Source organism: Astatotilapia calliptera, chromosome 23, assembly GCF_964374335.1.
Source record: "Astatotilapia calliptera chromosome 23, fAstCal68.1, whole genome shotgun sequence".
In the NCBI taxonomy this organism is placed as follows: domain Eukaryota; kingdom Metazoa; phylum Chordata; class Actinopteri; order Cichliformes; family Cichlidae; genus Astatotilapia; species Astatotilapia calliptera.
Window position 1 is genome coordinate 15,928,391 of NC_137443.1, and position 130,844 is coordinate 16,059,234.

A 130,844-nucleotide genomic window follows, 5' to 3' on the forward strand; every position below is an offset into this window, starting at 1 on the left:
CAAAGAAAGGTGATGGAACCTGGCACGAGAAGCACTGCTCAGACTGTAAGAACAGTTTGTTGTGGCTCTGCTCCAAGTTTGACAATGTAGCCTTAGTGAATTCACTGTCATGTGATCACGTCTTTACAGCAAAACCTGCAGTAGTCTTTATAGAAATCGTGCACTTAGTATTTACTTTGAGCTGTGGTAGTAAATGGCACAGTGGTTGGCATCATCACCTCACATGGTGCAAAAACACCCTGGATTACAATCCACTAGCCGGTGTTGGCCTTTCTCTGTGGAGTTTGCATGGGTTCTGTCCAGGTACTCTGACTTCTGGCTCCCACAGTCCAAAGACATGCTTGTTAGCCCTATAGCAGAGAATGGATGGATATATATCAAGAAGGGAGGCTCTTATCAAACATGTCATTCAGGTGGCAACCCAGAGGAAAAAACTGAGCAAAGTCAATTATGACAAAAACCAGAGTTCCTGAAGTTGCCACTTTTGGGTAGATCTGAAGATGGGTCAATTCCTCTATAGCCAGTGCAACACAAAAATGAGAATAAACATGTCATTTATTCCCGATCTTGTCACAACTGCTTATTCCAGAGAATAAAATATTCGATTTGCACTTCAAAGAAAGTTTTACTAATGCCACCTAAAAGCAAAAAAACAAAAAACAGGATGTTCTCAACAACTCACCTCAGTATTGCTGACATTAGACAGAAGTGAGCTTTAATGACTCGTCGGCTCCTTTTTCAGAGCCTCCTGCAGAGTAAATGAACATGGACTCCAGCTGAGGTTAACAGCGGGCTGACAGCCTACACTCACTACAGATGAACGGAGGCCAGAGTTGTTTGGCCTACCGTGGGCAGCGTAGCTGTGATGATGCACTTGATCTCCTGGCATCAAGCAGTGAGATTTTACACACTGTACCTTTAAGAACTAAATGTTTCATTTTAGGGGGTTGCAAAGACTCATTAACAGGGTAGATGGTAACACTGCAAACTGTCTGCTAGATGTCCCCTCAACTTATTGAAGTCGCTGAACTTGTCCAGTCAAGTCAATTATCTCTCAATTATCTGCAAATTCAATTAGTGCTAACAAGTACATAATATTTTTTTTAATTATTAGCACCAACTTGCATCCATCCATACCTAGCCTTAGTTGTATGCTGTTGACTTAGCCCCCCATCCTCTTTTTTCTTCTTCAAGAGATTACATGTGACACCCAGCACATACAGTCAAAATGGCCACTGTCATGGTGAGCCCTGTTGTCTCTGTCACGATCTCTGTGGATGACATTTGTTGGTTTTCCAACTTTATGTGCATGCAGTCCTAAATCTGTGAGTGCATCACATAAAGCTATAAATTATATTCCATGATGTCTCTGCTTGCTCTGTGGTCACTGTGACCCTGACCTGAATAAAATGTTTGCTACTTTGTACCAGTTACGCAACACAGCTTGTATATGGGCCATTAATGTCCTGGAAAATAATTATCTGCTGCAAGAACAGTATGTTTTCAAAAAGCTCTCCTAGGTTTGTTTGGAAAGAGCAGGGTGTTTTAAACCTTCAGCATCACCACTATCACCACCACAACACCAAAAAATAAAGTGGTGATTGGTGTATTTGATAAAAACTACATGATGTAATAATTCTCATTCTTGAGAATTAGAATTGCTTTTAATGGTCCAAAGCAGCTTCAGTGGACACTTGTGTCGGTGGGACTTGAATCCCTTATTTTTTGTGGAACACCTTAAAAATCTCTTTGGATTGAGGGTGTTATCCTAATAAAAGTTATGTTTAAAAGAATGCAGATGGGATCTCAGCTGTATACAAAAAAGAGCAATCACTATCCCAGCTGCAATTTATAAACAAAACATGCTGAATGTGTTTGAATGCGTCCACAATTAAATGCAGCAGGCTTACTAATGTTCATCAGAGTATATGTCCCAAGATGCCTTTATAATCTTACCCTACAACTTGTTCAAAGAGCCATAAAATGCATCTGTTGAAAGGGACATTGTTTAGAAGACTGAACATGTTTCACTGCACTAGTGGAAAATTACATAAAATTATGTCCCAGCGACCGGAGCCCATCTGAGGGAAAATCAGCCTGCCAAATAATGTGATGAGTAATAACTAGAACATGGACCAGAGTGTGTTTTCGCCGATTTCGAGAGCAGATTCGAGGCTGTAAACCCAATTCTGCCCCCCCCCCCCCCTTTTTTTTTATCTTGAAATCAGCAACTCATGTGATCAGTAAGTGAGACTCCCAAACCACATCAAGTTTGCTACAACCACAAGAAGCCCGGTATCTTTCAGTGCAGCGTGAGCATTCATCACTGCCTTTATTCTTGTCTGCACTCAGCATCTGCAGTTCCAGCACAAATAGCCTTCGTAGATTCATATTGTGAAGTCTGTTAGGCAATGCCAAAATGTAAGGTGAATTAAGGGTGATCTGGACAGTTGTGTAAGCGTTCATGTCATTTTTAAAAAATTAGCCCAGAACGAATGTGACATGATTCACGTCTATGTAATGGAGACTATTTTTGTTATATTTACAGGTATAAATAACCTCAATTAGTACCAAATATCCTTGAAAGAGCCTAAAAGTTAACAGATCCATACCAACTACTTTCTAAAAGTTAAAGTGAATGTTCCAGTCCTGTCATTTTCAGTTTTCCCAAACAATCTCTCCTTTTTAAAGTGAGGTCTTCAAACCAAGCAACAGAATGGATAAGAAAGGTCATATGAGTGACTTTGAATGTGGCATTGTTGCTGGTGCCAGATGGGCTAGTCTGAGTATTTCTGAAACTGCTGATGTGTTGGGATTTTCCTGCATAACCATCTGTAGAGTTTAAGAAAAAAAGAAAATGTTCTGAAAAAGAAAAAAATACCTAGTGATTGGCATTTATTTTGGACAAAAATGCTTTGTTTATGTCTGAGGTCAGAGGAAACTGGTCAGATTGCTTCAAGGAAAGGAAGGCAAGGGTAAGTCAAATAACCACTCTCTATATACAAGGGTATGAAGAAGAGCATCTCTGAACACACTCTGTTGAACCTTGAAGCTGATGGACAAGAGGAACAGAAGACCACGGCCAGGTGCCAGACCTGTTAGCTGAGGAAACAAGAAACAGAGGCTAAAGTTCACTTAGGCTCACCAAAGTTAGACGAGGAGATTGAAAAAACATTGCCTGGACTGATGAGTCTTAATTCTGCTGTGGGTGGGGTCAGGGGCTGTTTTTTCCACAGAACTGCCCTAATGAATTATGGCATAGATTCAGCAAGATGCTGGAAACATTCCTCAGAGATGCTGGTCCATACTAACACAATATTACCAAACACTTGCAGCAGATTTGTTCCATTCAACCACATCCCAAAGGTGCTCTACCGTATAGAGATTTGATGTCATTGGATTACAATGAACTCTTCTTCATATTCAAGAAATCATTTAGCGATTATTTGAGCTTGTTTTTAACCATCAAAACTTCAAAACCTTAAGTTTTCTTCCAAACACACACACACAAAGGCAATTGTGTGAATAAAGATTAACTTGCTCACTCACATAATCAAAATAATAAAAAAAGACAATAATTTGGCATCAAATCATCCCCAAAGCCATGTAAATTATATTCAGATTAATTGTGCTGATGCACCTTAATGGTAGCAGATGTTCACACACTACTGTAGGAGGTGCTTGTTGAAAAGTGTGGAAACACATGGGATATTAGATCATATCCTGTCACTCCTTTTTGGCATGCTGTTCTTCCACTTTTTAATTTATTTTCAGATGACTAATCTGTCTGTCTCCCAAATGAAAGCTATCTGAGAGCACACCGCTGTAAACAGATTGGATTTTCATAGCTATTTTAGCAGCTCTTATCAGCAGTCTGCACTACACTGGTTTACAAATCAGCGTGCCCTGGAGAACTAGACTGATTGAGCAAGTGCATCCAAGATTTTTTTTTTTTTACACACTGAATGTATAATCACTGCTTTACAGTTTAGGTTTGTTTAGTTGTTGTCAAATCCAGACACAAATTTACCAGAAGTTAACAAAGCACAAAGTTATTACATTTAAACTGAAATGGCATGCTGTGAGGAGAAAACGAGGGAAACATGGGGAAAAAATATGAGAAAAAAGGAAAGAATTTGTGTTTTTGGCTCCCTGTCAGGGCAGAGCTGTCTCTCTTACTCACTCCTTTCCTTTTTCACTCTCGCCTGGCTGTCTTTCCCTTAACTTTCCCTCTCCCACTCCCACTTCGCTCTCACATCTGGAGGGTATCTGGAGTGGCTGTGTGACTCCAAGCCTACTATGGGACAGCCTGTGTTTGAACTGGAAGTCAGACTTCAGTGCGTTTCAGCTAACATTGTTCGGAAGGGGTAAAGTAAAGCAGGAGACCATCATTTTACTTTGTAGACTTTACTGCCGCATGTTTTATGGGTGGCTGTTGCATTTATATGAGCTTAGACCGAGCTTTGAGTGTCATTCATCCATGCATGACCATTCTGGTATCTGCATTTTAGACAATCTGCACAGTCAAACTACTTTACAGCCTCTCCTCTGCTGAGAACGAGCTAAACAGCATGAAAACAAGATAATTACATTTTAAATGCATAGTATCTAAAGGCTGTTCTCACTTCAAGTCTCTAAATAATAAGGTACCATAGTGTTGTCAACTTCTCGATTGCTTTAAACTCCTCTTTAACCCCTGGATGCTCTGATGTTTTGATTCTGGCTGTTGTCGACATCGTACAAAGTGCATTTTGCTGTGGGTGTGTGCATGCTGTACTGTGAGTTTTCTGCGTGTGTGCGCTGCTGTTCCTCTGATAGATACTGTGGAGTGACGAGCAGAAAGAGCTCCTCTGATAAATGGCTTTTATACCTGTACCTTGAGAGTTGCCTTGAGTGGAGTATCTCTGCCAGCATTAGAGGAGATGATTAGAAGGATAATTTCCCCTGGCTTTATCAAAGCACAAGTGTCATGTAAGCAGTGCTGACCTATACCGTTTTTTGTTTTTTGTTTGAGGTTTTTTTTGTTGCATTTTTCGGGGTTCTTCTGAAAAACTATTTGAAATGAAACAAGATCAAGCTGTCATGGGTGATAAATGTTCTTTTCCCAACTAGACCGTGCAGTTGGTGAAGATTGAAGTTTCAGACACAGAGTTGTCTCTCTTTTCTTGTTGACCTGGTGCGTACATAACACAGTTTCATTTGTTTTAGACAGAATGGTGCGTCAGGATTCAGTGTTAGTGGATTGAAAGGGTTGTGGAAGGATGCATTTTATATTAATGCTAGCCATGAAATTGCTTTAAAAATATAATGGATTGTGATGCACTGTTAAATGATTCCTTTCTTTTTTGTTTCTTGCAGTATTTAACAGCCTACTTGTATCTAAATGTCAAAAATATATTTTTTATCTGAAAGGGTTGTTTGGTTTTTGAATAATCATTCAACACAATAAGTTTGGATTAAAGTATAGACTGTATATAAAAGATGGACATAGCCATGTGTTAGGACAGTTCCATTATGAAGCCTCAAGTTGACTGTGTTTATTGTTGCCATCTTAGCCTTTTGACATAAAACATCATGACACATGGGGATTATCTAACTGCTGTGCTTAGTGTCTTTTTGGTCTTTCATGGCGATTGTAATTTACAACATTAACTTGACATTGTACTCAATAAGACTTGAAGCTATGAATTTAGAGATAAAAAGTGTTTACTGAGGTTACAGGTGAGCATGTGGGCTACTTTCTGATAGATCTCTGTAAAACTGAATGTTTTTCTAAATTACAGAAGTCAGTCCCTGTTGGCCACTGGAAAGGAAGCATGTATAATGTACTCCCACTCTAGCTTAACTTTTAGTTAAGTTATATAGCTCAGTTTGGCCTGTTGATGGAAATGTTGTCTCAAGACTCCAATGCCTAAATCCAGAGGTGTGGTCTAATAGTCAGTTTTGCTTAGAAAGTTTACCAGTCACTCGAAGTAATAGTTTTCTGTATGACTTTATCAGTCTCTCACATCATCCAATTCTGGCACTCTCTTCTTTACGATGTTGCTTCAGTTCATTTATGTAGAGTTAAGGTCCCACCATAACATGTTAGTCAGGTTGAGGTCAGGACTTCTGGGTCACTGCAACACCTCAATTCTTCTCTTTTTTAGCCATGTTGTAGATTTGCTGTGCTCAGGCTCATTGTGCTTGCACAAGCTTATCTAGAATTGACTCTTTAAATTACTTCGGCATGCAGAGGAGTTCATTGATGACTCAATGACCACAAGATGCCTAGGCCCCGTGGGTATAAAACAAGTCTAAATCTTCACCCCTCCATTACTGTGCCTGATAGTTGGTATGTGTTTGTGCAGATTTGTTGTGTTTGGTGGTTGCCAAATGTGGCACTGTGCGTTATGACTAAACATGTCCACTATGGTCTCATTTGTCCAAAGGACATTGTTCTAGAAGTCTTGTGGTTTGCTCAGATGTAGCTTTGCAAACCTAAACCATTTTACCCTGTTCTTTTTAGAGTGCAGAGTTTTTCTCCTCTCTTCATTGCATACATTATTGACTCCTTCTGCAGAGAACACATTTAACAATAATGCCATCCCATAATTCATACTGATTCACCATCTGACTGTTTACAAAAATGATCAACAAAACTGACAAAGTGGCACATCTCATGTAAACGTTTATTATAAGTGCATTTTACTCTTCGTACCATAGCATGATATGTTTTGAATGTTCAGCTGTTAAACCCAAAGCTGAACATCATGTTGCTGTAATAAAATCAGCTTCTTATTGATGTGTAGATTTTTTCTTTGTACATTCCTTCATCTTGAAAATACCAACCTTTGTAATGAAGTTATAAATCTTGTTTATATGCATGAAAAAACAACAGTAGTATGCAGTTAAAAACATTGGGATGATGTAAGACCCACATCTGGACACTACAGGTTCAGTCAGTGCAGTCTGATTATCTGTCTTATATGTTTCAAATGAAGTGGTTATACTTTGCCAGGTATAACAACAATAATAATATGCTTGTATAGAAAGAAATGTGTATGAAAATTTGTTTTTACCCAGAAACAAAGGAAAATCACCAGCATAACTTTGCATTGTCAATTAGTTGTGTTAATTGATCTTTCATTAACTCAAATATAGTACACATTTTTAGCCAGGAACCTGATTTTAGCCATAGATTTCTGTCAGATAAAATATCACAGACAGGTAATGTCAGGGGAGACCAGTCATGCTAAAAACCCTGCTTTCCTATGCAGATCTTTTAGCTAAAAAGTGCAGAGTTGAAAACCCCAGTATGTTTTCAGAGGATGACACGAGGAGAAAGTCACACAAAGACAGAAATAACAAAGTCCACAATGACCATAAAGCAGAAATCCAAAGGCTTACTGATGAATTCAGACCAAACAGGGAATATGCTAGATAAGCAGATGCACTGTCAAAGGACAAAGGGAAGATGGGACTATTACCACACGCAGTGCAGAGTAGGGAAGTGGAGACAGGTTAGGAGCAAGACAGAGCTCAACATAATCAAGACAATCAACAGGCAGAACTAAACCCCAAAACAAGATTAAAATAGTTAAACAGAAGAAAACAGGAAAGGAACGACAATCATAATTAAAAATCAGAGATGCTGAAACATGGATGAAAAACATCAGAGCTGAACACATAAAGACAAGACAGAAGGAGGAAGTTTAACAAAAAAAGCTAAATTGTCATTATTATTATTATTATTATTATTATTACTAATATTATTGAAATGATCTTGCTTTCAGGTGAGACACATAATACAAGGACTAAAGAGTGCTTGCAGATAAATACATATAACTTTTTAAATGACATCAGAGGGCGCAGTTTCATAGTGTTAGCGTTGTATCTTGTTTCATTTATAAGAAACAAAGTATTTAAATCCAGTTTTTGTAAGGTCAGTGTGAGCAGTATAGCTAATATTAAAATAGTATGTGACCTCACGTGATACATACAATCAAGAGTCTTCAAAATGGATCTTGAAGTATTCTTTTTTTTGTTTTGAATCATCAAACAAATAAATAATATAACTATAATCAAGTGCAGACATAACTCAGAACTCAGTAATTAGAAAACAGTAACTAGAACTAAAAACAAGGTTTTAGAATCATAATGAAATTAAGCTGAAATTAAAATTATAATAAACAAGGATCCCAAAACGCCAAAGCAACTCAAACCCCCTGGAACCAGACCAGGGACCATGACAGAAATACAATGTGCAAATTGATGAATTGAGGCCAGCATTTGAAAGCAACAGTGATGAATCACATTATGTGCACCAATGTCTTGTACATGTGTGAAAAACGACAGATAAACTTAGAATACGTCGGCATTGCACAATGATTTGGGATTGATTGAAGAATCTCTTACACAATTCACCACAGACTGACCTTGCTTCTTAATTAGCCCAAGTAATTTTCCAGAACATATTTCCAACTTTGGAAGAGAGATGATCTGACAAGTGCAGACACGCTTGGAAATTTTTACTATTTAGCTGCTGGCACCATGGCCGAGGAAAGAATCTAATAAACTAAGGAAAATTAGGTCAGATTGCAAGTTGTCCTGGATGGAAATCTCTAAAGCAAGCTAACACAATGACCATTCCAGGTGGCTAATTGAATTGTTTACTTCAGGTCAGACCTGAAAAGCATTCAACCAGATTAACTTCACAGAAAAAAGAAGAAAAAAAATGTCTCTTTTAATTTCCCTATATCTTAGCATAAAGCACAGAGCCGCAATTTTACTCTTTGAGAACTTGTTCTTAAAAAGAATAACATTTATCATTCTTAAATAACTGATCAAAAGTCATTCTACAATGTGCTTCACAGGCACATTGTAGAATGACTCGCTGCTTGACAAATGCACACACTATACAAATTCCATATCTCTGGTTTGTAAAGTAGAGTTTTTGTCCCACATTTTTGCTCTAAACCCAGTCTGAAGCTTTTGATGAGCGACAGTTATTGTAGGTCATCCAGAGGGGAACGTGGACTTCTTAACCAAATTTCATGGTAATCAGTGCAAAGGTTTGAAGAACACAAAGTCATTGGGATTCATCCTCTGTAAAACACAAGTATCTCCACAACTTTTTAAAAACAACGCATTCCTTAATTATGAAGATATATTATTCTGGATCAAACCTACGAGGCAGAAGGAATTTTGCAAATTTTTCCAGATCACAATAATAACTAAACCTTGCTGTAAACTTCATGTTTGTAGCTGTACTAATTAGTGTCCTGTGAGAGCCTGTTGGCCAGTGAAGTCACAGCTACAGGCTTGATTTAGATCACAAATGTTGAACTCCAGGCCTCGAGGGCCGGTGTCCTGCAGGTTTTAGATGTGTCCTTGATCCAACACAGCTGATTTAAATGGCTAAATGACCTCCTCAACATGTCTTGAAGTTCTCCAGAGGCCTGGTAATGAACTAATCATTTGATTCAGGTGTGTTGACCCAGGGTGAGATCTAAAACTTGCAGGACACCGGCCCTCGAGGCCTGGAGTTCGACACCACTGATTTAGGTAATACAATAGAAAGATAGTTCGTGCAGTGAGTATTGTTTTCAAAATGACTGCCCTCTCCAAACTGTTTCTGACTTCCCAGCTGGTTCTGTTTACTAGTCAGCACGTCTAATTAGAAAATAGCTGACTTAAAGATAGACATTCGTTAAAATCCTACCCGAGCTAAAAAGGTTACGAACCAGAGTTTTCTACTAAACTTAAGTAGAAGTCTCTGCAGAATATGAGATGGCTTTCCACAACCATTACATGTGTTTGTGTTAGGGTTAAGCCAACATAAGCCAACCACACTGGTGGTGGAAATCCCACTGATTGAGAAACAGCCATGTTCTGCTCTGCAGAGATGCTTTTCTGCTTGCTTTAACAAACTGTGCACACAGATTCCCAGTATTCTTTTTATGCATTTCAGCAGCCCCTGTGTGCTGCAACAGAGGCTGCAAACAGCTGCGCAATTATACAGCTGTTTTACACACTGAACGTACTTCTTACTTTTAATTGTATTTTGGTGTTAAAATCTACAGTCCCCTTTCAGCTTATGTATCATATATAGTCATCACACCTTCTTGAAGCAGGGCTCTTTTTCTTATCTTTTAGTCATTCACTTAGGATCAGTCAGGTTGCCAGTTGTCTCTCACCAGGAAGAAATGTCAAGAGGTGTTCAATACAGGAAACATACATTAAGAAAGCAATTTCTTTTCTCTTCAGCTGTTGATATCTTTTTCCAGAGCTTTGAAATGATGCAGTCAAAACAAAACCAGAGAATGTGTGATGATGGCAGAGATTTAACTCTCACAGTGTAGTTTATTTAGTGACCTGGAATAGACCACAAAACAATCTGCTACTTGAAAAAACAAGTTTGAATTTATGAATTCACAAGTTGTTTCTCTCCTGGACTGGATGGTAAATTTGCAGGTATGGATTTATAGAGTTGCTGGCCTGTTGTTTTCTTTCCTCACAATATAACAACTGCTTCTTTGTAGTGGTGTCAAGAATCTGATTACGTCACCCTAAAAACTCAAAGTCGATTCATGGAGTGCATGTGGGCAGGCCAGTTTCTCAGATCAAGATGATGATCATGGTGGTGCATGGTGTTTATGAATGGAGATATATTTAAACTGTTTTCAGACAACAGCCAGTGGTTTTTGACATCATATTTTGGCAGTTGGACTCCTCTTTTTGCTCTCCACACAGACTGTTTACCTGCATGCAACCAATTTCTGCTCAAACCTGACTGGTCAATGAACTGCGATTACAACTGGGTCACACGTGGAAAGGAAAGTTTTTCCTCCCAACTGTTACAAGGGCTGCTCAACTTCAACTTTAGTATTTATTTTAATTTTTGTCATTATATAAGTAAATGTTTTTTTTAAATATAAATTATATAAATAAATTCTATCCAATTAAATTGAAAATGGAAATAGAAAATACAGCTTTATTGCTGACAGAAGTTAAAGGCCCTGTCTCGTTATGATTATCTGTGTCAGCTGTGTTCCCCGTGTGTTCCCATGTCTCTCGTTAATCCTCTGTGTATTTATGTCCCCGTCTCCCTCATGACTGTGTGCCCGTCCGTGTGTTTCCTCATGAGGCAGTTCCTTTTGAATCTCCCAGTTTAGGTTCATACTGACAGGAGACTGTCAAAGTAAAACAGGAAGTACACAGAGGTGCAGACAGGAGGGGAGGAGAGAACACGGGGAGAGCAGAGACATAACAGGCTGGGGAAAACATGAAATAAAACACGAGGAGGAGGAACGAGGCGTGGGGACTCACAGATACGTGGAGGGGGACAAAGGGGGTACAAGCACGAGGGGAAATCTAGTAAACTAAAGTGAACAAAGAACAATAAAGAACAAAATACATGGCATGGCACATCTAGCTGAATTAAGACAGTATTTTTATTGTAACCATGTTTGACTGTTTTAATAGCCAAAGACTGTAGCGTGTGAGGTCCTGTTTCCAGGAAAAAAATACTCACTGACCTGATGTTTATAACTTTACTATCCATGTTCTTGTGCAACAGGAGAGATGGCCTTTCTCAAGCATTCCATCCTGCACGCCCTGAGTGTGCTGCTCTTGGCCTGGGTGTTGGTGCAGTGCCAGGCCTCTGTTGAACCAGAGGAAGAGGAGGAGGAAGAGCCAACAGAGGAAACAGAAACTGCAACAGAGGTGACGAAATCTGAGCCGGAAATCTGTCCGCAGGATTGCAGCTGTACAGCAGAGAGGGTAGTGGACTGCCCCGGAGTCAACCTCATCGAGTTCCCTGCTAAGCTGTCGGAAAAAACCCGCCAGCTCTCTCTACAGGTCTTTCATGTACTCCCATAAATACCAACACAAAACCAAAGTTTGGAGTCCTGCATTTACAATCTGTGTTGTGTTTTCTGATGCTAGAACAACAAGATCGAGGAGATAACGGTCGAGCATATTTCCCATCTGCATCAGCTTGAGACTCTTAATCTTCAGAATAACTGGCTCACCTCAGATGGTAAACACTGTCACACAATCTAAACACTCAGCAGGAACCTGCTGTTCAAAGTGGGAACAGCTTACAAGACATGTTTTTGAGGTTGTTTTCTGAGGCCCTGTCGAATTCCTTTTGTTTTTTGTGTTTTTCATTCTCAGATGTCGATCTGTGTTGACCCATTTTGTAGAAATTAGAGCTTTTGCCTGTCTGCAATTTTTGATTAGTAGTTAGTCTGGCCTTGGTTTAAGTATCTATAATTTGACTAACTATTTATGGTACCAAAATACCTTCAAAATAAACCTGAATGCAGCAGAGGAAATGCAGTTGTTTTGTTCATTTCCTCTAATAACTGGTCCTCGCGGCTGAGAGGCACATTCATGAAATAAAGAACAATTAATGGGAACATAAGAATCAGTTTTCCTTTGATCGAAAAGTCTTAGCCTTGATCTAGAACAAGTTTTGCAAAGTTGGAAAAGCTTACTGTCTTATAGGGACCATAAAGCTGGTTTTAGACTGTCATGTCAAGGTTCTGGTGCACAGTAAGATGGTGTGCTAAGTTATCGGCTAATGCTAGCAAGCTGAATTAATAAACTGTTCAGGTGTATTGGACACACATTTGCTACTTATTGCTAAGTAAGCAACTAATAAAATACAGTAACTTTACTTACCAAACATGAAGCACAAACTTCTTGTACTGGCTGTACGTGGCAGCTGTACCACGCAGCAAGCCATGTAATTTATAGATATCTGCCATATTATCCTCAGAAAAAAAAGAGAAAGACCGAAAATTACGCTGGAGAAAGCTGGAGAGGAACTGCTCCTTATCTTACAAGTGATAAAGAGATAACACAAATCCTGCATCTTCAGTTGTTGAGCACTTGAACAAACAATTATAGGAAAAAGAGCACTTCTACATTTAGCATGCCAGATAAATAACTGATTAGATGCTTACAGCTGCAGAATATTAAAGATGTCAGAATCAAAATCACAATCAGAGAGACTTTATTTATCCCCAAGGGGCAATTAATTGTAAACTTACCAATTTCACTTAGATCAGCTGGATGGAGATGTGGTCCTTACTGTTATTCAGACACTGCTAACAAAATGCTGTTTGACTATGTCAAACAGCTACAGTTAGCTAACGTTAGGGTTTTTGTTCTGTCACAGTGTAACTTTAATACTCTAGCAACCTTCCTGCTGCTGTCTGCTCAGTTTTTACTTTGCACTGCCAACAGAAACAAAAAAAACAAACGTCACACCTGCCCACTGTTTGCTCCTACTGGCTCAGCCTCTGTATTCTCCTGTGATGGTCTCATTGGTCTAACTCCATAAATATTGGTTAATATTATTCTGGATCATGCTGCTGTTAAGATGAACAGACAGCTTAAATGGTTTTTCTGTCCCTAGCCAGCTGTGCTAGCAGCTGGCTTCTGTTTTTATTGCTAATGTTGAATAAAAAATGTTGCCGTAATGGAACCCTTTTTGGTAAATGTAAGATCAAAGTGCCACAATGGAAAAGATCCGGGTTACCATGTGGTATCTGTCTAACAAAAGTGTTTGTTTTGATCAAAATATTTTAACACATTTTCAAACTAACTATCAGAAAATATTCATTTACTTACTTAAAATGATTAACCATCCTCTTGGGTGCCTGAACCTTTTCCTACTTAATTAATAGTCTGTCACGGTGGCCCGTGGAAAAACACAAAATTCAAGCAGAAATCCCAAACTGCTTACAAACTGGTAGAAAATTCAGCAAGTTCAAAGGATTTTAATTGTGCATACACCTCCAGCTTTCATAAACATACATCAATTTGAAACAAAACAGGATATTCTTGATTCCCAAGACAAAAATAGCACCATTTTGTCAAAGTTGCTGATGTCATGTAATTAGGGAGTCTCTCTAAAATGATAATTTATCAAAAAGAAAGACCACAGTCTTTTCCAAACCCTAATGAACTGGTTTGTAGTGCCTAACAAGTGGGTGAATGTGAAAGTAAACAATGAGTGTACAAACCCCCCCAAAACTGCAAAGCACAAAGGTCCAAACAGGACATAAGCCACAATCTTATGATCGATAAACCTGCAACTAATACCATTTCTTCTAAAATCTACAATCCTCTGGTCAATTTTGGGACCGGTGCCAAAACTGATAAGTGATACAGGTCTGGTAAATATGTTTTATTCTGTTAAAGGGTGTAAGTCAAGAACAATGTGTCAAAAATCCTTGTTTCTTTTCAACAGGCCTTGAAGATGAAGGGTTTGAGATGCTCGAACAACTGGCTTATTTATACTTGGCAAATAACAAGGTGAGTCATACAGCGGGAGTTTAGATATTTCTCTCAGCTGTGTTCTGCTTGACTGACAGTGTCAGCTAACAGAGGGAGGTTGTATAGTTGCTGCTCATATAGTGTGTACAAGCTTATGCTTGTGATCTCTTCCAGTATGGCTGTGCCATCTGTTTGGAGCTAAAATGTTACTGACCTTTCAGTCACAGGGAACAAGAGAAAAAGGATGGATTTATTTGTGCCCTCACAACATAGGATCCGAAAAGAATAGAGGATTTTTAAATTCTCGCTAATCTTTAAAGACACCGATGCTACTTTAATCCATAAATGAACATCTAATCTCAGTGATGCTTCTCTCATTTTTCAATTTCCTGTTATTGTGTACACTGTAGTGTTAGTTTTTAGCAGGGGATGACAAAAATGAGGAAAACATGGCTTTTATGCCACACATATTTGGGATGACAGCATGCCTGTGTCAAAACAAATAAGTATTCAATAAGTCCTTGTATCAAAAAATAGAATTACAGAGCCTTACAGAACAACCCATAGGACCAAACACTATGCACATGAACATTTTCAGATATGCCATATCTCTATTTTTTAGAGATTTCCCGTTGCTGTAGTTGTCCCAATATATACTGTATGGATATAATTTTGCAGGGCTTGTCATTTCAAGTGCAATAGCTCCATAGAACAACATGACCGGGAAAGATGTTAAAAGCATAAAATAAATAGAAATGATCGTTTAATCTTCAAAGCATAGTAAAATATTTAGTGAGATCTGTGATCATTATCTTAAGTGTGTTTTCTTGTTAGCACACTAATAATTGTGTCATATTAATTTGGGGTAGCCCCTCCATGAATTGCCACCTTATCGTGGTCAGGGGTTTGTGAATATCGCTTGATAGTTTAATTAAAAATGCTCAACATCATATCCTGTCATGGTTTTTTGTGCTTGCAGCTCACCTTAGCACCAAAGGTCCTGCCCCCCTCTTTGGTCAGTGCTGATTTCGCTGCTAATCAGCTTACAAGGATCTTTCCATATACATTTGGTCATAAGCCAAAACTGAGGTAAGAGATGTGCATGTTTGTGTAAATTTACCCCAGATTCCTTTAGTTACTCAGTTAACACATGTCTCATGGTCGTGGTCCCCAGGTCTGTGTATCTCCATAACAACAAGCTGACTGATGCAGGTCTCCCTGAACATATGTTCAATGCTTCTGACAACCTGGAGATCCTAACCATGTCTAGCAACTTCTTGAGGGTTGTTCCCAAGAACCTGCCTCCGACTCTTTACCGTCTTCATCTGAAGGTTTAACATCGCATTATACTTGGACAGTAGTGGGTTTAAGATGTTTGTTTAATTCATAATTCATAAATGTACAGATGTAATCCTAAACTAAAGCTTTGTACATAAAAATGCAGAATTAAATTTGGCCTGTAGGTAGTCACCTTGGGCATCACTGCAACATTTCAAGTGCTTTACATATCTATGGTATGTGCACATACACTACTGGTCAAAAGTTTTAGTACACCCCAATTTTTTCAGTTATTTATTGCAGTTCAAGTTATTCAAGTCCAATTAATATCTTGAAATGGTACAAAGGTAAGTGGTGAAATGCCAGGGGTTATAAAAAAAGGTAAGGTTACCTAAAACGGAAAATTAATGTACATTTCAGAACTGTACAAAAAAGCCTTTTTCAGGGAACACAAAATGGGTTAACAATTTAAAGCTGTTCTGCAGCAATGGAGGTTGACCAAGCCTAGTAATTCCTACAAATGTTCCAACTTTTCTTGATCACTTAGAACCCCAGTGTTGGAAAACACTGTGGTACCATACCCTTGTGAGCATCAGTTGAACAGTATTGTACTGCAGACAGTAGTGTGTGTGTTGCTACTAAAATGGTAATAAAAAAGGCAATTAACAATGGAAGACAGACGTGTAGGTCTTTCCTACAGAGAAATTGCAAAGAAAGTTAAGGTGTCAGTAAGTACAGTTTCCTTCAGTAGTAGTAGTAGTATTTATTTATTGTCATTGTCAAGAACAATGAAATTGCGTTTGGGGCTTCCATACAACCCCAAAAAAGAAGAAGAAAATAATAAATACCCCTTAAAACCCAAGTGTACATATTTAACCCAGTGTGACTCCAATGCAATAAGACAATCCTTAGCAATAATGTTTGTAGAAATTCAGACAAAGACCTGAGAAACATGACAAAATACAACAATGCAACCCATTCAATATTATTGTACTGTGAGATATGATATCAGATATGATAGTTATCTATTTAAGAAAGGGGGGGGGGGGCAGGAGGGGGAAGAGAGTAGATCATCTCTGTTGTATTGAAGTAACCCCAGACTGTGTGAAATAATACACAGTACCACCAAAGTGCAAAAGTGTAGGAGCTCCGGGCCGCTCAGAACCTGGGGCAAACTCTGACAGGAAGAGGTCTGGCAGACCCAGAGCCACACCTGAAGCAGACGTCAAGTTTCGGAGAGTTAACAGCTTGCGTGATAGGGGGCTCACTGTGCAACAGCTTCAAGCACAGCTTAATAGTGGTCATAGTAAGCAAGTCTCAGCTTCAGCTGTGAAGAGAAGACTTTGTGCTGTGAGTTTGACAGGACACGTTGCCGAAAGAAAGCCATTGCTAAGATCACAGAATAAGACAAAGAGACTTGCCTGGACCATGAAACGGCACCATTGGACTACTGAGGACTGGAAGACTTGTATAGAGTGTGAAGCTCCCCGACCCAAAATCTACCACTGCATTCTGCAGCGCCATGCAGTACCTACTGGTATGTGCCTAGTTGGTCAGGGGTTCATCCTGCAGCAAGATAATGACCCAAAACAAGTCCAAGCCATGCCTGAGGTAAAAAGAAGAAGATGGTAAGCTTGAAAATATGAAGTGGCCAGCACAATCTCTGGTATTAAACCCCATCGAGCTGGTCTGGCATGAACTGGACAGAAGTGTGAAAGCAAAGCAGTCTACAAGTGCCACACATTTATGGGAACGTTGGCAACAGATATGGGAAGAACTTTCTGAAGAATATTTGATTTCTGTTGTAGAAAGAAGGCCACGGGTGTGTTCAGCTGTTATATCTGCCAAAGGTGGCTACTTTGAAGGGTCAAAAGTTTAGAATACATTTTTGTCTATAAATTGATTGCATAAGTTTTTTTTTAACTCCAATTTCTTATTTGTACTTTTCTTTCATTTCAGAGTGCAATGAGACATTAAACTGCGTCATTTCCAATAAAAAACTGGTAATTGGGGTGTTATAAAACTTTTGACAGGTAGTATATATATTCATGTGTATTTTTGTGTGTACCTGGCTACAGACATTTTTTCCCATGTTTCAACCAGCGACCCTTTAACTTGAAGTAGCAGGAGTCAAATTCAGGCAAAAAGAGCAGGAGGTGAGCAAAAATTGTGTTGCGCATGTCTGTTTTCAACAAACTGTTTTCCAGTTTACAATGTTGCCTATACTACATCCCACACAATGTCACAGTACAATTCTGTGTTGACCGTCCCAGGGAGAGGATATCATAGTGAAAAACTTAGTAAATGTCACAAAAAAACAAGCGCTCCTGGTGTGCCTCTTTTGAACTTTGACACTGGACGTTTTGATTAAGAACTTCTCCTTGGTCTCCAGCTTTCCATTCCAGACAATCCTTGACTATAAAATCAGGTCATTTTGAAAAAAGAACTTGATGTTTGCTCTCATCTTTAAGCAGATCCAGTCTCAGTACATCTGCAGTGCAGATAGACAGAACACTACTTTCAGAAAATTGCATCAAAAGCAACACTTGAAGTGGTGCAGGTAACCAAAAGGCTCTACCTATCAAGGGAGGTTGGCCAAATTGAACCCAGCTATGATTTCTTCTTTTTGTGGGTGCAGTTGCTGAACTTTGTGATTCCACCTTACATTAACAATGTTAATATTCTTTTGTTACAGAGAAACAAGCTGGAGAAAATCCCAGCAGGAGCTTTTGACAGCTTGCCCAATCTCAGAGAATTATATCTTCAGAACAACCTTCTCAGCAATGAGGGCATGGACAATGAGACTTTCAGGTGGACAAAAATCTTCACTCATGAAGTTTATCAATAAACAGATTTCAACATCTTGCCATTGCCAGCTGTGTAAATATCAAAACTATCCTTTCAAGGGCAAATTCTCTACAAAGACAACATCATATCCTTCCTTTTCTTTGCTTCTAGCCAACTCAGCAGCCTTGAGTGTTTGGATTTGTCAAATAACAACCTCAGCGTTGTCCCAAAGGGTCTCCCTCGCAGTCTTGTGCTGCTACACTTGGAGAAGAACGACATCCGCAGTATCCCTGGAGATGCTCTAACGTCAGCCCGAAACCTTGAATACCTGCTCCTCCACAATAACAAACTTCGTTCCCGTTCTATCCACCCAGCTGCCTTCCAGGTAAATATGGATGATATAAATGATCCAATTTAAATTGTAAGGACAAGTTGGAAGGAGTAATTTGTACAACAGCATGGCAATGAACATTATGCAACAGTGGATCACCCATTTGAAATCTTAAATTTGCTTTTCACTAGGGCTTGAAAAAGCTGCACACTCTTCACATGCACAACAATTTGCTGGAGCGTGTTCCCAGAGGCTTGCCTCGGCGAGCAAAGACCTTAATGCTGCTCCATAACTCTATTTCTGAAATTGGCCGCAACGACTTAACCTTGTTGTACACGCTGATAGAACTCAACCTCAGCTACAATAAGCTTACCAGCCCCAAGATGCAACGTGAGGCTTTTAGGAAGCTACGTCTGCTGGAAACCCTGGACCTGTCGGGGAACAGCCTTACCTCAATGCCCAGGGGCCTTCCTCGCAGTCTGCACGTGCTCGAAATCAAGAACAACCTGATCAACTCTATACCAGATGGTACGCTGACAAAGATGGAGAAGTTACGAAAGCTGATCCTGAGTAATAACCAGCTGAAACTGAACTCAGTCTACCAGGGAGCCTGGATGGAGCTCACTGCGCTCACAGTGAGTGGAAGTGACACAAGTGGGATAGTCACTGAAAAAAAAAAAGCTTGGCAATGATGTTTGTATACTGCATGAATCTGAATATTTAGGAACTTTATAAAGGTTTAGTACTAGGTTCCTCCCTGATCTTTCACTAAATGACAGTTTGGTATGGTGCAGAAAAGGGCAAACATAGAATTTTTTTATACCAAGCAAAGTGGCTATTGGTTGGACATTAGGGATTTAGATGTTATAAAATTAAAAGTCAAGACTGGTCATATTGTTTACGTTTACATTTACAGTAACATTATCAATGGGAACTTTCTATTTAAAACTTGACGTTGACAAAAATGGAAATATTTACTGGGATATAACCCCAGTCAAAAATCTAAGGAATTGCTGCAGCTGGCAAAAACCATTCAATGATCCTAAATAGATTGTTGTATAACAATTTTTCCATCACAATTTTTACAAGACAATATGCTTGCTGTAGTCTTCGCCAAAATATAAGGCAGCACAATAACACTGCCAGCAATGGCAGAAACCTGCAATGCAAAATTTGAAAGTAATGATTCTGGGAATGAATGATTCATTCCAAGAATCATTCATTCCAGATAAGTAGGGCTAATGGTTTGATACAGACTAAATTTTCCAGGAGGTTTGTTATTAATTATGCATCTTTAATTTTTAGACGCTGGACCTGTCTGGTAACCTAATGACACACATCCCCGCTGACCTACCCGAGTCTCTGGAATACATATACCTGCAAAACAACCGCATCTCCAGTATTCATGGTTCAGCTTTTGAAGGCACTCCCAACATCAAAGGCATCTTCCTCCGGTAAGGGACTCACAAGTAAAGTAAATATATTTAGTCTTTAGCTGTATATTTTCATGCCCTGATTTATTTATTTCTTTAACCCCAAATAGACAACTTTAAACCCTTTTACCCAATTTAGCCAGTAAATACTTTAAGATCAACATGAATAACAACAGCTTCTGTGGATAAACAATTTTCTTTATGGATTAAAATATGCATTTACTTCCAGCTGCTCAAACCTGTAAATTAGAGATCAAAAAATAATAAAAAGTGAGTCATATTGATGTAATTAAACTTCAGCTCTAAACAATAAAAACTGAACAGAAGAAGCAGAAGCATCTAGAAGTACTAGATCTGCTTTATACTCAGTTTTGCTAACAAGCCTCTTCCACACTCTTAAACCATTGAAATGGCCCCGTTACTGCTGATGTCACCTGTTCTCTGCACAGGGACCACCAGGATGAATTAAACTCTTAAACACTTGTTTGCAAAAGCAGTTTTATTGCATTACATGTTCAAGCATAGGCCTTCAAGCACAAATCTGTTTTCCAAATGCATTGATCTTCACTGGGGGTAGGATACTCGTGCAATAGAAGAACGACTTTAAAGTAGAAGATATTTAACCAGCTTAAAAAAAAACGTTGTCTTACTACAAGAGGCTCATAGATCTGCCACAGCTGCAGATGAACTTAAAACACCTGCATGTCGGGAATATACTTTCTTCTCACATGTCCATCACTCTTACTCTCGTCTGAATTATTTCATCAAGTTCATTCTGCCACAAACTGGAGATTTAATTCATCATTACTTAAAGATGAAGATTTTATTAAATATTTTAAAAACGAGTGGGCTTCATATTTACACAATAATGGCCTGCCTGGAACATCAGCATCTGCTTTCTTGGAGTCAGGGATGAAAAGAGAAAACAAACGTATTCATGAAAAAAACATTAAATCCTTAGGAGAAGCCTATGTGTCCTCGCTGGAACAGGAAATGTTGAGCAAAATACGTAAAGCAAAACTAGAATTAAATCAAATTTGGATAAAAAAAAAAAAAAGAATATTTCTACTGCAAAGACTTCCACTGCAAAAATTTTAACAAGAAACAAAATATTCCCTGTATTTCCAGTGAAAGACTTAACTGGGAATACAGTTTATGATCCTGAAAGAATAAACAACACATTCAGGGACTTTTAAAAAAAACTTTATATTCACCAGAGGTAAACCCATCGGAAGATGAAGTTGATCAGTTTCTTGATAACATAACCATTCCAAAATTATCAGCCAGTCAAGCCTGAAACCAGGCAAAGACACTGTATTTCCCATCAGCTTTCATCCAATATCCCTTTTTAATATTGACCTTAAAATAATCTACAAAGCCCTCTGAAAAAGATTAGAGAAGATAGCACCCCTCATAACACTTCCTGACCAAACTTGTTTAATAACAGGGAGGCATTCATTAATAAATACACGTAGCTTACTTAATTTAATAGACTGTTCTTGCAGTAAAAACAAACTACATAATTGTCTCTAGATACAGAAAAAGCATTTATAGAGTTAAGTGGAACTTTTTATTTGCAACTTTGGTTTTTGAAACTGTTGGGTTCATCCAAACTCAAAGTATTTGTTTTCCTCTATTTAATAAGCTTTTGAAGGTTTAGATTAATAATGATGCCGCGTCTCTTCCTCCATTCAGCAAACCGAACGAACAAAAGAGCACCAAATCCAGGCAGTAAACACTTTTTATTATTTGTCATAAAAACAGAATGTTAACATGATTGGTTAAAAAGTTGGGGCAAGGCCGCGGTTTTAGACTTGGCTCTACATAGGACCAAGAGGAGGACTACATCTGCCTAACTTTCACAACTACTTCTTAGCCAACACGCTACAATACATCTCAAGATTGTTAAAACATAGCCTCCAAATGAGCCGCGGCTAGACATAGAATAGGCACTATGTAATAATGTAGAGATTTCGGGCCTAATATTCATTAGCTCAAATGACTTGTATGCTTTAAAAGCATACATATTAAGATTAAGCATTAATATAATATGAATATATATATTAATATATAATCTTAACCTATCTGGAACAACTCTGACATCTTACAAAAAAATCATATGCTAGACTTCAAAGATTGCAGGTAAAGGAATTGAGTTCTTGGAATATATATTTCAATGAATAAATTTAATTTCATTTGACATATTAGTATTACAATATGGGATTAACAAGAGTAGATTTTTAGACCAACAAATTATAGTCTATATTGATAAAGGAATTTTCACCTAATTAAATCAATTACAATTCTTATCTAAAATATACAAAACACTGTTGAAAACAGATGAGTCATTATCCCTTCCTATTGTGAAATGGGGGGGCGGATCTATCAGCCAGCTTTGACCACAACTTCTGGTATCAGACATGTTTAAAAACCTCTAAAATGATTAGAAACCCCAATCTACAATTAATAAAATACAAAATACTACATAGAGTGCACCATGGTCACACCGTCAAGGCAATACACCTGACAATTACATCAACACTCTTTGGTTCTGTCCACCAGTTCAGAGGTTTTGGTGCCGGATATGTGAAGACTTATCAAAGTGTATAAAATATAACATTCGAGCCTCCCCTTTAGTTTGCTTTTTGGGCAGCCTAGATGATGTTACTATGGAGATGAACACCTCGGCACCTTATCCATCACTAAGAAGACTGTCCTTATGAACTCGACAAATGAAAATAATCTTAGAGACCTTAAAACCAATATAGAGACCATTTGTCGGATCATATCAGTCTTGAGACAGCCTCTGCCACTGAATCAGGCCAATCTCTCTGAGCTCCTTTGATTGGCTCCATCATCTAGTGGAAGTTGGGTTGGTGCGTGCATTGGGGCCTGTCCCTGGCCCAGGAGGATTCGGTGCATTGGTGGAACTGGAGGCCCCTTTAGCTGGCAGGGAGGTTTTTACCATGTTTTGCAGGTGCTCTATACTTTTGAGGAGATCACTCTGCAGGAGGGGGGATCTACCAGAGGTGGAGGATGGGCTCAACCTGGGTGTCTATTGTTTTATGTAGTCTGGGAGTTGACTGAATGTTGGGTTGGGGTTGGGTGTAGTCTTTCCTCTGCAGTGGGGTTGGGTGGGCCAGTGATTGGTGCTAGTTTCAGTCATTATGCAAATGTACTGTTTATAAGATTGGGGAAGCCACTTGGATGAGTGATGAAACATTTCTCCCACTGAAAACGTTACGTCCAGATGAACAGAATAAACTTTTGGAGATTTACTTACCTGGATGATTGAGCATGCATCAAGACCTGTGTATGACTGTTTGTCTATGTGTCAAGTCAGGTCTTAGACTCTCCCTCTCTCTTAGAACATGCCAGGCCTGGGGGACCAGGTGTGGGGCCTATTTCCCGACGCCACAATCCATGCCAGTGGCTGGTGCCCCCACCTGCCGCCATTGGTGGTCTTCGGTGTCCGGGGTTTGAATGTTTAGGTGTGTGCTGTTTTGCCGCCAGAGGCTCCCTGCCTCTGTCGGGCACCTGGCAGGTTCCTTTCTCTCTTCATCCCTCTTCTTCCCCTTTATTTTTCTCTCCTTCTCTTTCTGTTACATTTCTTTATTTTCTTTCTTTTTTTGTTTCTGTCCCCCAGTCTTGTCTGTTATGGTTGTAATAATCCAAAAAAAAAAAAAAAAGTTCTAGTAAAATATGACGACCAGGTGGACCATTATAGTGAATATCGTAATGCTACACCTGTGAAAGTAAATTTGCTGGGCATTTTTTGGCCTTCAGACAACAATTCCGACGTTAAACTGCTGGACAGGACAAGAAAAAAAAAAGCCTTTAATATGCACAGCCAACTTATAGTAAAAGACAAAACAAAACAGAACAATAAAAAATAAAGAAAATGAAAACATGAAGAAAAACATGAAAAAATAAAATTACTAAACAGCAGCAGTGAGAAAACTGAACATCGTGTCAAACATTGTTTGTGCAAAAATTCCAGTCAGTTGAAAGTGTTAATCACATTCATCGATAACCAGTTCATATCTTAAATACTGCTGTGTCGACAGCACACTCACACAGCGTCTGATTGGTTTGGGGAATTGCAGGTTGCTTGCAGGTTAACGTGTCTGCACTTGTGTAGGATGTGGTTACAGATTGATCCAGTCGAGTGGCACTTCACTCTAACAGCCTACATACATCTGCCCATTTTCTAGGACAGGGGTGTCAAACTCTTTTTAGTTCATGTGCCACACGCAGCCCACTTTGACCTCAAGTCGGCTGAACCAGTAAAAATATTTTATAATAATGGAGATATAAAACATGGAGTAATTGATGACAGGCTGCAGTTTTTAGATTTTGCAGTGGTATGGATTAGACTTTCTGGCAGGTTTGACACTCCTGTCCTAGAAAATATTACCACAGACCGATGTTTCTTTACATGGCTGTCATTTGTCTTACTGTGCAACTTGTTTGCAACCTCCTGCTGCAAAGAGACAGGTTCTGCCGTCTGCCAAGCCTCTTTAACATCTTATCATCAAGAGCCAACATTTCTCAAGTTTTGATATAATATGAATCATTTACTGACTAATATTTCTATGCAGGCTAGAGAGGACAGCAGAGTATAATCATCTGTTTGCGCACATCTCAAATTTGTATGTCAATGAAAATAAAGATAACAATAGATAAAGTCCAAAAATGGAAACATTTGATAAGATTATGAGCTGTGCTTAACAGCTAAATGAAACTGAGTTCTTGGCAAGACAAAGGGCAGCTGTAACAATCCACAATACATGAAAAGCTTTGATCCTTGTGTGGCTACAACATGAATGTGATGTCTTTGTCTTGAGTTTTTTTAAAATCCTCTTTGACCAAAACATTATCTGGGCTTTATTGAGCCATTTTGCAAAAAACAAACAAACAAACAAAAAAAACCCTAACCCAAAATGCAATATATCAACACTATTTTGCACTCATTTTTTTATGCACAGTAATGTTTGTTTTTTCCCCCCTGTTAAATAACCTTTCTAAAAAAAATGTACACTGATCCTAGAACAAAAATATCTTCATCATCATTAAATCTTTTTCAGAAAAAATATTATTAAGTTTGAAATAAAAGCCTGAATTATCAAGTGTCAAATTAATTACCAGCTGTTCTTTAGAGGAACATCATACAAAAGGTGTGTAGTGTGTACATCTGATACTGATTTCATACCAGATGTTCAGTTTCAGACGCAGCATTATTGTTCATAATTACTGCATAGGCGGTTTCCTAAAGAACATGCAAGGAAATTACAATAGATTGGATCACCTCATATACACCCCGTATAACATATTTTAATTTATTCTACTGTTTAAAGACAGTGCAGTCAAAACACCCTCCATATCTGGATCTGGTATTTCTGAATTTTCTCTGAAACTCTGAACTTTTATAGTTTCTTCAACATTAGTCATAAAAACATCAAATGAAAGGAAAGTGTTATTAGAGTCGCCAGCCTTAAAAATCAGCACTTAAAAGCTCCTGAGATTAGAGGCCACATTAATGCTTTACAGAGGTCATGCTACAGACACATCTCAACCAGAAATGAGCAGACTATGTGAAATCAGTTCTTCATGGTTGAGTCGCTGAAAAGACCAGAGGAAATCTGGACTTTTGATCTGAAGAGTCCAAATGTGAGATTTTTGGCTCCAGCTGCAGTGTGTTTATGAGACTAAATTTTGATCCAACACTTTAAAGCTAATTTGCATTGTTAGATTTTTCCCTTTTCATCATTTAAAAAAATATGTATGCTAACTGAATAGGTTTTACTTCACAAAAATAAACCATTTTCATAAACAATGTTGTTCTCTAGTCTGTTACTAATCAGTAAAATTTGCTATGTGTTGAAAATTCTGACTCAGTTTCATTTTGCAGAGTACTGCAGCGGGGTATCTAATCTCCCCATCTCCGCTAACTTGTGTGCATTCAGCAAATTTTTCCTCTTTGGTTTATTCCACAGAGTGCAGGCTAATACCCATGAGCCCTGCAGCTGAAACAGCGGTCAGTCAAGAAGAAAGAGGTTCCCGACATGCTCTTTCATGGCTTTTGTTCGATTTCATTTCAAATATAACCTCAAGCTGGCTGCTTTACAGCCAGTGTTTACAAGTCCTAAACCCTTCCAGGCTCATCGTGTTTTTAGTGTCAGCTGCTGGCACATTTGACTTTTTTGTCTCTTTAAAAGAATTTTTTTTAAATTTCCACCCAAATCCCTTTGCAGCTGGGAGTCTTTCGCGCGAGTCGATTTAAAGCTGCTGGAATGCTTGTGTCTGTTGTTGAAGTGGAAGGGCGACCTTTGTGTATATTTATTAGTGAATTAACTTTTAAACTTTATGAACAACATATGCAAATATTTTCAGTGATCAATGCAATAAATTCCATATGCATTAGACATGGTTTTAGATAAAAGTCAGTGGACACCTGTGAGCTTGACGGTGTTAAAATAAGAGAATGGGTAGCATACGTAGCATACATTCTTCTGCTCAATGCTCAGCTGTACAGATTTTTATAGATGTGACTGTTGATCATTGTTTTGTTTATTTTGCTTTGAGCCTTTAAAATTTGTAATTAAAAGACTACTTCAATTAACTATCTGGTTTTGTTTTTGTTCTTCTTGTTTTTTTAATTTAAGGTTTAACCCCCTGTCTGTGGACGCCGTAGATGAGAGTTCCTTCAAATACCTGTCCAACTTGCAGGTGCTGGACACCGGTGCAGGAAACCCTGACCTCCCCATTCAAAAAGAGGAGATCGAAGAGGAGCAAGACTAGACCTGGGTTGATCGAACTATAATTGGACTGCATTGCATCAAAGACAGAAAGAGTTTTTAAATGGGGAATGTACCTGTGAATATTATTTCCCAGGTTCATTTTTGTATCGTGGCAGCGTCACATATTTCTGGTGCAGGAAACCGGATGGGGTTACTGATGTTTCCATTTTTTTGGGCTGGTTATTAATGCATATCTTTATATCTGACCTTTAATTATTTTTGTCTTTGATCATTTTATTGTTTCTGTGCATTACCCTCAAAGATTTATTGGCAAAATCTAATGTGAACCTTCCCATGTAAATGTTTCTGAATCGATACAAAGAATGTAAGCAGAGTGAAAAATTCTGCTCCCACTGTGTGTGTCTTTCTCTGCTTTCTCAGCCTCTTTTCCTTCAAAGTCGCCTGCCTTGGCTCATTGCATTAAAAAAAGAGTGATTTTACTTACAATACTGTGAAAACATTTGAAACAAAAGTGCCAATATAAGTACACGATTTCCAATGAAACCAACAAAGCCACAGAAACTGTTGAATCAAACCTGGCTACAAGTATTCTCAAAAAAGGCTGCAATTTAATGTCATTATTCTGAACGTAGAGCTTAGTTTTTACATAAGTAATTGAAGTTTTAGGAATAACACAGAAGATCTAAAACATTTAAAAAATCTCAAGCGTTTATTTTTAAAATGGTAGAGAAAGAATGAATAGCAACAATGGGAAAGCTTTAAAGCTGCATTTCATCACCATAATATCAAATATATTTATTCATCAGCGTTTGAGTCGTTCACTAGATTTGCATTCTGTAATTGCTTCCTTTTGTTTCTGTCAGAGTTTACCAATCTGGGAGAGAACACATAAGCCCCCTGTGGAGTTTTCTGGTAAACAATCAAAAGTTTACATTCCATTTTACAACCGAAAATGTGTTGAATGTGTTGCATTTTATTTTGCTTCCTCATAAAACATTTGCAAAATCAGTTTTCTGCAAGAAAGCTTCCTCCTCTGAATCATCTGGACACGATATAGCCACCTGTTAGAAACTCCAAAGTGAACCACTAAATGTTAATGGACAAGAGGCTTACAGGAAACGCTACGTTAGCTAAATTAGTTTAACATTTAAACCTATTTTCTGCACATTCCAGCACATGAAATAAAATATTTTTTGTTTTTACACTCACTCTTTCAAATAGATGCAAGTAAAACACAGCAGAAAATAAATAAAGTCAAAGACTCAGCGGTCCTGTTGCTCTATTTTCACCTGTATAGCAGGAGTGACGTAGGCGGAGGTGTGCTCTGGTGCAGGTGTGCCGCAGCGGTCAGTTGAAGAATCCACGAGTTTCTCTGTGAATTTCCCATTACATCGTTGCGCACTCGGAGCTTGTTTGGGGGGGGGGTTTCGGTGTAAAAAGAAGTTTTCTTCCCACGCACAACGGACACTAATGTTTTTTATGAAATCAAACTCAAAGTAAGGTCAGTACTTCCACGCTTTAAACGCTGCACGCTCATACTCTCTCCTACACTCGATATATGATCCATTGTTGATCTGCACACAGCTGTTGTCATGAACGACGCACTCGCTTACGTCACTGTCATGAGACATTCTTGCAAAAAAAATCACGGTTTTAGTAACGCAGTGTTCCTATGACAAAGTAACAGTAATCTAATTACCGTTTTTGCAATAGTAATCCCTTACTTTACTCGTTACTTGAAAAAAGTAATCAGATTACAGTGACACGTTACAAGTAACGCGTTACTGCCCATCTCTGGTGACATCGATCATACACAACTTGAAAAGAGTAGGTGGAGTGGACGAGGGTTGCAAAGCAACTTGCAGATGTGCAGAACTGTAGGCAGGCTTAAAAAATGGGAGATTTTTATTATTGTTGTTATTGTTATTATTAGTCCAAAAACACCAGACATAAATCTTTACTGTTTTTTATGATTTAATTATACTCTGGTTTTTCTAGTGTATCTTTTAGAAATGGAGTATAATGTCAGAAACATAAAGTGAACAGGAGACTGGTAATTGATTCTGTCCACTCAGAACATATTTACTGCCATCAATTATCAATATACGTCACTTGTAAATAGACATCTTACCTTCATGCTGTTTAACAAAAAATAAGTTAACTAAACTCATAATGAGTGGTAAGATAAGATAAGATAAGATAAGATAAGATACTTTTATTAGTCCCACAAGTGGGAAATTTCAGATCAGATAATTTAAGATAAAAATTATAACGATTTTTTCTGCTATTACTAAACAGTTTGGATAAATCGTAATGTTTTACCAGCGAGTTGGTTTAATAATAGCAATAATCTTGAAAAGCAGTGATTTACCTGCAGTGAAGGTAAATATACATATTATTTTCCACTATGATTAATAACATTTGCTTGCGAATGAAATATTTTAATTCTATCAACAAAACCGGAGCTTCAACCAGTGCTGATTTTACTGACCCTTTAGTTCATTCATGTTTTCTAACAGGATACATATTTCAGCATAAAATCTCACTTTATTGATATGAATGCAATATTGTCATACATAGACAGTCAAAAACACAAGAATAAATTATTTGAAAAGGCTGAAATCTGTTCGCTGTTTCTGCAGCTTCTCCCACACATGGCAGTGTCACTGCTCTGTGTGGAGCTATAGCAGATCTGTTCAGTATTATAAAAAAAGGCAGGACACTAACCAGAGAAAAACACATCTCAGTCTGTATGCTCTGAATTCTCTGGTATTTACTGTGTAAAGAGCTGAGAAAAATTATTAATGGAATGACAAAACAGATGAAAACATACTATTTGGAAGAGTACATTTCTGCCTTTATATGACAAAATTGAAATGTACAGTAAGAAAATGTTCTTAATAATTATAATTTTGGATCATGATGGAAATTCTCTTTCTGGAGCGGCAAAACTGCAATGGTAATTTATAAATAGCATGTGCTCTATGCTTTTTCTGCAAATGTGCATTAAATCTAGATTCTTTCCAATAGCCTGCAGGCGGCCATGCCTCTGAGTTGCTGAAAGAAGTATGACTGTATAGACATTGATTTATGACCCAAGTAAAAACGTTCCAAATGAATGCAAGTATTCTTTATTTTAAATTTGCGTTCCCATATAGAGTAAAATGGGCGTTAGGTTGTGTTAGGTTTGAGATACCCTTTGAGTGAGTTTGTCAAATCTTCAGTTATATCACCATCTCAAACGGTACCAAGCAGTCCACAAAGCATTTGGTAAAATCATGGTGCCTGTGTCAAGTATTACGCATGCACATATGTGATATGTTTGCTGACAAAGCCAGTGGAAAGAAACTATAGTTCACAATTTTCCAGCAGTTTCAATGTAAGACGATATGTCAATAAATAAAAAAAAGAAGAAGGAGATGGTGCTGTTCTAAGAGGTTTATGAAAGTAGCTTATTATTAACTAGAGTAAAATGACATGAACAGTCGGTCAGGGTGTTTGTTGCTAGTTAGTTGCAACTTAGACTGTCTTTGCAGTTGTTATATAGATATTTTAGTGAAGGAAAATGGCGTGAATATCCAGGCCCGTGCAACATATTACGATCTTAATTTCCATTCAAAGATGTCTCTGACTGATTTCTTTCACTTATTCAAGTTTCATCTCCCTGTGGTGAATTAGCAAGTGTTTGCTCCCTACTGGCTGTCACCCAGTAACAGCCAGTAACCTCCAGTAGTCGAGGAATAGACAGCTGTGGTGGTGGGGTGTGTCACTAACCAGCAGTGTTGGGGAGTAACGGAATACATGTACCGCCATTACGTATTTAAAATACAAAATATGAGTAATTGTATTCCGTTACAGTTACCATTTAAAAAGGTGGTATTTAGAATACGGTTACTTTGTTGAAATAAATGGATTACACTGCGGTACTTTCCTGTTTCATATTGTCACGGGTTGTTTGGGTTTGTTTGACAGCTATGTTCTGTTGTTCCAGGCGGCAGCGCTCTCTCTCTCTGCGACTGTGTGCCTCCTGGGTGAGAGAGAGCCCGACATGAACCCGCCGTATTAGTCAGAGGTCCCTTTACTACAGTTCGGAGTCGCGGACCTTCGGTAATAGTAATAAATCACACAGCAATAGTACATTCACGTAGTTGTAAAAAGCATGATAATATATTAAGTAATCCAAAGTATTTAGAATACGTTACTGTCATTAAGTAACGTAACGGAATACGTTACAGAATACATTTTGGGGCATGTATTCTGTAATCTGTAGTGGAATACATTTTAAAAGTAACCTTCCCAACGCTGCTAACCAGTGTGAGTGATACACTTATATAGGCCACTTTACAAAAACATTTTTTTTACATGTGTGTTATAGTCGGATTAATTTAATTGTAGCATAAGTTACCCAAATCTGACTATTGAACTCCTTTAAATAGCTCAACTTTTAGATGCGTTTCCAGATGGAACAAGGCATGTAGTTTTCCATCCCCTTCTTCTACTGGAGTTGGGATTGGGTGAAATAATTTAGGTTGGGTATTGACAGGAGGAAGCTGCCCCAGTGCTTTATTGGCTCACTACATAAATGAGAAAAAAAAATAACCAACTAACACAGCAGAAATGGAAGAGCTGGTTAGTAACTTAATGTTTTATTGAAATGTGCCAATTTCTGTTTGATATCAAGTCAACTGACAAACATTTAATTAAATTACTAGTGGATGTTTTCAGGCTGCTAATATGCCAGAAAGCTTAATTAAATCAAATGATCCTGAGGCTGTTCAAACACATAAAACAGTTCTAATCTCTGTTTTAAACACATATCAAAGTTATAACATCACTACAGGGGTGGGTACAAATTCAGTTCACTCAACTTCCTCTTGTCCCATAATAACCATCAGCCTAGCACCACCAGCTTTGTTAAGGCAAACTTAAAAAATGTGTGCATTTCACTTTGCCTCCTGATCATTTAGCTCCAAGCAGACATCCTGTCTCATCTTTTATAATGCAAACAGCTGGCTGCTTGCAGTACAGCAGTACAAAAAAATACATTGTCAAAAAACAAAACAAAAACAAAAAGTCATAAAAAATGTATATATCAAATAAAAATGATTGAATCAATGCAAGTAATAGCAGGTACAGGACCAAGGACAAATTTTATAATAGAAATCGTATCATTGTCCTTGTGTTGCCATAAATTCCACTGTAAATGCGCTATTGTGGAGTCTTTTGCAACTGCTTTGCTTTAAAAGGTTTTTGTGGAGCTAGATGAGCTCATCTGTATTGTCCTTCTGCCTGCACGGGTGTCCTTTGCTGCTGCGCTCCTTTCAGCATAACTTACAGAGAACCATTCAAACTGCAAGAGGAGGCTATACATTGGTCTCAAGGCCATTCATATCTATAGTGCAGTGTTCTTTGCTCTTCTTCAGATGTCTCGGAGGAATTGGAGGTTTCTTCCTGTCTGAAAGCGGCCGAACGCCCTCCTCCAGTTGTATGAGTTGAGCCACTTCAGGAGGGATGAACTGGTGTTTGACCCCTAAAGGAGGGGGTCGGCAGTTGCCATTGTTGGTGTGGCAGTTCATCACAGGAGGGGTGCTCATTGCTGTTTTGGTCTCACAGATCAAAGGTACCTGTAGATTGGATAATATATGGGACTACTTGAAAAAATCTGGAGTGCTCAGAAGGTTCTCTTTGTTAAGGAAACCAAAGGTTGAAAAGGAAAAATGATCCAAGGCTATTGAAGTGCCACTTCTTGTGGTTGTAATACATTTTAGTTTTTAACAAATACATTTTTCCAATGGCAAAAATAAATAATGAAATTATTAGATTATTTTTTCCCATTATTTAAATGTTCATCAATTGTGTGCAATTTTTTTTTTTTTAGCTCAGTCTCCAAAATCTTTGTATGTTGTGTAAAACGTGCACAAAAGATTTGGAAGCCATTTAAACCCCAATCTAAACCACTTGTCAAACTTAGGGTGACTGAAGCTGTGATAGGATGAGAGGCGGGGCGCGTCCTGCACAGAGCATCAGTCAGTCAACTAACATCAACAACAACTAACAAATCAGATTTCATTATTAGTCACTGCCGTTTTGTACTGTTCAATTACAACCCCAATGAAAAAAATAAAAATGTTGAGGCACACAACGATGTGTGCTGCTGGTAAAGTTTCTGGGCTGCCTTTCCTCATAACAGCCACCCCTCAAGATTCTCTCCATATAAAGCAATGCAATATCAGGGACTCTAACATCCAGTCCTTTTACTGAATTCCACATGCTTTCAACTGGTGAAAGGCATGGAGTGTCTGGACGGGAGGATATATTGCTCTAAGACCTTTACATACCTTTCAGCATTGATGGTGCCTTTCCAGATGCTTTCACATCTGGAAAGGCACCATCAGAATTGGCTATTCTGATCATGTTCACATGCGCCTTCATCTTTGCATGATACAGCTTTAACCTACATTTGTGAATGGCATGTTGAATTGTGTTTAGAGAGTGATTTCTGGAAGTGTTCCTAAGCCTATGTAGTATTAATCATGTCTGTTTTTAATGAAGTGCTGCCCCAGGTCCTGAAAATCATAGTAATCCACTACTCATTTTCAGACCTGTCCCCAGATTCTGAATATTCTGACTTTGAATATTAGATTTTTATTATGTGCTGCAGATGATGAGATATTCTCACATTTCTACATGCATTATTTTGTAGATTAGGGAGCCTCTGCCCTTCTTTACTTCTGAGAAACTCTCTAAGATTCTCTCTTTATACCCAATGGCACTGATCAGTTGCCAGTTAACCCAATTAGATGCAAAATGTTCCTCCAGCTGTTTCTTTTTAGTGCTGCTCACTTTTCTCAGCTTAAAGGTTTATGGGAATCTTGTGAATCATTTCATTCTGTCTTATTTGCATTTTATACACCATGTCAACGTTTTGGAACTGGGGTTGTAATTGCTGTCTAAAGGATTGCAAATGATTTGATGAAAGTAGGGAGGGGCTAAACCTAAAATTATAGTAAATACACACTTAAATCTTCAGTTTCTTCTAAATGCCTACTACTTAGCCAAATCTCTAAAAATGCGTGAAACAGAACTAATAACGTTTTCAGCCCCAAGAAGCAAACTATGGGCTCAATCACCCCAATTACCCAAGTCCTTTGAAACATATTGTCATTAAAACTCACCCCATCTCCCTCTTTCATGAAGTCTTTTCTGCAGATGTGTGCCATGATGCCTGTGGCCAAAGCATCCCCCATTACATTGACCATGGTGCGAAATCTGTCTCTGTAAAAGAAGAAGACATTTAAGACACTTTTTATTTGGACCGATAGAAATCGAGTCAGTAGAGCTGTTGTCGGTTTGGATCTTTAATACATTTTAGAAGTGATATGCAACTTACAATGCCCAGTCTACTGCAATGATGAGAGTGATGTCGTCAGTTGGCAGACCAACAGATGTTAGCACTATCACCATGGTGACCAGCCCAGCTTGTGGTATTCCTGCTGCACCTATGCTGGCTGCAGTAGCAGTGATGCTGTTGGAGAGATGGGAGGTGAAGTTAATTAAAGTAAAAAAGCTGATGACAAATATAAAGTGGACGACTTCTTCTGCTGAAACAGTACACGTGTGACAGAAAATATGGCAAAGCAGAACAGCTCTACTTTAAAAACTGCTTCTTTGTCCAAATAAACCCCTAAAGTGACAAAGAATGCTTTCAATTTGCATTTATGCCAACCAGACTCCCTGAGTAACCCAGAGGGTTAGTGTTAGAGAAGAGGAAGCTAGACAAAGGGTGAGACGGAGTCAGATCATCCACTGTGGAGACCCCTGAAGGGAGCAGCTGAAAGAAGATGTTTCTGTGACAGAGGTATTGGTCCATGACATCAACTGTTGTGGAATTTTAACTTCAAATATAGTCCTGATATTCTCACATACTTTTACTGATTGTTTCCCCCCCCCCCATATGTGGTGGTTCTAATTCATTTTTCCATCTATTTTTGTTCATCAGGATTTGTTGTGTTTAGTTCATTTTTGTGCTGAATGCAAATACTTTAAAGTAAATTAAAGACTCTTCTTGCCTAATTTGTTTTGTGGATTATATCTCAAGGTGAGCCTGGCCCCAAAAGTACACAATAATGTTAATAATGTCTCTAAGGCAACTGTCTAATTGGGAAGCCTCTTATCTGGTGTAAAATGTTGGCACATCGGATATCTGGTGCAGCTCCAGAGTTTGACGAAGAGATGATCCCACAACTCACTACACCACAGTCTGGGGTGAAATGATGAAATGGGAGTTAGGGTCAGAAACTCAACCATGATATCACGGGAATATACTGGTTTATTGAGGCCACGTGGCTCTTCAGTGATAAGTGATAAGCTGTCATGTTTATACTACATCTATAAAAGCGTACTCTGGCTAATGACAGCCTTCCTTTGTCCTCCGCTTGTCAATTTTTCTAATTTTATGGAAAAACTGGTTCTCATGCAGAGATTTACAAAGTTTTCAGTTTTCACATGTTAGTTCCTTCTACCACAGATCTGAGCAGAGGAGGCAATGAGACAACACAAGGAGCGAGGAGTCAAGGAAACAGGCATTTGGAGCCTCATTTTAAAGCAATGAAAACCAATTAAACATGATGTATTATACACCTGCGTCATAAATAATTTTATTATAGCCCATATATAGGTGTACACAGGGGTAACAGTGCCCATGGCATTTTTTATTTTTTTCTTTACAGCCACTTTTAATTATTTTCACAACATTACACAATGTGAAAGAGTTGAAGGTAAAGACACTTCAGCAAAAGATACATCTGTGCATCCTTGGTTATAGTTCCTACAGAAGCCTCTTCTCTCCTCTGTCCTCCATATGTTTTAGAAGTGTAGAAATTAGAGGAATGAGAGAAGCTCAAAGATTCCTTAAACAGGAAGAAAGCATCTGCAGGGCCAGCCTCTTACACTAATACTGAATTTGAGAAAAGTTCTACTTTTCTTTGCTTTTTCTAAAGAATCTCAGAAAGACAGTATCCTCCATCAGCATTTTGTCAACCAGACCATGGGAGCCTGTAGTTCTCTGTAGTACTTGTTTCTTATCACCAGCAGAGTCCACAGGGAAATGAGACACTTGACTGAGAAAATGTATTAGAGTGTTGGTTTACTTCATCTCATTTATTATATTTATTATCTCAAGGAATGCCAGCAAGCCATTTATTTGTTATTTTTATTTATTTCCGTCTGTTATAAGCCCTTGTTTGTTTTCTGTGATTTATTTTTCCACATCTGTCTTCCAGCAAGCTCCTCTGCATGTTCAGCACCAGTAGATGTTGTTTCCCACACAGAAATAGTGTTTATAAGTAGTGGTTAAAGGGAAACTTATTTTATCTACTTCTTCTTTTTTTGTTTTAATCTTGAAGGCATCAGTATGCTTCAATAGATTTGTTGGTAGAAGTCTACATTTCCCTTATAAAGCTCCAAAACCAACTATCCAACAGCAATGTTCACTGTGAGCATCATTTTACACATAGTAGTCTGATATGACAGACAATTAAAACTACATGTGTGGCTACTGAGCTTAGTTTTTAGCCCATAGTTTGATGTGGTTGATGAATTACGCTGGAACAATCTATTTAAAAAGTCCCTTCAGAAGTTGCAGCCTCTCACTTCGGCGAAGCCTGAGGTCTGGCTGTCATTCACACCAGCAGGCACAATAATACATTCATCAGCGTATTCTTTCTCGAGCTTGAGTCTCTGTGATGATCAGCATGATGAGCCATTCTTTTACGTGCATCCATTGCTGTGCTTGAGCAGCTCTCTGCTGCAACAGTGAATCACTGGGATGGGCTTTCAAACATTTTTTCAGCTTCAACACAAAAACATAAAGCAGCATTATAAACAGATTTCAGCTGCTGACAACTGTCTAAAATTGAAACTCTTCAACTTGAATTTTATTTTGTGAAAGGAAAATAAGTCCCTGAGAGACAAATCTGATGAACAGGGTGTTGTGGTGATGAGCATTGTGTTGATGTGGCAAAAAAACCCACTCCTGCGTCTTCAGTGTGTTGTGTGATACGTAAAACACGATTTTACGTATCACAGTTCAGGTGGTTTGTAGCGAATGTTTTTCCTCAGAAAACGCAGGATGGTACACTAAATCTCCTCACCACCTCCTGAACAAATTTGTGGTGCACTGCAAGATAAATACCTTCTGTTTTGGACACTGCAAGCCCTTCAATTGAAACCTGCTGTTCGGTCATTAAGCCTGACACCGAGGTCTAACCACCAGAGATGATCCTTGACATGAAAGGTGGTTAAGTTTGACACAGAAGGTGATGCTTGCTCTGAGTTAGTGGAGCCCTCTGATCAGAACAGGACTTCCAGCGTGATTAATGTAAAGCATATGAATGACTAAAAATATTCAATGATACTTACATGGCTTTGTCAAAATAAATAAAGTCAATTAAAATTACATTTAAAAAAGGTTTACTGACCTGATGGTGATGATCTGACCGAAGTCCAGCTCATAATTATTAACTTGTGCAATGAATATTGCTGCAACAGCCTCATAGAGAGCGGTGCCGTCCATATTGATGGTTGCACCCACGGGTAGCACGAAACGGATGATGCGACGGTCAATGTGGTTGTTCTCTAAGAGGCACTTGAAGGTTATAGGCAAAGTGGCTGAGCTGAGGAAAACGAAGAAAAAGACAGAGAGGACAGCTAATAAAAAAAATAAATATGAAGCCTCCTAATTTCTCTCAGGTATGCATGCAAACAAACACAATCTGTTCATTCATGCTGACTAAGAATAATAATGCTTTGCATGACAGCATGCAGCAGATGCTTTTTACTAATCTGAGTCTAGCAAACACATGCATGCGTGATGAAGCCAATCTGACCCCAAAGACCTCAGAAGAACTCCGTCTTTGTCAGTCTGCGTATGCAACAAGGAATGATTTGTTTAAAACTGAATAGAAAATAGAATAGAAAACATTAATAGACCATAGCAGTGCTTTTGGAGAGGTTTAACCAGTTTATGTCAAATCACATATTGTTGAGGTGCATTTTCTAAAGTATACTGTTGTGTTTTTCACTTTAGAGCTTCCCTACCTACAACTTGTTTTCATTCGTTTACACACGAGATACAAATGAAGGCAGTCACAGATCTACCACAGCAAACACAATGTCTGCCAAATACATGCAAAAACACTGACATGGTCATCTAAATTAAAACTAAAGCCTGTTTTTGTTATAGAATATGATCTGTCAGCATGCACACATGATACACAAGCATCAGTGGAGTCTGTTTAAAGACACGTGGAATGCTCTTTTACTTTTCCCTCTCTTCCCACACACCAGATGTTTTCTGATCAGCCAACAGCCCTTTGAGATTTTTCACAGTAAAGGTTCCAGTAAAAAGGAAGAAAAGAATAAGTGTTGTTAAGACTCGGGGATGTTTTATTTTGACTCACATATGAGATGATAAAATGAGTTACTGATGTTTTCCTTTTGTAACGCATTCATTCTCTCTATAATAAGTTTCTTTACCTGGAGGAGGTTGCCAGTGCAATGAGCAGGGCTTGCAGGATTCCCCGTATGTAAACAATGGGACTCTTTTTGGTGATGAAGAAGTACATAGCAGGCAGGATAAACAAGCCGTGCAGCACCAAACCAAACACCACAGTGATGGCATAGAAACCGAGCTTCTTCCCCATGGCTGAGGGATCACTCATTTCCAGGATCTTTCCAGCCACCAGGAAAACAATACCAAATGGAAAATACCTGAGGAGATGAAGACAATCAAGTGTCAAAATGACAGTTATAAGTCTTAGATTTTATGAGATGGTGGGAGAAAAGAAGCCATACACAGAGTTTTACACTAAGAAACACCAATGTCCTTTTAAAAAAAATAATTAGATTAGGGGCATGTGAACATATGCGTGCAGTCTGTCCAACCATCAGTCAGCTGAATGACAACCAGACAAGAAATCTAGACAAGAAGGAGCTAGTTAGTTTTAGCAATTGAGCTTTAAAAGTAAGAGTGACAGGATTGTCTAAGACTAAATCCTTTATTTTTTCTTTCTCTGAAAAAACTATTAAATTACAATATACCTGCATACACATAACATAATATACTAGGATAAATGACCAGATTATAATGGTGGAATTAATCCTACTTAATGTGTAGATATTAGATTGACACATTTTTAATATTTATTAATGTGCATATACAGTCCCGATCAAAAGTATAAGACCACTTGAAAAATGGCAAAAAATTATATTTTGCATGGTTCGATCTTAACAAGGTTCCAAATATAGCATAGAGCTTTAACATGCAACAAGAAGGAATGGGAGTGAGACAAAACATTTTTTGAGTATTCAATTCATTGAAAAGAATGCTTAAACTGAAACAGTTTAACAGCTGTTTAACAGCTGATCAAAAGTTTAGTACCACATGCCTTTACAAGCCCAAATCTATGCAAAAATTTGGATTCATTGTCATTTTCTGTCAGGTAGTCACACTGTCATGACATTCTGATGTTGAACTAACAGAGTTGAGCATAAGCAGAGTTTCTCACACACAGACAGTCATTTCGAATTTTTGAAATGATTCTGGAAGACCCGCCAAAATTTATCCAGCACTGAGCCGGAGGATCCAATTGGCTGTCCATCAAGACACTGGACGATCCTTGACCCAAATTAAGGCCATTATTGGTTCTGACTGCAGCCCCATAGCCATCAGAGGGCATCTGAGACCGAAGGGCTTTAAAAACGGCTTTAAATGCTTCGTCTCCTTGAATGCCACAGAACTGACCGTTTGGATTTTGCAAGAGAGCTCCAATCATGGGACATTGAAAGGTGGAAGAAAGTTTTATTCTCTGATGAGAAAAAAATGTAACCTTAATGGTTCTGATGGTTTCCAACGTTACTTGCATGACAAGCAGATCCCACCTGAGATGTTTTCTACGTGCGAGTTTTTTCATTGAAATTATGTTATTTTCACTCTAGTTCTGTTGTTTTCATTCAAATTTGGTTGATTTCTTTCAACTTCTGGTGTTTTCATTCAAATTCCATTCTCTTCATTCTAATCCTGTTTTTTCATTCAAATGTTGTTGTTTCAATTCTAGTTCAGTTCTTTTCATTCTAATTCTGTTGTTTTCATTCAAATTTCTGTTTTCATTCAAATTCCGTTCTTGTTATTCTAATTCTGTTAATTTAGTTCAAAATCCGTTGTTGTCATTCTAATTCTTTTCTTTTCATTCTAATTCCGTTGTTTTCATCCTAAAACTTTTCTTTTCATTCAAACTCAGTTCTTTTCATTCAAATTCTTCATTCTAATCCCCATGTTTTCATTCAAATTCTATCCTTGTCATTCTAATTCTGTTGTTTTTGTTCAAAATCAGTTCTTTTCATTCTAGTGCAGTTCTTTTCATTCAAATGTTGTTGTTTTCATTCAAATTTTGTTGTTTTCTTTCAAATTCCAGTGCTTTCATTCAACTTCCGTTCTTGTTATTCTAATTCTGCTGTTCTCATTGAAATTCTGTTCTCTTCATTCTAAACCAGTTTTTTCATTCAAATTTTGTTGTTTTCATTCTAATTCAGTTCTTTTCATTCAAATTCCATTGTTTTCATTCTAATTCTGTTGTTTTCATTCTAATTATGTTATTTTCACTCTAGTTTTGCTGTTTTCATTCAAATTTTGTTGATTTCTTTCAACTTTGGGTGTTTTCATTGAAATTCTGTTTTTGTCATTCTAATTCTGTTATTTTCATTCAAATTCCATTCTCTTCATTCTAATCCTGTTTTTTCATTCAAATGTTGTTGTTTCAATTCTAGTTCAGTTCTTTTCATTCTAATTCTGTTGTTTTCATTCAAATTCCGTTCTTGTTATTCTAATTCTGTTAATTTAGTTCAAAATCCGTTGTTGTCATTCTAATTCTTTTCTTTTCATTCTAATTCCGTTGTTTTCATCCTAAAACTTTTCTTTTCATTCAAACTCAGTTCTTTTCATTCAAATTCTTCATTCTAATCCCCATGTTTTCATTCAAATTCTATCCTTGTCATTCTAATTCTGTTGTTTTTGTTCAAAATCAGTTCTTTTCATTCTAGTGCAGTTCTTTTCATTCAAATGTTGTTGTTTTCATTCAAATTTTGTTGTTTTCTTTCAAATTCCAGTGCTTTCATTCAACTTCCGTTCTTGTTATTCTAATTCTGCTGTTCTCATTGAAATTCTGTTCTCTTCATTCTAAACCAGTTTTTTCATTCAAATTTTGTTGTTTTCATTCTAATTCAGTTCTTTTCATTCAAATTCCATTGTTTTCATTCTAATTCTGTTGTTTTCATTCTAATTATGTTATTTTCACTCTAGTTTTGCTGTTTTCATTCAAATTTTGTTGATTTCTTTCAACTTTGGGTGTTTTCATTGAAATTCTGTTTTTGTCATTCTAATTCTGTTATTTTCATTCAAATTCCATTCTCTTCATTCTAATCCTGTTTTTTCATTCAAATGTTGTTGTTTCAATTCTAGTTCAGTTCTTTTCATTCTAATTCTGTTGTTTTCATTCAAATTCCGTTCTTGTTATTCTAATTCTGTTAATTTAGTTCAAAATCCGTTGTTGTCATTCTAATTCTTTTCTTTTCATTCTAATTCCGTTGTTTTCATCCTAAAACTTTTCTTTTCATTCAAACTCAGTTCTTTTCATTCAAATTCTTCATTCTAATCCCCATGTTTTCATTCAAATTCTATCCTTGTCATTCTAATTCTGTTGTTTTTGTTCAAAATCAGTTCTTTTCATTCTAGTGCAGTTCTTTTCATTCAAATGTTGTTGTTTTCATTCAAATTTTGTTGTTTTCTTTCAAATTCCAGTGCTTTCATTCAACTTCCGTTCTTGTTATTCTAATTCTGCTGTTCTCATTGAAATTCTGTTCTCTTCATTCTAAACCAGTTTTTTCATTCAAATTTTGTTGTTTTCATTCTAATTCAGTTCTTTTCATTCAAATTCCATTGTTTTCATTCTAATTCTGTTGTTTTCATTCTAATTATGTTATTTTCACTCTAGTTTTGCTGTTTTCATTCAAATTTTGTTGATTTCTTTCAACTTTGGGTGTTTTCATTGAAATTCTGTTTTTGTCATTCTAATCCTGTTTTTTCATTCAAATTTTGTTGTTTCCATTCTAGTTCAGTTCTTTTTATTCAAATTCTGTTGTTTTCATTCTAATTCTGTTGTTTTCATTCAAATTCTGTTGTTCTCATTCAAATTCCGTTGTTCTCATTCTATTCCAGTTCTTTTCATTCAAATGTTGTTGTTTTCTTTCAAATTCCGGTGTTTTCATTCAAATTCTGTTCTTGTCATTCTAATTCTGTTGTTTTCGTTCAAAAGCCATTGTTTTCCTTCTAATTCAGTTCTTTTCATTCAAATTCCATTCTTGTCATTCTAATTCTGTTAATTTAGTTCAAAATCCGTTGTTGTCATTCTAATTCTGTTGTTTGATCAACAATAACGGTGGAACTACTCGTTACGGAGTTCATGTTTGGAACTTTGATATATTTTTTTTTTTGGGTTTGTTTTGTTTGTTTTTTTTGTTTGTTTTTTTTTGGGGGGGGGGGGATCCTAAACTTTTGATCAGCTGTAAATCAGCCTGTTTCAACTTAAGTGTTGTTTTCAATAAATTGCATACTTAAAAAAAAGTCTTGTCACACTCCCATTTCTTCTACTTGCACGTTAAAGCTCTAACCATGCAAAATGTGATTTTTTTGCCATTTTTTTCAAGTGGTCTTAAACTTTTGATTGGAACTGTATAAGATGCTGTGGCTCTATAAACACTTTCTAATCACAGAATAAGATCCTCCAAACAATAACATCCTGACTATAAGGCAGTTCAGGTTCGTCACGATTCTTTTTAATAGAACAGTTTCTCTGAAAATGATTTACTTGGATATTCCTTTGTAATTAGGTAATAATAATTTGCTATTTGCACTCAGACTCATTCTCACTTTGAATCATCCAATAAAGAAAGTGAAAGAAAGGTTAACCATGTCTCAACCTGATTCTGATGATAATACGTAGAGTTCTTGTCTAAACGGCTGATGCTGGTTATGTTTCTTAGAAAATTCTTTCATTCATAGCTTTTTCAAGTAGAAAAAATAATACTTTACAATTACCATATAACAATGGCGACAATCCTAAGGACAGCTTCATTCAGGCTCTGGCAGAAGTTTACCAAGGCACTGCCATTTGGCCCCATCCTTCCTAACATAATACCTGTGAAAACAAAGAAAAACCTCTGAAACAATGATGGATAAAATCATTTAAATTTCTTTATTTCAGGCAAGATGTATTCAAGAAATGTCAGATAAGAACAATGCATTTTTTTTACCCATGGTGGCTGAAAAAATAACAATTCCAAGGACGTTCATTCCATCACTTGTTCCTTCTCGTGTCTGTATGAGAACATCAGGGGGCGGAGTCAGGTCAAGAGCAAAGTTCTGGATGTCGGTTCCGTTGTCATCCTGAATACCGTAGACGAGTGCCCGCCGTGTGGTGGACTCTGACTGGGCCTGACGCACTGTCGGTCTGGGCTTCATTATGTAATCGCTGCTTGTTCGATACTGTTGCCAAGGAACAGAAAGAGTTGCTCTTATAAAAGAAGTCCTACAAAATGTAAACCTTTGTATCTGAAACTGCAGTTTGTGTCATCAGAGGTCATACCTGCTGAAATGTGGCCTGGACCAGATTTGCTGGAAACATGTTGCTGCAAGGCAAGCGCATACATTTAATGAATCGTTCTAAAAGGTTGAACACAATGCCAGCTAATAAAAAATTGAGCTGACCAATGCAGTGCATACATACAGACACCAAACTCAGTAGACCTCCTGTGACCTTATTTTGGAAATATCTGCATAAAGGAACTCTCTTCTATATTAATCCATTCCTCTTTTCTTATGGAGTCAGATACTGAGAAGATGTTTTAGGGTGATTTAGTCCTTGAATCCAAGGACAAAATTATCATCGTTTTGAAACTGTGCAATAATGAAGGCCAGATGCCTGTAATGGAGAAAATAAAACCATGAAATTTTTCCAAGATAGGGAGTCTCAGGAGACATAATTATTTCATCCGTCCATTTTCTGCTGATTATCCCTCTCACCAATGACCTCTTCCTTACAAGAAGGTGCAAAGGCTTTCCCAAACAAGTCAAGAGAACTGTTCTCTCCAACGTGTCCAGAGTTTGCCCCATGGATTTTTCCCAGGAGGACATATCCAAAACACTTCGCCTCCATCTCCAGGTCAACAAGCCATCGTCAAAAGCAGCTCAGTCAACTCTTTTTGATGTGGAGGACCTGTTGTTAAGGGAAACCCCAAACACCCTTTGGAAGAAACCCATTTCTGCTGATTGTATCTGTGATCTTATTTATTTGTGCTCTACCAGATTGAATGATAAATCATCAGCTTCACTTTCACACTCAGGGCTCTTTTCCTTTTGAAAAATCAGCTCAGCATCTTTGTCATTGCAGACTACCCTACCCACACTTGTGAACAAGATCCTGAGATGCTTGAGCTCCATCACTTGGGGCAGTATCTCATCCCCAGAGTTGGCACCCCAAACGAGAACCATAGCCTCAGACTTGATTAATTGGTTTATTGTCATTCCCGCTGCTTCACGTTCTGCTGCAAAGTGAATACTGGAGGTCACCACTAAAAAAAGCAAATAGAACCACATCATCTGTTAGAACCTGCGACAACCGAATTGACACCCTTTACCCCTTGGCTGAGCTTAGAGCCAAGGTCTCACTGTAGCTGTACAAGGACAGCACAGCCCACAATAATGTACCCCTGAAGCACCCTCTGAAGGACACCCTGAGGGAATCCCACACTTCATCAAATATAGAGCGGATATACAGGGTGGGCCATTTATATGGATACACCGTACTAACATGGGAATGGTTGGTGATATTAAAGTCCTGTTTGTGGCACATTAGTATATGTGAGGAGGCAAACTCCTGAAGATGGGTGGTGACCATGTTGGCCATTTAGAAGTCGGCCATCTTGGATACAACTTTTGTTTTTTCAATAGGAAGAGGGCCATGTGACACATCAAACTTATTGGTAATGTCACAAGAAAAACAATGGTGGGCTTGGTTTCAATGTAACTTTATTCTTTCATGAGTTATTTACAAGTTTCTCTTTGTTCACAGCCATTGACATGTCGAAGAGGTTAACACGTTAGGAGCAGGTCGAAATTGTGTTGATATCTGTGAACGCAGTAACCAGATCATTGCAGCAGATTTCAATGCAAGACACCCTACAAGACCACCCATCTCCCATGCTACAGTTAGCAAACTGCTTGCTAAGTTTCGTGAAACTGGTTCAGTGTTGGATTTGCCAAAATGTGGACGCAAGAAAACTGTCACTAATGAAGAAACATCAGTGGTTGTCCTAGCCTCATTCAGCAAGAGCCCACAGCGTAGCACTCGCCACATGTCACTGGAGAGCGGCATTAGTCGAACATCCCTTCGGCGGATATTAGCTACTCACAAATGGCACCCTTACAAACTCCAGCTACTACAGCATCTCATCGAAGATGACCCAGATTGGCACACAGAATTTGCAGAATGGGCAAAACAAAAATTGGAACAGGACCCTCAGTTCACGCAGAAGATTTTGTTCAGTGATGAGGCAAACTTTTATGTGAATGGTGAAGTTAACAAACAAAACCACCGCTATTGGTCTGACACTAACCCACATTGGATGGATCCCTCCAAGACTGTTGGAACAACAAAAGTGATGGTTTGGTGTGGTATATGGGGTACAACGATAGTGGGTCCATTCTTCATCAATGGAAACATCAAGGCCACTGGATATTTGAAATTGATGTGTTTCCCTCTTTATGCACTGAAGCTGGCACGTTCCCTGAGTTCTTCCAGCAAGATGGTGCACCACCACATTATGGGTGCCAGGTCCGAGCATTCCTAGATGAACAGTTTTCTGGAAAGTGGATTGGTCGCCGTGGGCCAGTTGAATGGCCCCCAAGGTCTCCCGATCTGACCCCCTTAGACTTTTATCTTTGGGGTCATCTGAAGGCAATTGTCTATGGTGTGAAGATACGAGATGTGCAGCACCTGAAACTACGGATACTGGATGCCTGTGCTGGCATTTCTCCTGCGGTGTTGCTATCAGTGTGTGAAGAGTGGGAGAAGAGGGTTGCATTGACAATCTAACACAATGGGCAGCACATGGAACACATTTTATAAGTGGTCAGAAACTTGTAAATAACTCATGAAAGACTAAAGTTACGTTGAAACCAAGCACACCATTGTTTTTCTTGTGACATTACCAATAAGTTTGATGTGTCACATGGCCCTCTTCCTATTGAAAAAACAAAAGTTGTATCCAAGATGGCCGACTTCTAAATGGCCACCATGGTCACCACCCATCTTGAAGATTTTGCCCCCTCACATATACTAATGTGCCACAAACAGGACTTTAATATCACCAACCATTCCCATGTTAGTACGGTGTATCCATATAAATGGCCCACCCTGTAGAGACGATCCAGTGTTCTGTGACCAAAACAAAAAAACACATCGTGCATGTGTTATTCACAAACATAACTATTCACAAACTAAAAAGAAAACTTACAAAATCGGCTTCAAAACTCTTTAAAAAGAAAATTAAGGAATCGCATGTTCTCTTGTTAAAAGGTTCACACAAAGTGATACTGCAGTATATTATTGTAGTTTTTCAACCTACACGTATGCTTAATATAGAGAAATTCATACTCATACTCTGTTTAGTCAAACCCGGCAGTGTTTCATGTTCAGACAAAATGTTTCCATTTGAAGCTTTGGCAATAGTGAGATCTTTTCGTCACTCCCCACTTGTTTTCAAAACATGAATAATTTTGAATGAACTGCAAGGTTGTTTTTAGGCCAACAGATGAGTAAAAAAAAAACATCATACAAAACAAAAACAAAAATAAAACAAAGAAGAGCAAAACAGGAAAGGCAAATCTGCAACTTTCATTATTATTACTGAGCCACTCCTCTGTCTCCTTTCTACACATGCAGTGGGCTCGGTTTCCTTGGCAAGTGAAAAACCCAAGTTCTCTCAACTAAAGATTATCACTTTATTAAACTATGTACTAACAAGCATTTTTTCTAAAACATTTACATTCCTATTTTTGAAATCAATATTAGATTAACAAATTGAACTTGGGTTTTTACGCTGGAACACAGTGTGCGTAATAAAAACAAGAATATCATATTATGACTTCAGGGTAAAAAAAACCCTTGGCTGTTGTCTGATACAAAGCAGTGATATTTATGCTCTCATCTAAACAAACTAAATTGAATTGTTTGCCTGCGGTTGGTGAAGTTGTGCAATTCAGAAGTTGGAAGCACCGACTTGGGAAGCTTGAACTCACATCATTTTCAAGTTGTTTAGAGTAATAATCCTGTTTCATTTTCATCAGTTTTTTTTAAACCTTGACCAAAACCTCACCTTAACCCTTTCCAATTGCCTTTGGTTGCTCAAGCTAAACTTTCTTCTCATGCAAGCATGGGGTTGGCTTTCCAAAAAGTAACTTGAAAAACAATGCTTTTGCCAGACAGACACCACGCTTAATGTTCAGGTCTGATCAGGTCTGATAATAATAATAATAATCCCAAAAAACATCACTTTACCTCAGCCCTTACTTAGAATTTTAATTACTTGCACATTTGACAAAATGAAATTGCATTTGAATTACTGATACACTATGAATAGCGCAGGCTTCACTTTAAAATCAAGGGGAGAGTTTAAATTTCAAAAGAAGGCTGCTAATGTTAGAAACCTCAAACGAGATGCACTCCAATGGTCTGCCATGTATTTTCTAGAAATTCAGAATAGGACATAATGATACACTCAAAAAAAATGAAATTGAGTAGTTGTTACATCTACAGGAGTCTAACTTTAATTTGAACAAAATAATTTCATGTTTCTATGGTAAATGTAATTAATTAATGCAGGATCTGCATAAAATTCAGTGACTTTATTTATTCTTGTTGAGATGACATGACAATCTAGGAAGAGTAGGTATTTGCCTTGACTCGTGAAAATTCACAAGGTCATATGAGATTTCAAACCACTGGGGTTATAAGAGGCTGAAAAGCATACACACACCTGTCAAGGACAAAAAAATAAAGAAAATTCTGTATCAAGCCTTGTAATCATAGCTTTCCTACTTTTCTTTTAGTGCTGATTGACAGCTTGGTGGGGTGATGGTTACACTGAAAAAAAGGGATTGGCCAGCTCTTAGATTTACGTAAGCATCTTGCGTGTATTTAACACAAATGCCTCATGCTTTAAAGTATAGTGTAGAAACTACATGATATGCATTAAATTCTTCATATCATGTTCAAGTGAAGTAAGTCAATAATATAGCAATGTTAAATCCCGCGACACTGCACGGGTTTCAGTCTCACGCTCTTTGGATCGTGGTTTCAGGAAGGCATCCATCTCAGTCAAGTCGAGCAGCCACCTCTACTTTTTTTGGTATACCGAAAAAAGTAAATTGGGTGGTTGTTACATTAAAAAGTCCAACTTGTAATTTGAACACAATAATTTCATGTTTCTATGAATGTAATTAAATCATGAAGGATCTGTATGAAATTCAACAACTTAATTTGTTCTTGTTGAGATGACATGATACAATCTAGTGAGAGTGGTTAGTTGCTGAACTCATGAAATTCACAAGATCGCACAAGATTTCAAACTGCAGGAAAATCACTGGAGTTATAAGAGGCAGACAACTACACACACACCACGTGCATGCTATTGCTATTTATTGTGGATTAACCTGTCAAGGACAAAAACAAAAAAAGTCTGCATCAAATACAGGAAATCATAGCTTTCCTGTATTTCCTAGATTGTTGGCATGGTGGTTAGTGCTGTTGCTTCACAGTAAGAAGGTCCTGGGTTCAAATCCACGTTCTGACTAGTTTGCAGTGGTTTCTCTCTGGGTATTCTGGTTTCCCCCCACAGTTAAAAATCATGCATAGCACTGTTTCTGTGTGTTTGTGTGTTCTCCCCGTGCTTGCGTGGGTTCTCTCTGTGTCATGGTCCGTGAGAACAGTATCCGGGGAGTGTTTGGGTGACCATGCCCTCGGGTCAGGCACCGGCATTGCACCTGTATTCCATCCCAGGCAATTGCAGGAGGACTATTTCACCCAGCACGGACAGCTCCTCCATGCCAGTCTGTTAGTCACTCTTGGTGGTAACTTGGCTCTCCTAAGCTCTGAGTTTATTCAAGTATTCTTTGACCCGTGTTAATATTACACACTTGTGCCCCGGTCGCCATCCGGCAGTTGAAGACATTCGCTGCCTGTCGTCCTGCCTGTTCTGTGTGCGAGAGAACTCTCGCTCCTAGGATTTTTCCCACGGACACCCTCCCCCAACTCTGATTCTTCCCACGGTCTCAATCACAGCTTCCCAGGGCATTTCAGTTCCCGATTTCCTCGGCTTGAGTTATATTCTTGTTTCCTTGGTGGTTCCTGATCGTTTATGTTAAAGAAATAAATCTATACATAGTTCCCGCGAATTTCGTATTCGGCCCCATCTTTGCATGTGAACCTTAGTTCTTGACACTCTGGGTACTCTGGTTTACTCCAACAGTCCAAAGACAGGTAGTTAGTGGGGTCAGATTAATTGGTGATTTTAAATTACAGATAAGTGTGAATGTGAGTGCAAATGGTTGATTGTCTCTCTGTGTTAGCCCTGGGATAGACTTGGCGACTTGTCCAGGGTGTACCCTGCCTTTTGCCCTATAACATCTGGGATAGCCTCCAGCCCCCCCACGAACCTAATAAAGATAAGAGGATGGATGGAGTGACAACTGTAAAAGTTTTTATAAATCCATTAATTTTTTAGTTATCCAAACTCTAGACTTTGTTGAACACTCCAAAAAATGATCTTAAAATAATCACGGGAAGGATTCTCACATTAATAAATGGCTTTCTGTCAGCATTAAGTATTTTTGTGGGACTAACGTAATTTGCATGGGTTGGATCAACTTAAATAAATTATGTTGGATTCAACTACAGTAAATAATTTGATTCTTCATTAATGTCAAAGGAGCTTGCAAAGAAAAGCATCTGGACTTCTTTAAGTTGCTTGAAGACGTTTCACCTCTCATCCGAGAAGCTTCTTCAGTTCTAAGGTCAAATGGTGGAGAGTCCCAGATATAAACCTAGTGGGAGTGTCTCCCCACAGAGGGACAAAAGGACCCCCTGGTGATCCTCTAATCGCCTGAGCCAAGGTGTGAAACTGGGTGTGGGTCCCAATCAGCCAGAGTTTCAGGTGAGCTCTTTGTGAAACCTGGCCCCACCTTATCATGCGAATTCCTGAGGTCAGATGGCCCAGGATGTGAGTGGGCGTTAAGGCGTCTGGGGAGGGAACTCAAAACTGGATTATAGATGGCAGACAGTTGGCGTCGTAAACCACCGCCTCTGTTCAAAGATGGTCGCTCACAGTGGACATAGATGGCTTCTTTCACTCCTCTTTCAAACCATCTGTCCTCTCTGTCCAAAATGTGAACATTGACATCCTCGAAAGAGTGACCTTTGTCCTTAAGATGCAGGTGGACTGCTGAGTCTTGTCCTGTCAGGACACTTACACTTACGCCTGTAGTGATGAAGTGCTTTGAGAGACTGGTCTGTCAGCACATCAGGGCCGGTCTGCCTCCCACTCTGGACCCCCACCAATTTGCCTACAGGACAAATCGTTCCACCGAGGACGCTATCACCATAGCGCTCCACACTGCGCTGAGTCACCTGGAGCACCGAGGAAGCTATGTGAGAATGCTCTTTCTGGACTTCAGCTCAGCATTCAATCATATCATCCCGGAGATCCTGGTCCAGAAACTGTCTCACCTGGGACTCTCCACCCCCATCTGCCTCTGGATCAAGGACTTCCTGACAAATAGACCACAGTCTGTCAGACTCGGCCCCCACCGGTCCAGCACCATCACACTCAGCACCGGGTCTCCACAAGGATGTGTTTTGAGTCCCCTCCTGTTTACGCTCTACACATCCGACTGCTCCCCTACCCATCTCTCAAACACCATCATAAAGTTCGCGGATGACACCACAGTGGTTGGACTCATCTCAAGGGGGGATGAGTCGGACTACAGAGATGAGGTCAACAGACTGACTGAGTGGTGTTCAGTTAACAAACTCCAACTGAACACCACGAAAACTAAAGAACTTATCTTGGACTTCAGGAAGGGCAGAGCAGACCCGGCCCCACTTTACATTCACGGGAGCTGTGTGGAGAGGGTACACTCCATGAGGTTTCTGGGCGTGCAGATATCTGATGACCTCTCCTGGACTGCAAATACTACAGCGGTGGTTAAAAAGGCCCAGCAGCGTCTTCACTTTCTGAGAGTGCTCAGGAGGAACAACCTGGAGGAGAGGCTGCTGGTGACATTTTACAGAGCCACCATAGAGAGCATCCTAACGTACGGCATAACAACATGGTATGCAGGGTGCTCAGCTGCAGACAGGAAAGAACTGCAGAGGGTCATCAACACAGCCCAGAAGATCACTGGCTGCTCTCTGCCCAGCCTGGAGGTCACTGCAAACTCTCGGTACCTCAGCAGAGCTGGCAATATCATCAAGGACCACTCTCACCCCAGTAACCAACTGTTTGAACTATTACCGTCAGGCCGACGGTACAGGTCACATAAAACCAGGACAAACAGATTCAGAGATAGCTTCTTTCCCAGAGCTATCACCGTAGTAAATAAGCACAAAAACAATTGAACCTATTCCATACCGTCACTGTCATTATATTATGCTGCTATTCTGTATATATTGTACATACTATTGTTTGAGTACTTACGATTGTTTTTTTGTACTTTTTATATTTTACATTTATATTTATTATTGAAACTTGCACCAAGGGAGTGGCACTCCAATTTCGTTGTACTCTGTACAATGACAATAAAGGCTATTCTATTCTATTCTATTCTATTCTATTCTATTCTATTCTAAATGTAATATTGGATTGGTTAGACTACGTACATGTGAGTTTTGTTTTGTCAAAAATGTCAAAATAACATGGCAATATGGACATTTTTTTCTATTATTATCTGTCTGTTTAATTCTATTAATTTTACTGGCTGCAGACAACTTGACATAAAGGAAATATCTCGAATAAAACAGAATACGATACAGTATTTTTAATGTCTAAAATAGATTTCAATATAGTTTACACAAAAGCACTAAGGACTATAGTATTGTATTTGAATGTCAAACTGTGGAACTGCAGACTTCAACTCCAAAAACTCAAACACATGCCACACTTCCATTAGTTAGTTTTTACTGACAGAGTTTTTAAGGTCACTGCTCTGATTACTGGCTTCAGACTCACCATCCAAATAAACAGCCTGAAATCAGATGCTTGGATTAGAAAACCAAACAGATACAGAGACACGCCAGGTGACAGTTAATAGTCCTGTTTACAGATACTGCTTATGAGAAACTGAGTACCATCTTCTATTAAAGAAGATTAAATGGTTTTTAGTCAACAATGAAGTCATCCCAGAATACGGGAACTGAATAGTTTAAGACAACCAATATGTTTAATCCTCTCTCGGGATTTGTTACAAATCCGAACAGCCTGAAAAACTAGGGTGCGGTCAGGATTGTGTCTGCTCTACAAACACACCATCACCTACTTACCCTTAGTTTAGGGTCACTTTAAAATCTGCAAGTTTTGAAAGAAAAGCACATTTCCTATTTCTTTATTTATGATGTAAAAAAATGACAAGTAAAATAAATACTTTGTGATTCTTAATGGATTATCTATGTAGGTGTACAGAGCCCCATTTTCAGCAGCCACCGTTCCCCGGCACATTATGTTACCTAATGCAAGTTTATCATGTTAAAAGGTGATCTCGGTAAAAGCCATTTCCCAATTATGTTATAAAATCTGTTCTGATGATTAAAGAAGCAATTTCGCTAGCTGAGAGGAGCATTAACCGACCCATTGTGAGTTAAATTATTAGCTCAAAGTAATCGCCAAGAAATAACGTACTTTTGAAACTTGCCACGCTATTTTATTAAAAAAAAAAAATCTATATACCTGTTTTCAGGGTGTGTGTCATCATGTCAAAACACTGCTGTCGAGACAGACGGTGAAGTTTGAACTACAGCAATGGAACTTTTGATTATTTTGGCAGGTGTTTACATGTTTGTGAGAAAGATTCAAAGAAAAGACCTGGAGTACCTATCCTCCACTATCTTGCCAGTATTTTTGAGTCTGGTATCCATGCTAAAAGTTGAGATTTCTCTGCCTGTGTTGACTCAGTTTGACTCTTTGTTTACATGAATGAAGTAAAGACCACAGAACAAACCTCATTCTTAAATCACTGGTTAAACTGAACAGAAATTCACTAGCTGGGCCAACGTCACCGTTTTAGTAGGTAAAGGTGAATGCTTGGACATGAACTGAGCTGCGGCTTGGGAAAGGCCTGGAAGGGGACTGACGACGGCTCCCAGGCCTGGCAGATCCCCATAGGAGTGAAGAAGTTAAAAAATTGAGAACAAGGAGGGAGGGTGGGACACGTAAATGAGAACGAACAGCTTGCAGAACTGGGGGAACCTATATACAGATGACATCCATAATGAGCGTGTTTGGTGGCCTGGTCCTGCTCCTGAAATTCCAATATATAATCTCCAATCCATGAGATAGCCAACGCACCTTTGTTGGCCATCTCACACAGCACACGCTAAATTCAGCACATACAAAGTACATACTGTAGCAGTATGTGCTTTGTTTCTACTGCCATCAAATGAGTCAAAGTCGCATTTGTGTGTAATTCATGGCCTGGAGATAATTCTTCAGAAAACTTAGACAAATGTTCTAATCTCACCGGATCAGGTCCAGGAGTGCATCTGCAGAACTCATGATGGGTTTGCTGCTGTCCTCAGAGTCCTCTTTTTGGGCTGCACCTCCTGGGTGGATGATGGAGACCATGATGATCCCCACGATCACAGCCACAAAGGTGGTCCACAGGTAATACGATACTGTGATCAGACCGAGGCGACTGGAACATTTTGCATCGAGAGCTGCCAGTCCCGACATCAAACTGAAAGAAAAAACAAGAAGTTTGGACTGAATGCATTTTAACCTTTCCACCTCTGAGTTACCTGGATTTGTATACTCGTTTCTAACACTGATTAAATATTCCACCAATCAAAATTGTAATGGTATGCAACATAACTTGCTCTTTCTTGCCACAAATAGTATATGTACATAGAACAAAAATGTTCTGTGAGGGTCCTGGATGATCGATGGTTCATTCATGGGTTTGAATTCACCATCTGGCTGTGACTTTCTGTGTGGAGTTAGCATGTCTGTGTGGGTTCTCTCCGGGTACTCTCCAGCTTCCTAACACAGCCCAGTCATTCAGTTGGTGGGGTCGCGTTAATTGGGGATTCTAATTTGCCCATAGATGTGACTGTGAGTGTGAATGTGGTCTGTGTCACTGTTTTAGCCCTTTGACAGACAGGGTGTGCCCTGCCCCTATGGTAGCTGGGTTCCATTCCCCCTGTGACCCTGAATTGGATAAGTGCAAGAAATTGGATGGATGGACCGATTGGTAAATTCAAACTAATACTCTGGTGTGGCATAGAGGTTATCAGATTGTGGCGCTGCTCAGGTGTTACTGAAGCCCAGGTTGCTTTGATTGCAACATTCAGTTTGTCTGTACTTTGTTGGGTTGGGTATTTTTTTATTATCTTCTTGGCAATAAACCACAGCTTGGCCAATCAAGCACAGCAATAACATCGTCAGTAAAGAATTTGGTAGTAGTTTTGGTGGCGTGGACAGGTCCTAAGTACTGTGGAAAAGAAAATCAGCTGCTCCATAAATCTTCTCAGCAAATGGAAGCACAAAGTGCTCGAAAGTCTTCTTTTAAATATCTGAATTCATTTAGGACTTAATAAAATATAACTTTTCATGACAATCCTCTCAAGGCTGCAGTTATCCCTGTTGCTTGTGCACCTTTTCCTACCACACTTTTCTCTCCCACTAAGCTTTCTATTAATATACTTTCATATTGCATGCTGTGAACAGACAGACTTTTCAGATATTTCCTTCTGAACTAGGAGTACACAAGGTATTTATATTCCGAATATGAATTTATTCAAACTCCAAAGTTTTAGCAGCAGCACAAATTTTGTGTTTCATAAATGTTACCATTTTAGTTTTTAATTTATATTATTTTGTTACGTTTCTAAGAGTGAATAACAATAAAAAGCACTTCAGAAGTTTGAAAGCTATTATTGGTAAATACATAAAAATTAAGCTTTGGCAGTGGTGCCACTGGTAGTATTAAAAAAAATTCTAATATTTTTCTGTGACATTTTTTCCACGTTACATGCGAGTACATTTTGATCTAGTAACAACACGCAACACAAAAAAAAAGTATTCGGACAGCAAAGAGCAAAGGACACATAGGAGAAGAGCATCAGGTGGTTGGATGGCTAGTTAAAACACTGGACTCAAATGCAGGAAGCTGTGGTTTGTTTCCCAGTTTCATTTCCCCTTAAAACAATGACGGAAGCTCCAAAAGCTACTGAATAGGACGGTGATCATTTAGACATATCCTACATACTGAATGTTCAAAGTAAATTCCTCAAAGTAAAAATGTTAGTTTCATCTGTGAAAGCAAACAAAAGAGAAATGCAATGAGACAAATCTTTAAAGAACCATCATCAAAACCAAAGATTAAACTGCATACAAATTCTCAAAACAAGATTAATGAAGAAACGTTTTGTATTTCTCAGTAAATAAGAAAATAAATGGATGCTTTTAAAATGTATTTTTTCCATGCAAAATCTTATTCAGTGAGCTAGTTTTATGTTGAATAATAAACAGCATTTCCTTACATGGGATGTTTGTTATTAATTTTACTGGTATATAAACAGATTCATGAGCAAAGCTCCAATAGAGATAAGTTTAGATAAGATGGAGCAGATGAAACAAACTGTAAAGATGTGCAGGCAGCACACTGACATTTTAAAAAAGGAGAATTTTTATGGACATGAGTCTAAAGAGGGCTTTTCTGTGGAGAGAAACAAAGTTTTCACTCTCAGTGGATAAAATAATGTACTTTTTTTCAAAACCACAGGCTTATCTCTGTGTTATGATAGTAAGATGGGCCCACTTCCAACACATAATTTTTCAACATGAAGGTTACTGGTGTGAAAGAGTGTGCTTTAACCCAAACCACAATGACTTTCTAAACCGACCAGACAGCTTTTAGCGTCCACATTCAAAAAGTGACAAGCTGGTGAAAACAAATCTAAAAAGGACATGACAAAAAAAGCAGTGAGGTTTATAAACCTGTGCTACTACCACCCCTCCAGACTTCTGACCTTGATCTTTGGTTTATATTTTAATAGTGGCTAATATTACGGAGCTAAGATAAAGAGAAGCAATAAGCAGGCACTGTGTGAGAACACATTGTGAGAGCTTTGGTGTTTATCCGGTCGTTAAGTGATGACGTGACGAATCCTACTTCCGGGTCTAAAGTAGTAGCGTTTAATATGGCTTTTGTGTTGTTAACATGTTTAATGTTATGTATTTTCTTCTATTTGATCTCAAAAAGCTCCTAAAACAGTCAGTGATCACTGTTGACCTCCCTCGGCTTTTATTACCGCTAATCATTTATTTAAGCTCAGTTTTTAAAACCTTAGGATGTAACTACAGCCCAGCCCATGCAGCAGTATATGAATGACTAACCTCGTATTGTGGATGGATTATCTCAGTTGTTCTCCTGGCTGAAGTTTGGTCCTTTTACAGCATCCTGCCATGTGATTACATTTGTTCCTGACCACCGAGAACACTCACGTTAAGTTTTATCGAGTGGAAAAAAAGTTAGCTTGTTTATATTATGCTAACATAGCTGTGTCGCTAGCGGTCACGTAGCACATCATTATATACCAGCTAGCCCAACTTCAGTAACCCTACAAACGTCACGGCTGTTTAGTTTTCTGTCTTCATTTATGTTGGAAGTGATAACAGAGCTGTACGTTTTAATTTGTTTCAAAAACCCCGCAGTCAGGACATGCTATATTGTATTTAGATAGAAGCTAGTGAGCTAACTTCCTGCTAACTTCTAACTCTGTTAAATGTCATAAATTCTGTTTTCATGGATGCCTGGATGGTAAACTCAATTGTTACACCTGGTAGAGCAGAACGCTGATCATTTTATTAAAGATGAAAGACTTTAGACAGTTTTTCAACTCTCAGTAATGCCATAGTGATCGTTTGATATATGGACCTGCAGCGGAGTTTAGGCCCAGACACGGCTAAGGAGACTTAACGACCGGATACTCGATGAGCTAACAAAGAAACAGAGATGAACTGTTCAATCGATGGATCAAGCGCAAATGGAGCTAGGAATCAAAGGCAAACAATACTGTCAGTTTATTGTACTTGCAGTACAGGCAAGCAGCTGATCACATTATTTTTCTATTTTTTCTATTCACATGGACTTAAAATTAAGTACATATATCATTTTATTTTTATTTTATTTTAGATTCACATATTTTGTCAAACTTGATTCCAATGTCAATTATCCCAAACCAGCAGAATGTAAATGTATGTATGTCTTAATAACCGACTGAATACATTACTGGAAACTTTAGATATGCTAAGTTAAGTAGTGATTTGGGTCATTGTGTTAGAGCTGTACTGACGTGCAGGTACCTGGACACGACGAGTGGGAGAATCAGCATCTTCAGCATCCTCATTAGTAGCTCACCAGGAAACTGAAAGTACTTCACCTCCTGTCAGGGTAAGAGAAGAGAAATAATGGTCACGGGTAATTTTAGGAAGTCTATCACACAGATTTTTGAAAAGGACCTTATGTTACTTAAAAAGAAATAATGAACAGGAGCAGGGCATGACAGTGACACATAATGAATTACCTTTTGAAGAGTTTAGATGTCTGTTATAAAAAAAAATTCAGTTTCATGGACAGAAATGAGACTCTGACTATTTTCCTATTTTTCTTCTTTGCTAATAAATGGGTACATGTTTAATCTGCATTGTAAACACCTTCATCTCACCCTATCTCTTGCACTCTGTCACACCAACTCTCTGAATGTCATCCTTCACTACATACTCTTTTACTGCTGCCTGGCAGCTCCATCTTCAGCCTTCTTCCTCTGCGTGTTCTCCAAACTGTCCTAGCCTTGTGTCTCCAATGTTGTCTCCAAGCACCTCAGCCTCAGCATTCCCTCCTTATGTTCTCCTTTCTAATCCTGTCCCTCCTGGTCACTCCCAGCATTCTTAACATCCACCATCATACAGGAAGAAAATGCACATCCAGCACAAGCCATTATAAAAAATGTGATGCTGAATTACACTTAAATATTGTAGATTTCCTAGTACAGAAAATCTTTTGATTCATCACTGTCCTTCCCACACCTCTGCCAGGTTGAGAAACAAAATATCACAAGACTTGCAGAAATAGAAAACAACATTTTTTTGTCCTTATGCTAAGTTTAACAAGCAAAATGGTATTTGAAATTTTGATTTTCACAACAGTAACAATGTGTGGAATTTGAGAAAAAGAGATCATTTCATCTAAAGGATAGATGTAACACCCTTAGATGAGGGCTGGTTGCAGCAGAATAACGGTGGCTCACAGTATCACGTAGCAACCTGTATTTAAAAGTGGTTTGTTTCTGTAAAATTGTAGCAATACATACTAAGTAACAAAACAGTATGTGCCTCAGAGCCCAAGCTTGGGCATCATTTAGAGACTCAAATCTCAAAAGATGGGAAACAAATCCAGCACTCACGGATCAAATGTTCTATTTTTGAATCCTCTCAAGGAGCAGGTGTATGCTGGTTGAAATTCACTCTACTTGGTGAAGCATGCTGACAATAAACACAAAGAATGAGAGAAAGAACATGGGAGCTTGTATGATGGAAAGATGGAGGTGAATTAGTGAAAGAGAAGCTGGAGAAAGTGTTAAGAGCCACCACATCATCTACAAGCTTATGTCAGTATAGAGAAAAGGGTTCTTCAGGTATTGTCTTTAGGTTCAGTAATTGGCTAAAAGAGGAGAGCGTAACAAATGCGATCATTTCATAGCAGTTGTAACTGAAAACCAAGATTTGAATATGTGAATATTTTCTCCCTTCTTTAGACTTTAACCCAGGTTTAGCAGCAGACCATATGAAGTCGACAGGTGGTCACTTGGCTCAAGTCATGCTATGCACAATTATAACCATACATGCACAGTACACCCATAAAATAATGTAGCCACAATTTTAAACAGTCTAAAAATACCTGTCTTAGATTGCAGAGGCAACCCATATGGAAAAGATATATATAAATCTTATAAAGTTTGTATCTGTCTTGTGTGAAACTTGTATGAAAAGCATACAAGCGTGAAAACAGATATAAGATCCCTTGAAAAATTATATAATGAAACTTGTATGTTTTGGATACTTACTAAAACAATATATGAAAGTAATGAGAAAGTGGCCACTTTCATGAGTCACATATAAGTTTTTACTATTTCTTTTCCATATGGGAAAGCAGGAAACAAAAAGGAGAAACATTTTTTCTGAAAGTGGATCAATGAACTCACCAGCTAATTGTGAACACAGAATCTCCTCAGCACATTTCTACTTGTTTCGCAGTTTTTCAGTACCTCCATGCTTTAAAAGTAGTTGCACAAACTGACGACTGAGGTATTTTTGGTTTCAAAGAGACATTAGAAGCAGTCTGACTGTTATTGGCCTATCCACTCTGTCTTCTTCTTTTACCAGGACTGCTACAGAAGCACTGAAAAACTTGCACAGCTATGACTTTTTACTAATATGGCTATTTAAGGTTTTCATTAACAAACTATATGAATTAATGCAACTTTTATTATTAATAGAATTCAGCTAAGGGGGCACAGATACTTTACTGGGTGGGCCTAACAACAACACTAATCATAACCTAATCATATTAAAGTATCCATAAAGAAATTCTGTACATTAATATTAACAGCTGTAGCAGAAAGCTAGCTCTCTTATTCATAAAACTGGCTCTGTGCCACAACTAGGCAAACTATAACCCTGGTAGCTCTGATGCTAGCGTTTAAAACCCAGCTAGCTGGAGCTACCATCACTGACATATCAAACATTTTGGACATTTACTGCAGTGCTGCTTCTTTTTTGTTTCAATTCAGTGGGCTACATACTGAACTTTAGAATTACAAACAAAGTATCAATCCTTATTGAAAATCGCTAACAATTTCTCCGTCATTGAGGAGGGAGTGCCACACAGTTAGTCATTTCTTTTTAATTCAGATTCATTCCTGACTGAATAAGTGGGAAAAAAATTAACAGGGTGAATTAACAAATTGTTAAAAGTGTTTAAAAAGCAAAAAAAGGCAATTGTGTTGCCAAGGCCGATTGACTTTGATGTTGACTTTAGCCTTGAGATGAAATTATGTCCCTGGCTGTCACAAAAGCAGTGATTTTGTAATTCCAGTTGGAACAAGGTAGGTGATGAGTATTTTATCAAGGTTGTAAATCCCACAAAGCCTCAGATCTTCTATTGCTTTCATTTGTATATACAGATTTTCCCCCCTAACTGGCAGTTTATTATAACATACTGGAACAACTGTAAGTTCATGACCTGCGATAAATTGAAAGCCTGTCGTGGGAGTACCAGGCTATCAATTTATCGCATGGATGGAAAATGTGATGTTAAAGTGGTCCAGAAAAAGAAAAATCTCACTGTTACCTTTCACTGGTGTTGCATTTCTTTGATGTTTACATGAGAAGTTGTTAAGCATTAAACAGAGATTTGTTAAATCAGATGGAAAAAAAACAGCTGCAGCAGAGCGGGCTTACACATATGGACAGTGTATTAACATGGATGACATACCAGCTTTTGACCTACAACAGCTTACATTTCCCTGCTTTTCACTGCATATGTTCAGATTTCATTTTATTCAGAAATTACCCCAGTTGGTCAATAGAAAACGGTCAATAGAAAACATGTAGTCGCTTTCTTGTTTGACCTTTGTTGTCCTCTATTTTTTGAATTTGGATTTCCTTGTTGATTGTAGCCTCCTTTGTGTTTCTCCATGTTCAGTCATGTATTAGTTTTGCTTCTGTGTTTTGTTGCTTCCAGATTTATTTTGTAAGTCTTCTGTCTCTTGTGCTTTCCCTTTATTTTCACTTAAGCAGGCCTTTCATTTCAGCTCTGCATTGTTGCCCCATGTCTCAACTCTACCAAATTTACTTTCTGCATGTTCTCTAGATGAATACAGGACTACCTATATAAATTTAGCTTGGTTTTTGGTGTTTTTTTTGTTTTTTTTAAACCTGTACTGTAATGGACCCATCACAGGAGATTTCTCTGACATGTTTCTTAATGATTACAATGAATGCACTTACAAAAACAATACACTGGAAAGCAATAAGATCATGTTTGTTTTGTATTTTTATAAGATTTAATATCATTCATTCATTCAATTCAGAAAATGCCCAACTCATCATAGTGCTGCACAGTGATGGCAACAAGAAAGATCAAAAGAAACATTTAACCTATTATTAAACTTAATTGGCTCAAAATGTAAAAGAACCCACCCACCACTTCAATCACACCCTGGATCTTGTTCTGACATGTGACATAGGAACTGAACATTTATGCAGTGTTCCCTGAAAACCCTCTTTTGTCTGATTACTTCTTAATAACACTTAAATTTACAATAATGGATTACTCAATAGTGGGTAATACATTTCATTACTGTAGACGTCTTTCTGAAAGCGCAGTAATTACATTTAAGCATATTTTTCCTCCACTTATTGTGTCAACACAGTGCAGAGCTGCTACTCCCACAGAGGTCGATTATCTTGTTAATGGTGTCACATCGACATTGTGCATGACTCTGGATACTGTGGCGCTTCTGAAAAAGAAAGCCTCAAATCACAAGTACTTGACTTCCTGGTATAACTCTCTAATGTGCACCTTATAGCAGATAACCCAAAAGTTAGAGAGAAAATGGTATCTCATTATTTTAGAAGATCTTCATTTAACCTGGAAAAATAGTTTATTGCTCTATATAAAAGCCCTCCTAAAATGACATCTTACTTTTCATTAGTGAAGAAAATAAGAGCAACCCCAGTTTTCTTTTCAACACTGTAGCCAGAATCAGTCTGCTGAGCCAAACTTTCCTTGAACCTTAACTAGTAATGAGCTCACAAGTTTCTTCACAAATAAAAATATAACCAATAGAGAAAAAATTATTCATAACCATCTCATGCATCATTACATGCAGATACTTTCAATAACAGTACGACTGATGAGTCGTACTGTTTTATCTCAAAGATAGAAAGAGTAGTTTTAAACTTAAGTGTCTAATCAAAGACACTTATATTTCAAAAAAAGCATTTTTTAAAAATCTTTCACAAATCACAAAATCAACACCTACTGTGAAAGTGGAGTTCAACTGACTATTACTCAGTTTTATGGAAAGAAATCCCTTCTGATTGACTTTAAGAAACTCCCAAAGCAACATCACTGGTGTGTAAAGTAGACCTTGTTGTTCATTCCTCTCACAGACTCTATTACTCAATAGAGACTGGCGTAGGTGGAAGGAATATTTCAACAGGAAAAGAGGTGAGAGTCATGGCTAAGCACAGAGAGGTAAATCTAATATGCAAGTTTTGGGGAGTTTGTCGGCAGATCCTGTGGGGTTTTGTGTGTTTGTGAGTCCACCAGGCTTAACACTGGCCTCTGTCCAGTGCAACAGCGGACAGCTGTTCTCTATCAGCTGTGCTGTTTCCATCCCATGCAGCCAGAGCGCATATCTCCAAAATGAAACTGGCAGTGGATCAGTTGCTTGACAAAGCTTCTTTCCTCCCAAGTGGTCTCTACGGGCGCAGTGCAGTTTCAAAGCTCTGAACCAGGATCATGCAATTTAAAATATAATTACACTTCATGCACCAGAATATAAAGATCAATTGAATATGTGCTACACAAGACCTTACATAAAAGTATTTATGTTTTTTACGTTTTCTTTATTCTCTTCTCATCCCATCATAAATAGAGGGTGGTTTTATCTTGTGTTAAATTAATTGGTTAATGCCCTTTATTAATAATGAAGGTGTTATAACGTTTTCACATACTAAAAACGAGATGAACAAAGTGTATCGTTTATTTATTTTAATGTTAAACATGTGATTGAGGCTTCAATTTTGAAGTTAGAAAATACAAATGGTAATTGAAAAAAGTGAGTCCTTAGAGGTGCTGTGCTGGATTCAGAACCACCGGATGTATTATTAGAGCATGAGCACCACAGAGTTTACTGTGTATAATCTGGATTTCTTTTGGCTTTTAAGCTCTGTCTGTTAGATTGTCAATACTTCCACCTTTGTTTTGTTCGCCCAGTGTTTACTCTGTGTATAATAATCCTCTTTTCCCTTTGTCAAAGCTTCTGTTATGTTCCTGTGAAGTCTTATGTCGCTTGCTCCTGTTTCTAAAAATAATAATTTGATATAATAGAAAAATAATAATAATATAATATAAAAATATGTTTATTCTAAATAATAAATAATAATTCATGAATTCAAATAAATATCAATTTTTAATAACATGACACCTAATCACATATGAACATGAATTAAAGGCCCTTTAAGTTTATGTAAGTCCATCCATCCATCTATCCAAATGACAACCGCCAGGTCAGTTAAATGTGAATGGTATATTGTAGCCATTAAACAAATAATTAAGTTCAGGTACAAATAGAGGGGTTGGCTTAGAAAAAGTGCATAAAACTCAATTTGTGGGTGTGACGATAGCTGACAAAATTTGCTGGAAATGTCACATGTGAAAAATCTGTTACTGTTCTCTACCTTATTTAGACTACTGTGTGGAGATGGGCTTATTTTTATTGTATTTGTATTTATTTGTTCAAAATCGACTTGTCTGTCTGTCCATCCATCCATTATCCTCCACTTATCTGAAATCGTGTGTGCAGGACCTTGTGGAGCTCCTTTTGTGAGAGAGACTGTTGACGTGGACAAACAATCTCTGTAATCAATAAATTACGTAAACCAGCCAAACATGATTTCCTCAATCAGCAATGCTTTTCAGTGTGGTGATTACACATTTTTATTACAGGCACAATATCTGTAATCACAGCGTAGACAATTTTCTTCCCTGCAAAACTTCAGTTTACTATTTTACTTTTATGTTTTTTTGTTTTTACATTTTTTTGTATAGCTTTAGTCTTTTAATTCATTCTCACTACTCTCAGCCTAACATTCAGCCACATATTTTCTTTAGGAGTTGGTAGAGACCAGAAACAGTTAAACAATAATTTGTTTCTTTCAATGTGTAAAAATGCAGCTCTTTGTTTACGAGGTATCCATATAAAATGAAAGGTTGCAAGCGTTCAGTTGTGAAGACTCCTTGCCAATAGCAATCATGGTCTTTTGTGTTGATTGTTGGATGTTATACATTTAGTCACTCACAAAAAAATCTAGAAGAGCTGTGGCGGTGCACATTTTCACAGATAGGCTGAAAACAGGGCAGTGACCCCAAGCAAACAGATGTGGTGGCTTTAAAAACAGTCGGTGTCCTGAGCTAATCCCACTAGAAATTGGTGGGATGATACAAGGAGAGCATTTTACAGGAATTATTTATACAGGGAGGCAAATTGACAGGAATACACAGGCTCCAGTACAGCGCTGCAGTGATCTGAGCCCCTAGATCCCCTGGCAATATGATTGTGTTTGTGAGTTAGCCTTGGTCCAGACTTATCACCACCTAATTCCCTAATCATGATCAGACCCAAAGATACAAAGTTATTTATATTAAAAGCATTCAAAAAGCAACACAACTTGATATCTAACCAACCAAATTAAACACACACCATATTAATGTCTCATTTGAGTAAAACAGCACTTCTTTAGTAATTTGGGGAACAGGGGTACAAGTCGAACTCAAAAATATAACTTAGATCAAGCGCCTCTTTGCAAACATTATTAGATAAGAGTTTGAGTAGAGAATAATAATTCTGAGAGTCAGTCTTAATGATCTATAAATACCATTAGCCAGATGGAAATTCATCATAGTTGTTTGTTAAAGGAATTAATTTGTTTCTTTTAAAAAATATTTGGAGGAATAAAGGTCTGAAAATATTTTAAACTGTCCAAAATACAACTAGTAAAAAGAGAAATGAATGGCGCTGGCATGGAAGTGTAATATTGTTTTCCAGGGATAACAGAGGGAGTTCACTGAGGGGGGTTATTGCTGAAAGAGGACAGGAGTCAAGCTATCTGAGTATAGTGTGGAAGTGCAGCTGAATCCCATATCACAGCATTTATGAATTTATAAAGATAAATATCAATATATTGTTCACTTTGTTTTTGTTGTTGTTCTATACTTTATCGCTGCTTTTAGCATCTGAGGTATGTCGCAAAATCCACACTGCTGTGCTGTCTGAGTCATCCATCATGCTGTGTCCCAACCTCTAAATGCAACTTCATTATGCTATTCATACTATTCACTGGTCATAGACTCTCCTGCTGCTGATTTGCAACTGTGGGCTTGCTCTTTATTGTTTTGATCTTGATATGGTGTCATTGCTTATCATTTTGTTAAACCAACCTAGTCATTTTCAGTAAAGTATCTTACCGCATTGATTGCACACAAAAATGTGGTCCCTGCACTTTTTGTATGAGATTAAACAGTTTCTGTTTGGTGTGTGGAACTGAGGAGAGAAGTGCTACACAGTGGGGTGTTTCTTTAAAGAGGCTTTAAAAATACCTTAAGATGAGCACTGAAAAAATCTGATTTCTTAAACATTCCATCTCTCTTTGTACTTCATGTTAACCTTCCCTCTGCAACACTTTGGATCAGCTGGAGGTTTTTCAAAGAACTAAAGGGACATTCTTATAATAAAATTTTAAATTAGTCCAACTTTGAGGCAATAATTATATGGACTACGGATGTGTCATAAATAAAAAGGTGAGTAACAAAAAGAAAAAAAACAAACAAACAGAAGAAAACCGTTACCATAAGAAAGTCACTGTGATGTCACCTTTAGAATGGAAAACTCAATGATTTATTCTTTACTTCTATATGTTTTCATAGGTAAACTGGGAGTTCATACAGTACATGCAGACAGTGTGTAGCAATTGATTAGCAGTAGTTAACTATATATATTTAATTCCCTTATTTGAGTTGTATGAAGCAGCATTAGCTTCTAGCTGGCAGACCAACTGCTGTGGAAAGTTGCTGACGTCACTCTATGTGACACAAATTGCTGCAGTTTTATTGACTTCAAGGACCAAAAAGGAAAAATCTTCCTTTTTCTTTTTTTGTTTCTGACATTCCTGCATTGTGAGTTATGTTCAGTAAACAGTCTGGCTGCAGAAGTCCATTCATCCATTTTAAAATGCTCATCTGGATGTAGATCGCACAGGCAGTGGTCTTAGCCAAAACCTCCCTCTCCATGCTTACCTCTTCCAGCACTTCTGAGGACAGACTGAGGGATTCCCAAACCAGTGGAGAGATGCAATTTCTCCAGCATCCTGTGTCTGAGCCTAGCCTCAACTAAGAGGCGTCCAGGAGGCACGCTCATCAGATGCCTGAATTAACTCCACTGGCTCTCTTCGATCAGAAGCAATGGCCCCACTCTAAGCCCTCCTGAATAACCAAGTTCCTGACCCCATAATGCTTTTGGTCTCTACCCACAACTCATACCAACAGTTTTTCATTAAAAAACAAAACAAAACAATAAAAATAAAACTGTAACTCTGAGAAAGGATGCACCTCACACCCAAGACACTGAGCAGAGAGCAAAACTAGAGAATTGTTTTTGGAAAGACACATTTTCATAAATAATTCAAGCTTCCTTGAAATATTAATGAAGGTCAAGGATTTTCCATTCAGAATAACTGTATTGTTACTAAACACAATTGCATTGTTAGTTTAATTTTCAGCTTGTAAGGCTGTGTGTGTAACCGTGTGTGTGTGTCTGTGTTTGTGCACGATCAAAATGTCCGTTACTGTATATATGAGTTTTTTCTCATATTTTGTCACAAAACATAAAAGGTGTTGACATGAATAAAGCTTTTTGCAGATGTGTGTTCGGTGACCCATTGATATGTAATAATGTCATAGTTACTGCAGTTTTTTTTTCTTTTACTTCAGATCAAACTTTTTTTTCTTTTTAAATTTTGGTTTAGCAACAAAATTGGCAGTTGCTTGCTTGATTGATTCTTGTAAATGTTGTTCCAGTCTTATTTATACTTCCAGGCTGTGCAAAGTGCAAAGTTAGTCTCTTATTATTTTAAAAGCAAAAACTGTCTAAGCTGTCACAAAAAAGAAAATGCTGCAAAGGTGTGGTGAACAAGAGGCGTCCAGCATGCTAAGAAGCTAAAAATGCCAGTACACTATCCATCAACTTATGAAAGTCATGTTTTGCACAGAGTTGATGAATGTAGGGATGGTGTCAGGGGGGAGGTGTACAGACAGTGGACTGAGGGTCTGCAGGGCGAAGTGGATGCATTATGATAGCTAAAGCGCTTTTCTGTTAAGCAGAGAGAGCTTAGTTTGCTGTGTAAGAGCAGGATTAGCACTTGCATACGACCAGCAGAGAAGGTCTGTTGCAGCTCTGCTCATCTTGCACTCAGGCATTAAGGGTCAATGTGCGTATGCCTGCATGTGTGTGTGCGTGTGCAGTGAACTGGGCAGTACAATTTGACAAGGTTCACCAACCAAGTGTGACACAATGAAGCATTAGAGTACAATAAACAGCATCACTGAGAAAAGTTCGTTATAGTTATATATACCAAACATGTTGTTTATGTTTTGTAATACAGCTATGTTGCATATATATATATATATATATATATATATATATATATATATATATATATATATGTCAGTGGCTTCTATCTCCTCCTTTGGCCAGCCTATTACCCCCAGCAGGGTACCTGATCACGGGCAGGGCGTACGTGTTGATGGCCCGGATCTTGTTCTTACCATTCAGCTGACTCCTCAGGACTTGCCTGACCCTCTGCAGGTACTTGGTGGTTGCAGCTTTTCTAGCGGTCTCTTCATGGTTCCCATTCGCCTGCGGGATCCCCAGGTACTTGTAACTGTCCTCTATGTCTGCAATGTTGCCTTCTGGTAGTTCAATCCGCTCAGTTCTGACTACCTTCCCTCTCTTTGTTACCATCCGACTACACTTCTCCAGTCCGAACGACATTCCAATGTCATTGCTGTATAGCCTGGTAGTGTGGATCAGTGAATCGATGTCTCGTTCACTCTTGGCATACAGCTTGATGTCATCCATGTACAGGAGGTGGCTGACAACTGCTCCGTTCCGTAGTCGGTATCCATAGCCAGCCTTGTTAATGATCTCACTGAGGGGGTTCAGGCCTATGCAGAACAGCAGTGGGGACAGAGCATCTCCTTGGTAGATCCCGCACTTGATGGTGACTTGTGCTATGGGCTTGGAGTTGGCCTCTAGTGTTGTACGCCACATCCCTATTGAGTTCCTGATGAAGGCTCTTAGGGTCCCATTGATCTTGTACAATTCTAGGCATTCCAGTATCCAGCTGTGGGGCATTAAGTCATAGGCCTTCTTGTAATCAATCCAGGCAGTGCACAGGTTGGTCAGTCTGGTCTTGCAGTCTCGGCTGATTGTTCTGTCTACCAGTAGCTGGTGTTTTGCGCCTCTGGTATTCTTGCCAATTCCTTTCTGTGTCCCGCTCATGTATTGACCCATGTGCCTGTTCATCTTAGCCGATATGATGCCTGACAGGAGCTTCCATGTAGTACTGAGGCAGGTTATTGGTCGGTAGTTGGAGGGGACCGGTCCCTTCTTGGGGTCCTTGGGGATCAGGACCGTCCGACCTTCGGTTAGCCATTCTGGGTGTCTCTCATTAACTAGCAGCTGGTTCATTTGTGCTGCCAGACGCTCGTGGAGTGCAGTCAGCTTCTTTAGCCAGTAGGCGTGAACCATGTCGGGCCCTGGTGCTGTCCAACTCTTCATACTGGAGACCCTTTCTTGGATATCTGCCACTGTGATGGTTACTGGACCCTGTTCAGGGAGGTCGCTGTGGTCTGCCCTCAGATCCACTAGCCACTGAGCATTGCCGTTATGGGTTGCGTCCTTCTCCCATATGCCCTTCCAGTATTGCTCCGTCTCCAGCCTTGGTGGTGCTGTTCTCTTATTGTTCCCTTGCCACTGAGAGTACACCTTTGCTGGTTCTGTGGAGAACAGCTGGTTTATTCTCCTGCCTTCTATCTCTCTGGTGTACCTCCTCAAGCGGCTGGCCAAGGCTGTGAGTCTTTGCTTGGCAGTTTCCAAGGCCTCAGGTATGGACAGCTTGCTGTATTTCTTATGCACCTTCTTTGTCGCACCTTTCTGCAACTCCGTTAGTTGGCTAACCTCCCTCCGTGCTACTTTGATCTTGTCCTCTAGCCTCCTTCTCCATGGAGGGTACTGCCCCTTGTGGCTGTTCAACTTGTAGCCAAGCATCTCACTGATCACTGCTGCCGTATTGTAGATCAGCTTGTTAGTGTCGGTAATCGTGGTTGTAGGTATTGTCCGTAGTGCTGCATTAACATCATCTAGCAGACCTTCTGAGGGTACTTCACGTAATCTTGGTAACCGGCTACGGGGGATCCAGGTTTCAAGCTTGGCCATGATCCTATTTTTCAGGTCAGTTCCTCTCGCACTCAACGGTCCTTCTCCTATCGCACTTGGGGCTATGTACCCAATCTTGGGTGGGGGCGATGATATCTCCCCCCTGACCTGGCGTCCTGACTCCTCCTTGCCGTAGCATTTGTGTTGTACCTCGTCAATCTCTAGCTGTGAGAGCAGTCCCTTCTAGCTGTGAGAGCAGTCCCTTCTTCAGCACCCTGAGGCTGTACGCTAAGCGGAAGGAAGGGGGCCGGGGACTGGTGAGTGTCAGCACCACAGTCCAGGATGAGACAACGAACATCCAAGAATACATTGGGAAGATGGCCCCAACTGACCGAGTGCTCAGTGAATACCTCAGGCAGCAGAAACCCAAGAAAGAGGAGGGAGACAAGGAACCATCATAGAAGGACAGGCCCCTGCACGGTATGTACCACCGGCAGATAGAGGAGGTGACTGATATCCAGAAATCCTACCAGTGGCTGGACAAAGCTGGACTGAAAGACAGCACAGAGGCACTAATCATGGCAGCACAAGAACAAGCTCTGAGCACAAGATCCATAGAGGCTGGGGTCTATCACACCAGGCAAGACCCCAGGTGCAGGCTGTGTAAAGATGCCCCAGAGACAATCCAGCACATAACAGCAGGGTGCAAGATGCTAGCAGGCAAGGCATACATGGAACGCCATAACCAAGTGGCCGGCATAGTGTACAGGAACATCTGTGCCGAGTATAACCTGGAAGTCCCGAGGTCAAAATGGGAGATGCCCCCAAGGGTGGTGGAGAATGACCGAGCTAAGATCCTGTGGGACTTCCAGATACAGACGGACAAAATGGTGGTGGCTAACCAACCGGACATAGTGGTGGTAGACAAACAGAAGAAGACGGCCGTAGTGATCGATGTAGCGGTTCCGAATGACAGCAATATCAGGAAGAAGGAACACGAGAAGCTGGAGAAATACCAAGGGCTCAGAGAAGAGCTCGAGAGGATGTGGAGGGTGAAGGTAACGGTGGTCCCCGTGGTAATCGGAGCACTAGGTGCGGTGACTCCCAAGCTAGGCGAGTGGCTCCAGCAGATCCCGGGAACAACATCGGAGATCTCTGTCCAGAAGAGCGCAGTCCTGGGAACAGCTAAGATACTGCGCAGGACCCTCAAGCTCCCAGGCCTCTGGTAGAGGACCCGAGCTTGAAGGATAAACCGCCCGCAGGGGCGTGCTGGGTGTTTTTATATATATATATATATATATATATATACACTCAACAAAAATATAAACGCAACACTTTTGTTACTGCTCCCATTCCCCATGGGATGGACGTAGAGACCTAAAATTCATTCCAGATACACAATATAACCATCCCTCCCAAACAGTGGTCACAAATCAGTCCAAATGTGTGGTAGTGGGCACATCTGCTATATTGAGATAATCCATCCCACCTCACAGGTGTGCCACATCAGGATGCTGATCTGACATCATGAGTAGTGCACAGGTGTACCTCAGACTGCCCACAACAAAAGGCCACCCTGGAATGTGCAGTTTTGTCTCACAGCAAAATGCCACAGATGCCACAAGCAATGAGGGAGCGTGCAATTGGCATGCTGACAGCAGGAATGTCAACCAGATCTGTCGCCCGTGCATTGAATGTTCATTTCTCAACCATAAGCCGTCTCCACAGGCGTTTCAGAGAATATGGCAGCACATCCAACCGGCCTCACAACCGCAGACCTCGTGTAACCACACCAGCCCAGGACCTCCACATCCAGCAGGTTCACCTCCAAGATCGTCTGAGACCAGCCACCCAGACAGCTGCTGGAACAATTGGTTTGCACAACCAAACAATTTCTGCACAAACTGTCAGAAACCGTCTCAGGGACGCTCAACTGCATGCCCGTCGTCCTCATCGGGGTCTTGACCTGACTCCAGCTCGTCGCCGTAACAGACTTGTGTGGGAAAATGCTCACATTCGATGGCGTCTGGCACGTTGGAGAGGTGTGCGCTTCACAGATGAATCATGGTTCACATTGTTCAGGGCAGATGGCAGCTGGGAATGTTCCAGTTCTTGCATGGCCAGCATACTCACCGGACATGTCACCCATTGAGCATGTTCGGGATGTGCTTGACCGGCGTATACGACAGCGTGTACCAGTTCCCACGAATATCCAACAACCTCGCACAGCCATTGAAGTGGAGTGGACCAACATTCCACAGGCCACAATTGACAATCTGATAGACTCCATGCGACGATGTGTTGCACTGCATGAGGCAAATGGTGGTCACACCAGATACTGACCGGTTCTGGGTCCCCAGACCCCCAATAGCACAAAAAACTGCACATTCCAGGGTGGCCTTTTGTTGTGGGCAGTCTGAGGTACACCTGTGCACTACTCATGATGTCAGATCAGCATCCTGATGTGGCACACCTGTGAGGTGGGATGGATTATCTCAATATAGCAGATGTGCCCACTACCACACATTTGGACTGATTTGTGACCACTGTTTGGGAGGGATGGTTATATTGTGTATCTGGAATGAATTTTAGGTCTCTACGTCCATCCCATGGGTAATGGGAGCAGTAACAAAGGTGTTGCGTTTATATTTTTGTTGAGTGTATATATATATATGTGTATATGGGATTGGAAAAGTTACTTTACAAAATGTGAGCTGTGAGTTTGAAAGCTGTAGGTTCTGGAAGCTTCAAAGAGAGGCATTATTGGTGGGATAACTGAAAATATAGGTTCCAGAACTTGTAAAGCTTTCTGCCAAGAAATGATATTATTTCCACAGCTTATGTCATCATGTCAGACCTGCTGAACATTATTTCTTATTTAATAGAACTGTTATCTCTGGCGCCAAAGGACATCTTATGTCATGGTGCTTGTACCATAATGGACTCCTTGTATTTCTAATACCTCAGTTTCCCTTCAGTGCTTCCCTGTCTGCTTCCCTGCTTGTTTTTCCTTCACTTTTTCCCCAGTTTTATTTCAAAAATTCAAAAATCTTATTGCTGTCATCAGTTTCACCTGCTCCTATTAGTTCTGCTCTTTGTTTAGTCCTGTTTCTCTCTCATTCTGTCTGTTTGTCTTATTTACACTTCACTCTTCCTTTTGTTTACCCTCACCCTCTGGACCAGCACTTTCAGTTGCAAAGTGATTGCACAGGTTGCCTAGTGGGAGGCGACTTGAAGGCTTGCAAATAGTTACAATTTATAATTTAATTTGTTGCACTTGCAGAAAGATAACCAACATATTGCAACCAATCAGAATTAGTCTTTCCTACAGAACACAATGTGATGTTCTTTATTGTGAGGGTTTTTTTTATCCGTATGTAGAGGGTAACAGATTTGCAGTAGACTTGCAACAGATTTATCACACTTAATCAGACAAAGGAGTGCATGTAATTGCCTGCCTAACTCCATTCAAACACAAATAAACAGCAGGCTGACTCTGTCTAATTGCCACTTTATCACAAGTTACAAAGTTACTTTGAAGATGGCATGTGACCGTGACCAGTCTCAGACTTGGCTACCATCTTTGAAGCAACCAAATGAGTGACAGCAAGATCATAACTACACTGGTCATACTTTTTATTTGATAAATATTCTTCTTCTGTTTGCATTAAGGTCATTTTAAAATACACATACCACACTGGCTGCAACCAGATTCATTGAACAAAATGACAATACCTTGACACCTTGAGATGTGAAAATGCCCAGCACCACAGCTGCAGTTTGATTCCAGCTAGTGACTTGTGCTGCCATTCCTTCAAATTTCTAATCTGCCTCTTTGCTGTTTATGAAGCAAAGAGGAAAGACAAAAGTGCAAAAAACCCAGTGAAACGCAAACCCGAATCTGACTTTGTGGTCTTTACTAATTCATTCTCACATCAAATATGCAGAAATAGTTTTCCTCTTTCAGTATGAAACAGGGGTTTTCTCTAATGTTGTCTTTCCTCTGCAATATAAAAGGCTTTGAGGCAGCTGCTTTTATAACATCGTGCTATAGAAATAAAACTGAGCTGAATTAATTTGAAAAGTATGGAAAACAGACTATTCGAGTTTAGCTGCTTCACCTTGGGGCTTTCAGTCACTCTGAAAAAAAAGTGTAGGTCTAATCAGTGCTTCAGTCAAAAATATACAAGAGCCACTTTATTAGGTACACCTCTTCAAAAGCTCATTAATGCAAATATTTAATCAGCCAATCAGATCACGGTGACTCAGTGCATTTAGGAATGCAGGCATGGCCAAGATGACCTGATGAACTTCAGACAAAGCATTAGAGCATAAGATAATTTAAGTGACTTAGAATACGGCTGTTACTGGCAGACGGCCTAGTCTCAGTATTTTTGAGAAGTTTGAGTAGTTTTGATGTGCACTGAATGGTGTATGAATGAAGTCTGAATGATAAAGTCTATCTATCTATGCATCTGCAGCAGCTGAAGACCACACCAGGTGTCAGACAAGAACAGGAAACTGAGACCACAATTCACACAGGCTCAACAAAAGTTTGTAGTAGGAAGTTAGAGAAAATGTCACCTGGTTTAATGATTCTCATTTTCTGCAGCAACGTTTGGATTGTAAGATTGTCACACTTTGGCATAAACAACATGACAGCCTCAATCCAACCTGCCTCGTATCAGTGGTTCAGGCTGGTTATGATGTAATGTTGTGTGTTTATTGGCACATTTTGGGCCCTTTAGTACAAATAGTGCACTGAGCCTTGTTGCTGACCATGTCCAGCCCTTTCTGACCACAGCTGCTTTCAGCAGAATAATGAACCATATCACAAACCTCCAGTCACCTCAAACTGGAATCTTGAACATGACTGCACTGTATTCAAATGGCCTCTGCAGTCACCAGAGCATCTTTGAGATGTGGTGAAACAAGGGATTCACATCATGGCTTTGATATACAATCTGCAGCAACTCTGCTTTCATGTCAATATGGATCAAAATCTCTGAGAAATATTTCCAGTGTGTGTGTCCCTGTGGCAAAATATTTTCCCGATGACAATCACCAGCTCCACCAGGTATTTGTGCATCTGTCTGTTGCGATCTCATCACAGAAATAATCTTGAGTTATTTTTACATTCTTTGTCAGTCTAACTGTGAAATTTGCAACTAATGGGCTGCTTCTACAGACTTCCATTATACTGTAATCTAGTCACCCACCCAGTACCCAGTCCTACACTTGTACTTCATATATTCCTGTGCTAAAAAATGTTAGGATGTCTCTTCTCTTCAGATTTTAATTCCTTTGAATATTATCTTTGTTTTTGTTTTTTCTTCTTTTTTCATTTTTCTGCTGCACAGTCCAATCCCCCTGCTCCCCGAAACAAGCTAAGTCTTATCTCACATACATACAGACAAACACAAAAACACACTTAAAAAGATTAGCTGTACTTCCTGTTTATGCCCTGAACCCCCAAACACAGAGAGGATCTGTGTTTGGGGGTTCAGAGCAGAAACAGATAATCTGCCTTGAAACATAAATGTCTTCTGTGTAGGTTGCGATGAGCCCCACTGACAGGCACTTTTATTTGATGTACAATTAGAGAAAGCATTTATTTGATTGGATTGTAATCCCCTATTGTGAGAGTAAAGGAGCCACAAGCTATTTTTAGGTCTATTTGAGAATTTGACAGAGCTTTAGACAGAAGGCTGATGGGAAAGAAAAAGGCTGCATTTTGTTTACGGATCCCATTAAAGCTGCTTGTTGACCGAAGCAACTTTACTGTAAATGAATGCTTAGGTTTCCTGTAAATGCTTTAATAAATTAATGACAACAAACATGAATACACACACACAGGAACACAAATACTTCCTCTGCACGAGGGATATAATAAATATAGCAACTAAGTTATTGTTTTCTCTTTTGGTTTAAATTCTCTTATATAGTAACAGCACAGCATCACCAGAAAAACAACTGTAAAGGGGTTCAAATGGCCAGTGTTTATGTAGTATGTGGTGTTATTTAGAAATTTAGAGTAAGCGAGAGACACTGTATTGCCTTTGCCAAGTATTTGCTTATCTGCCTTCACATGCATATGAACTTGAGTGACATCACATTCTTAATCCATGGGGTTTAATATGATGTCAGCTCACCCTTTGCAGCTATAACAGCTTCAACTCTTCTGGGAAAGGATTTCCACCAAGTTTAGGAGCGCGTTGAAATTTTTGTCCATTTTTCCAGAATGACATTTGTGAGGTCAGACACCAATGTTGGATAATCATCCATGTCTTTATGGACATTATTTTGTGCACTGGTGTGCAGTCATGTTGGAACAGGAAGGGTCCATCCCCAAACTGGTCCCACAAAGTTGGGAGCATGAAATTGCCAAAAATGTCTTGTTATGCTGAAGCATTAAGAGTTTCTTTTACTGGAACTAAGGTGACTGAGGGCAGCTCGTGAAAAACAAGCCAATGCTGTAATGCCTCCACCATCAAACTTTAGACTTGGCACAATGCAGTCAGACAAATACCATTCTCCTGGCAACTGCCAAATCCAGACTAATCCAATGGATTGCCAGACAGAAAAGTGTGATTCGTCATTTCAGAGAGCACATCTCTGAGAGCGCACCACTGCAACTGACGTTTGGTTTAGATGCAACTGCTCGGCCCACTCCATGAAGCTCTCTACGCACTCTTCTCGAGCTGATCGGAAGGTCACGTGAAGTTTGAAGGTCGCCCTGTGATTTTACGTGGCCTGCCACTTCTTGGCTGAGTTGCGATCGCTCCCAATCGCTTCAACACTAACAGATGACTATAGAATAGTCAGCAGTCTGTAGTGAGCACAAGTTGCACAAGTAGCATCCTACCAGAGTACCGTGCTGGAATGCACTAAGCTCCTGAGAGCGAAGATGAATATTAATATAACCAGGTTAAATTTTGATATGGCTTTAAGCTATACATCATACATATGTATGGTACTTTGAGTAGCAGGTGGATGCTGACACAGGAGACTACAGGCCAATCACTTTCTGTCTGCTATGCTTTACCTCAGGCGATATGAGCCACTGAACTAAATCTCTCGACCTTGTTCATTTTGGAGCGCTTTGGAGCCTTGAAAGGAGTAAAATATCTGAGAAAATAATATGATCTGCTGTGCAGTTAACTGTGCCAACAGACCAGGAGGGCTGCACTTCAGTTAGTGAATTTCTGGTATTTTATTTGTAGGCATCTAGCTGGCCCTATGTTATGAGTTAGCTTCTGCTACCTAATATTTGGACTGCAGCTTCTTATCCATTTATGGCTACTTGTTAAATGTTAAATTCAGAGGGCTCATATTTGCTTTTGGGAGTCACTGGCAATCAGCAAATTTTAATGCACACGACTATGGTTTGATATATGAACAAGTAAACAGCTTTTGCTTACTATACTTATTCCTTTTATTATAGTGGCAGCTAAAAGTTTCCCCTTCAGTAGAAGTGATGCAGAGCTAAGTGCATCGTTTTGTGTTTTGTGTTTTGTGTGTCTCTCCTCTCTGAGTCAGCTGCAGTACAGGGTAGAAATGAAAAGATGATATTCACGTGTAAGGCGTATATAGCTGGATGAAGCTAGAACTGATAGTTCACAGGACAAATCTGAGGGGCAATGAGTGAGTAAAAAACAAGGTTCTGTAACACAAATTAAAGCTGCACCCACACTGGAAGCAATTCTCAGTAATAGTATTCTCAGATACCAGAAACTGAATGATGTTCGGCGATTGAACCTGGTACAGGTTAAATAACTGCTGCCATCCAAGATAAACATTTCTCAACTTTCAGGTGAGACCTTGAAATGACTACCAATAACATCACCATGTACCAGTGACTGACATGTATGCTGAATATAGAATAGACAATTGCCTACTAATTAGGTAACTTTCAGCTTCAAAGCAGTGTGCAAGGAGTGGATCACTTCCAGTGTAGATGCAGCTTCCGCCCCCCCCCCCCCCCCCCCCCACACACACACACACACTCCAGAGACATGAATGCATTCCCAAAGCGTTTCCACCCAAATTTATCAATCACAGCTCAGTAGAATTCAATTTTTATTCATTCATCCAAAAGATTTCAACACTAATGGTCTAAATCTCAAAGTACTGCTTAGGAAGGTAGCTAGATGAGTACACAGTGCTTTTCTTTCTTGTTTTTATTCAGTTTCATGCATGTTTTTACCTTTAATTTATGGTGGAAAAAAACTACTTTAGTCACTCGTGTTGTATGAATGAGCAGTTCTTAGGAAAGCTAAGACCCACAACTTGCACAGCCACTTTGAACAGGAACAATCACACATCCATTTGGTGAGTGTATTCTTCTTGCTGTGCTCTTTTCAAAAAGGAACTTTATTGCTCCTGCATGTGTTTAGGAGACATCTCTACCCAAAACAGTTACACTCTATCCAGACAGAAGCAAATGTAAAATCAGTGCAAAGACACATTAAAGCAGGAGTACCATCAAGAGTGTGCTAATATAACTTTTCACTCATTTAGCAGAAAAACAAACGCATCATTTCTTTTGAAATTTTTACAATAACACTTTTGCTGAAGCCTCTGACTGATTTGCTTCCACAATGTTTTTCCAGCTCTTCCCCAATAAACTTAGGAATTTAAATATGGAGACTGCTGGTCTTTCCATCCAGTGTTTCAGGTTATTATCTCGCTATACACTAAACTCCTGGCTAGCCAGTCTTACTCGCTTTGTTATTGCCTGTTTCCTCACCATACACACAACTACTTCCTGCAATGCATTATAATCCTCATTATTGCAGAGAGTGTAGTACAATTTTATCAAATACAACCAGAGGGTTTTTCATTCTCCTGTGGGAATTATTGCGATCGCTTTCAAATTGTTATTATTTGATATTGTTATGAATGCAGTAGGTTTCCTGGAAATAAGGTCTGTTTTCTGAAAATTCAGATGATTTTTAGTTTTTGATGACAGCCTTTATTAAACAGTACAAGGGTAAGCACTTTATCACTTAGCCAATATGCAGTTTAGGGTTAAAGGCTGAACTTCAATAAAACTGGGAAAATATTGGTATGAATAATAATGCTTTACATGGCTAATATAAGCATCATTTTCTCAATTTGATGAAAACAGCAACCTTATGTCTTTGTACTGAGTATACATACAGGGTTCTCTCTGCATGACGTCACACTGGGTCAAGGGGAGGAGACACACTGACCTGCTCCGTGAGACGCCGTGTCCTCAGGAAGAAACCCAAAAGACATCCAATGACCACAGCCATCACTGACATGATGAGGAGCCCGTTCTGCTTGCAAACATTCTTCACCCTCACCCACACTGCATCCAAAGCCATGGCCATTGTGAGTCACCTGTCGTCTGTCCTCTCAGCAATCCATAAATATGGCCCAACCAAAGCTTTAAACTCCAGGTGTAAGAATGAAGGAAAAATATAAAATGAATGAAGAAAAACTATGCAAAATATCCACTCCTCTGTGACGTTTTAAAGCACCTTTGGGCTCAGCATTCCTCTTGTCTTTACGCTGCAGCAATCTGCACTAAGCTAAGAGGATCCTCTCACTTTCCAGGCATGTCCTCCCATCCTGCCCCACCCATCAGCATCCCTGTGTGGGCTGACCCACTGTGAGTGGGTGGGAACAGCTGGCAACCATGTCACAGGGGGTTAAAGATTCCCAATCCTGTTATAGTGCAACTGTATTAAATAGGTCTGAAGCTGGATTAAAAGTCCATGAACAATTTGACAAAGGTTAGCAGAGTAACCTTACGGACCCTCTGAGAAAACAGGGGGATATGTCTCACACACAGTGGTCATAGAACTGCTTTTTGAAAACTTTATGTTGGCTAAATCAGCAAAGCAGAATTCATGATGATCCTGGGGTTTGCAACCCAGTATCACCAAGAACAATGCTCATACAGGATTTTGGACAATTTGCTTCCAAACCTTGTCACCATTTTACTATACCCAAATAAGATCTTCCTCAACCTTAAACAAATTCAATGAAGATGTTTTAATTAACAATTTTCACTATTTGGGCATTTGTGCCATTTGTGTCAGTAAATGAACTACACTAATCTCTCATATCATCTAACAATGTTATTTCAGTTCCCTGAGGTTTGTGGGCATCCATTTATATACCACTCTCTTAAGGTCTTAAGCATCTCAGTCAGGTTTAGGTCTGGACGTCTGACTGGTCCATTGGAACATCTTGATTCTTCAGTCATTCTGTTCTGCTGTGCTTTGGATTATTGTCCTGTTTCATGACCCAGCTTTGGCCTAGTTTTAGCAGACCGACAGATGGCCTCATATTCGACTCTAGAATACTTTTGTAAACAGTGGAGTTTATGGTTCAACTCAGCGACTGCCCAAATCATCAGCCCTCCAACACCCTACTTGGCAGCTGGTAGGACATATGGTAAATGGAGTGATTCTTATATAGCGCTTTTCTACTCTCCTCTATACAACATGCCTCATTCACCCATTCACACCCACTTCTATACACAAGTGCAAACTAACCTGCATTCACACTCCGATGAACGCATCGGAGGACAATTTGGGTTAGTATCTTGCCCAAGGATACTTGACATGCAGACTGGGGAAGCCAAGGATCGAACCACCGACCTTGCGATCAGTAGCTGATCTGCTCTACCACCTCAGCCACAGCCACCCAATCTCATCTGTCCTGATGTCTTCTGGTTTCTTCAGATACAGCTTTGCCACTCTTAGCCATGCTGCCACGTTCCTTTTTAGAGAGAATAGGCTTTCTCCTGGCAACCTTTCCAAACATACCACATCATACGTATTCAGTTTCCTCTTAACTGTATGTTACTTCTAAGATGCTAAATGAGGCCTGTAGAGTTGAGACATATTTGTCTTGAATGTTTTCCACTTATTAATAATCATTCTCACTGGAGAATCGTGGACTAAATTGTTTGGAAATGATCTTATAGGCCTTCACAGACTGATGGGCTGCAGCACTTGCTTCTTAAAATCACTACTGATCTCTTTTCTCCTTGGCATTGTTTTAATGCACACCTGAATGCTGGAGCTCAGAAAACTGCCAAAACATCTGCTTTTATAGAGGTTTCACACTTTAGATGCCGATGAGCATTTAATCAAGTGCATTTGATTATCAGCTCTTGTCGCTAGTTACTTAATTTCCTGAGAGCAGAAGGGGTGTAATTAGTTTTTCACGCACTGCTTTTAGCTTAGTTTTTGTTAAATAAATAATTATATCATGTGATAAGTCATGTTTTGTAGCTTATCTGAGGTTATATTTGAAGGAAACGGTTTCCAAGGCCTAATCCGTGGATCGACTTCCTTCGAGGCGTGGACGTCTATCAGCAGAGAATGTCCCTTAGTCTGTAACACAGTCAAATATATTCTCAAGCAATATTCAAGCATGCCATTCAGCGTGTTAGTACGAGCTCGGGAGCAGCTTGGGAGAACAAGAAAACAGAGACTGCTTTAGATTGTCTTCCCAAATTGACTCAACTTTATTCACAAGTACAACAGTTTATATAGAGGGTAAAATTCATGAGACAGCAGATTATCAGTTTAAACCAGTACAGACCAAGATAAGGGAGCGTCTTCCTGCCCTTGGGTGAAGAAGCATCCTTTGTGTAGTTTATTAGTTCAGCTACAATTGTGATTATCTCAGCGACATATTTTCAAGGCACAAAACAAAGAGTTCTTTCATTAGTGAAATCTGAAACAAACCATTTGGCCTTCAACAGGCGTCTAAAAGATTAAGAAACTAATGTAGCTGAGGGAGTGATCTCTGTGGTATTTCAACCTTGTACCAGCCTGTGATTCTCACACATCAATTCTTGGGTCAAAGAGAAAAATAACTAAAACAAAGGGGCCTTATTGAATGACAGAGTTTTCCTGCATAATGTCACTATAAAACAATATCCAGTAAATGCTACCATGGTACTAAAATACCTAACAGTTCCCCTCTTTTATTATTTTTAAAAATAATAACTCAAATAGAAAGGAAAAATCACAAATGTAATAACATAATATAAAAAGCAAATCATAAAATGTAATAGTTCACAACCTAATGTTCAATATACACATCAGGAACATCATTGGTAACATCTGGCACATCCTCAGGATCAATTTGTGCTAATTGCAAATACATTGAAGTAGCTGTACTAGTAGCTATATGGGTTATCATTGAAAATGTGGCTTGCAGAAATTTGAACAGGGTTGCACTTTACAATACGAAATAGTAAATAAAAATCCTAAGGTTAATGCAGTAGATATGATTAATAACCTAAATATATAAAAAAGACAGTTCTTTAGTCGTCTTCTGGCCTGGTCCCAGGTTCGAGAGACACCGTATAAGCGTCGTGTGATGACAATGGGCATTTCATTTTCTCCATTATCAGGATGAAACGAGTCTATCTTTATCAGGTTAGACATTGTGTGGTACTCTAGGCTTTCTGTTCCTGCTGGATGTTCGAGTACCTTGTTGTTGTTCTTTCAGGCGTTGTGTGTTAATCAGTGATTGTGTGTGTGTAGGTGGATTGGATCCAGGCGTTGGCTCGCCTGAGTCGTCATCTACTTGATCCGACGCCTTAGGTGGTTTGGTGGGGCTGGTCTTAACCCTGCTGGCATGAATCCACTGAGGTTGTCCATCTGTTAGGATGCTGGTTCTCGTCACTGCAAGTACAGTCTGGGGGCTGGAACACGCGGCCTCCCCGAGTGCCCTTGGTTTTAGTGACTTTACCAACACCGCATCTCCTGGTTTCCACGGATGGGTTGGATCTATGGAAGGGAGAGGCTGAGAGAGACAAACTTTCTGATAGTTAGTATTCAGTGTTTCTACCAGGTTATGAACATAGTCAGACAATGCAGTGTCTATGTCCCCTTCCAATAGCGGTGCCCCTCTGGAGGCTGACCATGGTGTTGGAAACGGTCTTCCCATGATTATTTCAAATGGAGATAATTTGGTTGCTGCGGATGGAGTCATTCTAATCTCGCAGAGGATTTGAGGAAGTAGTTTGATCCAGGTCATTCCTGTTTCTATCATTGCTTTAGTCAGGCGATTTTTTATGGTCCTATTCATTCTTTCTACAACTCCTGAACTCTGAGGGTGGTATGGCACATGATATTTCCAGTCTATTGCTAGAGTTTTAGCACACTTTTGAATTACTTCTGATGTGAATGAAGGTCCTCTATCACTGTTAATTTGGTGAGGTATTCCAAATCTGGGTATTATTTCATTGCATTCTATCATATATTTTTTACAGGACTTTTTAATCAGCCTACTTTCCTTATCACAAATAGTATTTAACATTTCTACTGACCTGTTTTCTGGCGATAATCGTTCGGGATAGGGCTCCGGAAATACATTAGGATGCATTAAAGTTATAGTTCTTAAGTTCGAGACGAAATCAGTCACGTAAGCACTTCCGCATGTTCTGGATACGTAATCATGGAAGTCTTCATTGATTCGCGAGCGTGGGTTAAACGTAACCGGAAGTGGGAGTCGTACTGAGCCGCTATTTGTGATTTTATATTTTATTTTTTTCGGTTTTACAGTTAATTTTGAGTTTTTATCGGACCCGTCTAAGGTCTTTGAATTATTCTGACCCATGGTCAGTGATTTCCAGAGGGGTTTAGGCGCTTGAAGGTTTTAAGTTAGTTTTTATTTTGCTGTGGCACACCTGAGGTTACTTGATTTTTTTGCTAGCAATTTTATCTTTTTAGTGAGCAACTTCTCACTTTTTAACGAGCAACTTCTCGTTTTATGACCCCAGGCAACTTCCTGTGTCCTTTCTGCTGGTGAGCAACTTCTTAGTTTATGACAGCAGGCAACTTCCTGTGTTTCTATGTGGGCCACTAACGAAGGCTCCTCAGCGTATCCCACTTGTTACTATGTGGGCCACTGAAGAAGGCCTCGTCAGCGTATCCCGTTTCTATGTGGATCACTGAGAAAGGCATAACACAGTCTTATAAAATAAAAGACGAGTGCCTACCTTCGTCAGGATCCCACTTCTGACACCAAAATTGAAGGAAACGGTTTCCAGGGCCTACTCCGTGGATCGGCTTCCTCCGAGGCGTGGACGTCTATCAGCAGAGAATGTCCCTTAGTCTGTAACACAGTCAAATATATTCTCAAGCAATATTCAAGCATGCCATTCAGCGTGTTAGTACGAGCTCGGGAGCAGCTTGGGAGAACAAGAAAACAGAGACTGCTTTAGATTGTCTTCCCAAATTGACTCAACTTTATTCACAAGTACAACAGTTTATATAGAGGGTAAAATTCATGAGACAGCAGATTATCAGTTTAAACCAGTACAGACCAAGATAAGGGAGCGTCTTCCTGCCCTTGGGTGAAGAAGCATCCTTTGTGTAGTTTATTAGTTCAGCTACAATTGTGATTATCTCAGCGACATATTTTCAAGGCACAAAACAAAGAGTTCTTTCATTAGTGAAATCTGAAACAAACCATTTGGCCTTCAACAGGCGTCTAAAAGATTAAGAAACTAATGTAGCTGAGGGAGTGATCTCTGTGGTATTTCAACCTTGTACCAGCCTGTGATTCTCACACATCAATTCTTGGGTCAAAGAGAAAAATAACTAAAACAAAGGGGCCTTATTGAATGACAGAGTTTTCCTGCATAATGTCACTATAAAACAATATCCAGTAAATGCTACCATGGTACTAAAATACCTAACAATATTTACCTCATTTTATTTTTTTTTCTTGTCCTGATAAGTAAAACCTTAAGCTCTAAAGAGGGTATACTTAATTTGTTTTTCTACCATTGCTTGTGTTTGACATATTATATATTATATATGTGTTTGGATATTTAAGAAAATAAAAAGACATTTCTTCATTACCTGCCTGTTGGAAGGAAACAAGAAGTAAAGAAAAGATGCAAGCAAGTGTAGAAATTGAAGCGAGATGTTAACATAGACAAAGCGTGCACACTAAAGAAGGTGTTGTACCAAGAAGAGATACCTAAAGCAAGGCAGGCGATCACAGTGGAGTGAAACACACAAGGACAGGAAGTGAAGACTTTACCAAAACCAAGTGAGGTGAGTGAGTCAAAACAAAAGTGTGTGGGGCCTCCCTGCTGCTGCGGAGTCGGGGTGGTCTGCCTCTCCCCACCGCAGGGAAAAGGGTAACACCACCTGGGTCTGGGTGCAATTCCCCCCTCCAGGGGCAAGGGTACCTAGACCCGGTTTGTAGAGTACGCTTGGGGAGTGTGATTGTGTGTACAGCGTCTCTTTATGTCTGTCTCCACGTTGGTTGAGTGTGGAGTGAGTGCATATGAGAGCATGAGGGTGGGAATGGATGTTTGTGTCTGTGTGTGCCTGTATGTCTGTGTCTATATGTCAGGTTGGGTATCAGACGCCACCTCTCTGGGGACACCTCAGGCCCTCCAAGGTTTGGAGGCCTATCTCCACCCACCACCACTTCCCCTGCCGGTGGCGGACTCCCTCAGGTGTCGGTGTGTTGGTGGTTCTTTGTGTCTGGGGGTGGGCGTCCGGGTACACACCGGCTCACTCCTTGGCGGCCGCTTGTCGGGGCCTGGGGCCTGGGGCTCGCTCGGGCCCCTTTGGAGGTGGGGTGCCCCCGGCCTCTCGGCCTGGGGCTCGGTCACTCAGGCGCAGCTGGGGGCCGGCGGAGCTCACGGGCGCGTCACTGCAACTCCCCCTGACTTCTGCTCCGCGGCTGCTGGGCGAGCCCTCATCTGGGACTCTCCTCGGCTCTTACTGGAACAGTGGCGCGGCTGCCCCTCTGTTGGTCTTCCATGGTCTCTTGTGTTCTGGGGGCCTCTGGATGTCTGGAGTTTTGATCTCCTCCATACCCGCTTCACACCCTGGAGGACGGGGCTGTGGCCCCCCCACACTCCCTAGCAGATCATTACATGGAGAAACCTTTGGAATGCAAGCATGCTGATCCACACAGGTATGCACACATGGGTATTCACAGACGCGGACTAAAGCTTTCTTGGCTGCTGCCTCAAAGCACACTGTGCGCTGTCTATCTTGCGTGCTGCACAATATCGTTTATTATTTAGTAAATATTGATATCTATGACTAGCTAGTTTATTGTGATGGTGCTTTGTTTTCTCTATCATTATGTTACTCTTTGTTGTTTGCTGTCTCCTCTGTTTGTTTTTTTTTGTTTGTTTTTTTTTTTTTCTCCATACAGGTGACCCAGGAGTTCTTTTTTTTTTTTTTCTCTCTCTTCCCCCCCCTTCTCACCGTCTCTTCTCCCCTTTGGTTTTCTTTCTTTCTCTCCCCCTCTTTCTCTCATTCATTCCCCCTGTCCTATTTATTTAAAAAAAAAAAAAAAATGACAAAGGATGAACTGAAGCTCTGCCATCACGTAATGTCGCATACTGCTGTTTCTGATGTCATTTAAAAAAAAAAAAAACAAAAAAAAAAAAAAAAAAACAAAAGTAAAAGGAAAGCAAAAAGGAAATGAAACAAAGAAGAAGATGACCTTGGGAGCAGGATCAGGTGTGATAGTCTAATCCTCAGGATAACAGCTGCGATTTGCTACTTAACCTTCTCTTAGAAAAAATTACTTTGACATGATTAAGAACAAAGAGAAACTATTTTGTTTAAAATCCACATCTCATTCTTTCATATATAATACATTCTGAATATATACTATATACCCCTCATTAAATTACAATTCAAGTGAAATTAATTTCTAACCTCTTTTTTATCTCTCGAGCCATGCCAGGCAACTTCTGGTGAAGCACAGAATGAATTTTGAGAAACAGTTAAATGAGGCATATAATTCAAGTTCATACAGAGGTCATGTTCAGCTATTATCTCCTCAAGTTTTCCGACTTGGCTGTCATCTTCACTCTTCTCATGCAAGTACATGGAGCACTTCTATCCTATTTTAAAATCGGGGTATATTTTTGATTATTTCTATTTAATACAACCCTCTCTGAAGGGATAACTTGATTGAAAAAGTCACACTATTGTGACTTTGGCCCTGTCTGCTTTCACTGAAGGTGATAATCTGAAGAGCTGCTTATTGTGTTGTTGGTTTGCTTCTCTGGTCATCATTCAAATTCAAAATTCAATGAGAAAAACAAGTGACTAGGATGACTATAGAACTGGTGAATAGGTCTAGCAGGCAGACAAACCAAGGGCAGTTTATGTAACTGTGTCCGTGCTTTGCAGATGAAGTACTTCATGGTATGGTATATCTGTCATTTAAATAGGTCTGTCATATTATTACGTAAACCTGGAAATAATCAGAAAGTTTAGATTCATAAACAAAAGAAGGAGAAATATTTCTGATTCTCTGCTGCATTTCTAGGCCATCAATAAGCAGATGTGTGACACTGGTCATGTCTCAGTCAATTTTACTAACAGCTGCATTGAGATGATAATCAGGTGGATTTAAACGACTCATCAGAGGCTTGCTGGGGGAAATCAATCTGCAGCTTAGCTCACCTGTGGCTTGTTAAAAAATAAAAAGTTTTACTGCCGAATGTTGGTTTGAATGACACTTTGAATGAACATTTTCTCTCATTGGTTATGTGACTTACTTTGTCAGCTCATATTAAAAAGGTGGCACACAAAGGATGGCGCTCACCTAGATCTAGCACTTGCACGGCACAAAGGTCTGTTCAATGCACCATGATTTCATGCCGCAAAAAAGGAGAAATAGTTTTGCTATGCTCTGTTGGAACTGAATGCATTCGTGTTGCAAATACAACCTCATTTACAAGCACATTAGAGATTTAGTACCACCGCTACAGTGGGAAAAAGAACTGAAGTGTTTTTGTTTTTCTGAGTACAGGGTAGCAGAGGCTAGACTGAAGGTTTCCAAGGTGGCAGATTAAAAACACACAATGTGGAACTGTTGTACCATAAAAAGGCCAAGTACAGTTTGCTGAAGGTAAAAGAGCTTGTTAGCCAGTTCTGCTCTGAGAGCACGAAGGTCAAGAAATATATAAAGGTCTTTGATGTTTTGCATATTCACAACTATATGCATGTGTTTCTTCTGTATTTAAGTGTGTTTTAAGGTTATGGGGAATAAAAGTAACCTTGACAGGTGTTTATCAGATGCCTCTTGCTCTGGCTTTTCAAGTTGAAATTGGCTGAAGGATCTCCAGTCTCTTTACATCACACAGAGCCATGAGAAAAAACTGTTGGAAACAAAGCATTAAGAGCACCCTCAAACCTGTTGTTGTTGTTGTTATTATTATTATTTTACTTACTTTACTTCACATTTAAAATCCTGCCATGTTTGATGTATAAAATCACCACTGTAACTGTATGTATAGAAATAGAAATTATAGAAATTAATTTAAAAAAATCAAGCTCCTTTGACTACGATGACCTGGATGACTGAGAACCTTCACAGACATAATAAAAAAAAAATTCTATCTTTCTTTAATAGCAATGAAGGTATAGCATATACAGCCAAGGCACTAATTAGTTTCAAGAAACAAGTTGGAAACTATGAATGCTTCGTATCAGCCACAATTAACGATCTGAGTTTTAAGTGACAGGAAGAGATCATTAAAGATTGGTAGTGACACACCTGACAGCAGGAAGTCCTTCCTGTCAGCGTTAAAGCTGACAGATTTGAGAGAACTAGAATAAAATTCAATTAATAAAGCGTCTTTTCAGATTCCAGAAATGTTTTGATGCACTGATGATGACAGAATGAGTCGTTTGTCTCATTTTTAATTATTGTAAGTGTGATTCCACAGTTTGGGATAAACATCAGGATTTGTCTTATTTGGTCTTTGTCTGTATAAACATAAACTGTTAACATGCCTGATCTGTGTATTTTATTTTTGTAACATACAATTTCAAAATTTACAACATTGTTTTGTCATATGCTTTTTTGTCAAACATGTCGTCATATGGAGCTGCACCACCATGCTGCTATTTACATATAGATCTAGATATATATAGATCTGGCTCTAAATAAATAGGTATAAAAATATAGATTTTCTGTTTGTCTATCACATACTCAAGAAGCTATTTATAAATAACTTTGGGTATGTAGTCGACTCCAGTTAATCCATCGATGTATGTGAGTGATGTGGGTCAAACACCAGTTGCATAAAATTACTAGTCAGGAAGCATAATTCAGTGGGAAATGAAATGGGATTAATGCATTTATACAACATTATGGTGACAGGTTAATTGCTATTGACTTCTGTCCCATAATTTGGGATGACTCATTTCCGAGCATCCTGTTTGTGTTTTCATTTTATTCTACAGAACAAAGCGCATTCAAAGAGGCCATGGATAATGAGCTTTGGGGCTTAAGCTTATTTTTTGATATTTTGGACTTTACCCTACAAAGGTATGGTACCACTAAAGTGATGTTACTCTGTATTGTGGAGGTTTAACGGAGCTGGGTAGCCACATGCACAATTCTTCCATATTAAATTTTTGCCAAGCTTTTCTTAAAATATAAAGCTGTATTCAACTATTTCTATAATCAAAAACTGCAGTTCACCTTCTGTAGTCTGCTCAGGCTGAATCAAACAAAATTGTACCAGATTCCAGACAGAGCGGAAACTTCTTTTGTTCTCAAAGAATATTCTGTAATTTCAATTATGTGATAAAATTATGTTTTATCTCAGAGGACTGCAGCTTACAAAAGACCCTGTAAAGGTAGGAATCTTAGCCAATAATGAACGTTGTATGGAAAAGATATGGGACTGGTCACATTTGTCACATTTGGTAAGTATCCCATTTCCATTACCTGTGGGTGCTATATGCCTGCCCAATACACCTGACCTTTAACACAGAGTTGGGATTAAGGAATATGACAAAAATCACTCAGGAATAATAACTCATTCCATGTAGTTTACTGTATGTGCAGAGATTAAGTGTTTTGGCCACTGGTTAGTTAATTATTTTGTCACTTGGGAGGGAAACTGGCAACAGCTAATCCACTGGGTGTCTGGTTCAGAAGTGCAAGTGATTAATTTGAAAATAATTTGTTTCCTGTTCAAACAACAAAGCACTTTTAGAGATAGAAGGTGGTTGACTAAGGTGTATTGTGACAGTTTGTCAGTAAGGTTAAATGTTAAAAGTGTTCTGGTGTCCAGTAAAGAACATTTTTACTGTTAACTGGTGTTGATCCAGAAAGCTGCAGCTGTGTGAAATAGCAGTCTCGTTACTTGAAAGTAACGAAGAGCAGTAAGCCTTATTTTTTATTGGTTTTGGTGACACACCCATCCGTTTCTAGTAAGAGGAGAACTCCGGCTCGGACACTCTCGGTCATTATGTCTTTAGGCAAGACTCTTCACCTGCTGGCGATGGCCAGAGGGGAATTGTAAAGCGCTTTGAGGGTCTCAAAAAGCGCGATATGAATGCAATCCGTTATTATTTAAACCAACTGTTAAATGTATATTTCTGTACATTTAAGTATTATTATTCATATTGCTGCATTCATTGATCTTGATTATAGGTAATTTCATTGTTTAATCGCATTAAAATGTTCCTAATTTAATGTTTAAAATCCCATGTAAAATTAGGGCAACAAACTGTATTGTCATTACTGAAAATAACCGTATTTCAGAAAGTTATTTTCTGTTATTTTATGGTATTATTTTGGCGCCCCAGCTGCTGGAATATTACTGCTTTTTTATGATTTTTTTTTTACGGTGCAGTGCTTTGGTCAAGGTTTGGTGTATTTTATACAGAAAAGGGTACAATCTGATAAATTAGCTTTTTAACAGAACTATTCGCTGAGCTAAGAGCCCACTTAGTTTTCTTACCTATACTTGTACTGAGAAACGAAGAAGTTAAATCAAGCCAGTGTTCACAGATAAATGATTTTGAATGTGCAGTCATTTAAAAATAATGTGATAGTCTAAAAGGCTTAGTTTGCCTCTCTGCTTACATCAGTCAAAACAAAAATACATGTATTGCGGCTTCATTACATTGCCCGCTATTAGAATAGATTTTCAGATAGTTATATAGTGTTGGTTTACCTGAGGCTCCAGGTCCTCCACTCTCGTAACATTATTCTTACAAAGCTGTTGGAAATCCAGGCTGCCGGCAGTAATCGAACAAGAAGCATTTTAGCTTATTTTTGTATAATTGTTGTCTCAATTGTTTTACAACTAAATTAACCAAATTGTTGTTTTTTGCTTAATCAGTTGCACTGTAAGAAGCATGCTATATAAACATAATTCCTTAAAAAGACAGTATTAAAGTCTAAATGTAATTTAGTAATCGTAACAGAGCAGTAACAACGTATCTTCTTCTCTGTCTTGGTATATTTTTTTCAAAATGTGACATCTTTCTTTTAAAAATCACCTCAGGATGACCTCAGTGCTGCCGTTTCTGGGTTATGTATCTAAAAGGCAGCATGGAATTGCTTTGAATGGAATTTGCTCTCGCTTTGAAGACACACTCCCGCTGTGTGTTTGCACAACTCCAGCCCCAAACTTCTGTCTGCTGCAGAGATTTGTTTTAATTTATTTATTTCCCCCCGGTAGGAGTTTTAATTTTTTTGTTGGCCCAAAGCTTGAGTGATTCAGGTCGCTTTGTCCGTCACAGTCTGTCCTCGTGACGTGGCCATGTGTGCGGTAGTCAGGGCACACAGAATCAGCTGCCAGCTGAATTCTCCCTATTTTGCTGTACATTCCTCGTGGGTACACCGTGATGAAGAACCTTATGGGAAAAAATGTTGCAGATGAGAAGAGATGCAGTGTTTATGCATAACTAGACTCATTTCCCCTCCTTTCTTATTTGTGGAACACATGAAGGCTCATGAATGAATTTGAGTGCTTTGGCGTGTTGTCTATGTGTGCCAGGGAAGAGCTCCATATGTGTGAGTAAAGTATGTGCTCATGCTGGAATCACATGTTTTGCCAGACTCCATGGTCACTAATCCCCCCTTTTTTGCCAATATTTCCACTCTATCTGGTTTCATCAGGCAGGGATTACACAGGATTAGACAACCTCCCAGAAGCTGACATGCATTCATTCATTAAAAACCCAAATGGCATTGCTCACTCAGCTCTAATTCAACCAAAATGCACCAATTACAACACAACCACTGGCGTTTATTGCTGTAAAAATGTCTGTAAAATAATTTATATGACGTGGCTGCTTTGACAGGATTGCTGTGTTATGTGCTCTGTGTTTACGTAACATAGCGGTGAGGACAGCATGATGTCACCAGAATGGGGGTGGTATTGAAGTTGTAGTTTAGCTACCTTCACTTGCCCTTTACCTCAGAGCTGCAGCCAATGAGTGTGCAGGGCTTTATCCCTCTGGCAGGCTTCTTCTCTGTGCAGATGAAATAATCTGAGACTGGAAGACACTCTCAGATTTTGACTGTAGGTCACAATTTATTTATGCTTGATGCCCGAATGGCTTTACAAGGATCAATAAACAGTAAAAGGACATTTTAATCTTAAATGTTCTGATTGCATGCCCATTTCTAGCCAATCAAAAATTATATGAGCATTTTGATTTTGATGACGGGGGCAGAGTGACACAGTTTGGATTCAAACTGGGCTCAGTCATGATTTTTTAATTTTTTTCTTATTAAGCCAGGCTCCCATTGTGCTCTGCTGAGGCTCATTAGGCATCTGTCATTTAGGCGTCTGTCATCTGCACACCAGATGATGGACAGCTCTGTCCTCCCCACCATTTCACAGGCTTGCAGACTAAAAGAGTCCTTCTCAGTCTGTTTCCATTTTCTTCAAATTAGTGATAACTTTCAGATTCTCCTTGAATGCCAAAGGGACTTTTTTGATGAACAGCTTAATGTATCCAGTGGCTGTATATAAAAATGCCCACTAAGACATTTGTTAACCTCTGTTTTGAAGGCTTGAGCTGAGCCTTTTAACCCACGGCCATCTCTTGAAACCAAACAAGGACCCTGCAGTCCTATATGGTAGCAACTTGTCTATCAGAAGGTGTCCACGTCTGCTTTCAAATGTGACCATAATTTATCAGCACGCTATTAAATGCAACTTTCACAATGACAAATATTACGTACCCTCAATAAAAGTGTTGGATGAGTGCTTTTTTTTCCTCTTGAGAGCTCCTCAGTCTGGCACTGGCTTGCTGACATGCTCACTCAATAGTCATCACTACGGCCGGAACCCAAGCTCTTGACAAATACCATTTAAAAAAAAAATAGAGAAATCCAAGTTTGCAAAGAGATTTTATACAACATCACTATAACATATGTTTATACAAGATGCTTAATACACGGTATGGCCCTCTCTGAAAGCTTTGTACATAGACTGCATAAGTCTCTGGATCTGAAACAGTCACAGGGCAGGGTGTTGCAGCAAGGATGGCAAAAATACAGGCTGGAGTTCTTCATTTCAGTCAGATGATCACCAACAACAGATCAGAGATGGAGTTGTGATGGAGGTAGCAATGATGAGAGTGTTGTGCATACACTTTTTGTAGATGAAGCCACTAGCTTGAGAACGCAGTAAACAGAAAGCAAAAATTCTGAGATGAACAATGAGTTAAATCAAATGAAAACATATCCATCCTTTTCCACTTATTTGGGGCCGGGTCACAGGGGCAGCAGCCTAAGCTGAGAAGACCAGACCTCCCTCTCCCCGGCCACCTCCTCCAGCTTGTCTTGGGGAACACCAAGGCATTCTCAGGCCAGCTGAGAGATATAATCTCTCCAGCGTGTCCTGGGTCTGCCTCAGGGTCTCCTCCTGGTGGGACATGCCCAGAACACCTCACCCAGGAGGCGCCCAGGAGGCATCCTTGTCAGATGCCCGAACCACCTCAACTGGCTTCTTTTGATGTGGAGGAGCAGCGGCTCCACTCTGAGCCCCTCCCAGATGGCAGAACTCCTCACCCTATCTCTGGGGGAGAAGACAGCCACCCTTTAGAGGAAGTTCTTTTCTGCCACTTGTATCCATGATCTTGTACTTTCGGTCACTACCCACAGCTTGTGACCATAGGTGAGGGACATAGATCGCTTTTACACTCAGCTCTTTGTTCACCACAATGGACCCGTACAGCGTCTGCATCACTGCAGTCGCAGCACCAATCCATCTGTCGATCTCCCGTTCCCTTCTTGCATCTGATAGAAGTTTTCGAAGAGATTAAAATGATGTACTGAGAAGTGGATTTAACGCAAAGTCTGAAAATGTATTGCACAAGGTAAAATTTGAGGGTTTTTTTTTTTTTAAACTAGTATATACATTATTGCATCGTGGCTTAAGAGTTGGGAGTTCACCTTGTAATCGGAAGGTTGCCGGTTCGAGCCCCGGCTGGGACAGTCTCAGTCGTTGTGTCCTTGGTTTGGGCAAGACACTTCATCTGTTGCCTACTGATGGTGGTCAGAGGGCCCGGTGGCACCAGTGTTCGGCAGCCTCTGTCAGTGTGCCCCAGGGTGGCTGTGCCTACAATGTAGCTTGCCATCACCAGTGTTTGAATGGGTGGATGACTGAATGTGTAAAGCGCTTTGGGGTCCTTAGGGACTAGTAAAGCGCTATACAAATACAGGCCATTTACCATTTCATACTAACCAAACCAGTAAAAACACCTGAACCTGCTTCAAAATCCTCTGTAATGTTATTGCTGCGTACAGATAGGTTTATTGTATGCAGGGAAAGGGAAAAGCCCTTTTTTTGTTGCTTAGTTCAGTTTTCCACTTTTTCTTCTATTGTTTTCTAAGGGTCTGTAAGTCAAAAACGTCCTCTTTAGCTGTCTCTTCTTGTTTGTCATCCAACATGAACTGTATACAAATAATTGACACCATGTTTGTCATCTGTCGTTTCCACCTTAGTGTTTTGAAATGGGATGTGTTGACTACTGAGTTAATCTGACTCAGAAACCAGACTAGTGACTTGGTAATCACTAAGTATCCCCATTCTAAATCGTCCTCTGCTTTTTGTGTTCTCTGACTCTAATGGGACTATGATTTACATCATGTTGTGTCCAGTAAAACTCGGCCCTACTGTAGCGACTGAGAGCCTGAACTGACCTGGAAAGTCTTAAATCAAGCGTGAAGTAGGGTCATTTTCACCTAAACTATAAAATTGAACTTCCTTTTTGCCATTAGAAAAAATGTAGTTTTAAGACACATGCAGAGATGGGCAGTAACGCGTTACTGTAATCTGATTACTTTTTTCAGGTAACAAGTTTTACTATTGCAAAAACGGTAATTAGATTACCGTTACTTTCCCGTAGGAACGCTGCGTTACTGTGTTACTAAAACCGTGATTTTTTTGCGAGAATGTCTCATGACAATGACGTAAGCGAGTGCGACGTTCGTGACAACAGCTGTGTGCAGATCAACAATGGATAATATATCGAGTGCGGGAGAGAGTATGAGCGTGCAGCGTTTAAAGCTTGGAAGTACTGACCTTACTTTGAGTTTGATTCCATAAAAAGTGACAAAAACATTAGTGTCTGTTGTGCGTGGGAATAAAACTTCTTTTTAAAGCGAAAAAACCCCCTAAACTTCCAAGCAAGCACCGGGAGTGCGCTACCACATAATGGGAAACTCACCGAGAAACTCGAAGATTCTTCAACTGACCGCTGCGGCACACCTGCACCAGAGCACACCTCCGCCTACCCTACTCCTGCTTTACAGGTGAAAATAGAGCAACAGGACCGCTAGTCTTTGATGTTATTTATTTTCTGCTGTTTTACTTGCATCTATTTGAAAGAGTGATTGTAAACACACACAAAAAAAATATTTTATGTGCTGGAATGTGCAGAAAATAAGTTTAAATGTTAAACAAATTTCTTCAAGTCAGAAAATGTTGCATATAATTACATTTTTGCTTGATGCATAAAGTTAAAACTAATAAAACAAGTTTTAAAAAGAGACTTTTCCATTTGATTACATTTTGTATGATGGATTATGTAGAAAAAGTAGAATTGGGCTGAAAGATCTATCGCTTTATCACCTATTCAGGTTGTAAATCGTGTTTTTAAAAAGTAACTAAGTAACTAAGTAATTAATTACTTTCAAAAATAAGTAATCAGTAAAGTAACGGGATTACTTTTTTGGGGGAGTAATCGTAATTAGTTACTTATTACTTTTTTCAAGTCACTTGACCAACACTGGACACATGGGCTTTGCTTTTCAGTAGCTGTAAACAGTTTCCACACTAATCTGTCAAGAAATGGTGCATCATCCTTCTGCTTGCCAGGATGATTACGAACAGCACTTTAGAAGCACCAAATAATGGTCACTGAGAACAAAGAAGATAATACGCCTGAAGAACAGTGTGCTCAGATAAGGTGTGTGCACATACAGATCTGATACCACTGCAAGTGCATTAATTTATTTTTTCCACTAAATGACACAATGTCCTCGTGAATGCCACTGTCATATAATCAGCAGGTTTCAATGCACCTGCTTTTTAAAACGAAAGAAGCTGTGATGTAAATGTTAACATACAGTCAAAAAGGAATGACACATATGTTCCTCCTCCACATTTTTACAGCACATTAAACATTATGTAACAATTACTGTGACACATAAAATATCATGTGAAATACTCAAAGACGACAGCTAAATACAGCTTCTAGTTGCAGACAAAGGAGGATCAGAGATGAATTACAATGTAGAATACAACACCCCATAGCTATCGTCCATGTCTTTCTATTGCTGTGCTTTATTCTGCAGCTGTTCATCAGAGTGTTACATGAACTACACCTTTGCACCTGCATGCTCAGCTGTAAAAACTCCTGTATTCCTGCAGTCTCCTTTTCACTCAGCAACAAGATTTTCAGTTTCTTCTGTTCCTTATATAAACTGCCACATATCCATACAAGCTCAAACTGAATTACTACAGTGTATTTTATTATATCTCTTTGAAAATAAATTAGTTTTTGTCTTATTTATAACTTATTGTTCTCTCCACTACTTAATCACAGTATTTGAGCCAGGACTGTGACAAGAACCACAGCTACAGCCAGGTCACAAAAAGCAGAACACTAAGTCAGAAAAAGACAAACAAAATGTGATTCAGACAAAAGTTCCAAAATAATTATAAGCAGCGGGGCATTCGTGTGTCACTGTGTCATTCCTTGAACTTCTCAAGCCACAAGAAACCAGAAGTGAGTCACTTTGTGAGCAAGATGTTGTCGGAATGATGAGGAGGAGCAGGAAGACATCTGTACTGTGGCTTTTTTTTTTAAATAATAAAGTATGATGTTATTTAGTCGTCATAAAACACAGATAAAAAGAAGTTGTATTTGTTCCCATCCATTGGTGAAGTGTGTAGCAGAGCATGATAATCCACTTTAAGTGTTGTAACATAACAAGTGAAGCAAGCAGCAACTGCTGGTGCTGAAAAATGAAATGCCAAAAAATTTGGGGTTATTCAGCCACTTAAGGCCGACTCCAAAAGTGAGTCAATCTCCACATTTGCTACCATTCATACATCCAAATCTGATCACTTCTGGCCTCTCAAAAAAGAGGGTAATGTCCATGAACCAGTTAGTTACCTCATAATGGCTAAAATGTCCATCTTGTACATAGAGTCTGTGGAGTGAACATACAGAACAAACAGTCAGTGAGTGAAATGTGAAACTGTTGTATAGACTTGTATATATACTATAGTCTATAGTATACTCCTCAGTAGTGTACTATACAAGTAGGTGCACATTCCAATGTTCATTATTTTGTTTTTTATATATATATATATATATATATATATATATATATATATATATATTAGGGGTGCAACGATACTCATATCAATATTGAACCATTCGATACAGTGCTTTCGGTTCGGTACGCATATTTATCGAACAATACAAAATTTTTAATTTATTTTATCAACTTTCCTTCTGACGATGCTGTCTGTGTTGAGCGCTCAGTGGATCTGCGCTCGACAGTGCAGCCTAGGCGGAGTAGTCGAACGCACATTCACTGAGCGCAGGGCAAGCTAGGAGACAGAAGTTAAGCTCTCCTTGCAACATGGCAAATTGAACCTCCCCCACCCTCATTCAGATCTGGCATTTGGAACTAGTTTGGTTTTCATGTGACGTATGACCCTGAAGGTAAGCGCGTCATGGACAAAAGTAAAACAGTATGTCGGATGTGCCATGCAATGCTCAATTACATGGGTGGGAACTACTGCGTTAGCGCAGTTAGCTCGTTAACGTGTTGGCCATCCACCCCCACGCACTGGGCGATCCGCGGTAGCTCGTTGTCGTGTTATTCAATTATACGCGGGTCCACTGTACGATTCATAACCACACTTTATTCTCTTGTTCTTGCTCTGCCCCCACATAACATAACATTCTCTACAGAAACACACCGGTCTCGCCCTCTAGCTGCCATCAGCCTAACTACACTGACCGGCTGCATTAACATCTACTGTACAATGCAATTACACCACATCTCCCCTTTCTAGAATCAATGGGTAGACTACCATTGACTCACCAGACCTTAGAGGGTTATTCTGCCTCTGTGGCTGGAAGGTCTGGTCCTGCGCTTACCTGTAAGGAATACTATATAATGAAAATCTTAACTCTAATTAACCCGTTAAGTAACACAAATTCTTACATGCTAACTTGTCACACCCCCTGCATTTCCCAACTTCTGAACATGCATATTTGAAAATGACAACCTTTTAGCTTTTACACTTTTACCCATATTGTGCAAACAATACTACGAAAGAGGGGTATTCTTGTATAAAACAGTCCTTTCCATCTTATCCGTTATAAGTCCAATCTGGTTGGTCTCACAACCACTCTTCCGGATCTGGTTCTGGGTGTAGATGGAAGCTCTGGAGAAACTGTCTCTGGCATGTCCGTGGAGCACTGCTCCCCGGCTTCTGCAGATTCTGGCTCCCCATTATTGCTCTCAGTTTGGTCTGGAGAGTGTTTCATGGGAACAAGATGCCGACGATTCCGCCTAATTGTCCCACGAGGTCCCTCCACGAGATATGATCGTGGTGTGGAGTGGCTGCCAATAACGGTGCCGCTGGCTCTCTGGTCTGTTATCCACACTTCTTGGCCTGGAGTGAGCCTGTTGAGGCTGCGTGCGCGATGACGGAGGTTATATGACTGTGCCTCTTTAGTCCTCCTCTCCTTTTCCCTCCGGGTGACAACCACACTATCAGGAAGTGCGGGGTCTAGCAGAGATGGCAGTATTGGCACTGTGGTGCGAAGCCGTCTCCCCATCAAGAGTTGGGCTGGACTATAGCCATTCTGCAGTGGGGTGGCTCTGTAAGCGAGCAGAGCCAAGTGTGGATCAACAGCTTTCCGCAATAGATTCTTGACAGTCTTAACTGCTCGTTCGGCTTCGCCATTGCTTTGGGGATATTTCGGGCTGCTTGTAATGTGACAGAAGCCATACACTTTTGCAAATGTCTCAAAAGCTGCCCCTGAAAACTGTGGCCCATTATCTGTTACCAGCTGCTCGGGGATCCCATGTCGTGCAAAAATCCCTTTGAGATGATGGATCGCGTCCTCTGACCTTGAAGGTGTGAGAGGGGCAATCTCAACAAATCTTGAGGCATAATCCACGACAAGAAGGTAGGTTTTCCCTCTCAGCATAAACAGATCGGCTCCTAGCTTTTGCCACGGCCGCCCCGGATACTGTGATGGCATCAGCGGTTCTGTGTGGTTTTCTCTCACTTGGCAACATGTCCGACAGTTAAGGACAAGCTCATTTATCTGCTGGCTTAGCCCTGGCCACCAAACCGACTGTCGTGCTCGCTGTCTGCACTTAACCACTCCCTGGTGACCTTCGTGCAGTCTGGTGAGCACATCAATTCTCATAGTTGCAGGTATAACCAACCTGTCCCCTTTGATTAGCAGACCATCATGTACGGTGAGGAACGCCCGTTCTGCCCAGTACAGTCTTAGCGCTGGTTCGCTGTTGAAATGTGTGGGCCATCCTTCCTCACACAGCTGCATCACGCGAGCACATACGCTGTCCCTCTCCAGCTCTTCTCTCAGCTGCTCCAAGAAATTGTTGCTAGCTGGCAGATTGTCCATCAACATGTCCACGTAAATATTTGTGCTCTCCAACAACTCCTTGTCTTGAAGTGTTTCTTTTGCTTTCACTGGAGATCGTGAGAGCGTGTCAGCTGTCCACAGGTGTTTGCCTGGTACATGCGAAATCGAGTAGGAATATCGCATGAGGCGCATCCTAAAGCGTTGAATTCTGGGAGGGAGCGCATCCAGAGTTTGTGCCCCCAGCAGACTTAGCAGCGGCTTATGGTCTGTCTCCATTTGAAAGTGTTTGCCAATAAGAAAGTTGCGGAACCGCTCACAAGCCCAGGTCAGACCTAAAGCCTCCTTTTCAACCTGAGCGTATCTCTGTTCTGTTGCAGTGAGGGAGCGTGACGCGTAGGCAACGGGTCTCCACTCCTCATCCCATCTTTGAAGCAACACACCCCCTAAGCCATACGATGATGCGTCCGCTGACACCTTGCAGTCACGGCTTGGGTCATACATGGCCAACACTGGCGGTGATGTGAGCGCATCTTTCAGGTTCTGAAATGCTCTAGCCTGGTCAATGTCCCATCTCCAGCAGTTTTTCTTAGACAGTAAGTCTCTTAGAGGTTTGTCCTTCTCTGCGAGCTGTGGGATAAACTTTCCAAGCTGGTTAACCATTCCCAGAAAGCTCCTTAACTCACTCACACTTTGTGGCTCCTTCATCTCCCTCACAGCCTGGGTCTTGCTTGGGTCAGGGCTGATACCGCTGGCTGAGAGAACATGCCCTAAAAACGTCACCTGCTGTTTCGCGATGTCGCACTTGTTAATGTTCAGGGTGATGCCAGCTTTTTGGATCCTGCCCAGCACAGCGTGTAGGCGAGAGTCATGCTCTTCCTGCGTTCTGCCCCAGACCAGCACGTCGTCCATGTGGCAAACCACCCCTTCCATACCATCTGTGACCTCTGTGACCATCCTGTTCTGGAAATGCTCCGGTGCTGAAGCAATCCCGAAGGGCAGTCTCTTGAAGTAATAACGCCCAAACGGTGTGATGAAAGTGGTGTATTTGGCTGAGTTTTCCGTCAGAGGTATCTGCCAAAACCCCATGTTAGCGTCCAGCTTGCTGAATATGCTGGCACCAGCCAATCTGCCCAATGTTTCCTCCACCGATGGCAGTATGTACTTCTCTCGACACACAGACTCATTGAGGTGTGTAAGGTCGACACATATGCGTACATCTTCTGTCTTCTTCGGTACCACCACCATGCCTGAGCACCAATCAGTTGGCTCCTCAATCCTGCTGATCACCCCTAGTTCTTCCATACGGGCCAGCTCCTGCTTAACTTTGTCCATCAGAGGCAACGGGATTCTCCGTGGCGTCTTCAAGGAAAAAGGTTGAGCTCCAGGTTTCAGTTTGATGTCGTACGGCTGACGTACTTCACCGAGACCACTGCACAGCTTTGGGTAGCACTTTTTAAGCGTCTCTATAGTTATGCTCTCCAGACGAGCCACAAGCTCCAGCTTGCTAATAGCAGGTCTCCCCAGCAAAGCAGTGTGCAGGTGTCTGATGACAAAGACATCCTCAAGTATTTCTTTGTCTCCCTTCCTCAGTGCAAGCTCACTGACACCAACGACATCCAAACGACTCCTCCCGGGACCCAGCAGAGCCTTGGTTGATTTGTGGAGACTGGGGGGGTGGTTGTGTCTGTAGAGCTCCCTAAACACCTTAAGGGGTAGGACTGTCACATCGGCTCCTGTATCAATTTTAAATGACACGTTTTTGTTGTTTATGCTTAAGTCGACAGTCCACGGCTCACCCTCACACTTAACACTGCCCAGGAACAAACCATGTTCATCCTCTTCAACCTCATGCACTGTTTTTGGTGCCCTGCATACACGCCTGTAATGTCCTTTCTTTCCACATGCATGGCATTTCACTTCATTCGCTGGACAATCCTGCTTTGAATGGGATGGAGCGCCACCACATTTCTGACAGGTTGGCCCTTTTCTGCCATCTTCTCGGAATCCACGTGTTTTAGCTTGACGACTATCAGTCTGGAGCAGTTTGGTTCTAACAGGCTTACGACTGATTTTATGCACTCTATCTACTGACTTAGCATCGCTAGCCTCACCTCTAGAGTCACCTCGCAAGGAGGATTGTTGTCGCTTTACCTCTTCACTTTGCCTCGCCATGTTGATAGCCCTCTGCAAAGTCAAATCTGGGTCAAGCTGCATGCGTTCTGACAGCCGTTTGTCCGTGAGACCGACAACGAGCCTATCCCGTATCAGCTCATCATGTAGCACTCCATAGTTGCAATGTTCTGCTAGCGCATACAGTGCTGTCACAAAAGCATCCACTGTCTCATTGTCTCCCTGTCGGCGCATATTGAATTTGGCGCGCTCATAGATCACATTTTTCTTCACAATGAAAAAAGCCTGGAAACCATCACGTACCCCCTCGTACGTTGTCCTTTGCTCCGCTGTTAAACTCAGACCGCGAAGCACATCGTCCGCCTCATCTCCCATGCAGTAAATCAACGTGTTGACTTGGTTTTCCTCCGAGCTGACGTTCAAATTACTGGCGAGACGGAATCTCTCGAACCTCCGTATCCATTTGGACCACTCCTGCGGTTTTGAAAAGTCGAAGGATTCCGGTGGCTGGATGCTGAATGTCGCGCTCGGCCCCGCCGGTGCTCTCTGTGCAGTCTCATCCGCCATATTCTCCCCTCGTTATCCCGCGAGCTCCGCCAGACACAGGTTCGTTCAGTCGAGGTTATATGGATCAGTACAGGACTTCTGACACCATGTCGTGTTATTCAATTATACGCGGGTCCACTGTACGATTCATAACCACACTTTATTCTCTTGTTCTTGCTCTGCCCCCACATAACATAACATTCTCTACAGAAACACACCGGTCTCGCCCTCTAGCTGCCATCAGCCTAACTACACTGACCGGCTGCATTAACATCTACTGTACAATGCAATTACACCACACTCGTTAACGGAGATTTGCCGTGTTGTGGCGTTAACGTCATTTCAACGAGATTAACGCTGACAGCACTAGTGGGAACACAACGAATATGACTGCACATTTACGCCGACAAACTCCGAGTGCAAAGACACGTGGAAGCCGACAAAAACAACAAGCACGCATGCTACAAACTTTACCCGAGTCATTTAGACAGCCATTAGCACATGATTCTCCTTATGGGGACCTGATATGTTTAATATGCTGCTGAGAATATAGCCCAGAAGAAGCGTATAGTATAGCTTTTATTTTGGAAAGAGCCATTTCTCTGTAATAAACTCTCTTTTCCAAAGATGAGTGATTTCTTGATCAGATAGATTTATTTTTTTTATTACTTTGTTGTTTCAGCAACATTAAATTTAAAAACTGTACTTTTGAGTTAAAATATATATTTATAATTTTAATAAATGACAAATGAAAAAGGCATGAACATTTTTTTGTATCGAAAAAATATCGAACCGTGACACCAAAATGAATATATATATATATATATATATATATATATATATATATATATATATATATATATATATATATATATATATATATATACACACACACAGTGGGGCAAAAAAGTATTTAGTCAGCCACCGATTGTGCAAGTTCCCCCACCTAAAATGATGACAGAGGTCAGTAATTTGCACCAGACGTACACTTCAACTGTGAGAGACAGAATGTGAAAAAAAAATCCATGAATTCACATGGTAGGATTTGTAAAGAATTTATTTGTAAATCAGGGTGGAAAATAAGTATTTGGTCAATAACAAAAATACAACTCAATACTTTGTAACATAACCTTTGTTGGCAATAACAGAGGTCAAACGTTTACTATAGGTCTTTACCAGGTTTGCACACACAGTAGCTGGTATTTTGGCCCAGTCCTCCATGCAGATCTTCTCGAGAGCAGTGATGTTTTGGGTCTGTCGCCGAGCAACACGGACTTTCAACTCCCGCCACAGATTTTCTATGGGGTTGAGGTCTGGAGACTGGCTAGGCCACTCCAGGACTTTCAAATGCTTCTTACGGAGCCACTCCTTTGTTGCCCGGGCGGTGTGTTTTGGATCATTGTCATGTTGGAAGACCCAGCCTCGTTTCTTCTTCAAAGTTCTCACTGATGGAAGGAGGTTTTGGCTCAAAATCTCACGATACATGGCCCCATTCATTCTGTCCTTAACACGGATCAGTCGTCCTGTCCCCTTGGCAGAAAAACAGCCCCATAGCATGATGTTTCCACCCCCATGCTTCACAGTAGGTATGGTGTTCTTGGGATGCAACTCAGTATTCTTCTTCCTCCAAACACGACGAGTTGAGTTTATACCAAAAAGTTCTACTTTGGTTTCATCTGACCACATGACATTCTCCCAATCCTCTGCTGTATCATCCATGTGCTCTCTGGCAAACTTCAGACGGGCCTGGACATGCACTGGCTTCAGCAGCGGAACACGTCTGGCACTGCGGGATTTGATTCCCTGCCGTTGTAGTGTGTTACTGATGGTGACCTTTGTTACTTTGGTCCCAGCTCTCTGCAGGTCATTCACCAGGTCCCCCCGTGTGGTTCTGGGATCTTTGCTCACCGTTCTCATGATCATTTTGACCCCACGGGATGAGATCTTGCGTGGAGCCCCAGATCGAGGGAGATTATCAGTGGTCTTGTATGTCTTCCATTTTCTGATGATTGCTCCCACAGTTGATTTTTTCACACCAAGCTGCTTGCCTATTGTAGATTCACTCTTCCCAGTCTGGTGCAGGTCTACAATACTTTTCCTGGTGTCCTTCGAAAGCTCTTTGGTCTTGGCCATGGCGGAGTTTGGAGTCTGACTGTTTGAGGCTGTGGACAGGTGTCTTTTATACAGATGATGAGTTCAAACAGGTGCCATTCATACAAGTAACGAGTGGGGGACAGAAAAGCTTCTTACAGACGACGTTGCAGGTCTGTGAGAGCCAGAGATTTTCCTTGTTTGAGGTGACCAAATACTTATTTTCCACCCTGATTTACGAATAAATTCTTTACAAATCCTACCATGTGGATTCATGGATTTTTTTTTCACATTCTGTCTCTCACAGTTGAAGTGTACCTCTGGTGCAAATTACTGACCTCTGTCATCATTTTAAGTGGGGGAACTTGCACAATCGGTGGCTGACTAAATACTTTTTTGCCCCACTGTATGTATGTATATAAAAAAAAAAAAAACACCCAGCACGCCCCTGCGGGCGGTTTATCCTTCAAGCTCGGGTCCTCTACCAGAGGCCTGGGAGCTTGAGGGTCCTGCGCAGTATCTTAGCTGTTCCCAGGACTGCGCTCTTCTGGACAGAGATCTCCGATGTTATTCCCGGGATCTGCTGGAGCCACTCGCCTAGCTTGGGAGTCACCGCACCTAGTGCTCCGATTACCACGGGGACCACCGTTACCTTCACCCTCCACATCCTCTCGAGCTCTTCTCTGAGCCCTTGGTATTTCTCCAGCTTCTCGTGTTCCTTCTTCCTGATATTGCTGTCATTCGGAACCGCTACATCGATCACTACGGCCGTCTTCTATATATATATATATATATATATATATATATATATATATATATATATATATATATATATATATTAGGGGTGCAACGATACACAAAATTCACGGTTCGGTTCGGTTCGATACTTTGGTGTCACGGTTCGATATTTTTTCGATACAAAAAAATGTTCATGCCTTTTTAATTTGTCATTTATTAAAATTATAAATATATATTTTAACTCAAAAGTACAGTTTTTAAATTTAACCCTAACCCTTGTGCGCGTTTTTTATTTTGACAGCAAATGCGCACCTGCGGACCACTTATGTGCAACCCTGGTTATTTAGCTCGTCATATTGCAGCCACAGAAATTCTTTTGTCCATGAAACCATAAAGCTGCACTTTCTTTTTGCCTTATAGTCTCATTTGTCATAACTTTTCCGTTTTGTGGTAAGCTTTTCTTTGGCTGTCACTTCTTCACCCTGACCTGTCTTATTTGGCTCAGCAGAACTGAAATATAAATCCTGCTGCTTTTACACACGCACTCACATAAGCTCAGCGATTCTCTGCGCGATCAACCTCTCACATGTTTAAGCTTGCTGCGGGAGATTTCACTTGTCATGTTTGCATAGTAAGCTAACGATTAATAAGACGATGTCAGAGGAATTGGTGCACAAATTATCATCACTCACAGATCAGTGCTGTCGCTCTCTATACACAGTTCGCAAGATTGCAAAGTGAAAGCAAAAAAACAAGCGCAAATTCAAACGCGATTTCAATATGTCACATATTGACAGTGGCTCACCGATGCCAATGACATAATTACCCAGCTACATTTCTGAAAGAATGCAAAAGCATTGACATATATTTTTCCTTCCTACGATAGCCCGACGGGCAGAGTAGCCCGTCTGAAAAAAATCGCTAGCCCCAGGACGTCGGGCTAGCGATATTGCAAGCCCTGTATCTGATTGAGGAATCACTCATCTTTGGAAAAGAGAGTTTATTACAGAGAAATGTCTCTTTCCAAAATAAAAGCTATACTATCCGCTTCTTTTGGGCTATATTCTCAGCAGCATATTAAACATATCAGGTCCCCATAAGGAGAATCATGTGCTAACAGCTGTCTAAATGACTCGGCTAAAGTTAGTAGCATGCTTGTTGTTTTTGTCTTTGCACTAGGATGATGTCGGCGTAAATGTGCAGTCATATTCGTTGTGTTCCCACTAGTGCTTTCAGGTTAATCTCGTTGAAATGACCTTAACGCCACAACACGGCAAATCTCCGTTAACGAGCTACCGCCGATCGCCCCGTGCATGGGGCTAGACGGCCAACACGTTAACGAGCTAACTGCGCTAACACACTAGTTCCCTCCCATGTAATTGAGCATTGAATGGCACATCCAACATACTGTTTTACTTTAGTCAATGACTCGCTTACCTTCAGGGTCATACGTCACATGAAAACCAAAATAATTCCAAACGCCAGATCTGAATGAGGGTGGGGGAGGTCCATGTTGCAACTTCTGTCTTGCTAGCTTGCCCTGCGCTCTTCCTTCTGACTATGCTGTCTGTGTTGAGCGCTCAGTAGATCTGCGCTCGACAGTGCAGCCTAGGCAGAGTAGTCGAACGCAGATTCACTGAGCGCTCCACACAGACAGCATCGTCAGAAGGAAAGTTGATAAAATAAATTACAAATGCTGTATTGTTCGATACATATGCGTACCGAACCGAAAGCACTGTATCGAACGGTTCAATATCGATACGAATATCGTTGCACCCCTAATATATATATATATATATATATATATATATATATATATATTAGGGGTGCAACGATACACAAAATTCACGGTTCGGTTCGGTTCGATACTTTGGTGTCACGGTTCGATATTTTTTCGATACAAAAAAAAAATTCATGCCTTTTTAATTTGTCATTTATTAAAATTATAAATATATATTTTAACTCAAAAGTACAGTTTTTAAATTTAACCCTAACCCTTGTGCGTGTTTTTTATTTTGACAGCGAATGCGCACCTGCGGACCACTTATGTGCAGCCCTGGTTATTTAGCTCGTCATATTGCAGCCACAGAAATTCTTTTGTCCATGAAACCATAAAGCTGCACTTTCTTTTTGCCTTATAGTCTGATTTGTCATAACTTCTCCGTTTTGTGGTAAGCTTTTCTTTGGCTGTCACTTCTTCACCCTGACCTGTCTTATTTGGCTCAGCAGAACTTCAGGGTCATACGTCACATGAAAACCAAAATAATTCCAAACACCAGATCTGAATGAGGGTGGGGGAGGTCCATGTTACAAGGAGAGCTTAACTTCTGTCTCGCTAGCTTGCCCTGCGCTCTTCCTTCTGACGATGCTGTCTGTGTTGAGCGCTCAGTGAATCTGCGTTCGACTACTCCGCCTAGGCTGCACTGTCGACCCTAGGCGGAGTAGTCGAACGCAGATTCACTGAGCGCTCAACACAGACAGCATCGTCAGAAGGAAAGTTGATAAAATAAATTACAAATTTTGTATTGTTCGATACATATGCGTACCGAACCGAAAGCACTGTATCGAACGGTTCAATATCGATACAAATATCGTTGCACCCCTAATATATATATATATATATATATATATATATATATATATATATATATATATATATATATATATACACTTTAAGTGTTGTATTTTGCATAGTACAATGCAAAATACATTCAATACAATACAATGCATCACATGAACATTATCAAGCCGTCCTAAAGGAACTTCCTCATTTTCTGACCTCTTGTTGTTTTCATTCACGTCCTGTTACAAATCATCCTGAGCCATCTCAGTTGGATTTCAGTGATTGTGGATGTCAGGTAATCTAGTGCAGTGCTCCATCACTCTGATTCTCTGTCAAACAGCCCTTACAGACCCTGCAGGTGTGCTTTGACTCACTGATGAAGGGCCCACGAACTTTAAATGGAATGGCATATCGCTGCAAGGTGCTCTGGTAGCCCTGCCGGTCATGTGTTTTTCTGAAATCGGGAAAGAAATTTAACAAGGTCTCCCCGCCCCATAGCTCGCACATGTTGTGAAACTCAATCTGCTAGTTGTTCACAGCACTGAACAAGTGAACTTCCGCTTGCACTCCTTCACACAGCCACTGTGCTGCTCCTTTTTCTAATTATTGATTACAGTGAATTACTACAGCCCATAGAACCTGCTAGAATGAGGAGGGGGGTGAAACTGTATATGGGACTGATAACTACTGATAGTTGAAGTGGTTCAGGTCATTGTCCACTTTTAAAATGAACAATGATCCCACTGATGAGAGCAAAACCACTGGTGGTCAGGTGTGAACAACCGTGGGGATACTATGAAGGGAAACTAAGTTGAGTGAGCATGATTTTGAGGGGAGAAATACACAAAGAAGAGTTTTCTGATGTTATTTGGTGAACTTAATTAACTAAAGTTTGTCTTGAACACTGTTTTATGAGGAGAATAATAAAAAAAATTCAGAATTTATCAAATCTAAATGTAACAACATAGTCTTTGTGGAAGGAAGGTCAGAATAAATTAAAATCCCCTTTGAAGGTGAAAAATGTAAATATTGCAACATTTTCTCAAAGAAAGCCCTCACTGAGTTTTGTAGTCCCTCATTGCTTGATACTGCGCACAATAAACCAGTTCGAAGTTCAAAGTCAAACCCATCTAATGACTGCCATGAAGAGAAAGGCAAGGAAAAGAACTCTATGAATGCTTGAAAATAAGTGAAACATGCTCTAAGCCTGCAGCATGTATCCTCATTTACGTTATAACAAAACCGGTGATTCTCTTTCTTTTATTTTTATAACAGTGAATTTCTTTAACATCAAAACACCAAACACCATCAAGCTTATCCACTTCGACTGTGTCAGCACATGGATGCAAAATTTTGCCCTTTAGGTATGGTGCCCCCATCAGGATGATCAGTGTTATGAATACTGCCACAAAATGTTATCCGACCCTCTCACTGATTTGCTCTCTATATGGTAACGTTATTAATTCATTAAGTACTTTATTCACATTTCCATGACTTATGTAAACGTTCCTGCATGATAACCAGTTTTAGGATTTTGAGGTGAGCGTTACTGATTTGAACTAAACAGTGTAGGAAACTGAATATTTTTATACGCTACTGAGGTCTCATCTATTCACAAAGGTTATTTGAAGACTGAGGACGTGATGTTATGTCAAAGACTATAATTATGCTGTTTGCCTACTCTTACACAATAATTTTCCATGAGCTAAAGCATGAAAATGCAAACTGAAACCAAGTTTGAAACAAAATGATGGTATAATACTAGCAGACTGTTGCACAGAGTGCTGTGGCAGGGTCAGAGTAGCTGACTAGTTTACATACATAAAGCCAAATGCACAACAAAAATAAATAAAGAAAATGTCATCATTGCTTAAAAGCCTTGGCTTTTCTCTGAACCTTTACCATTAGCACTGGCAGTACATCATATTTTGATCCAATGCTTTATGCGCCTGGGTCCTCGTGACATAAGACCAATCAATGCCCTTTCAAACGTATTTTAGACATCAGAGCTTGGATGTAGTAAAATTCTCAGATAAAGCAGAACAGCGGCAAAATTTTATTTACAGGTTCACAACAGACTAGAGAGCACTATTTACACAGTCGATGTCCTTTGTTAGTTGGTTGGCTGCCAATTGATTTTAAAGTTCTTTCACTTATTTTTGAACCCTGAGACGATCTAGTCTTTCACCGTCTTTCATTACCTTGTCTGGCATGTTTCAAATCAACTTTGCAGTCATTCAAAAGTGTAGAACAAGAAGCTGAGGTAGCTTTTACCCTCTGAGAGGTACAAGCTGTCTACAAGCTGCAAGTGCTGATATCATTCAAATTAAAATGTATTTTTGTTTTTTATTTATTAACCATTGTCTTTGATAATGACTGATTGTTGTTAGTTTAGTTCATGCCGTTCCTTTTTACTTTACATATTTTAGTCTTGTGGGGGTTCTCTTGCAGTTAGTTGCAGCCCTTGTTTGTACTATAATGGACCTTTGGGAAGCTGTACACTTCTCCTGTTCGAAACAAGTAGCTTCAGCTCATTTTTCTTAATGACACCTCTCCTTTTAGTTCAGCTTTCTTCTGATTGACTGCCTCTTGAAAACAAAAGACTTAAACGCTAGGAAACTGGGCTGCTGTGTGCCAAGAGTAGCAAAAAAACCAAACCCATTTTGGCTCAAAGGCATTACTTGTACATGTGCTGACTCATTATTTAAAACTCTTAAAGCTAATTATCACACTATGTCAGTAAAAGAAAATATAGAAAAATCCATAAAGTTTGACGAGTTGATCGAGTTAAAAGTCATTTAATGAGTGTTTCACTGAGATTGTTACTTCAGAGGAGCATATATTCAGGAATGCAGTGCTCTTGAATTTGACAGGATCTTTCCTTTTATTTAGGTCCAAAAAATCTTAAGAGATCTTCTATTGTAATGTAGGCTAGACACATTTGTATAACAACTCTCATCAAAACAGTCTCTTAGCCTCTTTCTGTCATCCAGTTGCAAGGAATCGTGATTTTTGACCGTGCTTTAAAATTTAATAAACAGATTAGCTCTGTAGTTAAGACAAACTTCTTTCAACTAAGGCTCCTCACTAAGGTCAGAGCCTTCCTCCTACCACATGACTTTGAGAGTAATACACACTTTTATTTCCTCTCGTTTAGACTATTGCATGTCTTTATAAGTTGGCTGTGATCTAATATGACACCTGCAAGCTGTTCAAAATGCTTCAAAATTCTTTGTTCACAGTTTTGCTTTTTGTTAGGTTCAGATTTTTTCAGTAGTTCTATAGTATTCTTTGCCCTCTGTTCAGTTTGAGCATTATCCTGTATGTAAATTTGATGTTTCAGCATTTCCTTATTTGGTATCAGCGTGGCCGTGGCTCAGAAGGTAGAGTCACTAATCAGAAGGTTAGTGGTTCTATGCCAGTCTGTTCCAGTCTGTACCTACCACAGGTGTTGCTCAAGTATCCTCGAGCACTGAATGCCTAGTTTCTCATCACAGTGGTAATGTTAGATAGAAAGCACTTGGGAATGGAAGAAAGTATTTGTATGAGTGAAAATGGCTTTTAGTATGAATCACTTTGGGTGCTCAAGCAGAGAAGAAATGTGATATAAAAGAAGCAATCAGTATTATCAATCATTTCTCTTTGAATTTTATGTGTTTTGCTTCCTGTCCCATTGTTTAGATCAGCCATCCCCAAAGTCAAGAGTGCTGTGGGCCACTCAAGAACCAGAAAGTCCCAAGCGGCCCACCCAGTCTTAAATCTTCACTCTAATTAAAAGACAAGTGAAACTGATGTTTTGCCTTTTTTATTCAAAAAACATAAACAACACAGGCTGTTGGCTATAAATTGCTAATGCTACCCAGGCCACTATGTGACCCATCTGTTACTACACACAAACCTCAATATAACAGCAGCAAATTTAGAATCGGAGTAATGAGTAATATCACAAATTTTAACAGTTTTTGTTTAAGTTTTATATCAATCAATACATATATTAATAGTAGATAAATATCTCACTGTACGTACATGTGAGTCATTTTAAACTGAATTCCTGTTAGTACTGTGGCCCACCTACAGTAACTTCGCAGCCCACCAGGGGGCTCACTCTTTTGCAAACAAGTGGTCTTGATTAAATGCAGCTGTGTCTCCTTACCCTGCTGTCTCTATTTCCCTGATTACTCTCATATGTATAAATCATCCTGTTCTTCTCCTCACTCCTGTTAGCTTTTTGTTAAGCCCTCTTTTGTGTTTGTTAAATGATTAAGAACTTAGTTGGATTTAGTTTGTCTTTATCCTTACGGACTCCTCATAGTAGATTTCATATCAATCTTAAAAAGATGTGCTTTTTCTGTCCTCCTGCTTCTTCTTTTTTAGTTTTATATCTGGATTTAATTCCATGCACATCTTAACAAGTAGAAACAGAGACCTGTCTCTGTTGTGATAAAGAGTGAACCTTGCTGTTTTGGAGCATGTTTTTAAAGTTAGTTTTCTTCCAGTATTTGTCTCTTAATTCTGAACAATCTGTCTGTACCTACCACAGAGAAAAGCCCCCATAACACATGTTGCCAGTATGCTGTGCTTGACGCGCATAGTTCTTTGTGTGTGTGTCTGTGTTTTGAGTCCTTGAAATAATGTTTGGCAGACTTTGAGTGGGTTTTATATACTTTTTCTTGTCAACCTTCTGTCTGCCCATTAATTGATAAGTGCAGCTGAGTTGGTCGCCCATACAACAGGTTCTCCCTACAGAGATCTTCAATAACTGCTGGGTTCATAGCAAAGACTCAACACAAAAGATGGATTTAGAAATTCTGTTTAAAAATAAAGCCAATGGAGAAGTTTCATAAAACTGCAGTCTTTCTAATGGCAGAGTGGATGAGTCCTCTCCCAAAATCAGTTGGATTGTATAAAAGTCTGAGGGTAAAACAAATAAATGCACCTCTTGACCATGTTCGTGACTTTCCAATCATTTTGAAGGCAAACGCCTCAAGATAATGTGAGTTTTACTGTATTAAAGGTTTATCACAGGAGTGTTCATTTAGCATTTGGTCACTAATGTTAAAAAAACAAACAAAAAATGTTGATCACAAAAATATGAAGCTTACATAAAGTTCTATTCCTATAATTTTTCCAAAACACTGTCCAATGGTCTGGTAACTCATCTAGAAGTGTACCTATAAAATATTATTTCCTAGATCTGATACCAGGCTTCAGGAAATTGTACAAATAAACTTTACAATGTGTATTAATGATTAATTTAATCAGTCAAATGTATTTAAAGGTGAAGCGTTTGACTTGATTTCTAAAGGATTGTTCTGCTCGACGAGGAGGAAAAACAGACTAAAGTGACTGAGCTGGAGCATTGGAGTGGTTTTCCTTTTTTATTCAGTGCAGATGTGACAGTTGCCTTACATCAGCAGGTCTTGGGTTTGAATCTAGCTTGGACGTTGCTGTGTTGAGTTTGCATGTTGTCCCTGTGCCTGCATGTGCTCTGTCTTCGGCTTCTTCCCACTCTCCAAAGATATGCTTGTTACGCTAATTTGTGATTTTTCTAAATTGACCATAGATGTGTATGTGAGAGCATTTCTGTCTTAAGTCCAATTACGGCTCCCATGACTCTGAATTAGATAAATAATGGAGTAAATGGACTGATGTGTGGATACTCATATCTATGCATAAAGCTCTCAATTTTCAGTGGCCAAAAGATTGTGATGTCAATTCAGAACAATGTGAGGGCTTGATGATCAGGATGAGTGCACCAAGTGCCCTCTGAATGCCAGGTAAAGAAGCTTGTAGCTGTGAAAGAAATCACTTGCTGTCTCTCATGTCTCCATTCAGAGTGAAGAAGTGAAGAGGATAGATAGTAACAGCATTTAAATCAACTCAAGATGTAGAGTGGGACTGCAGTCCTTCCATTTTTTTTCAAGTCATGGAGATTTTTATAAGGGATCATCAGTGTGACAGAATGAACCAACATTTTAGTCATGGCTCATACAGATCTGCTGAAATTTGAAGAGACAAAAAAAAGTGAGACAAAAGGCAGGTTCAAATATAACACATAGTAAAACAAGAGACCACTGGGAAGCAATGACGTAACAGTGACAATTTTGTATGGTGTGTTATGCCTAAAATCATCAGTTTTGTGGATTGTCAAGAAAAGAAAAGGTGACAGAGGTCATTGGAGATATGCCCAGACTGGTTGGAGCTGACAGAAAGGTAAGTCCACTTTACATAAGTGCTGAACAGAAAAGGTTCTCCACATGCAAAATCCATCCAGTCTTGTGAAGAATGGGCTTAAAAAACAAAAGACCATGTCAGCCACAAACAGAAGCCTGAGTCTGCAGTGGGCAGAGGGTAAATAAAAATGGACTTTTAAAGACTGCTGCAGATAGTAGGCTTGACAATACAGACAACAGCATCAATCCATGGACCCGCCCGGGGTCAACAATCCAGGCCGCTGATTGTGATGTGGGGAATTTTTTTTTTCTGCACACTTTGACGCCCCTTAATTGCAATGAATCATGGTTTGAAGGGCACAGTCTCAGTGTTGTTGTAACCATGTGCATCCTATTATGACCACAGTTTACCAGCTCATAATGGCTGCTTCCAGCTGGGTAACACACCATGTCACACAAGTCAGCACTTCAGTTTTAAAATATTAAATGTTCGATACAATTTTGCATTATTAAAGGTGACTTTTATAATGATATCAATTTTAATAGCAGGAAATAAACTAGATGGATAATTATTTGATTTTTCTCTTTTTTTCCACATTTTTCAAGTAACCTATATTTGACAGCAGCATAATAAAACTGGAAATTCCATTTTTATTAAACCACCATAATATTTGTAGGGGCCCCCATATCTGCACGCCTATAAACAAAATTCTGGAGGCGCCCCTGTGACCTTGGTCTCTTTAGCACTTTTACAGAAGAGTTTTGGTATCGTAGCGCTATCGTGCTTTACTTTCATGTTAAAATGATTAAACGATAGATTTAATTTGATGTAAAACGCTTTCACACGGCATTTCCAGACCAGGAAAGCCGTAAGAAGGAGATTGGTCATGATTGCCACATTAATGCATTGTTTCCAATTCACCTAGCCCACCACTGTGCTTATGGTCGCAAGATGACAAGAGACATGCATCTGGCACGTGCTTGGCGCACTTGATTGTCACCTGTGCCATGAGGGCAGAGCCCTCAGCTTTGAATTGTCTTTATATGTGGTCAACAGCTGCCTGCTTCCTGAATGCATACTGCAACTTAATTAGGTAAATCTTTCCAAATGTATCATTTAGGTAATGTAGTTGATCATTAACATAGATTAGTTAAAGATATCGGGGATCGGATTATACGAATGTACTGTGTACCATGACGACAGGGTGGGGGAGATAGAGAGGGAGTGTGAGTGCGGTACAGCTTCTGGATCACACTGTTTGACGGTGATGAGAAGTTGCGGCAGTGGGAAATGGACGGAATGAAACCGGGTTTTAATCACCGCGCATCTGGCTCTCCGAGTGCGCGCAGTTTACGTCTGACATGAGTTCGGACTGCGAGAGTTACTACACCGAAGAAAACGTGCTCGTGGAGAACTTCACGTGTCCGAAAGCGGACGGTGACACCACGGCACTCTACTGCTGCGGGTTCAGTGACTTGAAGTACTGCTGCGCTGACCCCAACAGCTTTTTCCCTTACGAATATGGATACATGTGGTGGCTGAGGTAAGAGCATGTAAACTCTTAAATCACTGATGAGTGTTTCATAGAATTTTCCGATTTATAGATGGTACATGACATTGATGTAAATCAACATGTATCAGGCAATCTCCAGAGCGCAGTGAGAGCAGGAAGCATGCGATGCCAGTTTTCTGGCATCTCTTGGATTAAACAGAACCGCAGAGGGAAATATAAGGTAAACGCGTGGATGGGTTGTAAAGCGCAGAATCATTTAGTGTTCCTATTAGTGCTTTGTATTTAAGAGCCAACTTGCTGATGACATTTTGCGTCTCGTGTCTGTTTAACTCCAATCATGGTAATTGGCTGTTATAATGAGAGACTATAGACTAGAGGGAGTTTTGAGACAGAGAACACGGGTAACCTTTAGAACAATTTAATAGCGCAGAGACGAATTTCAATGAATCTGAAGTTTTAACTGCAATACGGTGCAGAGGAAATTATGAAGGTGTACCACAAACAAGCAAGCAAATGATGGAAGATAAATTAATGACTTATGCGCTGCTCTCAGGCATGCGCGCGCATACTGTAATTAATCATTTAAAGTAAATAAATTGAAACTGAAATCAGAAACACGGAAATAAAAATATAAGAAAAAAAAGTGTAAATGTTCAAATCTGATGTAACTTCTAAAACAGTAAATTAGAACTGTTGAGTTTGTTTGTTTGTTTGTTTTGTTTTTTGTGCTCAGGGGCCCCTCTATGCTTGATGTTCAAGAGATATGGTTAAACCAAAATTTGCCCCCAGGGTTATTATACATAATTGGATCATTTCTGCAATTTGTGTTATGACTCATAAGCCACAACATAAAATGGATGCTGACCCCGGAGGAAAACAGGGGCTTTGTGTCAACTGCAACCAAGAGAGCATGACTGGCATGGCATGGTGGCCATATTAAGTTGCCATAGGCAATTCAAGTTGTGGACAATTGTCAATTAAGCCCAAGCACCTAGACACTCTTGCAATGCCAGTAGGGATGTAGAGGGGCCATATTGTCATGTTTCAGTTTTCCTATTTTGGGTATTTAAGATTTGTGATTATGTGCTTATTTTGTTCTCAAAATTAATGTAACATTTTTCATAGCCCATTATTTTTCTATTTCCTTTTTTAAAATATTTGACAGTAAAATATTACATTATCCTCCATTGTTCAACAGTGAGGAGATTCACATACCTAAACCTTGGAAAAGAACATCATCAAAAGAGAATGCAACATCACCTGTTCCGCACAAAAATCTCAGTAGCTGTGTATGTGTAAAATCTATCCATGCTTTCATGTCTGTGGGAGTTAAGGTCAGTGAAACTAGCCAACAGCGGACACCATATGGCTACTCTGCATCATTATATGTCATTATATGTAATAAGAATTTCAGTGAAACACTGGTGCTTTAACACTTTTAAGCCACAGAGTATGCATTCATATCATCATGCAGGAAACAGAGAGCATAACTCGCATACTCTGCTGCTCAGGTGCAAAAATCGAATGTTTAGGACATCTTGTTCCTTCCTATGAGAATGTAGTAAATGTTCTTGTAGTCTTTAGTGTGGGGGAGAGAACAGAGAATAATAATCAGGCTTCTATTCTGTGATTTTTTTTTTTTTTTTTTTTTTTTTTTTTACTTCAAGTACATTCTATACTCTGGATTCTCAGACAGTAAAGTAAAATGTTAATTAGGAAAGATGGTGGTTTTCATCAGTTCTCACATTCTGCCTGCATACACTGCATATATACATATACTGGCATTTTCATGATGCTGCAATTAATTATGTAATGTGTTAATTAACTATAAATGTTCTGCATAAACAGTGTTTCCAACTGAGAGGCACCTTTTCAGGTTTCGAGGGGCACATCCAAAGGTGTTTTTTAAAGACGTGTTTCAGTTGAAAAAGAAAAGTTTTGAGAAGAGGTGTCAAACGTAAAGGCCTGGGGGCCAGAAAAAGCCTGGGCAAGATGCCCGCTGGACATCTTTGGAAAACGTGAAGGAGGGCATACATTTTTAACAATATTTTCATAAATTTTACAGCTTGTTCTGCTGACAAACATTTTCCATTTATACACACCAGCAGTAATAAAGTAATAGATTAACAATTAACAAAAAACAATAGACATTGTTTACAGTGTATTCAAATTGAAACAAATAAATAAATAAAATATATAAATATTTACATAAATCATTTGCTTCAATAAATGAACTACCAGAACCTTTTCTCTACACATTGATTTCAGTTGAAGCCCAAAGAGTTGCACAGACAGATTAATTTTATCAACTAAAACAGCATTTCTTTATCATACAGTTGACACTGCACTTCTGTTGACTTCTTTTTCTTATATTGCGATGTCTCAGAGATTAAAGTGCAGTTAAACCTCCGTACACCGAGAGAAAGGGGAGTTTCCCTTTGATCTTAAGTCCAGCCCACCTAAGATCAAAGTGAGCTGTATGTGGGCCACTGTGCAAAAAGAGTTTGACATCCTTGCGTTAGAGGCAGCTCTTTTTTAAAAAAAATTATTATTTCTATTTGACTCTGCATCAAAACCGGGTTTAACATGTGGATTTTGCATTAATACATTTTACATTAACATGGAAAATGCATCTCCCAAATATTAAATAAAATGTCACTGCCACCTTCCAGTGGTGATTTGCTGCTAGAGCCTGGTGGGTGGGCAACACGTGCAATCCCACACATTTTGTGAGTTCCTGCTACGCCATTAACTAACATAAATAAAAACAAACTTAAAGGGGACATATGATGCTAATTTTCAACTCCACATTTTCCTTCTTGCACTCTTGGGTTTGATGCTGCCTTTCCGTTCGACGTTTGTCTGCAATGAGCCATTTTAGCTCCTCCCCCCTTTAAGGCCTTACTCTGACTGGCTGCTACTAATAAACAGACAGTTTGGACAAAAGGTGGGTGAGGCTTCTATGGATCGGCAGAGGTAAACATTAGAATCTTTCAGTTAATTATTTAATGCTCACTGACACGCTCTGCAGGGGTGGGGGCGGGGGGTAAGCCACAGAAGGTCATTGCTGAAAAGGCTAGCTGTTTGTGGAGTGCTGTATTGAAACACATTAATGGAACGTTGGTAGGAAAATGTACAAAAGCTACAGGAAAGACCGCAGCCTTGAGAATTGTCAAGAAAAATCTATTCAAGAATTTGGGCAGGCTGATTAAATTTGGAAATCCTAGAGTCTGGAGGAAAAGGCACTGAATCTAAGCTGTTTGAAGTCCAGTGTGACATTTCCAGCCATTGCTGACCATGTTATTACTGTGCTTGTGCATGGCCAGCCAAGTAGCAGGACCTGAACCCTTTCGATTCTCTGTGGGGTATTGTTAAAAGGAAGATGAAAAACACCTGACTCATAAATGTAGACGAGCTGAAGGCTGGTACCTTATCAATTTAACCTGAGGTTCAGTAACACCTCAGAACTGCCACAAATAATTTGTGAAAAAGAAGCCCAAGCGAAGTATTGCCTGTATAAATGCATATATACATTTCTGATGTTGGACATTTTGGTCTTATGATCTTAAGGAATTATTCTCATAATTTAAGACATTGTATTTCTGATTTTCATGAGCTATAAGGTCATATTTTCCATCAAAGTCAACGCCTCACGGCAGTTTTTACTGCGGAAACTTTAATTGTGAGGTCCAGACCTCAGTAACCTCATAACTGGTTTTAACCAGGGGCGACCGTGGCTCAGGGGGTTGGGACGCGCATCCTTAACCGGAAGGTCGCCGGTTGGATCCCTGGGCTCTGTGTCCTGGTCGTTGTGTTCTTGGGCAAGACACTTTACCCTACCGCCTACTGGTGTGAGGCGCAATATGGCAGCCTCACTTCTGTCAGTCTGCCCCAGGGCAGCTGTGGCTACAACTGTAGCTCGCCTCCACCAGTGTGTGAGAGTGAATGAATAGTGGCATTGTAAAGCGCTTTGGGTGCCTTAAAAACTGCTATAGAAATCCAATCCATTATTATTAACCATGGTACTGATATTAACAGTGCTGTGAGGTTAAGTTTGAGATTCAGAGTCACTGCTTTATAGCGTGCATAAGCAGAGGCTACATGTATTCTGAATTAGTGAATTTTATTGCATTTGCTGTTTCTCAGAATTAGTCCTTTTTTCACTCTGCTTGTGTCTCATAGGTTTAATGCAATAGGTTTAATAATAGGTTCAATAAGTCCTTAACAGAATGCATTAAGAAGAAGGCCAAAAAAATAAAGGAAAATCACTCCATTCACTAAGAAAAACATCCTGTACTACTGGAAGTAGAGCACAAATAGAAAAGACAAAAGGGACAACATTGATTTACTTAAGGAGCATTGAAAAAAATTATGGGATATGTCAGTAGTGTAAGAGTTATGAACCATAGCGTTGAAGCCAAATGATTCATTCATGCTACCTGAAGTCCACTGGAGTGCAAGATAAGAAGTCTAAAAATGTAAAACTCAGGGTCTTAGACCCTCAGTCATGACATGGGGAGGCTATTATTGGTTTTTCTTTTCTTTTTTTTCTTTTTTTTGGCCTGTCCCGTTTGGCTCTTTTGCCATCAGAATTGTTGTCTAAAGGCAAAGAAAGATGCCCAACAAATTTACTTTACCAAACTGACCATCCCAGCCTTGCCGTAATGGTCCATTTGATTCACCTTTTATTGTTTATTTTATTTTCACTTGCTGAATACGGGACAGACTTGACTGGGGGAAAGAAGGGGAGAAAGAAAGAGGGAAAGAGAAACAGCTGAGAAGAGGGACGGGGGAGAAGGGCAAAAGACAAAAACCAACAGAATGAGCAGGAAAAAAAAAAGAAATAAAAATGCATATATCAATCACCTGGATCACCTGTTGAGAAAGAAAAAAGAAAAAAAGCAGAAGAGAACAAGAGTAATAGAATAGACATCATCACAATGATATATGGGAATATGACAGTAAATACTAAATATTAAACATTATTGTGCAGCACATAAGATCAACAGAACACAGTGTGCTTTGAGGTAGGAGCCAAAAAGGGTGTAGTTTGTGGGTGTGATCACCCGTGTGTACACCTGTGAGCATGGACGCGCTTGTTTTTTGTTTTTTTAAAAGGTTCCTTCATGTAATGATCTGCTAGAGGGTGTGGGGGGGCCACAGCCCCGTCCTCCAGGGCATGAAGCAGGTATGGAGGAGATCAAAACTCCAGACATCCAGAGGCCCCCAGAACACAAGAGACCAAGGAAGACCAACAGAGGGGCAGCCGCGCCACTGTCCCAGAAAGATCTGAGGAGAGTCCCAGATGAGGGCTCACTCAGCAGCCGCGGAGCAGAAGCCAGGGGGAGTTGCAGTTACGCGCCCGTGAGCTCCGCCGGCAGCCAGCCGCGCCTGAGTGACCGAGCCCCAAGCCAAGTGGCCGGGGGCACCCCACCTCCGAAGTGGCCCGAGTGAGCCCCAGGCTCCAGGCCCTGATAAGCGGCCGCCAAGGAGTGAGCCGGTGTGTACCTGGACGCCCATCCCCGGACACAAAGAACCACCAACGCACCGATGTCTGAGGGAGTCCACCACTGGCAGGGGAAGTGGTGGTGGGGGGAGATAGGCCTCCATACCTTGGAGGGCCTGAGATGTCCCCAGAGAGGTGGCGTCTGATACCCAACCTGACATATAGACACAGACATACAGGCACACACAGATACAAACATCCATTCCCACCCTCATGCTCTCATATGCACTTACTCCACACTCAACCAACGTGGAGACAGACATAAAGAGACGCTGTACACACGATCACACTCCCCAAGCTTACTCTACGAACCGGGTCTAGGTACCCTTGCCCCTGGAGGGGGGAACTGCACCCAGACCCAGGTGGTGTTACCCTTTTCCCTGCGGTGGGGGGAGGCAGACCGCCCCGACTCCGCAGCAGCAGGGAGGCCCCACACTCCAGACCGCAGTCGGACGGCCAACTCCTCCTCCTAGTCCTAGCCCCCCTGCTCCAGCAGGCCGCAGAGAACGGGGGTGAGAGAAGACTCCAAACCTCCCTCCACCCGCTCATTGTAGTGTTGATGCATGTGTGTTCTAAGGTGCATTTAAAACCCAGGAGGGCTTGGAGCTACCTGCCAGAGAGCAGCAGGTAAGCGCATAGTCCCTCCTGATAGCCCTCAATGTCTACGTGTATTTAACATTGAGAGGTGGGCAACGACGCCAGGGGTGAGGTGTACACCCTGATGGTCTTTTGGAATCCGTGTATCGTGCCCACCCCCAAGATCCTATATGTATGTGTAATGAGAGTGTGAGTAATGTGAATGTCTAAGTTGTGGGATAAAATTGAGGCAGAGGCAGCCAGAAGGGGACGGGGGGGGGGGTAGCCTCCTCTGCACCCTGGTGACATACCCCCACTCCAAGGTCCTGCATGTGTGGGTGGTTTTGGTGGAGCGGGAAGAGGGAGGCAGATGGAGATGGGGAGGGAAGGAAGGGAGGGGCAAGTGACCCCTCCCTGGGGCCAGCTCCCCCGCTGACCCCAGTAGGCACTCCCATACTCCGCGACCCGCCAGGGAAAGGGGGCCCAGGCCCATCCAGACCGGGGCCCAGTGCAGCAGCGCCGCCCGGCCCCACAGAGCCCGGGACAGTCCACCCAATCCCACCACAGAGAAAACTGCACCCACCCCACCATCCACTCATCTTCCAGACTACATAAGACAATAAACACCCAGGCTGAGATCTTCCTCCACCTCTCCTGTATCTCCCCCTCCTGCAGAGAGAGCTCCTGAAGAGAGGAAAGCTCCTGCAAGATGTGACAACCTCCCTCACCAGTTGAAGAGCCCCTCAGGTGGCTCGACACACCGGCGGCACCCTGCGCCAGGGCTGGGCCCCCATGCACCCACCTGCCCACAACCCCGGCAACACACCAACCAGGACCCAAGCCCCCGAGGCCCGGCCAGGGCCCCAGCCCAGAGACGGAGCGCCCCCAGAACCTCACGCCCATCCCGGACCCACCCAGGGGCAGCCAGGCTACCAGGTCAGTAACCCACGTCCGTCAGCACAGACCCTCCCCTAGCCCCGCTGCACGCAGCCACGAGGAAACCGTCACCTGAGAGCCAACAGAGCCCCTAATTGGACATGACCGCTACCCCGGGTTGAGCCCCCCAAGAAAGATGCCTCCGGGGAACCCCCCGACGCCCTAAGCCTGTCCCTACCCCCACACCAATCACAACAGTGAAGGCAGGACCAAACTATGACCCCCCACCCCCACTAGGTGATGGAGCTGATCAAAGGAGCCCAGAGCAATTGATCTGATGTGGTGGCAGAGGCTGTATCAAGACTAATGTAATCTAATAGATAATTTCTATATTGGTTAGAATTAAGATTATTTTTATTTTTCCAGTTCATGAGGACTGTTTTCTTGGCTGTGCATAGGGCAGTGAAAACCATATGGGCTATATTCTTTTCTGAAGTGACATTATCTAAGCTGCCCAACAAACACTATTCTATTCAGGTATGTTTCTATGGCATTGGCAATTGTTTGGGAACATTGTCACACTGAAAAACAAGCCATTAGCAGTTAGATGCTCTCCAGATATTTTGATGCATGCTTAATCATCCAGGTAAGTAAATCCCAAACAACTGCCGAGGCTAATATCGGTTTTTCTATTCAGGTATGTTTCTATGGCTTTGGCAGTTGTTTGGGACCATTGTCACACTGAAAAACAAACCATTAGCAGTTAGATGCCCTCCAGATATTTTGATGCATGCTCAATCATCCAGGTAGTAATGTAACGTTTTCAATGGGAGAAACATCCAAGTGACTTCTTCAGTCTCAGCTGACTGCAGGTTTCCCCAATCTTATAAACAGTCCAAACTGTACTGTTGAAAACATTACATTCAGATGAACAGAATCAACCATATGCTTTCCAGATAGTTTTGTATTGTGGATTTAAATCTAACAATTCTTTTCTGCATTCATAATTACATACATTTTTAAAACAATTTGCAAATATTCAAAACTGCCAAATTCTGAACCCACAGTTTGACACTTAACAAAACCGTAGCATACGTAGCATCAGTGCCTAATTATGATCTGCTGCCAGGTTGGTATGAGAACTGAATGAGCTGAAAATGAGGCTGAGGAGTCTGCAGTGGTCCAAACTCAAATTTCTGACCTACATGAGACTCCATCCAGGTGCTTAAAGCAAAACGCCTGTATCCATATTTGTGCGAAAGTAAAATAGCAGGTGTTCAAAATGCGATGAAAAGAAGCAGGGATGATTGTGAAGGTGTACCCAAAATGATTACTTATTTTTCTTAACTCTCTATCAATAATGCACAATTGGAACAAAGAAGAAAATATAAAAAAGAACAGACAGTGCTAAATTTCAAGCAGTGACTCTTGATAAGGTGTACACATACCAGACAAGCAGACATTTCCCCATCACATTAGCCTCCATATTGATCTCTTAAAGAAATTAATGATTTGTACTTTGTTGTAGGGGAGCTCCTAGTAAATGATCCTTGTCCTCCTCTACATCTCAGCTTACTCAGTGTGCCAAGCGACATTAGTTTAAGAGTTTGCATTTTGTTTAACTTTCCTCTCATATGAGCACAATGGCAAAATTTGTAACCAGGACTGGCCAACAAAATAAGTAGTCTGGTAGTTTGTGTGAACTGGGTAACCATGGATGAGCCAAAATTGACAGCCTGATGTTGTTCATCCTGTACATTTCTAGCCATCAGCAATATTGTTACCTCTCTGAGCTACAGTAACCAGGAAGTGTTTTTCTGGTGTGTCTTTGTTCTGTGTCTTCTAGTCTCGGAGCCCTCATGGGTCTCTCAATAGCAGCTGTGGTTCTTCTCGCCTTCATCATCACTCTGTGTGTCCTCTGCTATCTGTTCATCACCACCAAACCCAGAGGTCTGGACAATGGACTGCCGCTGCGAGCACCAGGTACAGAGTTAAACTTTCTGCTAACATATCAATAAAATACACAGAGTTAAGTAGAACTGGGCCTCTGACAAAGTCAGAGCCAAAGGTTCTGAAATACGTCAATTGGTATCTTCTCTATTTATTATTAAAATAATGCTAATTTCTTGCCTTGCCTTGGTTTATGGCCAGTCTTTTTGTTTTATTATAGACATTATTAATGTATTTGATGAGCAAGAAAAAATCCCAAAAGACTTCTGATGAATATATTCATAAGCACAAAAGTTATTACTACACAACCAATGAGAGATGCTTTGCTTTGGATCGTTTCTTGATCTGGAAACAAAACATTTTGCTTTTTTTCTTAATTACTGAAGCATTAAACTGTAGAATGCATCAGCCACAGAGTGTGGGTGGATGTTACAGTTGAATTTTCAAAAGTTTTATCTCAAATTTGTGACCTTTACAGTGTGCTACTCCAAAGAAGTATTTTGAATGAAAAACCAAGAACACGGCATTTAGGAATGCTAAAAGAACCTGATATGATTTCCTTTCAAAAAAAACTGGAAAACCTTCTTTGACAAGACAGCCGAACTTTGTTGCTGAGTGAGGAGGCAGCCTTGTACTAGATAAAAAATGTTTGCAGAAAATTACATTTGGTGGAGCTGTGTTTGAAATGTTTTAGAGCAGGTGTTTTGTAACCGCTATCTCCAATTCAGTTTTGATTTGGCTCAAGTTTGTGTTTGGGCAATTAGAAGTTTTCTGTCTGGATTTCTTTCCAAATGATTTTAAGTGTCAGTAAAATGGTTTCCATGTTGTGCCTCACAATTGTGGAGCTGTGACTGGACGACTCTGGGAGGGTTTGGGTGGATATTTTGAAAGATAAGTTAGAGCTTATTTTTTTTTCATTCATGTGGGCTGTTTGAGAAATGGCCACAGTATAATTTTTAAGTCTTTTAAGTCTCACTGTGCACATTGTTTTGATTTTATGACTCACAGCTTTACCACGGTCACTCTCACTCCTGTCTTCAGCAATTGTTTTTGGAGAGCTTGTGCTGTCCTTAAGAGAGGTTCTGGTAAATCCATTTTTGTTATGCATGCAGGACCAGAAAACAGACAGTTAATTAATAATTACAATAATAATATGACCTGCTGTGACAAAACAAATTTCCCACGTGTGGGACTAATAAAGGTTATCTTATCTTATCTTATGACCTACATGTTCATCCCACTATTTATTAGACATAAAAACAAACTGAAAATAGAGTGAATAACAGACTTTATCGCCAAGACAGAAGTTAAGTTAAGTCAAGTTAGTTTTTTCTTCTGTTCACATGCTTTATTAGACTTGCATGTTTTTGTGATGACTCCAGCTCATGTAGCTGGTGTTGTTATTATAAATGTATTTGTTCAGCTTCAAGCCTTCCCTTCATATTCAGGAAATATGCAAAAAATCTTCTGACCAAACAATATATTGAAAAAAATTGGCATCATTCTGCTTCCAAGTTTGGAGAGATGTTAATCAGTGTCTGCTGTGAATTAAAATATGCTGCTTAAACCAGATATCCATAATCACACGAATCACACTCCTCCATGCTTCAGGGTGGAAAATACACATGCAGGTATCAGGTTTTCACTAATCTAATATCTCTTTCCTGTCTTCCTTGGTCTTAGCACTTCTTTTCTACTTCTTGATAGTTTTGCATCTGTGCTTTTTGTCACGATGAGTTGTGTGACTGTCAGTGGCTGGACCCACGTGCAGGACTCGGAGACAAAACATTAACTTAAACGACGGCTTTATTTGCTGGAGAGTCACCTTTGGACGATACATAAACAACAACTTAAACTAACTAGACAGGAGATGCTGAAGGAAGACGACCATGGATACACACACAACAAACGTGGAGGACGCAACAACTGGCAGGGAAAAACACAGGGCTTAAATACATACTGAGGTGATTAGGGAATGTGAAACAGGAGGAGAGCACAGCTGGGACTCATCAGACATGACAAGACAAGGGGAGGCAAAACTCAACACATTGACATAGTACACAGACTTTCAAAGTAAAACAGGAAACTGAACAGACGTGGACTAAACTAGGGGATACAGTGACAGAAATCAAACCCAAGAGAATCAAAACACATCATGAAAACAAAGATAACTAATACAAACAGAAAAACACTGAGTCCACAGACTCAGGACCGTGACACTTTTAGTTTCCTGAAATTTTCCAGATTAACTAATGTGCATGCACTTATGGACTGTTTTTGTTTAAAATATGTCACACTTTTTCTTAAAAACTTTGTTTCCTATGTGTTATTTCATAGTTTTTAATGTCTTTTGTTTTGTTCTACTCAAAATGAGTTGATATGTTCATCGTTGTTTCAACCCTGTTGTTGATTTGGCAGGTCTAAGATTCTTAGTTTGAACTTTTTGTGTGCATTATAGCAGTCCCTTTGAAGATTTAGATGTGTGCGTGTTCAGATATTAAAGCTACCTGTCTCAGGTCAGAAACTGAATCTGAACAAAGAACAATGGGGATGGAGTTCTGAATTTAAGAAAGAGACATGTTGTCATTCTAATAATTTGCTCCAAACAAAGCTTTAATTCCACAAGCAGACGCGAAGTGCACAAAGTGTGTAACCCCTGTCTCCTGTGCCGTTCGGCTTTGCTCATGCATATAAATTATTAAATATCTTTAATGTTGTTTTCACTCGAGTTGCCTCATTAGATTTCTGCACAGGTCTTCACACACATCTACAACCTGCTCTTTCATTCACCCCGCTGTGGGGTTTGTTGCACCTGTTAGACACTGCTGTCATTATAATTGGTCGATGAAGTTTGGGGACATCGTGTAATTCCAATCTTCCACTTGAATGGAGGTCCAGTCTGCCAGAGTAATTGACAGCACTGGTGTGGGTGTGCAGGGCATTCAAAACGTATATCAGAAACTCTGTCCGTCCGCTCACTTTACACAGGTGGCATTGCAGTCAGAAAAAGAAATATTTGCATTTTATAGTGATATCTGTAGAGGCCGTATAACCTAACTCAGTCGGAAAGCTCAATTTAAGGCTTAACGTTTCAAACAAGATTAACATTAAGGGGTGAGATGGGGGATTAAGATGTTCCCAATACTCTCTGGTAATTTATCATTAGCCAAGGTTGAAGTCCACAATGTATTAATTTTTTTAAGTCATGTGAAAACAGATTTCTTTCTTTATTTTCTGTAAATTTGTAACTTGAAGATGTCACACTATGTAAACTCTTTGAATTACTGTGGTTTAGTAACAGTGCAAAGAGATAAATAGTAACTTGTAACACATTTGTAAATGATCAAACTTCTAATTACAAATGCCGCTGGGTTATCAAGAAACAGTCCACTGATCACAACTCACATAGTGTTAAAGTTGTCTGGCTGACTCAACAGGTTACTCCTGTGCCTGTGCTGAGCAGGGGAATATCTGAGACAAAATAATGTGCTGTTTATTTGCAGTTTATGCGTCATCAAGTGTTCAGTTAGCCATATTTTTCTGACATAGCTGTGAGAGTGATTGTGGACAGTGAAGTTGTTGCCAGTTTGGCACACTGCGTTAACACACAACGATCTCTACAGCAACTGGGTAGACCTGAGATGGCGTGGCCTCGCCTGCAGCCTGTCTGCTTGGACAAGCATTTCACTGCATGTTGTACTGCGAATTGTGTATGTAACAAATAAAATTTGAAGTTAGGATAACAAACATGTCTTTGGTTGGCTTTTCACATGCTGTGTCACATAAATAGCAAAGAAAACACATGAATTTGCAATATCCAACAAAAAAACTCCACTTCTGTGTAAAGTTTGAATGTTCTCCCTCCCATGTCGGGTAATCTGGCATGAATGCTGGGTTAATGGGTGATTCTAAAGACTGGTGATCTGTCCTGGGCATCTTGCTCTTTGTAGGCTCCAGCACCCTCATGACCCTAAATTGGATCACTTAGAAAACTGATGCTTAAATAAAGATTGTCTAAATGATCATGCATTTTGGTCATTCTTGTTGACAGCCAGTAGCCATGCAATATTATGGACAGTTACCTCATCATGCTGAAAGTGTGATCTTGTTTCCCTGGTGAACAGGTAGTCTCTGATTTCACTTTACAGATATCATCAGCGTTATCATAGTAAATGGTACTAAGTGGAACCACAAGCCTTATCATTTCTTCTCTTGTCCGTGAACTTCTTCTTCCAGGTTCTACATCTAGCCCACAAGAACCAGGGCCCAGTAACAGCAGTGTCCCACCTGGTCCCCAAGGCCTCAGGAAACATTTCCTGAGAGGCAGGCTGGACTGTGACAACCAACCCCCGGACCCTGACCGCCTTTTCCAACGTTGTTTCTTGGCTACGGTTACGTCTGTCAAAGTGGAGGGTCCTGCTTAGCCAGAGTTATTTCTTGGTGTTTCTTGGCCGCCTACCTGTCACCACTCCACTATAGTTTTCTGCATTACAACAATCCAGGCTGAGCTGAAGTTTGATCTCCACATAATTACATTTTGTCATGTTTGATTCAACAGAACACAAATGCAAACATTTCTGTTTGAGCCCTGAGACAAATTTTTCCTGCTTTAGAAAAAGAACAAACTGAAAAGGTTTCAGCTGATTAAAAATGTAGCCAAAGATGCAAATGTGATTTTGATGGCGCAACCTTTTGCATGTATTACTTTTAGTTTGAAGAGTCACAACTATTATTTGTTGCACTGAAACCCAGAAGTTATTGTTCCACTTAATCAACAGAGACAGCAAAACCTCTGATTGGAAATCATTATTTTGCTGCCTGTCCCAAAAGGCTGCTTGGAGGAATACAACTAAACAGTACAATTACAGGCTGCTACTTTATGGATAGTTGAATATTTGTATGCTGGCAAATCACCAGCAGTGAGTATTCAAAAGAATATATTTACTGAAAAATGTTGATTGCACATTATTTAAAATCCACAGTTTGAAATGGCTTTAGATGGATGAGCTTACTTCTAAAAAATTTCTTTAAATGATAAGTAACCCCAACATGGACCTTGAGGGGAGAAAAAACAAACAAACTCATTGACTCATTCAAATAACGGGGGGTTTGGGGTGGGGGCGAGGGGCGCACTGAGTTTGCCCACATGCTGTGTGTTTGATTTATTTGAGCCATTTCTTCTCATTTAACACAGTGGCTCTAAACACAGTGAGCACAGGTGAAGAGACATTCAATAAAGAGAGGGTTGAACTCTGAGTTAAAATGAACCCGAAGCATCTCACTGCTACCGAATCCTGTCGGCCTTCTTTTTTTTACACATTTTAGACATTTTTTATTTGTAAGTCCTTTTAAGCATGTGACAGGTAACATTACTGGCTTTGTCAATCTCTTAAAATGGTTTTTGTCTTTCACACATGGGTTACTTTTATGCCAATTTCTCTCATGGAACATTGACACATAACACTCACGACCCCGGCTATGAGAGCTAAAGTACATGTGCAATTCTTGCCAAACAGTACGTTCAAAAAAACTGTTGCACTTTTGCCAGTCAGCATTGTGTTTGTTTACTGTAGTGAAGCGTAACCATTACAACCACCACACTTGTCACCCAGCATTGTCACTAAAGAATGGCTGGGTGCGTATATGTTTGTGCAGTGCAGCAGCAATGGCTAGCTGCTCCTGCCACTCCCAATCAGGCCTTCATAAAGACAGAGCTCTTTCAAAGAAAAAAATATATAATTTTTATTGCAAATGAGAAATTCCGTTTTTTGTTTGGCCTTTTTCTCCTTTTTTGTTCAATGATAGTGGACCAAGTTTATTTAAAAATAGGACAAATCTAAGTGATAGGAAGTCCTAAATAAATGATAAAATAATGGCGACAAGAGAAAGAACCAAAGCGAGATGACAATGACTGAAGGAAACACACAGACTAAATGCACAAAAAGGAAAGTGACAATAAGACACAGGTGAAGTGAATCAAGACAGCTGAAAGAGACGCAAATAATTTGCACAAAGAAACAAAGAACAGAAAAAGAGAACTGCAGGACAGCAAAGCGAGGAAAAAATAAGATGTAACAAAAACCAACAACCATGACAGATGAACATTTGTGATTTTAAAGGAAATGTCTACAAAACTCCAAGATCGATCACCAGTATCAGGTCAAATGTTCACTCTGGGGGCTACATTGGTTTGTTTTGTATGCATATATTTAGCGCTGTTTAACAAGCCAAACTAAAACAGTTGGTGATCATTATTCTTTCTTAGCAACTACACCTTAGCGTTGTCATTGTGAGCATGTTACAGTAGTATTAGCACCTGTCTCACAACAATGCTGTGCCTTAAATTCGGGCTCACAGAGCTGTTAGCATGGCTGCAGTCTCTTACTTTGTGTTGTACGAGAAACTATAGCCATCCATGCAGACCTGAAGTACTGGAGTATAAAGTAGGCACCATGCATGTGGTTGATACTGGCACTCCAGCTCGAATGGCAGCAGTTTGTCTCTGGAAACTGCCACTGCAGAGCAGAGCAGAGCAAGGGTGTGTTAAAACTGCATTTAAAGCAGTCCAACTGTACATTGTGCTTTGTTCAGCAACCACCAAATGAAAAGAAAGCTACAGATTTTGCTTTGTTTTTATGTGCCTTTTTGGTTTGCTGTTTTTATTTGTTTTCAATCCAAAACATTTGAATTATGTGATTTGACTTTGTAATTTCAGTGTTTTTGAGTCAGCTGTAGGAATGAAAACTAGGTCT

General features: G+C 40.0%; 3 protein-coding genes and 1 long non-coding RNA gene across 10 annotated transcripts; 2 read left to right on the forward strand and 2 right to left on the reverse strand.

The window, feature by feature from the left end:
* Positions 1–3,666: 3,666 nt before the first annotated feature.
* podn (podocan) lies at positions 3,667–27,256 on the forward strand. 6 transcript variants are annotated; one of them, XM_080297964.1, is made up of 11 exons: positions 3,667–4,367; positions 11,561–11,841; positions 11,929–12,022; positions 14,246–14,310; positions 15,251–15,360; positions 15,446–15,602; positions 18,245–18,360; positions 18,508–18,721; positions 18,859–19,302; positions 19,973–20,121; positions 26,097–26,758. In XM_080297964.1, the coding sequence occupies exons 2-11, from the start codon at positions 11,566–11,568 to the stop codon at positions 26,128–26,130; spliced, it is 1,659 nt and encodes a 552-aa protein (XP_080154090.1). In that variant the 5' UTR covers positions 3,667–4,367; positions 11,561–11,565; the 3' UTR covers positions 26,131–26,758. The 6 variants fall into 6 exon arrangements, with proteins under 6 accessions (XP_080154090.1, XP_080154086.1, XP_080154084.1 ...); XM_080297960.1 differs by lacking the exon at positions 26,097–26,758 and adding an exon at positions 26,766–27,256 and having other exon boundaries at positions 3,679–4,337; XM_080297958.1 differs by lacking the exon at positions 26,097–26,758 and adding an exon at positions 26,766–27,256 and having other exon boundaries at positions 3,680–4,367.
* Positions 27,257–27,551: 295 nt separating this feature from the next.
* slc1a7b (solute carrier family 1 member 7b) lies at positions 27,552–79,069 on the reverse strand. The gene is made up of 11 exons (XM_026159730.2): positions 78,739–79,069; positions 57,606–57,685; positions 53,761–53,976; positions 43,559–43,601; positions 43,227–43,458; positions 43,012–43,111; positions 38,397–38,630; positions 37,340–37,534; positions 34,252–34,386; positions 34,037–34,136; positions 27,552–32,485 (listed from the first exon to the last, which is right to left on the reverse strand). The coding sequence occupies exons 1-11, from the start codon at positions 78,877–78,879 to the stop codon at positions 32,225–32,227; spliced, it is 1,737 nt and encodes a 578-aa protein (XP_026015515.1). The 5' UTR covers positions 78,880–79,069; the 3' UTR covers positions 27,552–32,224.
* A 1,939-nt stretch (positions 79,070–81,008) lies between these two features.
* Positions 81,009–83,151, reverse strand: LOC145424555 (uncharacterized). The gene is made up of 2 exons (XR_013905630.1): positions 82,851–83,151; positions 81,009–82,324 (listed from the first exon to the last, which is right to left on the reverse strand). It is a non-coding gene; the product is annotated as an uncharacterized LOC145424555 (long non-coding RNA).
* Positions 83,152–113,397: 30,246 nt separating this feature from the next.
* LOC113016764 (protein shisa-like-2A) lies at positions 113,398–128,743 on the forward strand. 2 transcript variants are annotated; one of them, XM_026159867.2, is made up of 3 exons: positions 113,398–114,764; positions 123,989–124,125; positions 128,329–128,743. In XM_026159867.2, the coding sequence occupies exons 1-3, from the start codon at positions 114,679–114,681 to the stop codon at positions 128,514–128,516; spliced, it is 411 nt and encodes a 136-aa protein (XP_026015652.2). In that variant the 5' UTR covers positions 113,398–114,678; the 3' UTR covers positions 128,517–128,743. The 2 variants fall into 2 exon arrangements, with proteins under 2 accessions (XP_026015652.2, XP_026015651.2); XM_026159866.2 differs by lacking the exon at positions 113,398–114,764 and adding an exon at positions 114,771–115,214.
* Positions 128,744–130,844: the final 2,101 nt, after the last annotated feature.

Coding starts and splice junctions, on each gene's coding strand:
- podn (XM_080297960.1), top strand. CDS start 11,566: ATGGCCTTTCTCAAGCATTCCATCCTGCACGCCCTGAGTGTGCTGCTC. Junction 11,842..11,928: donor CCCGCCAGCTCTCTCTACAG/GTCTTTCATGTA, acceptor TTCTGATGCTAG/AACAACAAGATCGAGGAGAT. Junction 12,023..14,245: donor TAACTGGCTCACCTCAGATG/GTAAACACTGTC, acceptor TCTTTTCAACAG/GCCTTGAAGATGAAGGGTTT.
- slc1a7b (XM_026159730.2), bottom strand. CDS start 78,879: ATGGCCATGGCTTTGGATGCAGTGTGGGTGAGGGTGAAGAATGTTTGC. Junction 38,631..43,011: donor ATTGTCGCCATTGTTATATG/GTAATTGTAAAG, acceptor TCATCTCCTCAG/GTATTTTCCATTTGGTATTG. Junction 34,387..37,339: donor GGTCAGATCATCACCATCAG/GTCAGTAAACCT, acceptor TCTCTCCAACAG/CATCACTGCTACTGCAGCCA.
- LOC113016764 (XM_026159866.2), top strand. CDS start 115,033: ATGAGTTCGGACTGCGAGAGTTACTACACCGAAGAAAACGTGCTCGTG. Junction 115,215..123,988: donor GGATACATGTGGTGGCTGAG/GTAAGAGCATGT, acceptor TGTGTCTTCTAG/TCTCGGAGCCCTCATGGGTC. Junction 124,126..128,328: donor ACTGCCGCTGCGAGCACCAG/GTACAGAGTTAA, acceptor TTCTTCTTCCAG/GTTCTACATCTAGCCCACAA.